Source organism: Haliotis rubra, unplaced genomic scaffold (genome assembly GCF_003918875.1).
Source record: "Haliotis rubra isolate DU_JTF1 unplaced genomic scaffold, ASM391887v1 Scf611, whole genome shotgun sequence".
Lineage (NCBI taxonomy): Eukaryota > Metazoa > Mollusca > Gastropoda > Lepetellida > Haliotidae > Haliotis > Haliotis rubra.
Window position 1 is genome coordinate 406,166 of NW_025767315.1, and position 144,179 is coordinate 550,344.

General features: G+C 43.0%; 4 protein-coding genes and 1 long non-coding RNA gene across 6 annotated transcripts; all 5 read right to left on the reverse strand.

Annotated features, from left to right (window-relative positions):
• Positions 1-9,314: 9,314 nt before the first annotated feature.
• Positions 9,315-15,538, reverse strand: LOC124255907. The gene is made up of 2 exons (XR_006892786.1): positions 15,452-15,538; positions 9,315-15,273 (listed from the first exon to the last, which is right to left on the reverse strand). It is a non-coding gene; the product is annotated as an uncharacterized LOC124255907 (long non-coding RNA).
• A 2,618-nt stretch (positions 15,539-18,156) lies between these two features.
• Positions 18,157-113,948, reverse strand: LOC124255908 (serine/threonine-protein kinase SIK3-like). Of its 2 annotated transcripts, XM_046689855.1 has the most exons (17): positions 113,807-113,948; positions 86,037-86,153; positions 74,939-75,002; positions 56,268-56,429; positions 52,537-52,661; positions 51,477-51,600; positions 50,595-50,830; positions 48,875-49,046; positions 48,198-48,340; positions 47,125-47,428; positions 45,715-46,003; positions 44,259-44,413; positions 33,277-33,524; positions 31,626-31,709; positions 19,053-20,444; positions 18,877-18,987; positions 18,157-18,687 (listed from the first exon to the last, which is right to left on the reverse strand). In XM_046689855.1, the coding sequence occupies exons 1-15, from the start codon at positions 113,876-113,878 to the stop codon at positions 19,839-19,841; spliced, it is 2,901 nt and encodes a 966-aa protein (XP_046545811.1). In that variant the 5' UTR covers positions 113,879-113,948; the 3' UTR covers positions 18,157-18,687; positions 18,877-18,987; positions 19,053-19,838. The 2 variants fall into 2 exon arrangements, with proteins under 2 accessions (XP_046545811.1, XP_046545812.1); XM_046689856.1 differs by lacking the exons at positions 18,157-18,687; positions 18,877-18,987 and adding an exon at positions 31,328-31,379 and having other exon boundaries at positions 20,356-20,444.
• On the reverse strand, positions 19,092-19,712 carry LOC124255910. Its single transcript, XM_046689857.1, has one exon. It carries the CDS (start codon positions 19,710-19,712, stop codon positions 19,092-19,094), a length of 621 nt encoding a protein of 206 aa, XP_046545813.1.
• Positions 113,949-120,945: 6,997 nt separating the features above from the next.
• On the reverse strand, positions 120,946-127,594 carry LOC124255905 (cell wall protein DAN4-like; the record flags this gene model as incomplete). Its single annotated transcript, XM_046689853.1, has 5 exons — positions 120,946-121,411; positions 122,986-123,489; positions 124,211-124,365; positions 127,112-127,285; positions 127,523-127,594. Coding segments are annotated over 5 exons (1,371 nt in total), but the record flags the coding sequence as incomplete, so codon positions are not given.
• A 370-nt stretch (positions 127,595-127,964) lies between these two features.
• On the reverse strand, positions 127,965-129,998 carry LOC124255906 (required for respiratory growth protein 9, mitochondrial-like; the record flags this gene model as incomplete). Its single annotated transcript, XM_046689854.1, has 4 exons — positions 127,965-128,027; positions 129,495-129,558; positions 129,641-129,693; positions 129,915-129,998. Coding segments are annotated over 4 exons (264 nt in total), but the record flags the coding sequence as incomplete, so codon positions are not given.
• Between the last annotated feature and the right edge of the window lie 14,181 nt (positions 129,999-144,179).

The following is a 144,179-nucleotide window of genomic DNA, read 5'->3' on the forward strand; positions in this document are numbered from 1 at the left end:
CCACAACATTATTACGTCGGATAACCCAAGCTGCCTGTTTGGCGCTAGAAGGTTATAGTCAAATGACTTATCCCACCGGGTACCCATTTTTCTGCTAGGTGAACAGAGGCAATTTTGAACATACTCACTTGCCTAAGGTGAGACCACATGTGTCACATGTGCTTCGATGTGGGGCAGGACTGAAGTCCTACAAACATTCAGGAATAAAGCTGCCAAACACAGTCACCCATCCAAGACCTCTCCGCGCTCAACGTTGCTTAACTTCAAATGATTTGTGACCTGAGTTCTATGCAGAGGGCCACACGCCATCACAAACTACACAGGTAGTAGCCGTCTCAACTGCGCTAACCGTGACATACATCACAAAGGCACCTTTGTCAGGTGAGCCAAAGGTACTTGACGACTCCGCTGCTTTTGACGTCACAAAATACATTTTGACGTCAAATTTGACTTTTTAATATAAAGAGCTGCACATTAATGAAACATTAACTTACAGGTAAAGTTCAAGCGTCCTCAAGGAATGATTACGACGTGGGGTGTGCGTCAGCAGCTGTTATTAATGGTGTGGAGACTGGTGCGGATACTGTCATTGCCGTCTGTATCCATCTCAGGTCGGCGTGTTGGAAATATACACAAAGAACTTAGTTAAGCACCCCCTGACATATCTCACGATTGAGTTAGCCCCGGTCTTAACATGATTGGTCGTCGTGTGCAACAAAGGGATAATAATAATAATAATAATAATAATAATAATAATAATAATAATAATAATAATAATAATAATAATAATAATAATAATAATAATAATAATAATATAATCATAATTTATATTGCGCTATTTTCCATCCGTTGCGGTTGCTCACAGCGCAGGTATCAAGGATAGTACTTAGAGAAGAGATGGGTTTTAAGTTTGGACTTGAAGACAGCTAAAGATGGTGTCTGTGTGTGTGTGTCTGTCTGTGTGGATATCAAAAGGAAGACAGTTCCAGAGAGGAGCACAGAATGAGAATGATCTCTGGCCGAAGGATTTGAGATTGGTCCTGGGGATGGTAAATAAAAGTTGATCATTGGATCTCAGGTTTTTGCATGAAGTATATTTCTGGAGAAGTTCTTTCAGATATCCTGGTGCAACATCATGGTAACAGCTGTAGGTCAGGATCCTCCTGTACAGAGCCTGGCCCAGTTGGAAGCTGCTTTACACGAGGAACGGCGCAGACTGCCCCTTCAGAGGATCAGGAGGCTGACAGGGAGTATGAGTAGGAGTGTTGGCTGTCATACTGACTGACTGAGTTTAGTTTTACGCCGCTTTTAGTAATATTCCAGCAACATCACGGCGGGGGACACCAGAAATGGGCTTTACACAATGTACCCATGTGGGGATTCGAACCCGGGTCTTCGGCGTGACGAGCCAACGCTTTAACCACTAGGCTACCCCACCGCCCCGGCTGTCATACTGTCACATGGAGGTTACACTCTGTATTGACCTTAAATCGTGTAAGACACGCAAAATGCCTTTTTGAATGTTCACACTTACCAATAAATTAAACATTAAACATTCCTGGGCCATACTTGAACAGACATGGTTTTGTATGAAATTCAGTGTTTTGTAAAATGAGCAATTATCATCATAAAATCAACATGGAATCCAATCGTTTTCTCGTTTTGTATGAGTTAAAGGATTATACGGGTTAGAAAAAAACTCACGTTTTTCCATCGTGGTCACCACGAGAAGTTTTCTTTACGTGCTGAAAACCTATAATTGCAAAAATATAGCGGGTGCTTAATTAAGTTCTTTGTGTATATAATTATTATCCTCAATAAATTAATTGTTCTGACTCGCCATCAGCATCAGCATACGTCGCTTTTCCATCTTTAAAGGTGTGAACTATTGTAAAAATGTTCTGATATATTGAATTGTAACATTATCAACAATGATAATAATTCTTAGAATACTACGTAATAACTGATTTTTAGTGCTTAGTATCCTTCAACAGGTGCTCAATGAAAACAGGATCAGGCATTAAGGTGCGCTTGCCCAGAGTATGGGTACGGACCTCACCAACCACACGGATCAGCATAGCTGTCCGGCCCACAGTAAGGGCACGGACCTCACCAACCACACGGATCAGCATAGCTGTCCGGCCCACAGTAAGGGCACGGACCTCACCAACCACACGGATCAGCATAGCTGTCCGGCCCACAGTAAGCGCACGGACCTCACCAACCACACGGATCAGCATAGCTGTCCGGCCCACAGTCACGGACTCTCAACCACACATCGGATCAGCATAGCTGTCCGGCCCACAGTAAGCGCACGGACCTCACCAACCACACACGGATCAGCATAGCTGTCCGGCCCACAGTAAGGGCACGGACCTCACCAACCACACGGATCAGCATAGCTGTCCGGCCCAGAGTAAGGGCACGGACCTCACCAACCACACAGATCAGCATAGCTGTCCGGCCCACAGTAAGGGCACGGACCTCACCAACCACACGGATCAGCATAGCTGTCGGCCCACAGTAAGGGCACGGACCTCACCAACCACACGGATCAGCATAGCTGTCCGGCCCAGAGTAAGGGCACGGACCTCACCAACCACACGGATCAGCATAGCTGTCCGGCCCACAGTAAGGCCACGGACCTCACCAACCACACACGGATCAGCATAGCTGTCCGGTCCAGAGTAAAGGGCACGGACCTCACCAACCACACGGATCAGCATAGCTGTCCGGCCCACAGTAAGGCACGGACCTCACCAACCACATGGATCAGCATAGCTGTCCGGCCCAGAGTAAGGGCACGGACCTCACCAACCACACGGATCAGCATAGCTGTCCGGCCCAGAGTAAGGGCACGGACCTCACCAACCACACGGATCAGCATAGCTGTCCGGCCCAGAGTAAGGGCACGGACCTCACCAACCACACGGATCAGCATAGCTGTCCGGCCCACAGTAAGGGTACGGACCTCACCAACCACACGGATCAGCATAGCTGTCCGGCCCAGAGTAAGGGCACGGACCTCACCAACCACACGGATCAGCATAGCTGTCCGCCCACAGTAAGGGCACGGACCTCACCAACCACACGGATCAGCATAGCTGTCCGCCCAGAAGTAAGAAACACGGACCTCACCAACCACACGGATCAGCATAGCTGTCCGGTCCTCAGTAGGGGCACGGACCTCACCAACCACACGGATCAGCATAGCTATCCGGCCCATAGTAAGGGTACGGACCTCACCAACCACACGGATCAGGATAGCTGTCCGGCCCAGAGTAAGGGTTCGGACCTCACCAACCACACAGATCAGCATAGCTGTCCGACCGCCAGTAAGCGCACGGACCTCACCAACCACACAGATCAACACAGCTGGCCGGCCCAAAATAAGGGCACGGACCTCATGAACCACACGGATCAGCATAGCTGTCTGGCCCACAGTAGGGCGCACGGACCTCACCAACCACACGGATCAGCATAGCTGTCCGCCCAGAGTAAGTGGTACGGACCTCACCAACCACACGGATCAGCATAGCTGTCCGGCCCAGAGTAAGGGCACGGACCTCACCAACCACACGGATCAGCATAGCTGTCCGGCCCAGAGTAAGGGTACGGACCTCACCAACCACACGGATCAGCATAGCTGTCCGGCCCAGAGTAAGGGTACACGGACCTCACCAACCACACGGATCAGCATAGCTGTCTGGTCAACACTAAGCGCCACGGACCTCACCAACCACACGGATCAGCATAGCTGTCCGACCACAATAAGCGCACGAACCTCACCAACCACACGGATCAGCATAGCTGTCCGCCCACAGTAAGGGCACAGACCTCACAAACCACATGGATCAGCATAGCTGTCCGCCCACAGTAAGGGCACGGACCTCACCAAACCACACGGATCAGCATAGCTGTCCGCCCACAGGAAGCCGCGACGGACTCACCAACCACACGGATCAGCATAGCTATCCGGCCCAAAATAAATGCGGACATCACCAACCACGATCGCATCAGCATAGCATCAGCCAGTAAGCGCCGCGGACCTCACCAACCACACGGATCAGCATAGCTATCCGCCCAAAATAAGGGCACGGACCTCACCAACCACATGGATCAGCATAGCTGTCCGCCCACAGTAAGGGTACGGACATCACCAACCACACGGATCAGCATAGCTGTCTGGCCCAGAGTAAGCGCACGAACCTCACCAACCACACGGATCAGCATAGCTGTCCGGCCCACAGTAAGGGCACGGACCTCACAAACCACACGGATCAGCATAGCTGTCCGCCCACAGTAAGCGCACTGACCTCACCAACCACACGGATCAGCATAGCTATCCGGCCCAAAATAAGGGCACGGACCTCACCAACCACATGGATCAGCATAGCTGTCCGGCCCAGAGTAAGGGTAAGGACCTCACCAACCACACGGATCAGCATAGCTGACAGGCCCAGAGTAAGGGCACGGACCTCACCAACAACACGGATCAGCATAGCTGGCCGGCCCAGAGTAAGGGCACAGACCTCACCAACGACACGGATCAGCATAACTCTCCGGCCCAGAGTAAGGGTACGGACCTCACCAGCCACACGGATCAGCATAGCTGTAATGCACAGAGTAAGCGCACGGACCTCACCAACCACACGGATCAGCATAGCTATCCGGCCCAAAATAAGGGCACGGACCTCACCAACCACATGGATCAGCATAGCTGTCAGGCCCAGAGTAAGGGCACGGACCTTACCAACCACACGGATCAGCATAGCTGTCTGGCCCACAGTAAGGGCACAGACCTCACCAACCACACGGATCAGCATAGCTGTCCGGCCAACAGGAAGCGCACGGACCTCACCAACCACACGGATCAGCATAGCTGTCCGGACCACAGTAAGCGCACGAACCTCACCAACCACACGGATCAGCATAGCTGTCCGGCCCACAGTAAGGGCACGGACCTCACAAACCACACGGATCAGCATAGCTGTTCGGCCCACAGGAAGCGCACGGACCTCACCAACCACACGGATCAGCATAGCTATCCGGCCCAGAAATAAGGGCACGGACCTCACCAACCACACGGATCAGCATAGCTGTCCGCCCACAGTAAGGCGGACCTCACCAACCACATGGATCAGCATAGCTGTCAGGCCCAGAGTAAGGGCACGGACCTCACCAACCACACGGATCAGCATAGCTGTCCGGCCCAGAGTAAGGGTACGGACCTCACCAACAACACAGATCAGCATAGCTCTCCGGCCGAGAGAAAGGGCACGGACCTCACCAACAACACGGATCAGCATAGCTGTCCGGCCCAGAGTAAGGGCACAGACCTCACCAACGACACGGATCAGCATAGCTGTCCGGTCCACAGTAAGGGCACGGACCTCACCAACCACACGGATCAGCATAGCTATCCGGCCTAAAATAAGGGCACGGACCTCACCAACCACACGGATCAGCATAGCTGTCTGGCCCAGAGTAAGCGCACGAACCTCACCAACCACACGGATCAGCATAGCTGTCCGGCCCACAGTAAGGGCACGGACCTCACAAACCACACGGATCAGCATAGCTGTCCGGCCCACAGGAAGCGCACGGACCTCACCAACCACACGGATCAGCATAGCTATCCGGCCCAAAATAAGGGTACGGACCTCACCAACAACACAGATCAGCATAGCTGGCCGGCCCAGAGTAAGGGCACAGACCTCACCAACGACATGGATCAGCATAACTCTCCGGCCCAGAGTAAGGGTACGGACCTCACCAGCCACACGGATCAGCATAGCTGTAATGCACAGAGTAAGCGCACGGACCTCACCAACCACACGGATCAGCATAGCTATCCGGCCCAAAATAAGGGCACGGACCTCACCAACCACACGGATCAGCATAGCTGTCCGGCCCAGAGTAAGGGTACGGACCTCACCAACCACATGGATCAGCATAGCTGTCAGGCCCAGAGTAAGGGCACGGACCTCACCTAAAACCACGGATCAGCATAGCTGTCCGGCCCAGAGTAAGGGTACGGACCTCACCAACCACACGGATCAGCATAGCTGTCTTGCCCAGACTAAGGGTACGGACCTCACCAACCACACGGATCAGCATAGCTGTAATGCACAGAGTAAGCGCACGGACCTCACCAACCACACGGATCAGCATAGCTATCCGGCCCAAAATAAGGGCACAGACCTCACCAACCACACGGATCAGCATAGCTGTCCGGCCCAGAGTAAGGGTACGGACCTCACCAACCACATGGATCAGCATAGCTGTCAGGCCCAGAGTAAGGGCACGGACCTTACCAACCACACGGATCAGCATAGCTGTCCGGCCCAGAGTAAGGGCACGGACCTCACCAACCACACGGATCAGCATAGCTGTCTTGCCCAGAGTAAGGGTACGGACTTCACAAACCACACGGATCAGCATAGCTGTAATGCACAGAGTAAGCGCACGGACCTCACTAACCACACGGATCAGCATAGCTGTCCGGCCCATAGTAAGGGTACGGACCTCACCAACAACACAGATCAGCATAGCTCTCCGGCTGAGAGAAAGGGCACGGACCTCACCAACCACACGGATCAGCATAGCTGGCCGGCCGAGAGTAAGGGCACAGACCTCACCAACCACACTGATCAGCATAACTCTCCGGCCCAGAGTAAGGGTACGGACCTCACCAACCACACGGATCAGCATAGCTGTCTTGCCCAGAGTAAGGGTACGGACTTCACAAACCACACGGATCAGCATAGCTGTAATGCACAGAGTAAGCGCACGGACCTCACTAACCACACGGATCAGCATAGCTGTCCGGCCCATAGTAAGGGTACGGACCTCACCAACAACACAGATCAGCATAGCTCTCCGGCTGAGAGAAAGGGCACGGACCTCACCAACCACACGGATCAGCATAGCTGGCCGGCCGAGAGTAAGGGCACAGACCTCACCAACCACACTGATCAGCATAGCTCTCCGGCCCAGAGTAAGGGTACGGACCTCACCAACCACACGGATCAGCACAGCTGTAATGCACAGAGTAAGCGCACGGACCTCACCAACCACACAGATCAGCATAGCTGTCCTGCCCAGAGTAAGGGTACGGACCTCACCAACCACACAGATCAGCATAACTGTCTGGCCGAGAGTCAGGGCACGGACCTCACCAACCACAAAGATCAGCATAGCTGTCTGGCCCAGAGTAAGGATACGGACCTCACCAACCACACGGATCAGCATAGCTGTCTGGCCCACAGTAAGGGCACGGACCTCACCAACCACACGGATCAGCATAGCTGTCCGGCCCAGAGTAAGGGCACGGACCTCACCAACCACACGGATCAGCATAGCTGTCAGGCCCACAGTAAGGGCACGGACCTCACCAACCACACGGATCAGCATAGCTGTCCGGCCCAGACTAAAGACACGAACCTCACTAGCCACATGGACCTTACCAGCCGCACAGATAAGCCTGGATGTACAGTCAGATTATTACTCACCGGCTACCCTTTAGCCTATAACTTTGCAGCTTTTGGGGTCCTCTTTCCAGAAGCCATGCCACAGTTATTAGATCAGGAAGAATTTGAGGCAGAAATCCAGCTGACACAGTCTCCGTTATTCCAGGCTAAACTACCGCAAACGTTCTTTCCAGCCAAGATCTTGAAGGACCTGAACGACAGGATCATTTCCCTAAAATACCTTGATCACCCAGGCCGTATTGCTTTGCAAAGGAAGGACTCTCACGCAACAGATACCAGAGACCTGCCATTATCATCTCCCTCACTAGACGAAAGCTTTCAGGGCTTCGCAGTCGAAGTTACGGAGCGCATCTTGATTAAAGAAAACATTGCGCACTGTCTGGTCGCAGATTCGGAGCAGTCCTGGGATTTGGATTGTTGTGGATGATGCGGCCGTGGTGTTTGAACGAAAATGTCTCAACCAGGTGTGGCCATCCTGGGCGGCGGTGGTGGTATCTCCAGGTCGACCTGACCTGGCCCTGTCATTCACACTCCCAGTACTTTGTATCGGGTCCATAGGGTTCAGATGGTCTGTCTGGACATGCTGAAGTGCCTTACTGCATCATGCTGCGATGTCCGTCCTTGTAAACGGCCGATGGCGTTGAACTTCTGTCAGTCTTTTCATTCTCTTGTCGTCTATAGTGGCTTAAAGCAATGCACGTGGAATACCATTGATGTGGCTTTTTAAAGCCTACAGTCGTAGGCTTCAGCTCAGGGTGGTACACAATTTCATGATACTTGTGCATTTCATGTAGGGTGCGTTTTAGCGATTCACTACAAACGTGAGTGTAACGTTACGTTTTTGTTAAAGGTCACATGCAACGTAAAACACAACTTTGCAGATTCCGATACCTTTCGGTATGGACATACCGAAACAAATCGTCAGAAATGCAAATTCAACTTATAAAGTTGAAAAATAACGCGATGAATAAAAACGCGTGAAATCGGAGTTCAAACGTTTCACTAATTTTCCCCAGACTTTTCTGGGGAAAACGGGTTTCAAAAGCTGGGCTGCGCTCATAGCACGTGCGTAAGTAAATAGGTTCGCGCAGCTTGGAAGCGGGTTGTCGGGTGAATACTCGGTGAAGGCTTTGGTGTCAGCTATTTTTCTAATGTTTTGTTGATATCTCACAGCGCCGAGCTTTTATATGTTATGACAGTAAATTAACTGTTTATATAATTTCATTTGTCTATTTCACCACACGCTCTTCTTACCGAGACACTTTCTCAGTTCGATACTTAAAAGCAATGTCATTATTTAGCTGACAGAATTTCTAACTGTGAAATAGATATGTCGTTGTCACAGACAAAACTCAATGTCTTGTTTTATTGACACCTGTGTGATTGCCTGCCTGTCTACTAATGACAATATTCAATACACAGCTGCGATCACTGACCACATGCAATTTGAACTTAACACCAATCAGGGCTATACACCATAAACACAATGCATTGATTTATGGCTCGAAGTTCGGGTCTGTGTCACATTATGTAATTACACAGACAGGCAGGTGTGATACTTGAACACATGACATGTTATGATGTCTGTTGATTGCAAAATGTTATACACAAAAATGAGCATGTATTTACAATTAAACATTTCTTTTTTCAAACGTTTTGTTGTCAGCAACTATTCAGCATGGATTGGTTTGTGTCAAATATTTTCCTAAAATTCAAATTTGTCCTATGTGAAGTTTCTTCTTTTGAAAGAGTATATATCTTTGAATCCAGAAGGAGCCATCTTGAGATGTCCCTCTGTTAAAACACAACAAAGTCTGTGTGTACAATAATAATTCTGTTTATTCCCTTCAGTTGTAGGCGACGAGGGAAGAAGTCCAGCACGACACCTGCTGGGGTTGAGGGGAGATAACTCAGTCTGACTGGGATCATGCCACCTGCAGCGGCTCCTGCCTCACATATACTCAGGGACAGAAGTAAAGGAACATAATGGCAGAACACTGTGGTTTGATAAAACCATTTACGCTTAAATGATGTTTCACTACAACAGAAACATTCCCTTATTATTTAGCATCAGTATAAATATCTCAGCTCATGTCAAATAATGCATCATGAGGTATTGTATAGCACCTGCCGGAGAAGTGCTATATTCTGAAGGATCAACCAGGAATGTCTGCTATTGCTGGGAGTCGTAGCATCTCATCTGTGTGTGTGTGTGTGTGTGTGCGTCGTGTATGGAAAGAATGTTCTCTATTGCTGACCTCCTAGTATCTCTGATACCAGATACTGATGGTGCGTGTATGTATACATTTGAATGGATAGAATGTTCTATTGCTGACAATGTGAAGCCCATTCCTGGTGTTCCCCGCCGTGATATTGCTGGAATATTGCTAAAAGCGGTGTAAAACTAAACTCACTCACTCTATTGCTGGCAAAGCTGTTGTGTCTCCGATACCAGGATACAGGTGAATGTGTGCGTGCGTGTTGGTGCATGTGTATTCATATGAATGGATACAATGTTCTCTATTGCTGACAAAACTGTTGTGTCCCTAAAACCAGACACACTGTGTGTGTGTGTGTGTGAGTGAGGGAGTGATAAGATTGTGATCTATTGCTTGCAATGCTGTATTGAATAACTGATTCACCTAATAAATTCTGTCTTGCCAAATTTTGAAGAATGCAACCCCAAACCCCAGTGTAACTAGTTACTATGCTCTCCATTAACTATGCTGTCCATGGCCAGTTTCAGATACATCTCATAAATCTCTTTTTACATTCTTAATTCAAATCTATTCATCAATGTTCATAAAGCCTGAGGAATTTTTCATTTTCAATGGAAGAAATCCAATTTACTCTTAGTTATTGGAGTTTAAAGAGTTCTTGCAGAGTGACTTTCTGTTTATATATTTCAGACAGCGCTACAATTAATACTGGATTGGATTATCACAACAATATCCAGCATGCTATAAACACAGTTGACAAGTGGAATGAGGATAGAGTGGGCTGAGTGTAGGAGGCAGGGGCGCCGCTTGGGGGCCATAAAGACAGGTGGGCAGTGTGACGGAGGAGGAAGGTGGCGTGGACATGACCCCACACAGATCCTGGGTTATCTCGACATGGATAACAACAGTTTAGGGTTGGGCACAAGCCCACCCAATATAAGGAATAGCTTCATGTATATATACACATTGTTGACTTTCGTACATGGCCGAGAAGCATTAACCTTCTCCGCCCACCCTTCCACAGAAACAAAGCAGTATGTACAACAGTAGGAGCTCGTCAGAAAACAACAGGGGGGGGTGGCGTTGACTGGAGGGGGTGGCATCACAGCGACAGTCCAGTCAGAACACCAAGTCACGTGAAACTGACAGAGATGTGACAATGTCCGACTCTGGCAGAAACGATCATGACAATGTAGTACAGCGGCAGACAGTATTGTGACGAAGTCAAATATTTACATTATGTGACAATGCCATATATAAACAGATAAAAATATGACAATGTTGTATATCAACAGTCAGACCCATGTCATACACAGACTGCCTTAATGTGATGATGTCATACGAACCGTCTAAAACCCTTGTCAGATATTGACTAGCACAAATATGACAATGTGACACGCTGACAGACGAAAATATGACAATGTTAAATATCAACAGTCAAAAATATGTCACATACTGACAGGTATAAATATGAAAATGTCATATATCGACAAACAACGTGACAAAGTCCAGACATACCAAAGCAACTAAAATATACTTCTCACCATTTGATAAGGACACTCAGATATTTTACGCAAACATGATAACAAGATCTGTGTCTGAACTGTGTGATAGAAGTCTAATCAACCTGAAAATAGCTACACACTTCAGTTTGCGGACAATCGTGAATACAGTGTTTGCCATGATGTAGAAAACCTGCGTATTTGACGCACAACATATCTCAAATACGCAGTGAATATAGAAGCCTGAGTCATTGTTGACATAATGCTACTGGGCCCTTACTTCAGATAATCTAAACTTGTAATTTGCTGTTGTTTGAAACTTAATAGTTTAATGTTTGCCAGGTAACTACAGGGAGACATGATGACTCCTAAATGTTTATGCCGAGGGCAAACACTGTAAATACTATTTGCGTGACAACATACTGGAGCAGGTTGTCAGGCCCCATTTGGAAACACCCGATCCTTATCAAGCGTTGAGCAGTACATTCAGATAAAGATACTATTCTGTAAAACAAGACACACAAGATGTCCACACGCAACATTTCATTAACACAGTAAGTACAACATAGGTTGTCTCCCCACAACTGGCAAAGTCTTCAGTTGGCAATGACAGCAGTTTCCTACTTCTTGTGACCTTGACATTCAACATGAACTTTGACTCCTCCAATGAGGAGGAAATGTTTCAGCTTTCAAACCATTCCTTATTTCTGTTTGTCCCGTATTATTTTCACCTTATTCTGAACTCAAATCAAACCATACTATGTAAAAATGGCATTCGGTGGTCATTCTTATTGAGAAGCTCTCATGTATTTCAGACAAAATGTTCTTTTACCACAGAAACTGATCGAAAACATTTCTTTTTGTTCATAATCATGTTCCTGAACTGACAATAAAACAAGATGAAATATTTCCATAATGAGTGAGTTGGGTTTAACGCCGCTTGTAGCAATATCCCGGCTGGGGACACCAGGAATGGGCTTCACACATTGTACCCATGCCGTTCCATAATGAAGAAAAATGCAAATTTCTTTCTTGTCATCAGTAGTTTTTGCTGCTTACCACCACAATCAGCAATATTCCAGCTATGTGACAGTTATCTGATCTAGACAGTGGGATCTCTATTGGGACACGAAGTCAGCAAGTAGGACCACCCGATCCCAATAGTCGTCTCTTATGACAAGCATGGGTTTCTGATCACCAATTCTAACCACTGTCAGTCAATCAGTTATAGGGAATGAATATCACACTCTGTGCAAATCGGAATTTAAAAATTAGTAATTTTACAATTAAAAGTCTTCATTATCTCAGTAAATGAATAAGCACGTTTTACCTCCAAAGAAAGTAAGTTTGAATAATATACTTGTAAAAAATCAACAAGGGGTTGACCATTTTTGGGGGAAGAGGGGAGAGAGGGAGAGGAGATTTTTGTTTGGGTATTCGCTTCAATGATTCAAATGACATCTTTTTGTTCTTTTAGCAAGTCATGTTCACTTGGAATAATGGGAAAAGATTATTTTTTCTAAAAGTTTAGAGGCTCCCTCTTAAGTGTCAACCAGCCAGTTCCAGATTTCCCTGCAGTATCCTAAACAGCATCAGACATGTTCCTGTTGACCTACTGATCATCATTGACTCGCACAGTGTCATACAACCCCATCAGTGACTCGCACAATGTCATACAACTACGTCATCACTTCTACATAACTTCAAGCATATTTTGATAATCGTTTTTCATAAACTCACTCACAAATTGTAAAATGAAATGCCCATATCATTGCAACTGAAATGCATGTTTTTAAGACTTTTAGAGTCTTGAATCGATTTTGAAACAATGCCCAGACAATGTCAGCGTGAAAGCCAAGAAAATGTCCAGGCAGGAGAGCTAACTTTAGGCCAGGTTCAACTCAATGTCTTGTGGGTGAGTGAAGGAGTGCCCCAGAATCTTTGGTACTCAAAGACTGGCACTTGAGTTGGGATCCTTCTTTAACCCTGGGCTCACAGGGGATCCTTCTTTAACCCTGGGCTCACAGGGGATCCTTCTTTAACCCTGGGCTCACAGGGGATCCTTCTTTAACCCTGGGCTCACAGGGGATCCTTCTTTAACCCTGGGCTCACAGGGGATCCTTCTTTAACCCTGGGCTCACAGGGGATCCTTCTTTAACACTTGCAATAGTACTGGTGTTACAATGGTGGACCTTCTGCAACCCAAACCAACAGAGATTTCTACTGCAAACATCAACCAAAGAGATTTCTAATGCAACCCTGGACCAACCGAGAGTTCAACTCCAACCCCAGACCTACACAGAGCTCTACTTCAGCCATGGACCAACAGAGATTTCTAATGCAACCCTGGACCAACAGGATTTCTACAGCAAACCCTACACCTATTTAGGATAGTGTTGGTAACCTACAGTAACCTCACTCTTCACGATACTGAAGACAGTTCTTCCAGTCTGCACTGAATGGAATGGTAGACTTATAAAATACATACAAACAAAAGTACTGAACTTACAGATAAAGCACACGCATGGATCTATCACTGAATTAAAAACAACAAAAACTAAAACAGTTAAACATGAAAATATAATTCCTATTTGCTTCTTTGTGTTGAGTGATGGCCATGCATCACGGGACATTTACAGGACACTGGCCACTTGTCAACACAAACACCCCACACTGCTGTCACAGGTCAACTACAATCAGCTAGTGGAGTGCCTGGCAGTAACTTAGTTCAGTCACAGTGAACCTTTGCTTAGAGTCCGTTTAAGTTCAGTTAAAGAGGGATTCACTTTGGAGTCAACTTAATTTCAGTTTAAGAGGGACTTACTTTGGAGTTCACTTAATTTCAGTTTAAGAGGCATTTACTTCAGAGTCAACTTAAGTTCAGTTTAAGAGGGGTTTACTTTGGAGTCAACTATTACACTAGAGCTCCATTAAAGGGGTACTCAATTGGCATCCATGTAAGTATAGTTAAAGAGGAACTTAAGGGATCCATTTAAGTTTGCTGCTTGTGTTTCTGTCTCCCAAACACCCAAAGTTCAATTGTGACCCTGATCTTTTTATAAAAATATAACATCATCTAAATGAGTCAGAAAGTCTGTAAGAAACACCCCCTTTAAGATGAGAGCTTCAATATGATTTGCTGACATATGGCACATGATGAGACGACTACACACAAGATACTTACACATATTTATCAAAATAAAATGAAATCAGCCAAGTTTTTGATTGACAGCATGTGCTTACAAAACCTTGTTATGAGGCCTGATTCTCTTACCATTTCATCACGGCCAGGAGCATCTCGTCACCGGGCAATGGAAGGAAATACACTAACGTGGCAAGGCTAATCTTGCCAAATATCAGCCCAATCCAGACTCTCTCACTGACCACTCCCCTCTCAGCAAAAATACCCAAACAATTGACTGTGTCGTTCGGTCACAAAATCAAGAATGGAATAAAACAGCAAATAGTAAAAAATCAAATCACAAATATTTAAAAATTAAAACTATGAAAGCAATAATTTATCCTATGTTGGCTTGTGGATAAACTGGATCGAAACAAACGAACTTGATACACATTCATTACACCCTGTTCAACATCATCCACTGACGAACATAGGCAGCAAACAACTGCGCAATTCCGGAGTCTTATAGAACAATTAAATATATGTAAATATATGTATATATAAAACACCAGCCAGTACAAGCTGGGAGAGTTCGGACACTGGTACAGGTATGGCCACATGTGGTAGTCACAGTGAATCAAATGGTCTGTCTTCCCTATATAAAGAGAGTTGAATCTGAATTGTCTCGCTTCAGTAGTGTTGTATCTCAGTTGTCTCCCTTCAGTGGGGTTAATCAGAGTTGTCTCCCTTAGGTAACAAGGTCATTGGCAAAACAGAACGAAGTATTTTCCAGAAATAATAAAATATAGGTAAAAATCAGTTCTTGAGCTGGGCTGAGCGAGTGAGTTTGCCACTGACATGTCGTTTTAAACAGTTGATTCTTATTAGAGGAATGTCAACCTTAGAAAGTCATTGTTTTTAAGCGCAAGTTCAGAGACCTAGGGGGCGGTGGGGTAGCCTAGTGGTTAAAGCGTCCGCTCGTCCCGCCGAAGACCTGGGTTCGAATCCCCACATGGGCTCAATGTGTGAAGCCTATTTCTGGTGTCCCCCGCCATGATATTGCTGGAATATTGCTAAAAGCGGCATAAAATCATACTCACTCACTCACTCAGAAACCTAGTTAAAACTATTATTCCACTACTTCCTGCTAGCTCTGCATGATGAGAACCAAATGTCATTTTCTGTCAGTTTTATTCATTACCATGAAATACTGAGAACCGGCTCCGAACTCCTGTCCTAAAATACTTTCTAGTTTAGGAGACTGCCATTAGCAGAATTAGCAGCATCAGGCTTGCAGACCAGCATGAATTTCAAAAGCTACAAAGGTTATAGAAGTCACGTCTACCACTATGATGAAAGCCAGCAACACTGGTTTATTTGGTATGCTTGGCTTACATACCAAGCATATTCAAAAAGAGACGGAGCTGGCCTCAAACCCATGATTATCACAGTTTCTGATTATACTGAGTTTGGTTTTACGCCGCTATTAGCAATATTCCAGCAACATCACTTCGGGGGACACCAGAAATGGGCTTAACACATTGTACCTATTTGGGGATTCAAACCCGGGTCTTCGGCGTGACAAGCCAACGCTTTAACCATTAGGCTACCCCACCGCCCCTTCTGATTATAAAGGCCTATTTTGTTTTAGTTGGTTTACAGATTATTGAAAATAATTCAGTTTGGTAAGATAAAAACCCAAACACCCCAAACCAAATCTAACACAAGACACGACATCAGGATGGAGGTTGAGTTACTTTTCTTCACAGCCAACACAGTAATTTCATTTGAATAATGTCAAAGTCATTCCATCTCTTAAGAAACAAGTGTTGATTGTAATGTTGTCACGTTCAGCCACTGCAAAAGATTACCAATAAAATTTTCATTCCAATTCAAAAGCTTATGGGCTTGCAGCAATGAAAATATTATTTAAAATCTGGATGACATTATTTTCCTTTTCTCAAATATTTTCTCTTTATTTTGGGGAATAGGACGTGTAAACCAAACAAAAAGCGTGAAAAGGTGTGGAATCTACACCCAATACTTCAACTCAATATTCAACTCTCTTTGTTCTTACTTGTCAGCATGTTTACATTTACCCACTGAGTAGCCTTGGTTGTCTGAAGTGACAAGATTCATGATTACCAATGATCAATAACAAACAGTTGTTTCTGGAAAGTATAATCTTCATGCACTGCAATGAGCAAAGACAATTAAATTTTACCTTTGTTGCCTAAAACCATTATCCAAAAAAGCATAAATTATGAGAGGCTGACTGAGTTTGGTTTTATGCCGCTTGTAGCAATATTCCAGCAACATCACGGCGGGGGACACCAGAAATGGGCTTCACATATTGTACCCATGTGGGGATTCGAACCCGGGTCTTCGGCGTGACGAGCCAACGCTTTAACCACTAGGCTACCCCACCGCCCCAATTATGAGAAAAGAGACTATTGCAAGCTGTTTGTTTTGTTTGTAAGAGATAACAATGTGCTTCTGTTTGGACCCACAAAACAGTATGTACACAAACATCTTGAATGTCCATTGACAGTTAAAAAATGTTAATAAAACCTGAGGACAATAATCTTTTCCCATTTTTGCGGAAAAACTTGTTTTTTAAAAATATTATCAAACACATATGGCGAAGCACTTAAAAAACATCAATCTTGTCACATCAACAATCAAGACATTGTAACAGAGATGCATGGCTTTGGACCAGTCTTTCAACACTGTAAACACAAAGAATCTCCCTGCCGCAGTCACAGCTTACAATATCCACTGCTTCAGATCATACAAGTCATCAGTTGCCTTGACCAGGGACAGATCTCGGACATAGCAACAACTTACATTATTACCCTTAAGATAAATTTGTTGAATTCTGATTGGTTGATAGCCAAAGCATACCAAACCATGTAGGTGGATTTGCCAGGGTGTACGAACCGTACACCACGTCAAATCTGTCATGTGACACACTACATGGGTTGTACGAATAACCTTGACCTTAGATGGAATGTGGCTTTGAAATTTCAGAGTTGGCGTATACAATTATGAGTATAAACAGAGTAATAAAATTGTTGTCATGATTTCTTATTTGTTTGTGTCAATAAATGTATCAAAAAATAAAATGCTTCTGTATTTCACTTGTCGTTTAACAAAACCTCAAATTCGATAATGTTTATCATAAACTAAGCCATCTCGAGTTATCTCCCTTTATGACAGTTCAGGAAATATCATGGCGAAACGTTTTGCGTCTCATTCTGCCGATGATTGAATGCTGTTGTTTAAAGCTAAATAAAAATATCTTAAGAAGGGTAATAAATTAGATCAAGCGGTGTTTTGAAAGGGTGTTTGGGGACTGTCTGACCCTTGTAAATTATATTTACAGAATTTACAAAGGGTCTTACAGTGCCGTACACCCTTTCAAAACACTAAATAACTAATAATATACACAGTGAGGAGATCAACAGCCCCAATCATGGGCAAATGTCATTGGAGTGGGTGAGTTTAGTTTTGAGCCACTTTTGGCAATGTTCCAGCAATATCCGCGGCGGGGACACCAGAAATGGGCTTCACACATTGTACCCATGTGGGGAATTGAACCCGGGTCTTTGGCGTGACGAGTGAACGCTTTAACCACTGGGCTACCCCATCACCCCAAATGTCATTGCAACACTTTATTGACGTAATAGCTTACGGGACACAATTATATCTCCATATTTAAACTAAGGCTGAGTATGAATCCACACGATATGAACTTTAAATGCAGATACTGGTTAAAATAATAATTATGAATTTTTAAAGAGAAACTTAATTTTTAAAATAGAAATAATACTCGACCAGTGGATGAAAGACAAGTAGTAGAGTGACATACTTCCATGGGTTATTGTTTACCTTACCGGCAGCTGCTGGGATCAGACTCTGCTGTGAGTCAGGACAGCGGTCACTTATTCTATATATATTCACTATTCTGAAATAGGGCACCTCATAAACTGGTCATATTGTAGGTTTTAAAACAGCTGCTGTGACTGTGACAGATACCCTAGGTTTACCTACAGCTGCTGTGACAGATACCCTAGGTTTACCTACAGCTGCTGTGACAGATACCCTAGGTTTACCTACAGCTGCTGTGACAGATACCCTAGGTTTACCTACAGCTGCTGTGACAGATACCCTAGGTTTACCTACAGCTGCTGTGACAGATACCCTAGGTTTACCTACAGCTGCTGTGACTGTGACAGATACCCTAGGTTTACCTACAGCTGCTGTGACAGATACCCTAGGTTTACCTACAGCTGCTGTGACAGATACCCTAGGTTTACCTACAGCTGCTGTGACAGATACCCTAGGTTTACCTACAGCTGCAGATACCCTAGGTTTGACTGTGACAGATACCCTAGGTTTACCTACAGCTGCTGTGACAGATACCCTAGGTTTACCTACAGCTGCTGTGACTGTGACAGATACCCTAGGTTTACCTACAGCTGCTGTGACAGATACCCTAGGTTTACCTACAGCTGCTGTGACAGATACCCTAGGTTTACCTACAGCTGCTGTGACTGTGACAGATACCCTAGGTTTACCTACAGCTGCTGTGACAGATACCCTAGGTTTACCTACAGCTGCAGTGAGTGTGACAGATACCCTAGGTTTACCTACAGCTGCTGTGACAGATACCCTAGGTTTACCTACAGCTGCTGTGATGATACCCTAGGTTTACCTACAGCTGCTGTGACTGTGACAGGGAGATGCCAATGACTTAGTTATTCATGCAGGAGAGCAGATCATGACACAACCGGGAGTACTGGAGACTGTCCCCGGACAGCTTCCGCACCTGCACACCCGGAACGTCCCCGTCACAAATCTCCAGCTCCACCTGCACGTCAGCGTTCTGCAGACGGAACAAGTTTTGCGAGCAGTGATAGTCCACATCCGGACATCGAGTATCTAACATGTTTTTGATGGCAGAAAATACATCGTCCATAGATTTGTGCAGGTCCCGGTTGATGTTGATGACGACTTTGGAAGAGTCTAAACAACTGGGCGATGGGTTGGTGAAATAGCAGCCATTGATAGGCGACGACACTACATTCTCCTGGCTATGGGAGTGGGTGATGTGGGCGGCCTTGTGTTGGGGGCGAGAGATCAAGGACCGTCCTCGACTGGAGGTCGGTCTGGTCGAAGCTGTGACCTCGAGGTATAGAGTCTGTGTTAATGAGGGGTGTGTTTTGAAGGGAGTACTGGAAGAAGGGGTCACGGGCATCATGGAGGGTGTGATGGCGCCGGAACCGTGACTGGTTGCTTCGGTGGAGTCGAGAGCTGTTGAGGATGAACTGGGAGTTACACAAGTTGACCATGCCCATCTCCGCAGCGGCATCATCTGGTGGGAACAATGGCGGCTGGATGCCAGCCAGGTTTGTATTTACATAGTTATTAAAAAGATACATGGGAAAATTGGGGGCACTGGGTTGCCGGGGGTGATGACCTGTTTGAATGGGGTCGGAGGTCATAGTTGACTGCAGCGGACTGGCTCCGACCCCTGACGACACTCCCGCGAGGCCCCGGAAGCCACAGTCTTTGGCACATTCGTTCTATCTAATACACGCTCATCGTCTTCGTTCGTCACATCGGTCACATGACCTTGTGTATCAGTGATGCTGATCTGCGGTTTCCCCGCAAACTGTCTATGTCTCACTTCCTGTGCATTTTTTTCGCTGCTTGCTGTTGTATCTACAAACATGTCCTCTTCGTCTGTCCTCATGGGTTCGGCGGCGTCCCCCGCATCCTCTCGGATCATGTGGAGATTCTGGAAGTTGGGAGGTGAGCTGCTACGCTGGTGGGACTGGGGGTAGTTTTGCAGGAGGTGGGTGTAGGTCTGAGTGGGGGACTCGGAACGCTGAGATGGTGGAAGGACAGAGGACAATGTCGGGGGTGAGGTTCGGCTGAACGGGGAGGAGGCACTCGATGTCTGGATCTGCTGTAGGTGCAGTCGCTGAAGGTGCTGATACAGGTTGCCTGGCAACACATCTGATGTGACTTGTTGCCGTTGGAAACTGGGAGATGCAGGGAGAGGTGGGGAAGGCACGGGAGATCTCTGCAGAGTGGATGTTGTCTGAAACAGAGAGGCATCACCAACATCAATACTCGACGGCTGCAACGTACAAACTAGTCCGTCGCAAAATATCACAGAAAAGTTATTTTTGGCAAATTGAGGTGAAAGTTACTGGTATCGTTTTGAGATAAAGAATTGCACAATCATACATTTCAAATTTAAAAAAAAGCCTCACATCACTTCTTACTATTACAGAAACACATGGCTACATTTTACAGAACAGCTGATACAGGCTCAGATGTGACAGTGACAAAGAGCACTTCAGAGCAGGTACAAACAGACATGTCAGCCATATTGGACATCCAATACTCAGTTGTCTGGCTCATGTCCAGCACACACATTTCAGCGATACTGCACACCCAAAGAATAAAATAACTAGCTTAAAAAATTATCACTATTTTATTGTGACCTAGAAAAGACAGAAGATATATTAATACAAGACAAGAAAATCACTCAAGAGACACAAGAGAAGACTGTCATGTAATCAGACCAGAGAGAAGACTGTTATGTAATCAAGACACAGACACACAGACTGTCACACAAGACACACAGACTGTCACACAAGACACATAGAATGTCACACAAGACATAGAATGTCACACAAGACACAAAGACTGTCACACAAGACACACAGACTGTCACACAAGACACAGACAATGTCACACAAGACACACAGACTGTCACACAAGACACAGACACTGTCACACAAGACATAGACAGTCACAAAAGACATGTAGACTGTCACACAAGACACATACTGTCACACAAGACACATACTGTCACACAAGACATACAGACTGTCACACAAGACACATACTGTCACACAAGACATACAGACTGTCACACAAGACACACAGACTGTCACACAAGACACACAGACTGTCACACAAGACAAAGACAGTCACACAAAAAGACACATATACACACTAAGACTCTGTCACACAAAGACACAGACTGTCACACAAGACACACAGACTGTCACACATGACACACAGACTGTCACACAAGACACAAGAAAGGACTGTCACACTAGAATAGCTTGAAGATGATGTATAGGTAGTCTACGCTGGAAGGAATGTTAGGGTAAAAGCAGGACAAGTTATGGGGGAAACTAGACTCAAGTTGGGCTGGAAGCTGTCAAATCTGTATCATGTCCGTCAGCACAGAATAACTGTGATGTCATGACTACTACAAGGGAAATTTCACTTATCTCATCAGATACATCCCTGCTACTTATCTTCTGTCTAAAACCTTTCCATCAGAGGCAGCCCCATCCCCAACCTGTCATCAATGTTCCAAAACCTTCCCATCACCAACTTTAAAGGGCCACTGATCCAGAGCAATTTCCGTGGATTGGTTGTTGCTTTTGTTAATTTTTTTTTTCCCGTGAGTACCTGGACAATATCCCAGAATTCTTGACTGGTTCTTGACCTCTGCTGCTCGCCACCCGCATGTGCAATTGATAGTATAAGTATACGATCGAAAAATACTCTCTCACATAGACTGATCAACAAGATGAAATCTTTTTTACTCGATAATCTTTCCATCTTCATTAGTATGACAAATGAAAACATTTTGAAATTTAACCATCTGCCAGTGGTAAAAAATGTTAGGACTGAAAAATAAGTCAATGTGCATCTTTATATTTTGTCTTATAATCCTAATTAGTTTATTATCATATTTGTATGCATTTTGAAACTTAATAAACAGCACACGATCTGCTTATACTTATAGTGAGTTTATAGCATGACTGTAATATCTAGACATTTTATAGATTGCCAACGTGAATCATATTTCACAAACACGCCCTAAGAGCGACCTATTGTATGTTGTCTGTCTCATTACACTTCACGGCGAAAAAATGATTCTGTTGAATCTGATGATTCTGTTCAAATGAATAAAAACAAAATGCAAATATCATAAAATTAAAACAGATTAAAGTTATAGCAGCAATATCAGGCTATGACCTTGTTCGAGGATTGTATCCATCAATATGCATATGCCAAAGGGAACGACAAAGAATCCTGTTCCAGGTCATGTGTCTTTTAACAGTGTAATATGTGAAAAGTGATATATCGTTATAACCAGTGGTAGTTTCTCAGCTGGTCATATGACATTTTCAGGTTTTTCACCTTGGTGTACAGCCCCATGGGTCACCCGAGATAGTACACCAGCAACTAATTGCATGATGTCCGCCATTCTTTAAAAAAGGAATTTAGTTAGCCAATAATGAGCAATCAGTCAAGGTATCGGCGGTTAATCCTTTGAAGAAAGGATGCTGTTTTTACACAGGCACTTTACAACAGGGTGTATTCAGTATAGATTAGTAAATCTACATATATAAACACTACCTTTTGACAAATCCACTGTGCAAGATAAGAGTACCGTATATTACCGTCTATAAGCCGACTCCATAGATAAGCCGACCCCCAAACTTAACCCTTAAAATCAGTGTCAAAATGGTATGTTTTGTACATAAAATGATCCCCTGCAATGGGGTCCTAATCCTCTGGCAAACACACACACCACAGACAACTGGCAGTTACCGATAATTATAACTTTGGTCCACAATATTAAAAAAATTCACAATTATATTGCGTCTACTCACACATCGAAATGAAGTGTAGTTGACAGAAAATGGATCATATATTTTGTTTCGCTAAATATCATACTTATTGTAGCTGGACGATCACATGTCAACAAACTGGCTTGCTTATTTTACCCCATTCCATGTGCGTACAACTTCCGCTTACCATGTTCATGAGGGTACGTTTTTTCTCCAACCGCGATAGCCAATTTCACATCACATTATCAACAATCACGAACTGATTACTGCCTCGTTTTCCATGGACTGCTAGTTTACAGTAACATCGGTAAAAATGTGTGAATTTAATTGGCTTGCTTATTTTACCCCATTCCATGTAATGGTACAACTTCCGCTTACCACATTCATGAGGGTCCGTGATATACGTATATTACCGTAGATATTTCTAATTTGAGGACCAAAAAAGCAGTCTCTAGAGGGGATCGGAAGGCTTATCTATGAGATATAATTTCTTGAAAGTATTTTTCAGGTCGTCAGTGCCCTGTCAGGACGATCTGAAAGGTTAGCGGTACAGCAGTGGAAGTTCACGCATTGATTACAGCCACTTTCTTATACATGATAAATAAAATACATATTAAAGTACATACATTTTGTTGTTATTTCAAAATTTTGGCCCTTAGTCATTATTAAGTTTCCGCACCTACCTATTTACACACAATAAATCCACAAATAAAAATGTAATTTTAGAGTAAAATTGATATTTTATGCTTATCCTGACTCATGCTCTTTTTTTGCTTGTCTTCTTCTTTAACATAGTGGAACACTTGTATCTCCCTAATTGAAGCTCCCTTCAATGTAAAATCACTAATTAGTACTCACCACGAAGTTACCTCCCTTCCACAAGCTGAACTGAGGGCCACCTCCACCCATGTGCCTCTCTCTCTCCTCATATACTGAGGCCCAACATTTGAATTTACAGGGAAATCCAAAGTGTTATGTGGGGAGGATGGGAGGGCACTTACCTCATGAGTCAGGATAAGTATAAAATATCAATTTTACTCTAAAAATTACATATTTTTCCTTATCCTGACTCATGCTCTTTTGCTTGTAGAATCCTAATGGAAAGGAGGTGGGAATATATAATACTTTGGATTTTAATAATTAGTGATTTGAACTGTGATGATTGTAATAACCCTATGGGAACTTCATAAAGGCACTGAACTGATGAATTCTGCTGCTAACTTATCAGCTGCCATATAAAGGTTAAGACTAATAGACTTAAGCTTGTTAATATGCTAGTATAAACTCCTTAGAGTGTGTTAGCTAAAAATATTTTAAGATATAAACATAGTACTCAAGCTTAAGATATGATAAAACTTAAGCTAATTATATAATAGCAAAACTCTTTAGAGTTTGTTAGCTAATATACTTATATGATATAGACATAGTGCTGAGCTTAAGATATGAATAAGCTTTAGCTACATATATAATAGCAAAACTCTGTAGAGTTTGTTAGCTAATATATTTTTTACAATATGAGTATAGTACTGTGCTTAAGCTATAATTAACTTAAGCTACATATATAATAGCCAAAACTCTGTAGAGTTTATTAGCTAATAGATTTATAATGTAACCATAGTACTAAGCTTAAGATATGATTAGACTTAAGCTAAATGTATATAGCAAAACTCCTTAGAGTTTATTAACTAATATACTTTTTTATGTTATAAACATAGTACTGAGCTTAAGATATGATTAAACTTAAGCTATATATATAAAAGCAAACTCCATTAGAGTTTGTTAGCTAATACATTTTATAATGTAACCATACTGCTTAAGATATGATGATGAAACTTAAGCTAATTATATAATAGCAAAACCCTTTAGAGTTTGTTAGCTAATATACTTATATGATATAAACCTAGTATTGAGCTTAAGATATGAAGGAAAACCTTAAGCTAAATATATAATAGCAAAAACCTTTTAGAGATTTTGTTAGCTAATATACTTATATGATATAAACATAGTATTGAGCTTAAGATATGAAGGAACCTTAAGCTACATATATAATAGCAAAACTCCGTAGAGTTTGTTAGCTAATACATGTTATAATGTAACCATAAAGCTTAAATATGATGAAACTTAGCGTCGTTGACTAATTAATACAGCGGCGTTCTGTGTTGTAAATAGCCTGTGCAATTGTCTTAGCGTAGTCTTATAGGCGGCATCTGGCATACAGTTGATAGACAACTTATCGCGATGTCTTGAACGGACTGACAGTAGCTATATATGACGAAAGTGGCTAGTATATGGAGACCTTGGAGGAGACTTCACCGGTGAACGCCGGAGACTTAGCGAAGCTCTCGAAGTATCCCTTCTAGATCTTCTGGGTGAAGTAGACTTGGAGCCACTTAGCCTTCGCGACCTTCGCGAAGGTATCGAGTCAAAGCCCGATTAGTATATATATATATATGGCTTGCTTCGCTGAACGGCCTCTGTGTTTAACAGGATGTGGGGAATTAGGTGAAGCGCTACTCCTCAGCGGCACGTCCCTTGTAACTGGTGAGGCTCTAGCTCCTTAGCGGAGGCGCCTGGGACTTCCTTAGCGAAGTGTTTATAGTCCGAACAATATATGAGCGTTAGCTTCATACAGGGTGTGGTTCTTGCTGGTTCTGCATAAGTAGAGCCGAGTAGATCATCCTATCATCTTCAGAAGTCGTGGTCACCGAAATCTGGTGATAAGAATCTTATTGATCGTTCTAGATCTATTAAGGCCAAGAACATACGCCTCTGGCGTTTGAACTTTCATGGCTTTATGGTAGGCTGTGTCCTCATTCTGTGGCACCGCGAGCAATCGGCAGGTCGATCGGAGGTAAAGTGATGGTGTCTGCATCGTCTTCCTTCATCAGGTATGTCTGCGCCGAAGTTGCCACTCTTGGAAGGTGAAGAGAGATCTAGGTTGTTTACCATCCAATATCGTATCTCAGCGTCTGAGAAAATGATGCCTCTATCATCTTCTATCCCAGCATCGCTGATGAGAGGTTGATGCTCTTCTGATGGTGGACTGTGTGTTTCTATCTCTATGTCGGGTGACGCTCGGGGAGACCTGACTGTAGACTTGTGTGCAGACTTGTGTGGTGACCTGTGAGGCGATCGGCGTGGTGATGTCACGAGGAGATCCGGTAGCGCCGCGAAGCAGAAGGCGATCGTCTTGGTGATCTCTCGTCTATTGGTTGACCTTCCGAGGAGACCTGTGAGGAGAATGTTGATAGCTTCGCGAAGCTCTTGTGTAGTCCCTCGAAGTCCTTCTGGGCGATGGCGATCTGTGGTCAGGTGTCCTTAGCGAAGCTTCCTCTGCATCGGTCCTGGGGAGCGGCGACTTGACCGCCAGCGAAGGCTTCCGTGAGGTCTGGTGGTCTGAGTCTGCATCTAAGGATGCAGCGAGGAAGGTGATGATCTATCCGCCGCGAAGGCCTTCGCGAGCTGTACATCTGGGTCCTTCCGGTCGAGGTGGTCTGCGACTTCCGCCGTGAAGGTGGCTTCGTCGTGGCTGCTACGCTGGCCGGGGGTGCCTCTGGGGTGTCGTCTGCGTTGGAACCTTCAGCGAAGGCTCAGGCCCTGGGCTGGCTGCTTCTCCAGTCTGTAGTGGCCCTCCATCATGATCATGATTTGCCGCAACAGTTCATCTGGGATGGTCTCGCGGCGGAAGTAGTCGGTGCCCTCTCTGCGATGTTAGCGGTGGGGCCCTCAGGGGAAGTCGTCTGACATCAGTGTAGAGACATCAGGCTGCATGGCTTATTCTCTGCTGATGTCATTGTAGCTGTCACCCGGTAAAGCTTCTTGTGGTATGCGTCCGGGGATGATGATCGGCTGATCTTCGTAGAGGCCCAGTTCAGTGGCTGGAACAATCTCGGTTGAGAAAGTCCTAGTAGACTTCGTTGATTTCCCCTCAGAGGTCGGCGCTGCCCTGGGGTCGCGAAGTCTGGCGTTGAGTGTTGGTAGCGGCAGGACCTTCAGGGAAGATCATCGAATATCAGCGTTGGTACATCAGGCTGCATGTTGATCTGCGCTGACATCACTGTTGCCGACATCGGTCATTCTTTTGATGTACATCAGGTATGATGATCGGCTGATCATCATACAGGCCCAAATCTGCGATGGGAACAATCTCGGCTGAGAAAGTTCTAGTAGACTTCGTTGATTTCCCCTCAGAGGTCGATGCTGCCCTGGGGGTGCGAAGTCTGCGTTGAGATGCAGTAGAAACCCTCTAGTCTTCGGCTGCGACGATGGGATGTCTGGGGAAGCAGGACGCTTCTTGGAGGCGGCGGACTACGTCCCACGCCTCTCCACCACTCTAGCGGAACACCACACGGGAGGGGGGTCGACCAACAGCAGTAGACTGGCGAGGGGTTCAGGTGTATCAGTCATGCTAGACTCTGCATACGCGACCTATCTGCTGCGCGTCTCAAACGCAAAGTAAATATTTATAAAAGGCAGAATTGGATAAATTAGTACCGCAACTGCAACGTGAATAAAATGAACATGGCGCAGTACAACTAGGGCATATTAAATGCGGATCAGCAGCAGAATAAAAAACGTAATCTGCAACAGTACAGAATTTTCATCAACGTAATCCACTGAAACAAACACGGCGTCCCGTGAATAAACAGTAGAAACACTCGACTAAATATCAATATATAATTGTTGAAGATACTAGCTAAACCTCTATAGATGTCTATAATGGGGTAACTAACTAAATATAATTAAAGGATATAGTGTGTCGGAGACACAGGCGCCTCGACGTCCAGCTCACTGGGTGAAGAAGGAGAGAGTGAGGCACATGGGTGGAGGTGGCCCTCGTTCCAGCGCTTGTGGAAGGGAGGTAACTCGTGGTGAGTACTAATTAGTGATTTTACATTGAAGGGAGCTTCAATTAGGGAGATAAGTGTTACTAAGCAAGAAGAAAAGACAAGCAAAATGAGCATGGAGTCAGGATAAGGAAAAATAGTTATAATCCTGTCCGGTCGCCATTTGCAAAATACATATTAAAGTATACATTTTGTTGTTATTTCAACCTATGTAACCTTAGTGTTGATTATATATATTTTATATTTATAGAACAAAAATGTAATTAAAATTACGCAATGCTAGGATATATTTCTTTGGGTTAAGTAATAGTGTTCTGTATTATATTTTACTGATGACTGCGTCAGAATTCATTCCGGAATATATTATTGTGCATGTTTGACCTTGATCGCCGGGAAACGTGTGCACAGCTGATTGCTATTTCCGGCTCAAATACACACGGTAATCTTAATCCCATAATACAATGCCCAGCAAAAACAACTTAGAACTTAAAAGGTAAATAACCTTGTCTAGTGATGTTTAATTGCAAATTTGACGTCTTTACTGACAAATTTGTCTTCTGTTGTTTTGAAACTCAGCTGATAATATATGCGCATATTACATAAGATGTAATACATTTGCCACATCAGACCTCAATTTATAATGATGAGTATTTACTCCAGACATGAGAAATGCCAAATGGGAACCTTTGTCGGGTAATCTGAGTGGTGTTACCACTAATTATACCTGCTATAAATTCATTAACTGACCATCAAGTGAATGATGACAAATAACATGTGTATCTTTACCACCAAACAAGGGTTACAGCAAGGGAGTAGTAATGGCTGTATTGCATGCAAGTTTGATTGTCTGAACAAAGCGTATGGACCGACACTGTTTTGATGATATGAGCGGAACTTCATTATTACTATATAAGCATTTGCTGTGTACTTAGTTAAAATCTGTATATACCTATCTACCTAAGTAAAATTTCAGATATTTTTGCAATGGCAAAGTGGGGGTGTTTATGGATTCAAATATATCAAATGTGTGTTTTGATATCATAGCATACTTAATAGACATCATATTTTTACATGATTAAATATCGGTAAAAATCACAGAAATAGGATCAAATTGGATCAGTCACTATACCATCCAACATTAGAAAATCTGAAAAAGCCTACACTGCTGGGATACTTTATTACAATCAAACAAGAACTACCGGGATAATTTCAAATAACGGCATCTGATGGGCATCCACCCTTCCTAATGTCCCACTGATTAGGTTGAAGAAATTCTACAAAGGTGGACAGTAGCCCAGTCCCGTGTCCGTCACTGTCAAGGGAGCAAGGGCTGACCAGTTTTGCTGCATAAGAAATACATATGAGCATTTGCTGTGTACTTACTTAAGTTAAACACTGTACAAAACTATTTACTAAGTAAAATTTTCAGATTTTTCTAGCAATGGCAAAGTGGGGTTGTTTAGTTTCACAGATTCAGATAAATCAAATGTGTATTATAAATATCATAGGTAATAGACATCATATTTTTACATGACATGATTAAATATTGAGGTAAAAAAACACAGAAATAGGATCAAATTGGATCAGTCACTATACTATCCAGACATAACAAAATCCTAATGTCCCACTGTTGAGGTTGAAGAAATTCTACCAAGGTGGACCGTAGCCCAGTCCCCGTGTCCATCACGGTCGAGGGAGCAGGTAATGACCAGCTTGCAGCTTGTTTCATAATTAGACTGTTGGCAAGAAACATTAATTGCTCTGGATCAGTGCCCCTTTAAAACATTCGAGACCACGCCTGAAGCCACCTAAATAATTACTTCATCTGAACTAACTGTTATCTGACATCTCATGAAATTTAAGCAATGTCTCATAATTTGACACCTCAAGTGATGAGACCTTACATAGAGGTCAACTAGCATAAGATGTGATCTTGGATTCTTCACATTGTAATCTTTAATACTTGCGTTATTTTGTACACTAACATTTTGAAAAGCAACTGTCACAGAGTGACCTTGACCTTGAATGTCATCGAATCACACGTGAGAACATTACTATCTATAAATTATTGTTGTGGTACAAGAGACATCTTCATGTCACACCAGCAAAACTTCCTGAAAGAAGCTACAGTCCGTTTGGCTCAAAAGCGGACCGATGAATTGCAATCTAACTCGAAAACTAATAAACATAACATACTCAATGAAACGCTGATCATCCGTTCTCGAACACCAGGCTGTCCCTTTCTCTGCCAGGTGTTCGAGAACGGATGGAGATGGCACAGCACAGGTTAATGAATAAATAACTTTGTCTGTGAACGTGCTTCTCGAACACCTGGCTGTCCCTTTCTCTGCACTCCTCCCTCATAACAAACAGTGAACTGTGTCAATATTTTAATGATAGTTTGTTAATCAACTTTTTTATTTTTAGGACAAAAATTCTGCAAAAACTCACAGAGTGGGTATGATGCTTTGATTATGATCAGCGTTTCATTGAGTATTTTATGTTTATTAGTTTTCGAGATTGCAATTCATCGGTCCGCTTTTGAGCCAAACGGACTGTAGTAAGAAATATCTTGACTCCCAGATGAGTGACCTTGTGATACAAATATGAATATCAAATCAAATGTAACATGCCAATGTTTTCTGATCAAAACTATTTCATAAAGGAATGACATTCATATTGTGTTCCAATACACCTAAGGCGATTACTTTACTGAGAGTCAATCATAAGTGATTGGAAACTCTGAAGATTCTCATTACTGAATTCAGAGTTCTGTGAAATTATCTTGTATGTTTCAGTTAGGGATGCCTAGTTCATGTTGAGTTGACCTTCAAGCGTAATTCAATCACATGCCAGAAAATTCCCAGGGGTATAATGGAGGCATATTAAACATCAAGTCTGGCTGAGGCAGCCAAATCTCAGAGAGGGTTCATAACGATATCCACAATATATACTAGCCAAATAAAGAAACTGTGCACACAGAAAATTCCTTCAGAATTGGAATACAACACAGAAAAGACAACATGATGTAGACACTTTATAAGCTGAAGTATCGGGCGTCCACAACATGTCAAAAGAACATGAACAATATCCGTAAAGATGACGTCAGAAGTTCAATATTGAGTCACACGTCGAAGTCACAAAGTCAATAATGGGTATGACCATCATGCGCGTGAAGCACAGCAGTGCATCGACGACACATAGAGGCTACCAAATTTTCCAAATGAAGGCCTGGGGAATGGTTTGGGACGTGGTCACTGCCGTCTGGAACCTGTGTCTGAGATGAGTCACCCGAATCCATCTATATATTTTCTGTGTGCACAGTTTCTTTATGTGGCCAGTATATAATGGGCAAATCATTTCTGGGCTCAGCTAACCCAAAAATCAAACAGACAGTTTTTGACGGCTTCCCATTCCCGAGTTAAAACAGATCTACAACAGCAAGATATGCAAGGGGAGGTAGCTCTCACTACAATGTTCCATGCAGGTTTGTTGTGGTCACTTAGCGTCTTGTTTTGGAGTCTAAAGTGAGAAGAAAAATTAAAAACAAAACTGAGAACGATCAAACGCAGGAAATCCAAATCATGAGAAAAATCATAAAGGGATACGACCAACAGATTACACGGGTGAAAACACAACAGAACATGCTGGCGTCACTGATTTCTACACTACAGGCATCATAAATGTTCTCATCTGAGGAAAGACGATAAACACTACACTACGCTACCATGTGATGTTGGTGTTTGGGAAACGGACAGCATGACTTACCTGAAGAGATTGTTGAAAGAGGGACATTGTGTGTTTTTGCTGCAGTTCTGCTTGTTTTTCTACATCCACTGAACCAGCTTGTTTCTGTCAGGCAAACATCATCATGTTGAACATGTGCAACAAGATGAAATACTTATATTACTCATGAAAGTCCACAACAACTTACTCACTGGGAAACAGCAAGGGTGCCCTCCCCAACTTAACCCAACAATTCTAGACTGAAGCAGATCTGGGCCCTCGGAACTTGGCCTTCAGGCTGACATCTGTCAGTCCCTTTACATACAACCTACCCCATCCTCGCCTCTCTATCACTAATGAATTACCCTGATGTCCACCCCCAACCATCCATCATCCCTGAGGTACCCTGATGTTCCAGCCCCAACCCTCCATCATCCCTGGCGTACCCTGATGTCCACCCCAACCCTCCATCATCCCTGAAGTACCCGGATGTCCACCCCAACCCTCCATCATCCCCTGAAGTACCCTGATGTCCACCCCCAACCCTCCATCATCCCTGAAGTACCCTAATTTTCACCCCCAAACATCCATCGTCCCTGGACGTATCCTGGTGTCCACCCCCAACCATCCATCGTCACTGGCGTACCCTGATGTTCCAGCCCCAACCATCCATCATCCTGGACGTATCCCGATGTCCACCCCCAACCCTCCATCGTCCCTGAAGTACCCTGATTTTCACCCCCAAACATCTATCATCTGGCGTATCCTGATGTCCACCCCAAACATCCATCGTCCCTGGCGTACCCTGATGTTCCACCCCCACCGTCCCCGGACGTATCCCGATGTCCACCCCAACCCTCCATCATCCCTGAAGTACCCTGATGTCCACCCCCAACCATCCATCGTCCCGGACGTATCCCGATGTCCACCCCAACCCTCCATCGTCCCTGAAGCTCCCTGATTTTCACCCCCAAACATCTATCATCTGGCGTATCCTGATGTCCACCCCTAACCATCCATTGTCCCTGGCGTGCCCTGATGTTCACCCCCAACCCTCCATCGTCCCTGACCCAAGTACTCCACAATGACCCCATTATTCCACCTCTGACCTCAGTAATCCACCCTGACCCTATGCTCCCTCCGACCCCAGTATTCCACCCTGACCCCAGTAATCCACCCCTGATCCCAGTATTCCACCCTGACCCCTATACTCCCTCCCGACCCCAGTAATCCACCCCTGATCCCAGTATTCAACCCCTGACCCCTATACTCCCTCTCCGACCCCAGTATTCGGCCTGACCCCAGTATTCCACCCTGACCCCCTATACTCCCTCCCACCCCAGTATTCCACCCCTGACCCCTATACTCCCTCCCGACCCCAGTATTCCACCCCTGACCCCAGTAATCCACCCCTGATCCCAGTATTCCACCCCTGATCCCAGTATTCCACCCCTGACCCCCATACTCCCAACCCCCACCCCAGTATTCCACCCCTGACCCCAGTAATCCTTTTGATGTTCCACCCCCCAACCCTCCACCCTGATCCAAGTATTCCACCCCTGACCCCTATTCCTCCCTCCGACCCCAGTAATCCACCCCTGATCCCAGTATTCCAACCTGACCCCAGTACTCCACAATGACCCCATTATTCCACCCCTGACCCCAGTATTCCACTCTGATCCCAGTACTCCACCTGCAGTTCTTGGCATTCCTGCTGAATGGCCTTGACACTGTTCTGACTGTTGTGTCGCGACCCCTGACCCTGCTGTTGTTGCTGCTGCTGTTGTTGCTGCTGTGCACCAAGGGTCTGATTGAAGATCTTCTCCAGGTGAAGCTGCTGGTACTTCGGCAGGTTGGCCAGACCGTCGCTAGCTCGCCTTACTGGTGAAAACCGCTCGTTGGGAAGATGGAGTGTGGTGATGTCCTTGAAGGAGTCACGAGCTGCAATAGGAAGTTTGTCAGTATGAAGATCAATCACTCAGTATATATATATATATATGGGCGTCTAATGTCTGAAGTTTGTCAGTAAGAAGATCAATCCCTCAGTATATATATATATGGAAGTCTAATGTACGAAGTTTGTCAGTATGAAGATCAATCACTCAGTATATATATATATGGAATATCTAATGTAATGCGAAGTTTGTCAGTATGAAGATCAATCACTCAGTATATATATATATATGGGTGTGTCTAATGTATGAAGTTTGTCAGTATGAAGATCAATCACTCAGTATATATATATATATGGGTGTCTAATGTACCGAAAGTTTGTCAGTATGAAGATCAATCACTCAGTATATATATATATATGGGTGTCTAATGTCTGAGAAGTTTGTCAGTATGAAGATCAATCACTCAGTATATATATATATATATATATATATATGGGTGTCTAATGTACCTGAAGTTTGTCAGTATGAAGATCAATCACTCAGTATATATATATATATATATATGGGCCTAATGTATAAAGTTTGTCAGTATGAAGATCAATCACTCAGTATATATATATATATATATATGCTGTCTAATGTATAAAGTTTGTCAGTATGAAGATCAATCACTCAGTATATATATATATATATATGGAAACGTCTAATGTAAAAGTTTGTCAGTATGAAGATCAATCCCTCAGTATATATATATATATATGAGTCTAATGTACTACGAAGTTTGTCAGTATGAAGATCAATCACTCAGTATATATATATATATATATATGTATGAAGTCTAATGTCTGAAGTTTGTCAGTATGAAGATCAATCACTCAAGTATATATATATATATGGGCCTAATGTAACGAAGTTTGTCAGTATGAAGATCAATCACTCAGTATATATATATATATATATAATGTAATGTCTAAGTTTGTCAGTATGAAGATCAATCACTCAGTATATATATATATATATATATGGAAGTCTAATGTATGGAAGTTTGTCAGTATGAAGATCAATCACTCAATATATATATATATATATATATATATGGGTGTCTAATGTCTGAGAAGTTTGTCAGTATGAAGATCAATCACTCAGTATATATATATATATATATATATGTCTAATGTCTGAAGTTTGTCAGTATGAAGATCAATCAACTCAGTATATATATATATATGGGTGTCTAATGTAATGAAGTTTGTCAGTATGAAGATCAATCAGTATATATATATATATGTAATTTTTGAGTAAAATTGATATTTTATACTTATCCTGACTCATGCTCTTTTGCTTGTCTCCTTCCTCTTGCATAACATAGTGGAACACTTGTATCTCCCTAATTGAAGTTCCCTTCAATGTAAAATCACTAATTAGTACACCATGAAGTTACCTCCCTTCCACAAGCTGGAACGAGGGCGAGGTAGCCACCTCTACCCATGTGCCTCACTCTCTCCTCATATACTGAGCCCAACATTTGAATTTACAGGGAAATCCAAAGTGTTATTTTGGGGAGGATGGGAGGGCTGACCTCATGAGTCAGGATAAGTATAAAATATCAATTTTACTCAAAAAATTACATATTTTTCCTTATCCTGACTCATGCTCTTTTGCTTGTAGAATCCAACAGATTGGAGGTGGGAATATATAATACTTTGGATTTTAATAATTAGTGATTTGAACTGTGATGATTGTAATAACCCTATGGGAACTTCATAAAGGCACTGAACTGATGAATTCCTGCTGCTAACTTATCAGCTGCCATATAAAGGTTATTACAATGTACTTATTATGATATAGACATAGTGCTGAGCTTAAGATATGAATAAGCTTTAGCTACCTATATAATAGCAAAACTCTGTAGAGTTTGTTAGCTAATATATTTTTACAATATGAGTATAGTACTGTGCTTAAGATATAATTAACTTAAGCTACATATATAATAGCCAAAACTCTGTAGAGTTTATTAGCTTATAGATTTATAATGTAACATATAGTACTAAGCTTAAGATAAGATTAGACTTAAGCTCAAATGTATATAGCCAAAAAAACTCCTTAGAGTTTATTAACTAATATACTTTTATGTTATAACCATAGTACTGAGCTTAAGATATAATTAAACTTAAGCTATATATATAATAGCAAAACTCCGTAGAGTTTTGTTAGCTAATACATTCATCATAATGTAACCATACTGCTTAAGATATGATGAAACTTAAGCTAATTGTATAATAGTAAAAAACCCTTTAGAGTTTGTTAGCTAAAATACTTATATGATATAAACCTAGTATTGAGTTTATGAAGAAACCTAAAGCTACATATATAATAGCAAACACTCAGTAGAGTTTGTTAGCTAATATACTTATATGATATAAACATAGTATTGAGCTTTGAAGGAAACCTTAAGCTACATATATAATAGCAAAAACTCCGTAGAGTTTGTTAGCTAATATACTTATATGATATAAACATAGTATTGAGCTTAAGATTTGAAGGAAAACTTAAGCTACATATATAAGCAAAACTCTGTAGAGTTTGTTAGCTAATACAAGTTATAATGTAACCATAAAAGCTTAAATTATGATGGAAACTTAAGCCAAATATATAATAGCAAAAACTCTTTTAGGAGTTTTGATAGCTAATATACCTATATGATATAAACATAGTACTGCGCTTAAGATATGAATAAGCTTAAGTTACATATATAATAGCAAAAAACTCCGTAGAGTTTGTTAGCTAATACATGTTATAATGTAACCATATTGCTTAAGATATGATGAGACTTTAAGCCAAGTGTAAAAACTCTTTAGAGTTTGTTAGCTAATATACTGATATGATATAAAACCCCAAACTCTGTAGAGTTTGTTAGCTTTATATATTTTTACAATCTGAGTATAGTACTATGCTGAAGATATAATTAAGTTAAGGTAAATATATAATAACCAACTCTGTAGAGTTGTTAACTTATATATTGTATGATGTAATATAATCATAGTACTGTGATGATAAAAGAAGCTTAAGCAAATTATATATAGCATGTAGCTATTTAGTACTGTTATAAGATAAGTAAAATCTGTAAGATTGACTTATCTTCTCCGAGGAACTGTCAACTGTTGTAAGCGAGGACCATGGGATCCCGAATTGGTGGATACCTGAGACGTCCTGCATTGATGATATCTCTCAGATAATGGTTGGCAACCACCATATCGGATCTCAGAAAATAAAGCCTCCATTATTTCAAATAATATTGTGTAGATCAATTGGTAGCAGTTAAGCGCTCTAATATCATGAGTATTAGAAGCTCATGGAGGGTCTGGATTGGGTCCATCCGTCTTGTATGCCATTAAGTATGACAGTTCTGATCCAAGCGGAGATATAGTGCATTGAGATTTCATTTCAAGTAAGTTGATGATAGAGGAAATAATCTGTTGTATTATTCCCTTCTGTTTCCAGTTCGGTGGAGATAAATTTACAGCAGTGTTCTTACTGGCCATCGCATTGATAGAATCATCGTATCCTTAGGTCCAAGTATGTCATCCAGGCGTGTTCATAAACCTCACTTGTGAGGTGTTGGAGCACTATATTCAGATCCCCAAGTTGGAGAGGGGTGAAACTTCCGTTTTAATTCTCCAATCAGAAAAGTTTAAAAGTGGGTTTACTAACCATCTAGTTGTGTTAGTAGCTTGATTATGAAATTCAGCTGTAGTCTGAGGCGGCTGTGGATTTAGATCCACTTGTATCACGTCGTCCTAGGTTATTAAGCTGCGAAGTCCTTGTGATGTAGGTGCATAACCAGGTGTGTCTGTCCTCGAACTGAACTTTATGTAAAATTGCCTGACTGCGTGCCCTCGTCCTAACTTGACGGGGGAGGCCTCCTAACCTGAAGAAAGCAGCACAATCATGAAGGTTCAGATTAACTGGACTGTAGGAGGCTTGCTTTCGTTCACTGATATATAGTTGTCGCTTATAGCGTAAGTCTTGAACTGTGAACTAAGATGCGACCTCTCGTGGAATGCGATTTGTCCATAGCCGGTCCAATCAGAACAAGGCATTCTGATTCTGTAGAATACCAGCGCTGTGATGTCACCCGGTGTAGCAGGAAAAAACCTTGTATAAAATCTTGCGTCGTTGATATTAGCATGTCGTCGGTCTTCGTAGCTTCCGAAGTTACCCGAGTGACCAAAATGTTTGAGGAGTTAGGCCTTGAAGCCTCCGGCGAAAATACCTCGCTCTGTAATATTAATGCTGGGGTAGGTTATTTTCCTGGCTGTTGCGTGAATGTAATTTCAGTTTTGAATATAATTCCGACTTCCTTATATAAAAGGTACAATAAACTTGCAAGTTGTCAGCTTGTAGACTGTATACATGAATGTATCGTCATATTTGTAGAATTAAAGCTGAACCTGTACATATTTCTTCTCAGAAACTTTGGCGATTATGAGTTATAGCTCCCATAACAAGGCTGCTGTTCAATTTTCGATATTAGTTGTCTGCAGATCCTGCGTAATGGTCCGCATGTAGATAATCGTGATTGCAAGTAGTCCGGGATTGCATATTCTAGCAATCTATCACGGAAAAGTTGATTTCTGTGAAAGATCTCTACAGCGTCGGTGATTAATTAATATAGCGGCGTTCTGTGTTGTAAATAGCCACCACATGCGGTGTCTTACGGCGTAGGCTTATAGGCGCGCATATGGCATACAGTTGATAGACAGCTTATGCGATGTCTTGAACGGACTGGCGAGTAGCTATATATGACGAGTGGCTACTATGGCATGGAGACCTTGGAGGAGAATTCCTCGGTGGGCGCGGAGACTTAGCGAAGCTCTCGAAGTATCCATTCTAGATTTCCTGTGTGAGGTAGACTTGGAGCCACTTAGCCTTCCAGCGACCTTAGCGAAGAGTGTATCGAGTCAGAACCCGATCAGTATATATATAATATATGGCTTGCTTGGCCATGCCAAGCGACCTCTGTGTTCAACAGGGGTGAGTGAGTGTTTGTTTTCTGCGCGCACTCAGCAATATGTGGGGGTCGGTGAAGCGCTTCTCCTCCGTGAAGCGTCCCTTGTAACTGGTGAGGGCTCTAGCTCATGCGCCGAGGTGGCCTGGGACTTCCTTAAGCGAAGCGTCTAGAATCCGATCAATATATGGCCGTTAGCTTCATACAGGAGTGTAGTTCTTGCTGGTTCTGCATAAGTAGAGCCGAGTAGATCATCCTATCATCTTCAGAGTAGGTGTCCACGAAATCTGGTGATAAGAATCTCATTGATCGTTCTAGATCTATTAATGCACCTAAGAACATCGCCTTTGGCGTTTGAACTGTTATGGCTTTATGGTAGGCTGTGTCCACATACTGTGGCACCGCAGCAATCGAGTCGATCGGAGGTAAGGTGATGGCGTCTGCCTCGTCTTCCTTTATCAGGTATGTCTACGCCGAGTTGCCACTCTTGGAAGGTGAAGAGATCTAGGTTGTTTACCATCCAATATCAGTATCTCAGCGTCTGAGAAAATGATGTCTCCATCATTTTCTATCCCAACATCGCTTATGAGATGTTGATGCTCTTCTGATGGTGGACTGTGTATTTCTATCTCTATGTCGGGGTGGCGGGGAGAGCTGACTGTAGACTTGTGTGCAGACTTGTGTGGTGACCTGTGAGACGATCGGCGTGGTGATGTACGAGAAGATGCGGCCGTTAGCGGCGCGGAGATCGTGTTGGTGATCTCGCGTCTATGGGTTGACCTTCGGAGACCTGTGAGGGAGAATGTTGATAGCTTCGAAGCTCTTGTGTAGTCAGGTGTCGCCGAAGGCCTTCGGGCGAAGGCCGCTAGCTTCCTCTGCGTCGGTCCTGGGAGCGGCGATTTGACCTTCGAAGGCTTCCGTGAGGTCTGATGGTCTGAGTCCGCATCTAAGGATGAAGCCGAGGAAGGTGATGATCTATCCCAGCCCGAAGGCGCCGAGCTGTACATCTGGGTCCTTCGTGGAGGTGGTCTGCGCACTTCGCCAGCGAAGGTGGCTCCGTCGTGGCTGTTGCGCTGATGGGGGTGCCTCTGGGGGTGTGCGTCTGCGTTGGAACCTTCGAAGGCTCAGGCCTTAGGCTGGCTGCTTCCCAGTCTGTAGTGGCCCTCCATCATGATCATGATTTGCCGCAAAAGTTCATCTGGGATGGTCTGCGACGAATTAGTCGGTGCCCTCTCTGCGATGTTAGCGGCCGGGGCCCTCAGGGGAAGTGGAATCTACAGCGTCAGTGTATAGACCTTAGGCTGCATGGCGATCTCTGCTGATGTCACTGTAGCTGTCTCGGTCGCTTCTTGTGGCGTGCGTCGGGATGATGATCGGCTGATCATCAGTAGAGAGGCCAGTTCAGCGGCTGGAACAATCTCGGTTGAGAAAGTCCTAATAGACTTCGTTGATTTCCCCTCAGAGAATTACGGCTGCCCTGGGGTCTGAAGTCCTCGTTGCCTGTTGTCGACATCGGTCATTCTTTTGATGTACATCAGGTATGATGATCGGCTGATCATCATACAGGCCCAAATCTGCGGCCAGGGAACAATCTTCGGCTGAGAAAGTTCAAGTAGACCGTTGATTTCCCCTCAGAATTGGCGTTGAGATGCAGTAGAAACCCTCTAGTCTTCGGCCTGCGACGATGGGATGTCTGGGGAAGCAGGACGCTTCTTAGAGGCGGCGGACTCGTCCCGCATCTCCACCACTCTAAGCGGAACACCAGGCGCGGGAGGGTCGACCAACACAAGCAGTAGACTGGCGAGGGGTTCAGGTGTATCAGTCATGGCTAGACTCTGCATCGCGACCTATCTGCTGCGGCGTCTCAAACGCAAAAGTAATTATTTATTAAAGGTAGAATTGGATAAATTAGTATCGCGAACTGCTGCGTGAATCACATGAAACATGAAGCAGTACAGCTAGGGGCATATTAAATGCGGATCAGCAGCAGAATAAAAAGCGTAATGTGCAACAGTACAGAATTTTATCAGCGTAATCCACTGAAACAGCAGCGTCCGTGCATAAACAGTAGAAACACGGCTAAATATCAATATATAATTGTTGAAAGATACTAGCTAAACCTCTATAGATCTCTATACGCAGGTAACTAACTAAATATAATCAAAGGATATAGTGTGTCGGGAGACACAGGGCGCCTCCACGATCCAGCTCACTGGGGAAGAAGGAGAGTGAGGCACATGGGTAGAGGTGGCCCTCGCGTTCCAGCTTGTGGAAGGGAGGTAACTTCGTGGTGTACTAATTAGTGATTTTACATTGAAGGGAACTTCAATTAGGGAGATACAAGTGTTCCACTATGTTAGCAAGAGGAAGGGAGACAAGCAAAAGAGCATGAGTCAGGATAAGGAAAAAATATATATATATGGGTGTCTAATGTATAAAGTTTGTCAGTATGAAGATCAATCACTCAGTATATATATATATATATATGGGCGCCTAATGTATAAAGTTTGTCAGTATGAAGATCAATCACTCAGTACATATATATATATATATATAACGCCTAATGTATAAAGTTTGTCAGTATGAAGATCAATCACTCAGTATATATATATATATATATATGGGTGTCTTATGTCTGAAGTTTGTCAGTCACTAAGATCAATCACTCAGTATATATATATATATATATGGAAGCCTAATGTCTGAGAAGTTTGTTATTTATGACTGGATATTCCTATGTTTGGCTGGCTCAAGATGTTGGTGATCCTAATCATTTTCTTTACATTTTCAAGCAGCACCTAATTGATAATGTTATTTACAAGACTGGCATTATTCAATCAATAATTCATCTTTTCTTGAGCACTATAAACAGCGAAGCTATCCCTTCTACAACCGGAAATGTACATATAAAGCCGCTTAAGGGATAGAGACCTGGGAAGAGCTTTCTGTAAAATGAGAATATCACTCCACGATTTTGTTATAAACAGGAAAAGGTGTGAGAATGGTGTAAGTCACTTATATACAATTTGTCCTCATTGTTATTGTGGTACGGAAGATGAGCTTCATGTATTACTTTCTGTCATTGCTATTCATAGTGTGATAAATTTGTTAAATAGTACAAATATGAACGTTATTAAATCTGCTGCATGATATCTAAAAATGTATTTAATACCAGGTCCCACACGGACCCAGTTGTATTCTGTCGTGTTGTTGTACAATAGGCCATGTGGCCAGACTACTGAATAAACTACTTGATTATATGCTTTTCAATTTGAAGATCATTCAGAAGAAATTTATCAATTTGAAGATCATTCAGAAGAAATTTATCAATTTCAAGATCATTCAGAAGAAATTTATCAATTTGAAGACCATTCAGAAGAAATTTATCAATTTGAAGATCATTCAGAAGAAATTTATCAATTTGAAGACCATTCAGAAGAAATTTATCAATTTGAAGACCATTCAGAAGAAATTTATCAATTTGAAGACCATTCAGCTATGTTTATCAAACTGAAGACCTTTCAGTATATGTTTACCTACTTGAAGATTATTCAGTGGATGTTTATCAATTTGAGTTGACAAAGCCTTTCAACCAGCTTATATTTGTTTGCTTTAACAATATTTTCACATGGTTGGTTTTGTCTGTGTCGCTAAATTTACAGTTGTCTGTTACATTTCATAAACACTACCAGCTGGTTCCAAGTCAAGATTGAATTTATCTTAAAGACTCCTAACATACTAGTGATCCTTTAAAGATGTAAAATTTGCAAATGCATTTTGTGCATTTCACAAAAGACTTGAAAGAACAACATGTTTTTTCTTTATTTTTTGTGCAGTAACAAACAACCAGGAACATGTGATAAATGGCTTAACCAATTATTTTCGATGATTGATCGGTTGTAATGAACCAATCATCAATTATGAGATTTTAACCAATTCCTAACACTGTGGGCTACCCCACCGTCCGGGCTTGAAATGGGATGAAGGAAGGATGAAAGCAAGTGGAGGAGACCAAGACAGTATTAGCCTCTGTCTATGTCCCACTTCATGTCATGGCTTCACCAGGAGAAGCCAGACTTCATCAGAACAACATACTGTCAAGACCCTCAATACAGGATAATGAGAGTGGTCTTAGATGGCTGACACCACTGAAGTTGCTGACAAAACTGGAGATATCATTCATTGGATTCGAAATGTCCCCAAATCTATTTTGTAACCAGTGTATGACAATTCCCTATGTGTATGGGTATTCACTTGTTAAGGGCGATGGGATTAACCAATCTGTGCATTATGTGTATTCACTTGTTAAGGGCGATGGGATTAACTAAACTGTGCATTATGTGTATTCACTTGTTAAGGGCGATGGGATTAACCAATCTGTGCATTATGTGTATTCACTTGTTAAGGGCGATGGGATTAACCAATCTGTGCATTATGTGTATTCACTTGTTAAGGGCGATGGGATTAACTAATCTGTGCATTATGTGTATTCACTTGTTAAGGGCGATGGGATTAACCAATCTGTGCATTATGTGTATTCACTTGTTAAGGGCGATGGGATTAACCAATCTGTGCATTATGTGTATTCACTTGTTAGGGCGATGGGATTAACTAATCTGTGCATTATGTGTATTCACTTGTTAAAGGCGATGGGATTAACTATAGTCTGTTTGGCTCAAAAGCGGACCGATGAATTGCAATCTAACTCGAAAACTAATAAACATATTATACTCAATGAAACGTTGATCATAATCAAAACATCATACCCACTCTGTGAGGTTTTTGCAGAATTTTTGTCTTAAAATAAAAAAGTTGTTTAACAATCTATCATTAAAATATTGACACAGTTCACTATTTGTTATGAGGGAGGAGTGCAGAGAAAGGGACAGCCAGGTGTTCGAGAACGGATGGAGACGGCGCAGCACAGGTTAATGAATAAATAACTTTGTCTGTGAACGGTTTCTTGAACACCTGGCTGTCCCTTTTCTCTGCACTCCTCCTTCGTAACAAACAGTGAACTGTGTCAATATTTTAATGATAGTTTGAGAAACATCATTACTATTTTTAGGACAAAAATTCTGCAAAAAACTCTCAGAGTGGGTATGATGCTTTGATTATGATCAGCGTTTCATTGAGTATGTTATGTTGATTAGTTTTCGAGTTAGATTGCAATTCATCGGTCGCTTTTGACAAACAAACTGTAATCTGTACATTAGGGCTAGGTCAGGGGTATGTTGGTCAGTAAGGTCAGTAGAATGTTTTTATAATGATTTCCTGTGGTTTTCAAGATGGACTCAAGATGAAGTGAAAGTTTTCACAGCAATTAATGATTTCCTGTTGTCCATCAGCCCATCTAGCTAAGGCCACGTTACTGTATAAACTTCTCCAAGATTAACTTTCTCCAAGATAACATGAGATCTACAATAATGTAGAAGAAAGAAAGTGCGCCAGAACAACTTAATGAAATGATTCGCCAATCCAAGTGAATTTCAAGTTAATCAATCTGACAATGAACTCAATAACCTGAGTGAACTGATTATATAATTATATATAACCTCTTAACTATATCAAAACAATATATATACAGTCTCAGCTTGTGTTTGTCCATTATTTGTCATGGGTGTGGGAATTGCCCTACTAGTTACAAAACAAGTGTGGGGAAATGTCAAGATGGGGAATTGTCCGTACACCGTGGAGCCTGAGGCAACTGAGTCCCCTCTTGAGGACAGGCAAGAGGAAGATAGAGAGACTGGATGAGGATGACCAACTCACTAGTTGAGCGTTCTGTGGGGGACAGGAGGCCCCCGCCTCGTCTATGTCTGATTGGCTGGAGGGACAGTTTCCGCTGCAGCTCCTCGGGAATCTCATTCATTGGATTGGCCATCGCTAACGTGTGCCGTTTGGACCACCCACGGTTGTTTAAATATCTGAAAGGAGAGAACACAGGAGTGTCATCTTTTGCTATGTATGTTGTCACTGGACATAGGATGGTCAGTAGTTGCCAGAGAGAGCAAGGTCATAGTTTAATCTAAAGTCCACCCTGCAAGGCGGTCACTCACCTCTGTACTGACTGAACACCCTCAGGCATCAAGCCCTGCACCCTCCCACACCTGTGTACTGACAAGCCCTGCACCCTCCCACACCTGTGTACGGCATCAGCATCCGGCTCCTGGTCTAGCCCTCACCTTCCACCTCGCCTAATGAAGCCCCATCCCGACTCAACTGTGCACTGACAAGCCCTGGCCCCCTCACTCACCTGTGCACTGGCAAGCCCTGCCCCCTCACTCACCTGTGTACTGACAAGCCCTGCCCCCTCGCTCATCTGTGCACTGACAAGCCTTGCCCCCTCACTCACACACCTGTGGACTGACAAGCCCTGCCCCCTCACACACCTGTGTACTGACAAGCCCTGCACCCTCACACACCTGTGTACTGACAAGCCCTGCCCCCTCACACACCTGTGTACTGACAAGCCCTGCTCCCTCACACCCTCACACACCTGTGTACTGACAAGCCCTGCCCCCTCACACACCTGTGTACTGACAAGCCCTGCCCCCTCACACACCTGTGTACTGACAAGCCCTGCTCCCTCACACACCTGTGTACTGACAAGCCCTGCTCCCTCACACACCTGTGTACTGACAAGCCCTGCCCCACTCACACACCTGTGTACTGACAAGCCCTGCTCCCCTCACACACCTGTGCACTGACAAGCCCTGCCCCCTCACACACCTGTGTACTGACAAGCCCTGCACTCCCTCACACACCTGTGTACTGGCAAGCCCTGCCCCCTCACTCACCTGTGCACTGACAAACCCTGCCCCTCACCACCTGTGCCTGACCCCTGCCCCCACTCTCACCTGTGCACTGACAAACCCTGCCCCCTCACTCACCTGTGCACTGACAAACCCTGCCCCCTCACTCACCTGTGCACTGACAAACCCCTGCCCCTCACTCACCTGTGCACTGACAAACCCTGCCCCCTCACCTGTGCACTGACAAACCCTGACAAGTCCCCCTCACTCACCTGTGCACTGACAAGCCCTGCCCCCTCACTCACCTGTGCACTGACAAGCCCTGCCCCCCTCACTCACCTGTGCACTGACAAGCCCTGCCCCCCTCACTCACCTGTGCACTGACAAGCCCTGCCCCCTCACTCACCTGTGCACTGACAAGCCCTGCCCCCTCACACACCTGTGGACTGACGAGCCCTGCCCCCCTCACTCACCTGTGCACTGCATCAGCGTCCGGCTCCTGGTCTGATCCCACATCCTCCACCTCCTCAACTGTGATAGAGTTCTGCAGGGACGGCGTGGGCAGTGGGATCCCTGTAGGTGACAGTGTCGACTGGCTTAGGGGAGACAACCCTGTCGGGGACAGTGTGGTCTGACTCAGGGGAGACAACCCTTCATGACTTCCTGGTTGGCTGTCGAAGTACATCTGGCGTTGGAAGTGTTGTGAGAAGCGGTGGATGTTAGCACCACCATCAGATGCTCTTCTACCCATCTGGGATGTACCTAAATCAGAGGGAGGTTAGAGTAACGGCCCACCTCTCAGTGCAACAAATATGAGACAGGTAAATAAGTGAGTGACTTTGGTTTTACGCCGCTTTTAGCAATATGCTAGCAATGTTACAGCAGGGGACACAATAAATGGGCTTCACACATTGTACACATGTTGGGAATCAAACCAGGCCCTTAGGTGAGATGAATGGAAGCATTAACTACTAGGCTAAACCACTGCCCTGTTGATTAAGGGTAAAACATAAATCACATCATGTAAATAATCACATTGTGACACAATGTCTACAATATGTAACCACATCTGGGATAAACTTGAAAGAGAGGGAGGTTAAAGTAATGGCACAGCAGACAGCAGCAAATATGAGGAAGGTTTAAGTAGTGGTAGTCTAATTAATTGAGTGAGTTTAGTTTTACGCTGCACTCAGCAATATTCCAGCTATATGGCGGCGGTCTGTAGATAATGAAGTCTGGACCAGACAATCCAGTGATCAACAGCATGAGCATCAATCTGCGCAATTAGCAACCGATGACATGTGTCAACCAAGCCAGGGAGCCTGACCACCGGACCCCTTTAATCGCCTCTTACCAAATTAATTGAAATAATCGAAGATTGGTCGCAGTGACTAAACGACCAAGCAATTGATCATGTTTTCTCATAATCGACCACAAACAATTTTGGAACACTTGTTTGCATTAATAATATTTTGCACAAGGTTGATTTTGTCTGTGTCAGTAAATTTACATTTCATAATCACTGCAAGCTCGTTCCAAGTCATGATTGAATTGATCTTAATGATTCCAGGAAATTTATGTTCCTAACATACTAGTCAGATGCGAAATTTGCAAATACATTTTGAGCATTTTGCACAAAAAAACCCAAAGAACTACAGGTCTTTATAAATTTGTGTGTGCATTAATAAAAACAACAGGAAAATTTCATAAATGACGCAAACCAATTATTTTCGATAATCTACGTGTTGTAATGAACCAATCATCAATTATGAGATTTTAACCAATTCCCAAAACAAGGTTTAAGTTATGGGCCAACTCATAAGTCATGTTTTCTATAAGAATACCCTCAGACAATTTTAACAATCTGAAACAACAAATCATACCTTGCCCTGGAATGGGAGGCTGAAGCAGGTTGTGATCAGTGATGGAGACGTTCTGGAGGGGCGAGGAGACTGGTGGGAGGTACTGCGGGAGGTTTGTGTTGGGGAACGTCGTGAACGGCATGAAGAACGTCGGCTGGGGAGTGGCTATGAGGGCTTGGTTCTGGGCCATCTTGACTCGGGCATCTTCTGGCGCCTCGTGCCGGGGGTCGCCAACTCCGACTGTGTGGCGCCGCATCGCCAAATACCGTGCCAGAGCCTCTGGGCATGGCTCCTCGTCAGAATCTGACTGATTACTGTCCTCAGGCTGGGAAAGAAGAAAAACAGAGTTATCTCCCCTTGAATTACCTCAACGATCTCATTACTGATCTGTTTGATTGGCATTTTTAGAAGTAGATGAATGATAGGAAAGGTAGATACATTATGGATAACAACTTCTTCAAAATCTTATGATGCGACGTTTCGGTATACATTCCCGGACAAAAACAAAACTGTCCAAAATGTGACTTAAATATGAATCATGCCATGTGTACACTAAGTGGATAAAGTCAGTTTTAGAGAATTTCACAAGCATCCAGGTTAGTTATTCAGCAATTGGCCCCTCAAACTAAGGTGTGCTTTCTTTCGTTGTTTATCAATGTAAAAAGTCAATTAGAATGAGAAATGTTCCAATTTTGACCGTTGAAAGTATTTTGGAGTTGTAGAGAAATTTAACGATGAATCCTTCACAAGCTTGATAAACATGTGAGAGGCATGATAAAACAATGTTTTCAAAATCTAAGAAATTTAATACATTAAATATAACATCCATATAAATTATTATAAATAAAACATGTTGCTGTTTGCAGTTAGCTTTGTGTATGATCATTGAATTGAACATTTTTAATCTTCAGAGAAGTAAGATTATGCTATCATTTCACATGACATATATATGACACTTAAACGAGTTCCATGAAATGACACAAACAATTTTGACAATTGATTGGCTTTAATGAACCAATCATCAATCATGAGATTACTATGTACCAAGTTTAAATACTAGAATGAAGTGATCATGTAAAAGTGGTTTTACTCACAGCTGAGAGTTGATTTTTGTCGTTGTTAAATTGCACTTGGGTAATGGCACTTAGATGAGCAGCTAGGAGGGGCAGGGTGGTGGGGGGTTGAGGAGACGCCCTCTCCCCTTCGTGGACCTCCACAGGCACCTCCACTCGCTCCACTGGAACACACATCGCGACAGTATGAGGTCATGTCTTGACAATATGAGATTACACGTTGACAATATGAGTTCACTTGTTGACAGTATGAGGTCACATCTTGACAGTATGAGATCACATCTTGACAATACGAGGTCACATCTTGAAAGTATGAGATCACATCTTGACAATATGACATCTAACCCAGATATTCACAGGTCACCACCCGAACCCGTCAGTCGCCTCTTACGACAAGCATGGGTTGCTGAAGACCAGATCTGACCCAGATATTCACGGGTCACCACCCGATCCCGTCAGTCGCTTCTTACGACAAGCATGGGTTGCTGAAGACCAGATCAGACCCGGATATTCACGGGTCACCACCCGATCCCATCAGTCACCTTTTACGACAAGAATGGGTTGCTGAAGACCGGATCTGACCCATATATTCACGGTTCACCACCCGATCCCATCAGTCGCCTCTTACGACAAGAATGGGTTGCTGAAGACCAGATCTGACCCGGATATTCACGGGTCACAAGGTGGTCATTACTCACCCACACCAGTGGTGATGCTGGACCTCCTCTCTGTCCTCGTCGCTATGGGCAAGTTCTGGGGCAGAACTATACTAGGAAGTTTGCTGGTCAGTGTCTTTGGATGCTTTTTGTATTTCTCAAGGAGTAGATGGTAGATTGCACTGTGGTGGTCGTAGCACTGCTCCAGCACAGACTGAAACAGGGAAGGTTGAGCTGTGTCCTAACACAGAGGAGACACATAAGTTGTTCACTGGTCTCGAGGGGGACATCAACCCATGGGCCCCGAAGGACCAGTGAACAACGTATTTATCTTACCGAACACCTCAATGGTTATTTTGAACTGTTTGAAGCACGGGTATCGGATCATAGTATGGAGTACCAGACGACTAGTAAAACAAATTTAGAGTTATCTCCCTTCCATCGATTTGCATTCGCAAAACATCAGTAATTTCCGTACATCATACGTGATTCAATGTTATTCGAGATAAAGAATTACTACTACGTAGTACCAAAGGAGTTTGGTATTCCTAGCGGGGTACATAGAAAATGTTACTCGCTTGTAAGCGGGGTACATTGAAAATAATAGAAGAGCGCTCAGCCAATCAGAAAACGACATTTATATGTGACGCAAGATAAGCAGCATTGCAGGCTAAACAGTTTGGGGAAATTCAAATGCAAACATACAAACAATTATAGGTACTAAAGAAAGCAGTCAATCATAAAACAGGGTTCAAATAGATTATTATTGAAGACATTTTTAGAGGTTTTTCAGGGTAGGAAGGTTGGTTGGATAATTGTTTAACGCCGCACTCAGCATTATTTGATCTTTATGACTGCGGTCTTTAAATAATCAAGTGAAGACCAGACAATCCAGTGATCAACAACATGAGGATCGATCTGCACAATTGGGAACCGATGACATATGTCAACCAAGTCAGCGAGTCTGACCACTCGATCTCGTTAGTCGCCCCTTACGACAAGTATGGGTTACTGAAGACCAATTCTAACCCGGATCTTCACAGGTAAAGCCCAGGCAACAATTTCAAGGAGTATAGAAACACATACAAGGCACAGTTAAGTACACACAAGGTTGGTTGCTGCACTTGGAAAGTTTGGATTGAGATTAATTAACACCCATTGTCATTGCAAGGTATTTTTAATATGTATTAATTTATTGTAAAATCATAACTTGCCAAGCTTTGCTAAATATGGAGCCTTTATAGGGCAAATCACTGGCAATTAGGCCTTTTCAAAGCTAAAACAATATTAGCACCTTTTTAGGGTAAAATGACCAAATTTCAGGCATTTTCAAGCCTGTGCGACCCTTGTATAGCTGTCTCTCTTGCATGCCTCCCTATCCAGAGTTATCTCCCTTACTCTAAACTATTGCTATTCGTCCATAATCTTACAGTTTTATGTTTGACATAAAGATGAGTGAGTGAGTGAGTTAAGTTTTACGTGGCACTCAGCAATATTCCAGCTATATGCCGGCGGTCTGTAAATAATCGAGTCTGGACCAGACAATCCAGGGATCAAAAGCATGACCATCAATCTAGGCAATTGGGATACGATGACATGTGTCAACCCAGTCAGCGAGCCTGACCACCCGATCCCGTTAGTCGCATCTTACGACAAGCATGGGTTACTGAAGATCAATTCTAACCCGGATCTTCACGGGTCTGACATCTAGATGATGTGAGGGAGAAAGTGTCCCGCCTCCCAAATGTGGACTCCACCTCACCTTCAAGGTCCTCTCCTTGTCGAAGCCTAGTTCCTCGATATACTGCAGGATCTGGGGGTTTGGTTGGATCGTGCGGGTTGGGTCCAGGTCCTCAACTTGGTTGTACTCCTGGATCATTTGCTGAAACTCCACGTCTATGTCGCCGAGCTTCATCCACTTATGTGTAATTATCTGGTCCACTGACAACCTCTTGTTGGCATCAACAATCAGCATGTGTCGGATTAAGTTTTCACACTCTGAGGACAAAACAGATTGGGAATGTTTCACATAATCTGTTCCAGCATGTGATCAACAAATTTGCCACATTTCGAAAGGACTAATTTAAATTCTAAATGTTACGTCTAAATCCACTGCCCATGTGCCTGGCTTGATTTCAAAGATTCAGCTCACGTGCAGAGATTTTAAATTTGTGCATTTTTGGTACACTGAGATCACAAAACCAAATGCTAGTGACAGTGCCAAACATCAAAACCAACTTTGGCAAAAGGTCGTTCGCTTTCAATGCAGCAATGAAGTGGAATGCGCTACCGCTTGAACTCAAAACCAGCGAGTCACTAACATCTTTTAAGACTGGCCTCAAAACATTTCTTTTCAAGTGTCAATTTCCATCTTAAGCGCACAGAGCATTTTATTAGTGAATGACGCGCTATATAAATGCAATTATTATTAATTATTATTATTACATCTTGACTCTAGTTTATACTCTCACTAATCAAACATAGCCCAATCTAACATGAACAAATCAAGCACGGATGGATCAAGCATAGATAAATCAAAGATGAGTGAATCAAACTAACATGGATGACTCAAACATTCATGAATCAGGCATGGCCAAATCAAAAATGACTGAATCAAGCAAAATGAAGTGGCCCTAGCACTCACCTGTAGACATGAAAAATGGAATGCGGAATTTGCCGCTGAGCACCCGAGATCGCAGCGACTGCAGTGTGCTGCCATCAAATGGCAGAGCACCACACACAAGTACATAGAGAACCACCCCCAGACTCTGCAAACATACAGCATTTATTATGTATCTAAAGTCATAATTACCTTCAGAAACATCATCAATATCTCAATCACAACAACTGCCAGATTTACTGCTCGGCATGCTCCTTTATCCTTAAAAGTTAAGAGGCAGTGGTGGGAACAAACAAGCCATTGTGTCGTCCACCTCAAGGGCGTCATATTCCCTCTCACAAACAGTTCCAGATAAGCATAGGGGGACAAACTACTCAACCAGACATCCACCTTGAGGGTCACATATGTTATATTTGGGATTACACTTTCTTAGTAAAGTACAAATTCTAGTACTTTTTGGGTTGAGTCTCTTCCGGGGTTCGAACCCACACCCTCAGAGTCAGGCACCCTCTGAGGGTGTGGGTTTGAATCCCGGATGGGACTCAACCCAAAAAGTACTAAATCAGTACTAGAAAAGTGTAATCCCAAATATAACATATGTTACATTTGACCACTTTCTAAAATGGCATTGTGTATATCATAGCTTTCGGCCGTGGGAGCCGTGCCAATTAACACTTATCAGAGGGGTACACAAAGTCCGCAGTCTAGACCACCAGTTGTCCGACTTCCATTTTTGTGGAGGACGCGGTTGCTAAGCGGTCTAGGTGTCTGACTTTGTGTGCTGGTGATTAGGTGCCTGACTCTGAGGGTGTGGGTTCGAATCCCGGATGGGACTCAACCCCAAAAGTACTAGAATCTGTGCTTTACTAAGAAAGTGTAATCCCAAATATAACATATGTTACATTTGACCACTTTCTAAAATGGCATTGTGTATTTCACACTTTGAGGGTGTCATATTCCCTCTCAAACACTTCCAGATAAGCATAGAGGGTACAAACTACTCACCAAGAAATCCACTTTGAGGGTGTCATATTCCCTCTCACAAAGAGTTCCAGATAAGCTAGGGGGGGGACAAACTACTCACCCAGACATCCACCTTGGGGGCGTCATATTCCCTCCCTTCGAACAGCTCTGGGGCAGCATATGGGGGACTGCCACACCATGTTTTCAGTTTGGTTCCAGGGGAGAAATAGTTGCTGAACCCAAAATCTGTAACCAGGGAGATTTCAACATCAATATTTAACATGACACTCAATAAATCTCAGAACTATACCCTCATCAACGACAAGACCAGTTGAGTCCTCTTTTCCTCCACAATATCATCAACATATTTGTCTGGTGTCCCCTGCCGTGATATTGCTGGAAAGTGGAATATTGCTAAAAGTGGCATAAAACCCAACTCACTCACTCAAAATATTTGTAACTAAAATAATTATGTGCAGTTTGTCTGTTTCCCAGGTGTTAGAAAATATATTTAAAATGAGTCCAACAGAAATATAAAATTTTGATTCAAATTTTGGTATCTCTAGCTCTGAAATTTATTTATTTCCATATTTTCTTATAGTTTACTTAACAATGTACTACTTATCCATTATTATACTGCATTTCTGTATTTTCTTTATTAATTGTATAGTTAATAATGTACTAACTTTTGTATTGTAAAGTCGCCTTTTGTGGCAAGCATGGGTTGCTGAAGACCTATTCTACCCCAGATCTCCACGGGTCCAATAACATCTCAAACACATCTGAGTAGGACTGCATGGCATTACCAGTGTAGCGGTATATCGCAATACGCTTTTTAAACAATACGTATTGCAATATTTTTTCAGAGAACCGGTATATTGGGTAAAGAACATATGAAGTGTTTGTGATTATCTTTATGGTTTAAATTAAAATATACAAACTTTCATTCACAAAAAAATGTTTTCCTTCTTATTCAATGACAAAATGGCATACTGTAATAGTATGAACTGTGTAAAAATGACAATAGAATCCTGACTGTGCAACCTAATTTTGAGATTGATGTTATCAGAACCATATCATATATGTTTACGGACTTATAATGTAGAAAATAGGATTGACATGCACAATTAGTGTCACCCACTGCCAAACACTTAAGTTACCAATATATCGCAATACAGGTCCCTGAATCGCAATATATTGCAATACAGTTTATTTGCCAATACACAGCCTACATCTGAGCATTCAAGATACTTGTATACAAAGAGTGATTGCATTTTCAAAAGTCAGATGAAGGGAGACAACTCCTCCAACCATGAGAGAGTAGAGGTTGCTCCAACACTTCGTGATGTCCACATGACTAGGACTGGATCCATTCTAGGCAAACAATCCTCCAGTTGCCATTGTGTCCAACTGATCCACATTCTAGTTGTCACGGTTTATACGATGTGTATTTCTGTGTATTTGACACAGTTATTTCCTGAAACACCCACAAAGGTTTTGGATAGAGTCACAACTGATGTACTAAATTCGGCTAGGAAATCTACACTCAGCCTGAGTATTCTTCCAGCAGAAGAATGGCCTATCTGGCTATTTGGATATTAAGGTTGGCGTCCAGCAGTAGAATGGACCTACCGGCTATTTTGATATTAAGGTTGGCGTCCAGCAGTAGAATGGTCCTACCAGCTATTTGGACATTAAGGTTGGCGTCCAGCAGTAGAATGGACCTACCAGCTATTTTGACATTAAGGTTGGCATCCAGCAGTAGAATGGACCTACTGGCTATTTGGACATTAAGGTTGGTGTCCAGCAGTAGAATGGACCTACCAGCTATTTTGATATTAAGGTTGGCGTCCAGCAGTAGAATGGACCTAAGCTATTTTGATATTAAGTTTGGCGTCCAGCAGTAGAATGGACCTACCGGCTATTTTGATATTAAGGTTGGCGTCCAGCAGTAGAATGGACCTACCGGCTATTTTGATATTAAGGTTGGCGTCCAGCAGTAGAATGGACCTACCAGCTATTTGGATATTAAGGTTGGCGTCCAGCAGTAGAATGGACCTACCAGCTATTTTGATATTAAGGTTGGCGTGCCCAGCAGTAGAATGGACCTACCAGCTATTTTGACATTAAGGTTGGCGTCCAGCAGTAGAATGGACCTACCAGCTATTTGGATATTAAGGTTGGCGTCCAGCAGTAGAATGGACCTACCAGCTATTTGGATATTAAGGTTGGTGTCCAGCAGTAGAATGGACCTACCAGCTATTTTGATATTAAGGTTGGCGTCCAGCAGTAGAATGGACCTACCAGCTATTTGGACATTAAGGTTGGCGTCCAGCAGTAGAATGGACCTACCGGCTATTTTGATATTAAGGTTGGCGTCCAGCAGTAGAATGGACCTACCAGCTATTTGGATATTAGGTTTGGCATCCAGCAGTAGAATGGACCTACCGGCTATTTTGATATTAAGGTTGGTGTCCAGCAGTAGAATGGACCTACCAGCTATTTTGACATTAAGGTTGGTGTCCAGCAGTAGAATGGACCTACCAGCTATTTGGACATTAAGGTTTGCGTCCAGCAGTAGAATGGACCTACCAGCTATTTGGACATTAAGGTTGGTGTCCAGCAGTAGAATGGACCTACCAGCTATTTGGATATTAAGGTTGGCATCCAGCAGTAGAATGGACCTACCAGCTATTTTGATATTAAGGTTGGCGTCCAGCAGTAGAATGGACCTACCAGCTATTTTGACATTAAGGTTGGCGTCCAGCAGTAGAATGGACCTACCAGCTATTTGGACATTAAGGTTGGCGTCCAGCAGTAGAATGGACCTACCAGCTATTTGGACATTAAGGTTGGCGTCCAGCAGTAGAATGGACCTACCAGCTATTTGGACATTAAGGTTTCCAGGTAGAATGGACCTACCTAGCAGTAGAATGGACCTACCAGCTATTTGGACATTAAGGTTGGCGTCCAGCAGTAGAATGGACCTACCAGCTATTTTGGACATTAAGGTTAAGGTTGGCATCCAGCAGTAGAATGGACCTACCAGCTATTTGGATATTAAGGTTTGCATCCAGCAGTAGAATGGACCTACCAGCTATTTTGATATTAAGGTTGGCATCCAGCAGTAGAATGGACCTACCAGCTATTTGGACATTAAGTAGTAGAATGGACCTACCAGCTATTTTGATATTAAGGTTGGTGTCCAGCAGTAGAATGGACCTACCAGCTATTTGGACATTAAGGTTGGCGTCCAGCAGTAGAATGGACCTACCAGCTATTTTGACATTAAGGTTGGTGTCCAGCAGTAGAATGGACCTACCAGCTATTTGGACATTAAGGTTGGCGTCCAGCAGTAGAATGGACCTACCAGCTATTTGGACATTAAGGTTTGCGTCCAGCAGTAGAATGGACCTACCAGCTATTTTGACATTAAGGTTGGCGTCCAGCAGTAGAATGGACCTACCGGCTATTTTGACATTAAGGTTGGCATCCAGCAGTAGAATGGACCTACCTGGCTATTTTGATATTAAGGTTGGCGTCCAGCAGTAGAATGGACCTACCAGCTATTTTGATATTAAGGTTGGCGTCCAGCAGTAGAATGGACCTACCAGCTATTTTGATATTAAGGTTGGCGTCCAGCAGTAGAATGGACCTACCAGCTATTTTGATATTAAGGTTGGCATCCAGCAGTAGAATGGACCTACCAGCTATTTTGATATTAAGGTTGGTGTCCAGCAGTAGAATGGACCTACCAGCTATTTTGATATTAAGGTTGGTGTCCAGCAGTAGAATGGACCTACCAGCTATTTTGATATTAAGGTTTGGCGTCCAGCAGTAGAATGGACCTACCAGCTATTTTGATATTAAGGTTGGCATCCAGCAGTAGGTTTTCAGCCTTGAGATCCCGGTGGACAATGTGACGACAGTGGCAGTAGGACACAGCAGCTACAATCTGTTTGAACTTCTTTCGTGCTTCTTTTTCATTCATTCTCCCGTGAGCAACAAGGTGATCTGGAACAATAAACAAAATCCTCAACATTCTCGTCAAATTGAAATCAACTCCTTTCAGTCAGGGTAGCAATCAATACAGAGGAAGAGATTGGCCCTAGACCTCCAGTCCTCACTGAAACTAGAGCTGGTTATCGTTACATTTCGTCAGATCGATAATCGCTAGTGTCAGATCAATAATCAATCGATTATAATCGTTTGGACGGTCATTTCATAGTCAATACCTACGTTAGCGAACTAACTTCCGGGCTGTTGTCAGCACCTGTCAACTCACTTCAATGATGGACCATTGTTGTCAGCACCTGTCAATTTCGTAGTATTTCAATGATGACGTGAGGCCATTCTGGGAAAGGCTTCCCTAATCTAAACATGTATCTAGCATTGCCACTGGCTGACAGGGGAATAAAAGTTTTAATGCACACTTGATTATTTCTGACAGCTTCCATTAAAATTTTAAACAAGCAATGACTTAGACCAGATTAAACGGTAAAAGACAAACACAAGGTAGAATAAAAACTGTTCTAATGCATGTGCATACAGCCCATCCAAATAATGATTATTTCCGATGGATCGATCTGCAGTTTATTTGACTTCAATTGACAATAGCAATACAATTTGACTTAGATCGAGCGATTAAACAATCCTCAACGATTAATGGCTCCAGCACTACTGTTAAACTGACCAGTAACAGGCTATGTCTCGTAATAAAGACTCCTGAGGTATGTGAGGTGGTGGTGCAGTTGCACTATCTAAGGTCTTAGTCTGGCATACAGCCCGGAGGTCACAAATCAGTTCTGCTATCTACTGTATACCATTCCAGGTTCATGATATTTTTACCCGTGAAGATCCGGGATAGAATTGGTCTTCAGTAATCCATGCTTGTCGTAAGAGGTTACAAACGTGATCGGGTTGTCAGACTCGTTGATTTGGTTCACACAAGTCATCATATCCCAATTGTCTAGATCGATGCTCATGCTGTTCATCACTGGATTGTCTGGGTCAAAGTACCGCCTCTGTGGTGTAGTGGTTAGAGCGTCTGCCCGGAGAATGGAAGGTCGCGGGTTTGATCCCTGACCATACCAAAAGATGTTAAAGTATGGTACTTGTTGGTCCCTGCCTGGCGCTCGGCATTAATGGGTACAACAAGGACTGGTCGGCTCAGAGTCAGTATAATGTGTCTGAGTGGGGTATTCAGGCTGTAACGAATACACTATGTTGCGAATATGATACGTATCACGAATATTGGGTACCGAATACGAATAATTATTCACGAATACAATATTGTAGTTAAGTGACTGATGCACAATATTGAATGCCCATGTTGACAGTGTTAATTTGTCACAGCAATAACCAGTCATCTCATGACACTCAAATTTGGTATGTAATAGTTAAGTTGACAGTACCATGTGCGGCCTTGGCAAACTAACATGACTTGCGCTACTACAAGGCTAGTACATAATGCATTCTTGCATATCTCATTTTGAAAAAGGACATAAGGGTTCAAGTAAAACACACTCCCTTAAAAATTGTAAATATTCATGAATATTCGGTTCTGGTGACCACGAATAACGAATTGAATTCATGAAGGGCTACGGTTCGATTCACCGAATATGCGAGTGAATCGTTACAGCCTTAGTATTCATGCTTCACTGCGGCATGGTATCTCAGTGAGCTAGCACTATAAAACCAGCTTCAGTCTGGGCTAGTACAAGCAGCCGCACATACCATACACACGCATGCACGTCATCATATGAGCGAAATATTCTCAAGCACGACGTTAAACCCAATTTCACCTCACCTCACCTGGGTCAAAGTCGATTATTTACAGACGGACGCCATATAGCTGGAATATTGCTGTGTGCGGCGTAAAACTAAACTCAATCACTCATGATATCTGTTTTGTAGTATGAACACTCTAACATATGTGAAGTTTACACAGAATCGTCTGTCTGTTGTCTTGTCATGGTAAGTCAATGGGTAGTACATTAACACTGTCAACAAGATCAAAACAGGTGAAACAATTATTTTGTTATCGTTTCACTAAACATATTGAATAATACATCAACTGCTGCCTACTTTTTATCCCACATTTTTATTCCTTACCCAATATTTATATTATTAACCAATATCCGTCACATGCATCATAATTGCCTTAAAATAGATTAATCGTAGCCCTGGTAAAAAGGTGTATGAAAACCCTGCATTAAATCGCTTTTCTCTTCCTCCAAGTACCGGTCCAGTTAACAGTGACATGTGTCATGTAAATCCATAACTACTGAAACAGGATTCTCTAAGTATGGAATGGGATCTTTAGACTGATTCTGCTGACTCCATCCCTATAATGTCCTGAGAACAGGTCAAGATGACCCGTATATGACTTAGTCGCCAGGTCAGGGGTCTTGTTAGTGGCCATCCAGCTGCTTGAGATCAGGCAGCTGCCTCAGTACACGTGTACCGATGCCAACAATAATAGACATCTTGGGGCTGGTGCAGCTGGACTAGATGTTAAATGACAAACTAGATGGTAAATGACAAACTAGATGGTAAATGACAAACCAGATGGTAAATGACAAACTAGATGGTAAATGACAAACCAGACATATGGGATTAATTCCCTGATGGCATAAAATTGTAATTAACTTAGGCCAGACCAATTTTATTTCTTGTTTTACGGATCTGCCAGTCGGATCTTTTCAACAATCAAAAAAAAAAGAAAAAAAGAAAAATTAATTTTGAACAATGAAGAGAGTTCTATGGATATACAACTTCTTTAACATAACATGAGCGACGTTTCGCTGTAGCTAGTAACACAGTTATCAAACAAATGATGTACAACACTAGAAGCAAGGTATATGGGTCATTTTCAAAATTGGTAGGATTTTCTGTCCGTTCCAAATAAAAAAACAATCTATTAACTTAAAAGGATTTTTTTGTGCTAGAAAACATATTTAGAAGTTTACTAGTCAGTAAAAGTGGTATATCATTAGTCTTGTCATTTTGAAATTTATATTTAGCCACATTTTAGGGTCAAAATTGGCCGATTTGCTCTGTCCGGAGGTGACGGTCCTAATATCAATGTTCACAAATAATGTAAATATAAATGCAAATAAACAAACTAATTCATATTATGCCAGTAACCATTGAACAGGCATACTCAAACTGCATTTAATTTTTTTTTTTAACTTAAAAAGTTTTTTTCTACAAATTGTAACATGCTTGTCCTGTCATTTTGTGTCCTGACCGTTACCAGTGTATGAAATTCCTGCAATAATTTCCCCATGGAGCTGGATTGTAATTCTACTACCTGTGTCTGCTTGAGCTAGTCCCTGTGGATGTGACAGCAAAAGAAATAATGAAATTATTTCACATTTTGCAGACAATTGACACTATCAAATAAGTATAAATGTTATGTGTCAACCTTAATTGTCCAGACCGTTACCAATGTATTTTGTGTCAAATATATCTCTTTGTTTTTTAACATTTCAATGGATATGTTGCCCAGAAATGGAAGAGGTGGAAGGCATGTCCTTTGAAATCTTTTAGGGATCATTCATTTTTTTATTTTAGATTTACGTACAAATTGTCTTGATCGTTACTGTCCAAACCGTTACCATTCTGCAAAGTAGCGGTTTGGACAGTCCTTGTAACGGTCTGGACAAAATGATTTGTATTTCAAAAAGTTGTTCATTACTATTTGAAATATAACAAATTTATTATTACTTTAAGGGTTAAGATATGTTTAAGCATGGAATTTTACTGTTCAAAGGAGTTTTGATGTAGTATCATAAAAAACACAGTCTCTAGTAACGGTTTGGACAAATAATAGTAACGGTCTGGACATATCTTTCATAAATTTCAATTTTAAAGAATATGTTCCATGGTGTGATAATAATTTTTTATTTACTTATCTATCTGCTTTAAATAATAAACACCAAAACGAATTTATCACGTTAAGTTTCTATTTTCTATAAGATCTATAGTCTATATAAATTAAAGGTAACGGTTAGGACATCTATGGTAACAGTATTCCAACCTTTAAAGATTTTTTGGGTGTAAACTGTTTTAACTTTAACTGTGAGATATGTAAGGCTACCGTTTACTTTGAATATTTGCTAGGTGCTAATATGTTGGCCAAACCTTTGTATTTGATAAATATGTGTTACCATCTCATGATTAACAAAAGTAAAGGTATCCAGTGAATGAAAGAAGGATATTTAAGTAGAGACTAATATTGCACCATAATATCAACAGCAAAATGACATCTATTCAGTGGCCTGTGTAGCATGACCATGTGTACAGTATCATAGTTGTTGCAGTACCTTTCAGAATTTAATCTTTTGGATCTTTTTAGAGGGATAACATTTGTTTGTTACACTGAAGTCCTGACCGTTACCAATAATGTCACAACCGTTACTATTCATTCAATTTTCGTTCCCCAATTGCACTCTTCTTTAGATTATAAGTGATTTTCAACCTAGACAGGTGTGTTTTTCTATTCTTTAGAAGCTACAGTTTGTTTTTATTCAAAAGCCTAAATTCATTCACAAGTTTCATATTGATATAACAAATGTCCAAACCGTTACCACAGCATGGAAGAAAACATGTCACATTTGTTACAAGTTAAAATTTCTAATACACATTTCACTGTCTGTCCAAAATAGGGTTAGCAGTTGAAGTAAATAATATAATTTTTTTCTTTCATGTTACCTGTTTCTATGTTGAATTAAATTGTTTAAGGTTTATGTCCAGCCCGTTACCATTCCTATCCAAACCGTTACCACTGTTGTCCTAACCGTTACTGGTGTTAATTGACTGCTCTAATTAATTCATGATAATACATGAAAACTCCTCTTTATGCTGGTGTCATCTAAAGATGTCCTGGGCTTAGTAGCTGATGTGATTTTTAGACAATATTACCTGCGGAAAGCTATATGCATAATAATGTTTGAGAAAAATGCAATTATTTTGTGGTAAATAAATGAAAGATACAAAATAACACTTTCAAAAATAATGATAATAGTTTTACCTTCAAGTTTGATTAATTCGATTGTAAAAGCTGTGTATGCCATCTTTAAAAGATTTTTATGAATTATATTTTAAAATCCTTATTCTGATTAAGAAGTGGTAACGGTCAGGACTTTCCCTCACCCTATTAATTACTTATGTATCAATTAAAAGGCCAATTAGTAAATTTGAGCCTGCATGTTTGTATTATTGAATAATTAAGTATTTGAGATTTCATTTGAATAAAACCTAAATCAATTTTCATGATGTTTGATTTTACTGTAATAAAGAATTGAAAATCCTACCAATTTTGAAAATGACCCATATATGTTTAGATTGTATTTTCCCCATATACACTTCATAATTTGTCAAAAGTAAAATACTCTTAGTATTTAAAAGGAATATTACTTTGACTGGTAATTTTATAAAAAAAAACCCTCCTGCCTTTAGGTTTTCTGAGGACAAAAGTCCGTAAAACAAGAAATAAAATTGGTCTGGCCTTATTAAATATAAATCTTCAGGTTTTCAGCCAGATGTTTGTAGCCATGGTTACCTAGAAGCGTAGCTAAGTGGGTACAGTTCTCACTCATCTCCAAAGGTGGGAAGCGTGTAACCTACAGTCTGTACATTTCAGTACAAGTGAAGTGTTGTGTAAAGCTTGTCACGCTGAATTGTACAGCCTCCATACCTGCTTATCTGTACAGAAATTGTTTAGCTGTTTGTTTGACACACTTGAACTTCATCTTGTTCATTTGCTTAATGTTGGCCATGCAAAAGTTTCATCCTCTATAAATGCACCATTTTTCACCAACCACACATTGTTTTTAATGACTACAAAAACACTTTCACAAACACGACATTGTTTTTGACACCTCACCAATAATTTGTCACCTCCAGCACACTATTTTCCACAACAACATGTTTCTAACAGGGAAAGAAACCATTTTGACTTAGTAACCACTGTTCGGTCATTTTATTTAGGTCAATGATGTTTTTTCAATTTCATTGGCCGAGTGAGTTATGACTTGGCAATATGGCGACGGCGATTTACATAGCTTCTTGTGATCATGATGATGGTTTGTGCAGGTATTTTCGTTTCAATTACGAATTCTTTTAATAGTTAAGTGTTTGATGAGTACTGTCCACATTGACACTCTGTTGTTATTGACCACGTTTTGATTTCAGGGAAAGAAGCCTTTCATCATTTGCCACAAGACCACAGGACCAGTGAGTGGACAATAATTAGTGGTCCTGTTTGTACTTCACTGGTCCAGAATAACATTCATAGATTTACTTAACTATCAATACAAAATTCACTGGCCACCAGGACCACTCCAAACTTATCATTTAGATGTCCTGATGAATTTTTACAAGCCAGAGAGTGAATTTAGTTTTACGACGCACTCAGCAATATTCCAGCTATATCATCACAGTATATGGTGGTGGTAGTTTTATGCCGCAGACTCAGCAATATTACATATTGACTAGCCAAGAACCACAGGACCACAGTAAACTTTGCACACTGTTTTTCCTACCATATTTTTTTTCGGAACCAGTAAACATTGTCTTTAATTAAACTTTACCCACTGCATACAGATTTTGTTTTCAAAGACTGCCCCGGCCCTTTCCACACTATCAACGCACAGGCGGATCCAGAGGCAGGGTGCGGGGGTGCGCATCCCCCCTTTTGTCCTGAAAGTTTATGAAATGACCATTGAAACTCTCGTGAAAACGATGAAGTGTGTACCCGTCCTTTCTCAGAATGTGCACACCTCCCCCCCTTCTCAAGAGCGTGCACCCCCTTTTCTCAAGAGTGTGCACCCCCCTTTCTCGAGTGTGTACACCCCTTTCTCAAGAGTGTGTACCCCCTTTTCTCAAGAGTGGGCACACCCTTTTCTCAAGAGTGTGCACCCCTTTCTCAAGAGTGTGCACCCCCTTTCTTAAGAGTGTGCACCCCCTTTCTTAAGAGTGTGCACCCCTTTTCTCAAGAGTGTGCACCCCTTTCTCAAGAGTGCACCCCTTTTCTCAAGAGTGTGCACCCCTTTCTCAAGAGTGTGCAGCCCCTTTCTCAAGAGTGTGCACCCCTTGCTTAAGAGTGTGCACCCCTTTTCTCAAGAGTGTGCACCCCCTTTCTCAAGAATGCTAAACCCCTTTCTCAACAGTGTGCTCCCCCCTTCTTAAGAGCGTGCACCCCTTTTCTCAAGAGTGTGCACCCCTTTTCTCAAGAGTGTGCACCCCTTTTCTCAAGAGTGTGCACCCCCTTTCTCAAGAATGTTAACCCCTTTCTCAAGAGAGTGTGCACCCCTTTTCTCAAGAGTGTGCACCCCTTTTCTCAAGAATGTGCACCCCTTTTTCTCAAGAGTGTGCACCCCTTTCTCAAGAGTGTGCACCCCCCTTTCTCAAGAATGTTAACCCCCTCTCTCAAGAGTGTGCACCCCTTTTCTCAAGAGTGTGCTTTTTTTCTCAAGAGTGTGCACCCCTTTTCTCAAGAGCTGCACCCCTTTCTCTCAAGAGTGTGCACCCCTTTCTCAAGAGTGTGCACCCCTTTTCTCAAGAGTGTGCACCCCTTTTCTCAAGAGTGTGCACCCCTTTTCTCAGAGTGTGCACCCCCTTTTCTCAAGAGTGTGCACCCCCCTTTTCTCAAGAGTGTGCACCCCCTTTTCTCAAGAGTGTGCACCCCTTTCTCAAGAGTGTGCACCCCCTTTTCTCAAGAGTGTGCACCCCCCTTCCTCAGAAAGCTGTATCGGTCCCTGTAATGGCTGTCCCTTTAATCTCTCACAGTGTGATAATCCTGGACACTACAACAAATTCTACCTGCAGATCACACAGACCTGGCTTCCATGATGGCAGCCCTATCCCCAGTATAATAACCATCACATCAACATGTCAATGAAAACTCTAACAGTCTACCAGACAAAAACTGAACAGATCCATATCTGATCCCAGTCAGTGGAGAAACCTGTTCCATTCATTCTGATCGCCATCAATAAAACCTTACAAAAAAACAATCCATTAATAGTCTGGAAAATTCAATAACAATATTTTCTTTTATCAGGATTATTCCAGTGTTCCCCCGTGATGTTCTGGCTGTGATGTTCCGGCTGTGATGACGACTTCCCAGAACTATGGCACTGAACGCTGTGGAAGTCTGTGAATGCACAGGGGAAGCGGTTTCTGACAGTGCTGGAGATGGCATCTACGTCACTCTGACGCAACGACAGGCAAAAAAAACTCCAATATCCTTTGGCAAGTGTTCCCTGTGGGCTTGTGGGTGAGAATGAAGTGACACTGGCTTCCCAGCTAGAGAGGAGTGACTGGCTAACCTTAACAGTGCTGATTTTCTCCACAACACAAGCTTCAGAGGCAGAACCAGTAGCGTAGAATGACGAATGTGACAATGACTCACAAGGACATGCACCAAATTCAGTCCCATTCATTTTATTGGCTGATTATCAACAAATTGTCCAAATCAAACTTTTCAATGATAGTAAAGGTATAGAAGAATGTTCAATTGCAGATGGTGATATTTGTTTCAAGAAAGATGACTGTGGAGGCAGGGAAAGTGTGTGCCTGTGTGTCTATGTGTGTTTGTGTGTGCCTGTCTTGAGTTGGTTTCCTCAAGGCATGAAGGGTCTGTGTATTTGTGTACTAGTGCGTAGAGAGTTGGTTGGTTGGTTGTTTACAGCGCATTAACTAAGATGCCGGCTATATGGTGGAGGTCTGTAAATAATCGAGTCTGGAGTGAGAGATCTCCAGACAATCCAGGGATCAACAGCATGAGCATCAATCTTTGCAACTGGGATTGTTTTCTAACACAAAGTAAATATTTTGAAAACTATCTTAAAGGGCACAAGCAGTGGGAATGTGGTATTGTTTAGATTAATTCTAACCCGGATCTTCACACATGTGCGTGCGTGCTGCATGCGTGCATGCGTGAATGCGTGGGTGGGTTTCCAGTGTTGGTGGAACAGTACGGTGGCCACTGAGGTAGATGGACGGGGAATTTAGGAGTGATGGAGGTGTCTACTGATGCTGGTATAGGGTGGTCTTGTGGATGGTGAGGGAATAGGGGGGTCTAGTTGAATAGTGTGTGTCAGGGGAGGCGGGTTGTTGTAAGAGTGATGCATGTTTGGGGAGTAGTTAATGCAGGGCTGGATTCAGCAGGAGGTGCAGCAGGAGGTGCAGGATGTGATGTAGTTGATGGTATTTGGTATTGTGAATGCAGGCTGGAGGTCGAGCAGGAGGTGCAGGATGTGATGTAGTTGATGGTATTTGGTATTGTGAATGCAGGCTGGAGGTCGAGCAGGAGGTGTAGGATGTGATGTAGTTGATGGTATTTGGTATTGTGAATGCAGGCTGGAGGTCGAGCAGGAGGTGTAGGATGTGATGTAGTTGATGGTATTTGGTATTGTGAATGCAGGCTGGAGCATCGAGCAGGAGGTGTAGGATGTGATGTAGTTGATGGTATTTGGTATTGTGAATGCAGGCTGGAGGTCGAGCAGGAGGTGTAGGATGTGATGTAGTTGATGGTATTTGGTATTGTGAATGCAGGCTGGAGGTCGAAAGCAGGAGGTGTAGGATGTGATGTAGTTGATGGTATTTGGTATTGTGAATGCAGGCTGGAGGTCGAGCAGGAGGTGTAGGATGTGATGTAGTTGATGGTATTTGGTATTGTGAATGCAGGCTGGAGGTCGAGCAGGAGGTGTAGGATGTGATGTAGTTGATGGTATTTGGTATTGTGAATGCAGGCTGGAGAGTCGAGCAGGAGGTGCAGGATGTGATGTAGTTGATGGTATTTGGTATTGTGAATGCAGGCTGGAGGTCGAGCAGGAGGTGCAGGATGTGATGTAGTTGATGGTATTTGGTATTGTGAATGCAGGCTGGAGGTCGAAAGCAGGAGGTGTAGGATGTGATGTAGTTGATGGTATTTGGTATTGTGAATGCAGGCTGGAGGTCGAGCAGGAGGTGCAGGATGTGATGTAGTTGATGGTATTTGGTATTGTGAATGCAGGCTGGAGGTCGAGCAGGAGGTGCAGGATGTGATGTAGTTGATGGTATTTGGTATTGTGAATGCAGGCTGGAGGTCGAGCAGGAGGTGTAGGATGTGATGTAGTTGATGGTATTTGGTATTGTGAATGCAGGCTGGAGGTCGAGCAGGAGGTGTAGGATGTGATGTAGTTGATGGTATTTGGTATTGTGAATGCAGGCTGGAGGTCGAGCAGGAGGTGTAGGATGTGATGTAGTTGATGGTATTTGGTATTGTGAATGCAGGCTGGAGGTCGAGCAGGAGGTGTAGGATGTGATGTAGTTGATGGTATTTGGTATTGTGAATGCAGGCTGGAGGTCGAAAGCAGGAGGTGTAGGATGTGATGTAGTTGATGGTATTTGGTATTGTGAATGCAGGCTGGAGGAGGTCGAGCAGGAGGTGTAGGATGTGATGTAGTTGATGGTATTTGGTATTGTGAATGCAGGCTGGAGGTCGAGCAGGAGGTGTAGGATGTGATGTAGTTGATGGTATTTGGTATTGTGAATGCAGGCTGGAGGTCGAGCAGGAGGCAGGAGGTGTAGGATGTGATGTAGTTGATGGTATTTGGTATTGTGAATGCAGGCTGGAGGTCGAGCAGGAGGTGTAGGATGTGATGTAGTTGATGGTATTTGGTATTGTGAATGCAGGCTGGAGGTCGAGCAGGAGGTGTAGGATGTGATGTAGTTGATGGTATTTGGTATTGTGAATGCAGGCTGGAGGTCGAGCAGGAGGTGCAGCTGGAGGTGCAGGATGTGGTGTAGTTGATGGTATTTGGTATAGTGAATGCAGGCTGGAGGTGGAACTGGTGGTGATGGTTTACATGATACAAACCAAGCACTTAATGGGTTAACCTATGTTCTCCCTCATACCTAGCTGTCCAACAGTTCACTGATATCCAATCATATACCTTGCAGTTCATGGGTTAACTGATGTCTTATCACATACCTAGCAGTTCAGTGGTTAATTGATGTCCTCACAGACCTAGCAGTTCAGTGGTTAATTGATGTCCTCACATAGACCTAGCAGTTCAGTGGTTAATTGATGTCCTATCACAGACCAGGCAGTTCAGTGATTAATTGATGTCCTCACATAAACCTAGCAGTTCAGTGGTTAATTGATGTCCTCACATAGACCTAGCAGTTCAGCTGTTAATTGATGTCCTCACAGACCTAGCAGTTCAGTGGTTAATTGATGTCCTATCACAGACCAGGCAGTTCAGTGATTAATTGATGTCCTCACATAGACCTAGCAGTTCAGTGGTTAATTGATGTCCTCACATAGACCTAGCAGTTCAGTGGTTAATTGTTGTCCTATCACAGACCTAGCAGTTCAGTGGTGAATTGATGTCCTATCACAGATCTAGCAGTTCAGTGGTTAATTGATGTCCTATCACAGACCAGGCAGTTCAGTGGTTAATTGATGTCCTCACATAGACCTAGCAGTTCCATAGTTAATTGATGTCCTATCACAGACCTAGCAGTTCAGTGGATAATTGATGTCCTATCACAGATCTAGCGGTTTAATGGTTAACTGGTGTCCCCCTCATACAGACTTACTTTCCTGACCTTTAGCTAGACCTCCAGCCAGTCTCCAGCATAGCTAAGGATGAGCCTTGTCTCTGTATTAATTACTGCATGCAAGTAAACAAGCTGCGTACATCAAACACTGCCTGCACTGTGGTGAAGGCTCCACCACACACACAGCTTTGATTCGAGAGAGTGGAAATTATTGTTCAATCGGAGAGGAATGGGGGGGAAGGGTTTGAACCAGGATGCCTGAGTTCTCGGGATGAGGGAGCGTCTTAGGGTGATGATTTACCTGTGTGGATGTATATTTCAATAAATCGGGGATGTTCTGAAACTGCTTCAGTGACAATAAGTAGATCGTTGTCTGAGAGCGTTAAGACTTGAGGGATGGCATGGAAGGTTCCTGTCAGCTTGAATGAAGGGGGGAAGGAGTAGATTGGGGAGGGGGGTAGGGTGTGGGTGGAAGGTGTAAGTGGAGATTATTAAGTGATGGAGGTGCTGTGAATGGCTGTTTACATGAGGGTCAGGCCAGGGCAGTGCTTTCATGAAGGTCACGGCAGGGTGGTGGTGTCCTGAGGGTCAGGGTAGTGTTGTTATGAGGGTCATGGTAGTGTTGCCATGAGGGTCAGGGTGTATTGTCATGAGGGTCAGGGTGGTATTGTCATGAGGGTCAGGATAGTGTTGTTATGAGGGTCATGGTAGTGTTGTCATGAGGGTCAGGGTGTATTGTCATGAGGGTCAGGGTGGTATTGTCATGAGGGTCAGGATAGTGTTGCCATGAGGGTCAGGGTGGTGTTGTCATTAGGGTCAGGGTATATTGTCATGAGGGTCAGGGTAGTATTGTCATGAGGGTTATGGTAGTGTTGTCATGAGGGTCAGGGTGTATTGTCATGAGGGTCAGGGTGGTATTGTCATGAGGGTCAGGATAGTGTTGTCATGAGGGTCAGGTCAGGTTGGTGTTGTCATGAGGTTCAGGGTGGTATTGTAAGGGTCAGGATGGTGTTGTCATGAGGGTCAGGGTAGTGTTGTCATGAGGGTCAGGGTAGTGTTGGCATGAGAGTCAGGTCAGAGTTGTGTGGTCATGAGGATCAGGGTGGTATTGTCATGGGGGTCAGGGTGGTGTTGTCATAAGGGATAGGGTAGTGTTGTCACGAGGATCAGGGTTGTGTTGTCATGAGGGTCAGGGTGGTATTGTCATGAGGGTCAGGGTAGGATTGTTATGAGGGTCAGGGTAAAGTTGTCATGAGGGTCAGGGTAGTGTTGTCATGAGGGTCAGGGTAGTGTTGTCATGAGGGTCAGGGTAGTGTTGTCATGAGGGTCAGGGGAGTATTGTCATGAGGGTCAGGGCAGGGTGTTGTTGTCATGAGGATCAGGGTGGTGTTGTGAGGGTCAGGGTAGTGTTGTCATGAGGGTCAGGGTAGTGTTGTCATGAGGGTCAGGGCAGGGTGGTGTTGTCATGAGGGTCAGGGTGTTGTTATGAGGGTCAGGGTGGTATTGTCATCAGGGTCAGGGCAGGGTGGTGTTGTCATGAAGGTCAGGGCAGAGTGGTATTGTCATGAGGGTCAGGGTGGTGTCATGAGGGATAGGGTAGTGTTGTCACAAGGGTCAGGGTAGTGTTGTCATGAGGGTCAGGGTGTATTGTCATGAGGGTCAGGGTGGTATTGTCATGAGGGTCAGGGTGGTATTGTCATGAGGGTCAGGATAGTGTTGTCATGAGGGTCAGGTCAGGGTGGTGTTGTCATGAGGGTCAGGGTAGTATTGTCATGAGGGTCAGGGTGGTGTTGTCATAAGGGATAGGGTAGTGTTGTCACGAGGGTCAGGGTAGTGTTGTCATGAGAGTCAGGTGAGAGTTGTGTTGTCATGAGGGTCAGGGTAGTGTTGTCATGAGGGTCAGGGTCGTTTTGTCATGAGGGTCAGGGTAGTGTTGTCATGAGGGTCAGGTCAGGGTAGTGTTGTCATGAGGGTCAAGGCAGGGTGGTGTTGTCATGAGGGTCAGGGTGGTATTGTCATGAGGGTCAGGGTGGTATTGTCATGAGGGTCAGGGTGGTGTTGTCATGAGGGTCAGGGTAGTGTTGTCATGAGGGTCAGGGCAGAGTGGTGTTGTCATGAGGGTCAGGGCAGAGTGGTGCTGTCATGAGGGTCAGGGCAGGGTGGTGTACATACCCAGCGGTACGTAATTGTAAGCTATGGCAAAAATGGTTACATATATATGATGAATATTTGAAGGCAAAAATCAAAACATATTTACATTGACAATAATTCTTAGAATACTTGATTCACAATTGATTGCTTTTTACCTTGTCTCTGAATCCACAGGTTTATCTTGAATACAATTATAAAGTTCATGGTATTGTGTTGTCTTTCTTCTTAGTGGTTATTCAAGAGCTATCTGCAGAAGTTATCTCCCCTAAAGGAAGCAGAGGCATCCGCATTATATGTCCTAGCGTGGGGTCAGGTTGGTTGGGCCATTACCTCAAGTGTTAAGAGGCAGTATTCTAAGAATTATTATCATTGTTGATAATATTTCAAAATTCTTACGAATGTGTTCCTTTAACACTTGATGGCTGAAGCCCACAGGCTTGGTGGGACTAAAGTACCCAGTAGGTTAGGAAGACAACAAACCACAAATGTTTATTGATAAGACAAATAGGCCTGTGGTTGGCTGCGGTGACAACACTTTCTTGCTGCTGTACTTAATATAACCATGGACTATGACGTCATATCTGGTTAGACTCACAAAATGCAGTGAGAAACGTTTTCAGGTTCACAACAATGCACCCTGGGTCCCGGTTATTTTGATATCTCGCCCACAGTTGTGACAGTTTACCCAGTTGTTGTCAGATCTCAGGATGACAATCCCTGTTTAACACCAGAGTCTGTGAAATCAAGGTATTTCTATCAGCAATTATTCTAAGGACAGACTGGCCAGAAACCCAAGGTTGTCAAGTCCCTGAAGGTGCTGGGTGACATTCTTCAGAGAGAATGACTTTAAAGAGTTCAAAGACACCCACTGGCAAGCTGATATGATCTGTTCTAGTGTGATGGTCTTCCATGATGCTTTAAGTCCGAAGCAGTCGCTCTAAGTTTTAGTCAATTCTATTTATGTTTCAATCCAAGCCTCCACTGAGTTCTTGGACGTGTCTTTCTCTGACTGTTCTTGACAAGACATCCAGAGAACGCAGCATCCACGACGAAATGTGGAAGTCCTATGCAAATACCATTTTTGGGCTCTTACTGGGAATAGAATGGAGACCTTCATAAGATATAACAGAAAATCTGCAATAATCATCACTGTTATGGGGTCATTGGCTGTTCCAGATCAAACTCTTAAACTGCAGGAATCGGTTCCACTTAAAGTCATATAAGACAGATGCATACACGCCAGGCGACGCTCGTCTCCTGGGCATATGCATTTTCGGTTATGCAAACTGTTCCTGAGGTCTGTACAGCCAAAGCTGCCTGCGCCAGGACTAGAACAACCCTCTGTGCATGGACTGTTCCATGTCGGAAAGCGCACGTTAAATCTCCAAATCATCATCATCATCATCATCATCATCATCATGTACTGTATCATCATCATCATGTACTGTTATCTCTGATCCTGTGGTCACTTTTGATGTCCTCCAAAGTATCAGGCATCCTGTTACAGACCATGTGGCCGGTATGGTCTGTAACCTCTGCTAGATGAACACTTGCCAAACTATCAATACACGGGCTGTCCTTAAGATCAAAGTTGTGGTCCATGTCTTACGTATCAGGGCATACCTTAGCTGACAGTGGAAGCCAGTATGGTCCATGTCTTACGTATCAGGGCATACCTTAGCTGACAGTGGAAGCCAGTATGGTCCATGTCTTACGTATCAGGGCATGCCTTAGCTGACAGTAGAAGCCAGTATGGTCCATGTCTTACGTATCAGGGCATACCTTAGCTGACAGTAGAAGCCAGTATGGTCCATGTCTTACGTATCAGGGCATGCCTTAGCTGACAGTAGAAGCCAGTATGGTCCATGTCTTACGTGTCAGGGCATACCTTAGCTGACAGTAGAAGCCAGTATGGTCCATGTCTTACGTATCAGGGCATACCTTAGCTGACAGTAGAAGCCAGTATGGTCCATGTCTTACGTGTCAGGGCATACCTTAGCTGACAGTAGAAGCCAGTATGGTCCATGTCTTACGTATCAGGGCACACCTTAGCTGACAGTAGAAGCCAGTATGGTCCATTTCTTACGTATCAGGGCATACCTTAGCTGACAGTAGAAGCCAGTATGGTCCATGTCTTACGTGTCAGGGCATACCTTAGCTGACAGTAGAAGCCAGTATGGTCCATGTCTTAATCTCAAACCTGGCTCTCTTAAGAGAACGAGGAAGATCTGCTATTTGGGGATAGCGCTCACACACCAGACCTTTCATTAAATTTCCGAAGGTTTTAGAGCTGCCAACAAGGCTTCCCAAGAAACAAACTTGGGTTTAGCGGCCAGTGGGATGTGCCATGATCAAGAGGGACGCTTAGCTCCCTGAATCTCACTGGCTATATATGGTCACCTCTGCAGGAACCTTGGCTGCAGACCTGCAGTTTCTTCTACATCTTTATTTCTCGACCTATTTTAACAACCAGAGCATATTTCTCGAAAGCTGAGGGAGATAGCTACTGACAATGTGAGAAAAAGAGCAAGGAGTGTCACCACACCCACAGCAATCTCCATGCAGATCCTGAGGAGGCATAAATTTCCCGTAGTCTGAGCAATTTTTCATACCTGAAGGGGAAGGCGTAATGCAGTTACAGCCTTTAGATTTATCCATGATAACAAAATAAGAAGCAAAGTCTTAGAAAATGTTGGGTGTTTCAGGGTTTTACATGACGCGCTAACTCCTGCGCATTTGACGCAACAGTTTTGTAAAGGACTCTCAAAATATAGCATACGAGTCAAGCTTGACGCAAGTTTTATGGGTGACCCTCACAACTCAGTTCAATAAAATCGATTTCATATTAAGCAAAAAAAGATATTGTCAGATTGTTCCAAAGAACTCGGAGGAGACAGTAATCCTGGCTGTTTGAATTGAACATTGCTGTAGTTTCATTTGGTGGTGTCACATGCATTTACATGCTGAGAATGATTAGCACAAAGAAATATTAAACTTTTCATGACTCCCAAATATTGAAAATGACTCCCAAAAATAAATATGGTGAGTCACCATGACTCCCATGTTTAAAAGTCTGTGTAAAACCCTGGTGTTTTAACATATTTGTTTTTCAGAAGACAAAAAAAACCATGCATGTAGTTGGCCACAGGATAAAATATGAGGTTTCAACAGGCTTCAGATAGGGGATGTAACTCCTGGGGATTGGATCTTGGGGGACCACCGAGAAGAAAGACACGACAAAATCATGGACAAAATAAATTATATTCAAGCTCAATTTTCTTCAATTTCATTCAGAAACAAGTGTCAGGACAAAGAGGCAATCAAGTGTAAGAGGGACGAATAACTAAGAATTAACAAGAAGACAAAGTCATTAATATTCCCCGCAATGGCAAAATACTCTTCATGATTATGTCTACGAGTTATGATTATGTCAAATATTTCGGTATGTATAGAGAAAAGTGGAATGAGATTATTGAAAGGTTTTTAAAGTTCTGCTCCAGAAAGGAGCACTATCACCAATTTCAGTCAAAGTGAAATTTGTTGCCACGGAAAAGCCAAAAATGTTTTATTCAGAATTCCAAAACTACCAAAAGGCACCAGTACACCACCAGATCTATCTATGTGCCAAGTTTGGTGAAGAAATAGTGAACAGTTTTAGAGTTCTGCTCCGGAAAAGAACACTACCACTAATTTCATTCTAAGTCGAACTTGTTGCCATGGAAACACCAAAAATGTTGCATTCAGAATTCCAAAACTACCAAAAGGCACCAGTACACCACCAGATCTATCTATGTGCCAAGTTTGGTGAAGAAATATTGAACGGTTTTAGAGTTCTGCTCCGGAAAAGACAAATGTGCACGGACGGACACACGCACGCACGCACACACGGACAGAGTCCATTTTAATACCCCCCGCAAAACGCGTTGCAGGGGGTATAAATATCTTAGAAAATGTTTGAGAAACATAAATATGAGTCAGACTTAAGAAACATAGTCAGCCACAAAAACATTAACTATTTAAGATACTTTCAAAGAGAAGATTTTGGTTTACAGTTAAAAAAAATAAATGATCAGGTTTTGTTGACAAAAACCGAGATCCTGCTAGAATGTGCAGACTTTTCATGACGAACAAACTTGTGAAAATGTCAAGAACTGAATGAGATATGTACATCACATGTACATGAATAAGACTAGCAGATCAATATTTCAACACACACAGTCACTGGACTGTCACAAACTGACTGACTGACTGAGTTTGGTTTTACGCCGCTTTTAGCAATATTCCAGCAATATCACGGCGGGGGACACCAGAAATGGGCTTAACACATTGTGCCCATGTGGGGAATCGAACCCGGGTCTTCGGCGTGACGAGCCAACGCTTTAACCACTAGGCTACCCCACCGCCCCTGGACTGTCACAAAAAAGTGCATCCATGGCAAAAATTGTATAAATGATTAAGAAGAAATCATGCCATTTTATAAATTGTCTAGTGGTGCAGCGTATTTGTCTAGTGCTCCATTGTATTTGTCTAGTGCCCCAGTGTATTTGTCCAGTGCCCCAGTGTATTTGTCTACTGTCCCAGTGTATTTGTCTACTGTCCCAGTGTATTTGTCTAGTGCTCCAGTGTATTTGTCTAGTGCCCCAGTGTATTCGTCTTGTCGGCAAGTAGTTTCTAGCAGCACTGTATTTGATTTGTCTAGCAGACAGAAATACTTGAATACTTTAACTACTATTTTGTCAAATTGACCAGTGTTTTTGTTTTGAGTTTTTTCTGTGATTATTTCCAAGAATATTATCCACAGTCAGTGAACTCACCAAATATCTCCCCTCCGCTCGCATACTCTGTGACCAGATATAACATCCTCTCTGTCTCCATCACCTGCAACATCAAGAACAACATCATCATCATCACTATATCAGGCACCGTCGCCGTCACTATTCCAAACCATCATTGCGATCATCATCACCATCAGGCACTAGGGGTGACCATTGAGGGGGAAACAACTATTGCGATAGTGATAGTCTATTGCAACATACTATTGCGATAGTGATAGACTATTGCAACATACTATTGCGATAGTGATAGTCTATTGCAACATACTATTGCGATAGTGATAGACTATTACAACATACTATTGCGATAGTGATAGTCTATTGCAACATACTATTACGATAGCGATAGACTATTGCAACATACTATTGCGATAGTGATAGTCTATTGCAACATACTATTGCGATAGTGATTGTCTATTGCAACATACTATTGCGATAGTGATAGACTATTGCAACATACTATTGCGATAGTGATAGTCTATTGCAACATACTATTACGATAGTGATAGACTATTGCAACACACTATAGCGATAGTGATAGACTATTGCAACATACTATAGCGACAGTGACAGTCTATTGCAACATACTATCGCAATAGTGATAGACTATTGCAACATACTATTGCGATAGTGATAGACTATTGCAACATACTATTGCGATAGTGATAGTCTATTGCAACATACTATTGCGATAGTGATAGTCTATTGCAACATACTACTGTGACAGTGATAGTCTATTGCAACCAACTATTGCAATACTATTCCAATAGTTTCTTTCTCCTTCAATTGTCTCATTTCAAGTCATCTCCCAAATGAATATGTATTTAATATGCAATAAACACAAGTTGAAGTAGTTTCAGTCTCTATTGATAACTGACAAGAAACTTGAAACCCCGATCAAGTGAACAGTTAAAACATAAACTTATTGTTATTCACATTTTCAAACTCTGTGTCGCATGCCGTATTTGCTGCCATGTTTGTTTAAGAAGTAACAGGGGCAGATAACTCTAAATCAAAGTGAACGAATCTAGGTTCACAGGTTGTGCAACCTGACTAGATCTAGATCCTTAACAAGGTTCTTTTATGTAACGAGTAGATTATTTACTATTTGTTGTTTGTGTACACATCCAAGATTAGACTACTCCTGCTCATGACCTTATAATCCGGGCATCCCGCTTCAAGCTGCGCGAACCTATTCACTGCGCATGCGCTATGAATTATTTCTTATCCACATACTTCATCAGCTACATAAACTACTCAAGGCCTATGTGAAAATGATGAGATTCAGGAAGATGTGAGAACTTCACATGTCACCAAGTAAAGGCTATTGTCTCTGGGTCATGCTGGGACTCATTGCCTTGACACGGAGAATATCTCACTGGATTACCATATTGACAATTTGCTTAATGATCTATGTGACGAGTCGTTAAAATGGCTAATAGCAATGTGGGTTAATGACGTTGTGAGATAATAACAGATTTGGTTAATGACCATCTGGATCAATACCTAGTGGATCAATACCCAAGTGGGTTAATGACTTACCTACTGACATGGTGGGTAAACGATCTCTTTCGTTAATAACCTTGTAGGTAGGTTATTATGACCTTCTGGGTATATGACCTAGTGGACAAATAACTGAGTGGATTGAGGACCTTGTAGGTAAATGACCTCTTAGGTAATTGACACCATAGGTTTATGACCTTCTGGGTATATGACCTAGTGGACAAATAACAGAGTGGATTGAGGACCTTGTAGGTTAATGACCTCTTAGGTAATTGACACCATAGGTTTATGACCTTCTGGGTATATGACCTAGTGGACAAATAACTGAGTGGATTGAGGACCTTGTAGGTTAATGACCTCTTAGGTAATTGACACCATAGGTTTATGACCTTCTGGGTATATGACCTAGTGGACAAATAACTGAGTGGATTGAGGACCTTGTAGGTTAATGACCTCTTAGGTAATTGACACCATAGGTTTATGACCATCTGGGTATATGACCTAGTGGACAAATAACTGAGTGGATTAAGGACCTTGTAGGTTAATGACCTCTTAGGTAATTGACACCATAGGTTTATGACCTTCTGGGTATATGACCTAGTGGACAAATAACAGAGTGGATTGAGGACCTTGTAGGTTAATGACCTCTTAGGTAAATGACACCATAGGTTTATGACCTTCTGGGTATATGACCTAGTGGGCAAATAACATAGTGGATTACTGACCTTGTAGGTTAATGACCTCTTAGGTAATTGACACCATAGGTTTATGACCTTCTGGGTATATGACCTAGTGGACAAATAACTGAGTGGATTGATGACCTTTTAGGTTAATGACCTCTTAGGTAATTGACACCATAGGTTTATGACCTTCTGGGTATATGACCTAGTGGACAAATAACTGAGTGGATTGATGACCTTGTAGGTTAATGACCTCTTAGGTAATTGACACCATAGGTTCATGACCTTCCGGGTATATGACCTAGTGGGCAAATAACTGAGTGGATTGATGACCTTGTAGGTTAATGATCTAGTTGGTTGATGACCTAGTGGACTGATGCAAATGGGTTGACATAATTTGGGTAAATTACTCAATGAGCTATTGATCTCCTGGGTAAATGCTTACTGTACCTACTGGGAAAGGGGCAGATGGAAAGAGCTTAGTGTTGGGAATCGGTTGTGATTTTATAATCGATCATCGGTTACAATCGGATTGGCTCAACCGATCAATCATCGGTTAATAATCGGTTAAAGGAAATTACAAGAATAACCTCTGAATAAAACATATGTTACACAAGACCATGTGTTTGGTATTGTCTCAGACTCCTAAAGGTAAGTAAGTTCAGTTCAGAGACAGATGGTTGAATTTGAACAAAAGAAAAGAAAAAGAATTTGTTCTTTTTATGGTTTATTATTTATTTACCATCAATGCCAGAGATGCCAACCTCAACAATTTTATCATACTAGTGGCTACAAATTTTAGCCTAAACTACGCATGTCACGTTTCACTAGAAATTCTACGAAATTGGAGGATTCATTGAAATTGAAATATATAGACACAAACATATATTTTAAATTCGACTAAGTACAAGACAAATATCAATTATGTTCTTGATTTCGACAAATAAATAATCTTTTATCATTTATGAAATCAACTTTCAGGATTTATTTCATATATTTTATGTTTGCAAGTAGATATATATCCAAAAGTGACTCTGACATAGCAAAGTAAAAGGGTACTCAAGTCTTAACCTGATTTACGATAATTCATGTCACAAGGCCTACATGTCATTCGTTTTCAATAACTTTTCAATTTGTTTGTATGTATTCTGTAGTTTCAAATTTCGTACTGATAGTAATAGACTTAAGAGTATGGACGGATTCATATCATGCACGTATAACATGATGATACTTTTCTATTAGACTATTCACTTGTTAGTATCACGAAATTATGAGTCGATACCTTTGTTTGCGTATTCCCTTCGACAAATACGACAAATCGCCTTTGACATGTCAAGTTTTTCCTTCGTTGGGGACCCCTGACATTTCTTCCAACATCTGAAACACTTCCAAACGTTGGATCTGCCTTTCCCGCAAGGGTAGTTGAATATTTCATCGACATCAACCCGGTCGGCAGCCGCCATGTTGTTTGGCGTGAAAGCTAACAACAATTATGATTTCACCAAAACTTCGCTTATTTATCTGAACACATTACTGGCAGATCATTATTTATTTAGACTTTTTGTTCCTTTTGTTTATTTTTTATATTCTGCAGCTGGGTTATTATGTATTTAGATACGTCCGTCATGAACAAGGTAAGCAGAAGTTGTACTCTCATGGAATGAGGTAAACATGCAAGTCATCGCTGCGCCGGAGTGTGCATGCCAGTTTGTTGTGACAGCTACAATTAATATGACATTAAGCGAAACAAAATATATACACTGTGTATCCATTTTCAGTCAACTTCACTTCATTTCAAGGCGTAAGTAGACGCAATATGATTGTGAATTTTGTGAATAATGAGGACCGAAGTTATAATCATCTGTAACTGCCAGTTGTCTTGTGGTCTGAGTTGGGTATCTATTACTGTTTTCGTAAAAATTATTAGCGACAATCGATTATGAAATTTTGCAATCGATAGTCGCGTCGGAAAAGGGTAACCAATCAATTTTCGATTATAATCGACCATCGGAACACCACTAAAAGAGCTATTGATCTCTTGGGTAAAGGCTTGCTGTACCTACTGGGAAAGGGGCTGATGTGAAGAGCTATTGATCTCCTGGGTAAATGCTTACTGTACCTACTGGGAAGGGGCTGATGTAAAGAGCTATTCAGATCTCCTGGGTAAAGGCTTGCTGTACCTGATGGGAAGGGGCTGATGTAAAGAGCTATTGATCTCCTGGGTAAATGCTTACTGTACCTACTGGGAAGGGGCTGATGTAAAGAGCTATTCAGATCTCCTGGGTAAAGGCTTACTGTACCTGATGGGAAGGGGCTGATGTAAAGAGCTATTGCTCTCCTGGGTAAAGGCTTGCTGTACCTACTGGGAAAGGGGCTGATGAGAAGATCTATTGATCTCCTGGGTAAAGGCTTGCTGTACCTACTTGGAAAGGGCTGATGAGAAGATCTATTGATCTCCTGGGTAAAGGCTTGCTGTACCTACTGGGAAAGGGGCTGATGTAAAGAGCTATTGATCTCCTGGGTAAAGGCTTACTGTACCTACTGGGAAAGGGGCTGATGTAAAGAGCTATTGATCTCCTGGGTAAATGCTTACTGTACCTACTGGGAAAGGGATGATGTAAAGAGCTATTGATCTCCTGGGTAAAGGCTTACTGTACCTACTGGGAAGGGGCTGATGTAAAGAGCTATTGATCTCCTGGGTAAAGGCTTACTGTACCTAATGGGAAGGGGCTGATGTAAAGAGCTATTGATCTCCTGGGTAAATGCTTACTGTACCTACTGGGAAGGGGCTGATGTAAAGAGCTATTCAGATCTCCTGGGTAAAGGCTTACTGTACCTGATGGGAAGGGGCTGATGTAAAGAGCTATTGCTCTCCTGGGTAAAGGCTTGCTGTACCTACTGGGAAAGGGGCTGATGAGAAGATCTATTGATCTCCTGGGTAAAGGCTTGCTGTACCTACTTGGAAAGGGCTGATGAGAAGATCTATTGATCTCCTGGGTAAAGGCTTGCTGTACCTACTGGGAAAGGGGCTGATGTAAAGAGCTATTGATCTCCTGGGTAAAGGCTTACTGTACCTACTGGGAAAGGGGCTGATGTAAAGAGCTATTGATCTCCTGGGTAAATGCTTACTGTACCTACTGGGAAAGGGATGATGTAAAGAGCTATTGATCTCCTGGGTAAAGGCTTACTGTACCTACTGGGAAATGTAAAGAGCTGATGTAAAGACTGCTATTGATCTCCTGGGTAAAGGCTTACTGTACCTACTGGGAAGGGGCTGATGTGAAGAGCTATTGATCTCCTGGGTAAAGGCTTACTGTACCTACTGGGAAGGGGCTGATGTGAAGAGCTATTGATCTCCTGGGTAAAGGCTGGGAGGGGTGATGTGAAGATCTATTGATCTGCTGTACCTACTGGGAAAGGGGCTGATGTGAAGAGCTATTGATCTCCTGGGTAAAGCTGTACCTACTGGGAAAGGGCTGATGTGAAGAGCTATTGATCTCCTGGGTAAAGGCTTACTGTACCTACTGGGAAGGGGGTGATGTGAAGATCTATTGATCTCCTGGGTAAAGGCTTGCTGTACCTACTGGGAAAGGGGCTGATGTGAAGAGCTATTGATCTCCTGGGTAAAGGCTTACTGTACCTACTGGGAAGGGGCTGATGTAAAGAGCTATTGATCTCATGGGTAAAGGCTTGCTGTACCTACTGGGAAAGGGGCTGATGAGAAGATCTATTGATCTCTTGGGTAAAGGCTTGCTGTACCTACTGGGAAAGGGGCTGATGTGAAGAGCTATTGATCTCCTGGGTAAATGCTTACTGTACCTACTGGGAAGGGGCTGATGTAAAGAGCTATTGATCTCCTGGGTAAAGGCTTGCTGTACCTACTGGGAAAGGGGCTGATGAGAAGATCTATTGATCTCCTGGGTAAAGGCTTGCTGTACCTACTGGGAAAGGGGCTGATGTGAAGAGCTATTGATCTCCTGGGTAAATGCTTACTGTACCTACTGGGAAGGGGCTGATGAGAAGATCTATTGATCTCCTGGGTAAAGGCTTACTGTACCTACTGGGAAAGGGGCTGATGTAAAGAGCTATTGATCTCCAGGGTAAATGCTTACTGTACCTACTGGGAAGGGGCTGATGTGAAGAGCTATTGATCTCCTGGGTAAAGGCTTACTGTGCCTACTGGGAAAGGGGCTGATGTCAAGAGCTATTTGTCTCCTGGGTAAATGCTTACTGTACCTACTGGGAAGGGGCTGATGTAAAGAGCTATTGATCTCCTGGGTGAAGGCTTACTGTTCCTACTGGGAAGGGGCTGATGTAAAGAGCTATTGATCTCCTGGGTGAAGGCTTACTGTACCTACTGGGAAAGGGGCTGATGTGAAGAGCTATTGATCTCCTGGGTAAAGGCTTGCTGTACCTACTGGGAAAGGTGCTGATGTAAAGAGCTATTGATCTCCTGGGTAAATGCTTACTGTACCTACTGGGAAGGGGTTGATGTAAAGAGCTATTGATCTCCTGGGTGAAGGCTTACTGTACCTACTGGGAAAGGGGCTGATGTGAAGAGCTATTGATCTCCTGGGTAAAGGCTTGCTGTACCTACTGGGAAAGGGGCTGATGTAAAGAGCTATTGATCTCATGGGTAAAGGCTTGCTGTACCTACTGGGAAGGGGCTGATGTAAAGAGCTATTGATCTCCTGGGTGAAGGCTTACTGTACCTACTGGGAAAGGGGCTGATGTAAAGAGCTATTGATCTCCTGGGTGAAGGCTTACTGTACCTACTGGGAAGGGGCTGATGTAAAGAGCTATTGATCTCCTGGGTAAAGGCTTAATGTACCTACTGGGTAAAGGCTTGCTGTACCTACTGGGAAGGGGCTGATGTGAAGAGCTATTGATCTCCTGGGTAAATGCTCACAGTACCTACTGGGAAGGGCTGATGTGAAGAGCTATTGATCTCCTGGGTAAATGCTCACAGTACCTACTGGGAAGGGCTGATGTGAAGAGCTATTGATCGCCTGGACAAATGCTTACTGTACCTACTGGGAAGAGGGCTGATGTAAAGAGCTAATAATACAGCCTTGTAGGCTACTGGAATAGCCTGTTATGACCCAGTCAGATAACGACCTACTGTGTCAATGACCTAGTGTGTACATGACTGTCTGGGTTAATGGCCTTCCGAGTAGGCTACCTAGTGGGTTAATCAGACCTTCGGGATCAATGACCTTCTGAGTAAATGACCTACTGGGTTAATGATAGGGTTGTAATAGTTATTGATGGTTTAGTAATTGACTTCCGTTGATAAATATTGATGTTGTTTTGTATTCTTTCATTGTTTGGGTGCAGACTTGCACCTTCATTGAGTTTATGTTTTAACTGTTCACTTGATCGGGGTTCCAAGTTTCTTGTCAATTTTTAAAAGAGACTGAACTACCTGAACTTATTTTCATTTCATATACACTGTACATTCATTTGGGAAATGACTTCAAATGAGACAATTTAAGGAGAAGAAAAAACTATTGCAATAGTTGGTCGCAATGGACTATCGCTATCGCAAGAGTATGTTGCAATAGACTATCGTTATCGCAAGAGTATGTTGCAATAGACTATCGTTATCGCAAGAGTATGTTGCAATAGACAAGTACAGTCAGTATTAAGAAAAAACAATGATTGAAAGTTTGGTATCAAACTAGCACCACCCTATTTCTAACAAGAACCGTCACAACAGGCTTCTTTTTTCAAGATAAAAAGTTTGCTTCTCTTTTGTCATGTGGAAATCACATACATGCAGCGGGCCAGAAAGTTTTGTGTCCAGTGATGGATTTCAAACCTTTGACCTTTTTGATCCATAGTCGGACGCTTTGTCCACGTGACCGACGAGCTCAACCCTGTCAGAACAATGCCATCTGTGGGATGACTCCACGCCATGTTAACTCTTTCAACACCAGTCAACCAGAGGCATTTACTGCCATGACACCGAGTTCCCAGAGACCCTGAGGTCATAGATGAAGCCTATGTTTATGAAGGAAATTATAAGCTTGTAAAACGTTATTGCTACTTCATCCCATACACCATTTAAAAGATCTGATCCTACTATTGATAAATATGAAGTTTATTTTTATAATATTATTCAAATAATACAACTACAACTTAACTAAATGTATTTTTGAATGAAAATGCAAGCTTACAATTATAACGTCCAGATAAACCACGAAAGAAGCAAAAACTATGGCGATTTTTTTCCATTTGTGACATGTGATAACATGCCCGTACCTTTTTCTTTTATATTTTCATTTTTACGTCATCAGAAAATTATTATAAAAAGATTTCTTAAATAATATGTATGGTCGCCTATTTCCCGATATCTGTGGCTTTCCGCTCAGTAACATGACATAACAACGGAAAATACCTCCGTTTTCGAAGCTTCGTATGCATAACATGTGAGGCGAATCGTTTGATGTCGGGCATCGTTCGAAAGCTCTGAGCATCAACAATATCACTGTACCCTTGCCAAGAGTATTTTCACAGATGTAAGAAGCGATTTTATTGGATAAAGATTGGTTTCTAATGACACTTTTTCGCCACAGTCTGCTATAAGGGTCGTGATTGGTCAAAATCAGACACGTGACCTAAGGCAGCCAATCATATTACGGCAATGGATACCGTCCTCCTAAGTAAGCGAAAACCTTCAGATTTAGACAAAAGTTTTGGGTAAAATAATGCTATTCTGAACATATTAAGCAAGAAATCACTACCTGTATGCGTAAATTATGGAACTTATTGGGCGTATCGGGCTAGGTTATGACCTGTGACAAAATGCTTCATGTATATATGTTAGCATTAAACGCGGTCCGTGTCAGTGAAGATTTAGGCGTGAGCCGAGATGTCACTTCGTCAGTGACTTGACTTGCATTACATGATTGCACAAAAGATGGAAATAGTAATTTTATATGTACGTTTGACAACTTTTATGAATGTTGTTGTTGATTTTATTCATTAGTTCATTCAATTTATTTAATGAATTCCTCGAAACATCGTTACTTTGCTCTTTCACAATGTTATTGTAGACCAGCTTAACTCTTTCAACACCAGTCAACCAGAGGCATTTACTGCCATGACACGAGTTCCCAGAGACTCTGAGGTCATAGATGAAGCCTATGTTTATGAAGGAAATTATAAGCTTGCAAAGCGTTATTGCTACTACATCCCATACACCATTTAAAGATCTAATCCTACTGTTGATAAATATGAAGTTTATTTTTATAATATTATTCAAATAATACAACTACAACTTAAATAAAATTATTTTGAATGAAAATGCAAGCTTACATTTATAGCGTCCAGATAAACCACGAAGAAGCAAAAACTAAGGCGATTTTTTCCATTTGTGACATGTCATAACATGCCCGTGCCTTTTCTTTTATATTTTCACTTTTACGTAATCAGAAAATTATTATAAAAGATTTCTTAAATAATATGTATGGTAAGCCTATTTCCCGATATCTGTGGCTTTCGGCTCGGTAACATGACATAACAACGGAAAATACCTCCGTTTTGAAGCCATTATGAATAACATGGGGCCGAATCGTTTGATGCGGGTATCGTTCGAAAGCTCTGAACATCAACAACATCACTGAACCCTTGCGAGTATTTTCACAGTTGTAAGAAGCGATTTTATTGGATAAAAATTGGTTTCTAATGGCGGCTTTTAAGCTACAGTCTGCTATAAGGGTCGTGATTGGTCAAAATCAGACCCGTGACCTAAGGCAGCCAATCATATTACGGCAATGGATACCGTCCTCGTAAGCGAAAACTTTTAGATTTAGGCGAAAGTTTTGGGTAAAATAATGCTATTCTGAACATATTAAGCAAGAAATCGCTACATATCGTAAATTATGGGACTTATTGGACGTGTCGTGCTAGGTTATGACCTGTGACAAAATGCTTCATGCATATATTTTCGCATTAAACATCGTGTCGGCGTGAAGATTGGCGGTGAGAGCGAGATGTCACTTGTCAGTGATTTGACTTGCATTACATGATCGCACAAAAGATGGAAAAAGTAATTTTATATATGCGTTTGACAACTTTTATGAATGCTGTTGTTGATTTTATTCATTAGTTTATTCTATTTATTTAATCATTTCCTCGAAACATCGTTACTTTGCTCTTTGACAATGTTATTGTGGACCCGCTCGAAGCATGTGTCCGAGAATCGTTGTTTTCAATAACATTGCGAAAAATAGTTTATAATTTTAATTCTGCTGATAATATATGATAAATTGAAATTTAATAAGTGTTTTCAGACATTGTGAAATGTGATAAATTTAATATATGAATCATAAGTCAGGTAGGTTCCTAAAATTATGTCTCATTTTGACGTGACTACTGCCTGCCCGCTTAATCGGCCTCCGGTGTCTGGGGACTCATAGCGTTGTGGCGGCTCATAACGTTGTGGCCGCTTAAGCGGCCTGCGGTGTTGAAAGGGTTAAAGGTGAAATGATATACTGCAGTATTAGTAGAACCGCGGTATTTTGCTTTCGGTTCGGTATACCGTAACGCAATCCAAACAATCAATATATTTGGTTTTCGTACCATCAATTTATTAACCTTTTTTAAAATGTCATGAATACGAATAATTCGCCAAAATCTATGCATTTCTTTTCTTTTCTGCATTATGATCATATCTCATATACCGAACCGAAACGGACTGAACCGAAGACCTTGTACCGCAACATGTCCCGTACCGGTTCAGCCCTACGCCATGTTTCATTCAGGTTTGAAGACGAAGATAATTGTTTCAGCTCTACAGGACAGACTGATGTACGAATGGACCAAACACACAACGTAACATCACAATGACAATGTTGTGGTGAGCTGAACAGGCTGCAACAAACATTACTCACCTGATGAAGACGAATAATGTGTGGATGCTTGAGCAGCTTCATAATCTTTATTTCTCGGAATATTTTCTTCAAATTATCCTCACATAGTTGTGTTTTATCTATAATCTTGATTGCTACCTGAAACATACAAGAGGATGGCACTGAGTTATGCTGTCTGCCTCAATTCCATTTGATACATGTGTCAAAATGTATATATAATGACATTTGGGTCAAAGGGCATATATAACGAGACTTGTATCAAGATCAATATATAGTGATACCTGGATCAAGATGAATATATTATAATGACACTTGCATCAAGATGAATATATAATGACATTTGGGTCAAAGGGCATATATAACGACATTTGTATCAAGATCAATAAATAGTGATACCTGCATCATATATAACAACACTTGCATCAAGATGAATATATAATGACATTTGGGTCAAAGGGCATATATAACGACACTTGTTTCAAGATCAATAAATAGTGAAACCTGCATCAAGATGTATATATAACGACACTTGCATCAAGATCTATAGACAAGGACACTTGCATCAAGATGTATATAACGACACTTGCATCAAGATGAATATATGACATTTGCATCAAGATGAATATATGACATTTGCATCAAGATGTATATATAACGACACTTGCATCAAAATGAATATAACGACATTTGCATCAAGATGAATATATAATGACATTTGCATCAAGATGTATATAATGACATTGCATCAAGATGTATATATATAACGACATTTGCATCAAGATGAATATATACTAGCCACATAAAGAAACTGTGCATTGTCAAAATATTATCCCAGTTGATAAGTATGATAACAATGTCAAAGGTACATATAAACTTTAATGGAGGGATCATGAGACCATAACAAGTCGGGAGAATTTCAATTGAAAAGTCAATCACAATGACGTCACGAGTCGGTAAGCGGGACAGGGGTCAAACGACCAGGTCACAAGCTCAATAACGGGTATGTCCACCATCGGCATTGAGAACAGCAGTGCATTAACGACACATAGAGCCTATCAAACGTGCAAGGAAGATTTGTGGGATGTCACGCCAGATTCTCTCAAGTTCTGTTATAAGGCCAAGGATGAGGAAGACGGCGTAGATGTCGATCCATCTCGTCCCAAACATGCTCTATCGGGGAGAGATCCGGTGAATTTGCTGGCCAAGGCAGTAAGTCAACGTTGTGGTGTTGCAAGAAATCCAAAGCAGCCCTTGCCGTATGAGGATGGGCATTGTCCTGTTGGAATGTTAACCTAGGCCCATGACGTTGCAGAAAAGGAATTGCCACAGGTCGAAGAATCTGATCCCTGTAGCCCACACCAGTTAAGTTGCCCTGAACAATCACCAAAGGAGTTCTTTGGCGTGCTGTTATTCCACCCCAGATCATCACAGAACTACCACCAAAGCGATTCCTCTCCAAGACACAGGCCTGTGCATAACGTTCTCCCACGCGTCTATAGGCACGTTGACTTCCATCACTATGGGAAATGTTAAACCTGGACTCATCTGTAAAAACAACATTTCTCCACCAAAACAAGGGTCTGCAGACATGATTTCGGCACCACATTCGGCGAGCTTGTCGATGATGTTGTGTCAGGATAGGCTGTATGGCGGGACGTCGTGGTCTGATCCGGTGATGACGTAAACGTTGTCGAACTGTGTTGGGGTGGATACGGCGAAGTCCTGGGATGGTTCGGGCAGTCATCACTGAAGTCTGAAACCTGTGGCGAAGCTGGGTCACCCTTATCCATCTGTCCTGTCTTGGCGTTGTTACACGTGGACGTCCAGAACGTGGCTGATCGATGACGTCATTTGTGTTCTGGTAGTGTCTCACCAGTGCAGAAATGGTGTTCTGGTGGCAGTGGAAATGTGCAGCCACATGTCATTGAGATATTCCCCCACGGACCATCCCAATGGCCTCATGACGTTGTGCAGATGTGAGCCTTGGCATGCTATGCGTTTCAATAGCCATTTAATTTTTTGAACGATCGCAAGGGCAGGGGTTGAGCTTTCCAAAGTGACAGTATTGTGTGGCATTCGTTTGCTCTGTTTCTCTTTCCCGGAATGCACGTGCAACAACGTATTGCACGTCTCAAGGACGAACCCACTGACGTCACGGAAAGTGGCACGTGCATGCATGTTGGATACATGTCACTAATCTCTGAGTTTAAATCCTTAACACAGCTTTGATAAATTTAGATTTAAATTTTTGTATGCACAGTTTCATTATGTGCCTAGTATATAATGACATTTGTATCAAGATGTATATATAACGACACTTGCATCAAGATGAATATAACGACATTTGCATCAAGATGAATATATAATGACATTTGCATCAGGATGTATATATAACGAGACTTGTATCAAGATGTATAGATAACGATAATTCAGGGAAGATTCATGTAAAGCTATACTTCAGGGAAGATTCATGAAGAGCGATACTTAAAGCAAGATTAAAATAAAGCGCATCTTGAGTCAAGATGCATATATTGCAGGGAATGAAATTTAAGCTTGCGATAGAGCACAAGACAGATAGTTTAGGTTTGAGTTTTGATGATCCAAACTTAAAACATCGCAACAATTATAATGTCATTTCAATTTATTTTTAATAAATCAGTAAACATCATGAAAATCTGAGAGGTGGAATTCCTGAACATGGCTGCAAGTACAGTTAAGCTTTCTTTGTCCTGGATTCAAAAACTAACCTATAAACTATGTTTTATCCAAAACAGGATTTCTTGTTGTGGGCACTGGGATTCAAAATGGATGCGCCCATCTTCAGCTGTCAGATTGGGAGTGCCACCGATTAATTGTTCCTTGGGGTTTAAAAATAGGTTTTCAATCGTCGAATTGGTCAAACTTATTGCATTTTCCTATAAATGAATAACGGTGACTGTTATTTTAAGTATATATATATATATGTCAGGGTAGAGATTGCGATATGGTAGGATCGGAGATTCTACCAGTAGAGATTGTGATCGGAGTGTCTTCCAGTAGAGATTGCGATCGGAGTCTCTACTGGTAGAATCTCCGATCCTACTAGTAGAGATTGCAATCGGAGTCTCTACCAGTAGAGACTCTGATTATATCGAATAAACTATACAATCGCAATCTCTACCAGTAGAAGCACAAAGCTGATGCTACTAGTAGAGATTGCGATCTAAGTGAATATTTAGAAAAACAAAATGAATTTCCGTATATTGTAGAATGACGTCTTCCATTGAAAAGTGCACACTGTTTGTCCAACTTGATGTTTACAAACAAAATGAAAATAAACATTGTTACTTTGTTTTCATTTATGATTGCTATTGTAAATAAATATAACTCTAACCCAAATATATTTCTGGCCGGTCATTTCCCCACCTTCCTGTTTTTGTTGCAGTGTTCACGAATAGCGTCTGACCCTCTGACAAATTTGGCAGATTCGCCAACGGTCCGATAGTTGTCTACAACCTGCCGGCCCCAGTGTCTGACTGTATATTTCATAATGACTTTCACTGAATTTGTTATATATGACATGTGCCACTTGTTGGCTGTTTATGTTTGTTAATAATTTCAATGCCAATTATAAGGAATATTAAATCTGAAATGTGTGTTTAATTTTATTCTATGGGTCCTGTGCATTTTCAATGGGTCAGACAGACATCTGAAACTACAGGCCCCAATGTCCTGTTACTATGAAACACCATTTGTGAACACTGTTGTTGTTGTTATAGTACAGTTATGGGATTACTAAAAAGGCTCGATAAGTAAAGTAATTATTGTTATAAATGGCAGCTAAAGGTAAATATAGAAAAAACTAAGGTATTCGGCTATGTATGGGTTAATCAAGATGTAGGTTGTAATAACAGTTTTATTTCAAGTTTTAAGGAAAGGAATATTGCTATTGATAACCAGTGTTTCTTTGAAAGTATATCAAGTTATTCCAAACTTCGGTTATATAAATCTGTTAAAAGTGAAATTAAATGTGAGGATTATTTATTGCTAATTAGTGTACCAGTTTACCGTATTGCACTCTGTTAGCTCCGATGCTCTAATCATCAACTGCTAATCAAGGGAAAGGCGAAAGGCCTAGCAAGGGCCGAAAGATTATGCCATTTTGCATTGTACCCATTTTTGAGTCTGAATATCACTTCTGCTTAGAATGTAATTTTTATAATAATCTTAGGTCAGGCCCTGCTCCCAAAGTATTATTACACTTCTCCATCTCTCCATAAATTTGTACAGTTGTTGTCATCTTTGTTGTTTGCTACAGATCAATCAGAGTTTCTACCATTTGAATTGGAAATGGTACTGGTAGAATCTCCGATTGTACCAGTAGAGACCCTGATAGCAATCTCTACTAGTAGGATCGAAGATTCTACCAGTAGAGACTCCGATTGCAATCTCTTCTGGTAGAGACTCCGATCGCAATCTCTACTGGTAGAATCTCCAATGCTACCAGATCGCAATCTCTACCCTGACATATATATATATATGTCAGGGTAGAGACTGCGATCTGGTAGAATCAGAGATTCTACCAGTAGAGATTGCGATCGGAGTCTCTACTGGTAGAATCTCCGATCCTACTAGTAGAGATTGTAATCGTAGTCTCTACTGGTTGAATCAGAGATTCTACCAGTACATTTTCCAATTCAACTGGTAGAAACTCAGATCCTACTAGTAGAGGCTGCAATCGTCTTCAACTGGTAGAAACTCCGAGTGATCTGTGGGTAAACAACAAAGACACTTTTTTCTGAACAGTACTATGCATTTTATTCAGATATAACACTTAGACTGTTTCCACTTCTACAGATATATTAAGGACTAAAAATACAAATGTGACTTGAGAGATCATATTACAATATACAGTGAAGCCCCCTTAGTCCGGACTCCGATAATCCGGATGTCTCGCCTCCCGGGCGATTTCAGCTTGTTACCAATCTATGCCTATATAATTTGCCTCGATAATCCGGAAATTCGGTTTCCGGAACCGGACGGTAAGTAGCTGTCACCAATCAGTAAAATAAACAGTAAATTGCTTCACAGTCCGGACGCTGTAAGTCGTGTTCACGAACCGTAACAACACCGCCCGGCGATGTTTACTTAATTAACTGGCCAACTGGGTTGTTGTTTTAATTAGACATAAAACTCCGACTGAAGATACTGTACATTTACACTTTGATTGACACCACAATACAAAGCGTGGATGAAAAGTGAGCTGTTTTGTGATTGGTTAATGTACTTTGACAGACAGATCGGTCGCGTGGACTAAAAGTGATTTTGCTTTACGACAATGCTGCAAGTCACAAGTGTGCTTAGCTAACTTGCGAAGCGTGACCAAATACCCGTCTCATATTCAACCCGATGGATGCAGGAATAATTCGGACATTCAAGGCATACTACAATAGATCGCTTGTTAGACATTACCTCACCTGTGCTGAGGAAGGACGTGATCAGACACGTCGGATCAACATGCGGATGTCACTCGGTAAAATTATTGATGTGATGAATTAAGCTTTACATTAAATGCTTATTTGTTTTATCCAGATTCGTGTCGTTTTTGTAATTCTTAGGGAAGCAACTTGGGTCTTGATTCAGTAGTCCGGACTATTCGCAATCCGGACGAATTTACTGAGAAACGCAACCGTCCGGATTAACGAGGCTTCACTGTATACATATATTACAAAACTGATTACAAGCAAGATCAATTGCATAATCAGTGTTTGCCCTAGGCATAAAAATTTAGGAGTCATCATGACACCGTGGTGAGAGGGAGTCTTGGATATGGTTTTGGGAGTCAACTTCTTTCATCAAGAGATCAACTGTTATTGTTTAATAACAACAGGTCCAAGTAAGGCAGGTCAGGTATTTAATCAGCACTGAGCAGTTAACTGGCAAACATTAAACTTTGTAGTTTTAAACAACAATAAATTACAATATGTACTCAAACTTAAACTAAAGTAAAGTTATCTGAACTAACAGCCCAGGTCGAGCATTGCCTCAACAATGACGCGAGCTTATAAATTCACTGCGTATTTGAGATAATTTGTGAGTCAAATATGCAGGTTTTCTGCGTCATGGCAAACACTGCATAATCATAAGTACTAAACTGTATTTTGGCACACGGTAGTTGTTGTTGTTATAAGCTATAGGTGTCGTGGCATGTCGGCATTTTGGGAGGATAGGTGTAGGGCAATTCCCCACCAGGTCATTACCCCATCTGCCATATCCCCACCTGGTCATTTCCCCACCTCTTTGGAAAGCAGTGTTTTTATAACAATTACTGATCATAAGTTTTGAAATACATCTGAACGAACTTCCTACTTTTAACTGAGACTTTGATAACAAACATATAACTGTAAACAATATCAAAATAAAAAATAAAAATGGTTTGTAACACTGTATTTACATCATGAGACCAAGCTGCCAAATTGATTGTGCAAGTGCAAGCTTATGCAAGCAAGTATAATAAGTGGGGGTAATGTTTTCCTGTTATTTGCCAGTTATAATTGAACTTATTTATTGTTATCTTGTTAACTTTATTTGTTAAGTCTGTTTTGGAGTAAGGTATTTTGTTTTTGGTTTTTGAGTGGAGTCCAAACATGATGTAAATACAGTGTTACAAACCATTTTTATTTTGATATTGTTTACAGTGAGGTGTTAAATGTTTGTTATCAAAGTCTCAGTTAAAAGTAGGCAGTTCATTCAGATATAATTTCGTGCTTTCAAGTTTACACAGATTCCAGAACGTTGGTTGGTTGAGAGAGCGGTCATGTGATCTAAATTTCAAGGTTCATTACTCTTGAACCCCTCTAATCGTTCATACTTGTGTAAACACCGTTCATACGTGTGTGAACGTTTTTCGCTTCGGTTTCAAGGACCCCCAATAATTGGTGATACCAATTTCGCGAACGAACCTGTTTCAAGTCACCCCAAGTTTGGCAATGTCACTACCAAACGGATTGCCGAACATTGTTCCTTTTCACAGGAGTTTAATGTCTCGCAGTTTGCGGGTTCATCCGGCGTTTTTCTGCCCCGAGGTCTGTTTAACAACTGCTCAATAAATTTCACAATAAACAATCACAAATAAATAGAATACAACAAGATCTGTTTCCTATTCGCCACACCACACAACTCCGAAGTCGGTCAGTGTATTATTACGCGGTCAAACAAGGTATTTACAAGTGAAAAGGTACAATGCCAGTTTGTTAAAATGGTATTGTTATTGCTTCTGATATTTGTTTCTGTTTGATACTGTCATTGATTAATTTATACTTATTACAGCAGTTTCAAACCTCATAACGAATTTGTTGTTATATTTTAAAGATCGAATACTTTGAGAACTATTTCTTCAAGGGTTGGGATACATGTGTAAAAAAAAATCGCTGTGTATACAAACATCGCTGCAATACGTACGTTCTTGAACCGAATGGCATTACAACATTTTACAGGTATTAAAGCACACTAAACAATGATCATCAACAAGTGGGTGGAAAACGTATGTGTAAACTTCAAAGTGCGAAATTATAAGAATTGAATGTCAGTTTGTGTGTTTGCAAACTCGCTCGTTCACACGAGTTTGAACACCGCTTTGACATCGATTATTTTTCAGTGCAAACACACAAACTGACATTCAATTCTTAAGTACTTCAAAACTTATGATCAGTAATGGTTATAAAAACACTGCTTTCCAAAGAGTGAATGTTTAAGCTCGCGTCATTGTTGAGGCAATGCTCGACCTGGGCTGTTAGTTCAGATAACTTTACTTTAGTTTAAGTTTGAGTACATATTGTAATTTATTGTTGTTTAAAACTACAAAGTTTAATGTTTCTCAGTTAACTGCTCAGTGCTGATTAAATACCTGACCTGCCTTACTTGGACCTGTTGTTATTAAACAATAACAGTTGATCTCTTGATGAAAGAAGTTGACTCCCAAAACCATATCCAAGACTCCCTCTCATGACACCACGGTGTCATGATGACTCCTAAATTTTTATGCCTAGGGCAAACACTGATTATGCAATTGATCTTGCTTGTACTCAGTTTTGTAATATATGTATATATTGTAATATGATCTCTCAAGTCACATTTGTATTTTTAGTCCTTAATATAAAATGCATAGTACTGTTCAGAAAAAGGGTCTTTGTTGTTTACCCACAGATCACTCGGAGTTTCTACCAGTTGAAGACGATTGCAGCCTCTACTAGTAGGATCTGAGTTTCTACCAGTTGAATTGGAAAATGTACTGGTAGAATCTCCAATTCAACCAGTAGAGACTACGATTACAATCTCTACCAGTAGGATCGGAGATTCTACCAGTAGAGACTCCGATCGCAATCTCTACTGGTAGAGACTCCGATCGCAATCTCTACTGGTAGAATCTCCGATTCTACCAGATCGCAGTCTCTACCCTGACATATATATATTATTATTTTTTATGTTTAGTCGGGCCAAGATGCATAGTGATCCTTACAACCAACAGATTGATTGACTCAGTAAGAAATTACTTTGAGCAATATTCCAACAATAACGTGAAGTGAATAACAGAAATGGGCTTCACCCAATGTAACCTTGTTGAGGATTGAACCCGGGAGTCCAGACAAGCGAACACATTAACAACCATGCTACATACCACGATGTGCACAACAGTGATGAGGTGATGTGGTGTTTTTTGTCAAGAAACTCCCCCAGAACACAACGACATAGTATTATCTTTGTCAGACCCCCCGAGAAAAAACCCAACCCAGCAGTGACAACAGTGACACAGCATTTACTTCATCTCTCTCACACACACACACACACAAACACAAAATTGACAGCATTTACTTCATCTCTCTTACACTCACACACACGAACAACAGTGACACAGCATTTACTTCATCTCTCTCACACACATGCACACACAAACAAAAGTGACACAGCATTTACTTCATCTCTCTCACACACACACACAAACAGTGACACAGCATTTACTTCATCTCTCTCTCACACACACACAAACAAAAGTGACACAGCATTTACTTCATCTCTCACACACACACAAACAAAAGTGACACAGCATTTACTTCATCTCTCTCACACACACACAAACAACAGTGACACAGCATTTACTTCATCTCTCTCTCACACACACACAAACAAAAGTGACACAGCATTTACTTCATCTCTCACACACACACAAACAAAAGTGACACAGCATTTACTTCATCTCTCTCACACTCACACACACGAACAACAGTGACACAGCATTTACTTCATCTCACACTCACACACACACACGAACAATAGTGACCCAGAGTTTTCCTTATCAGAACACACACCTCAAACACAATAGTGACATAGTACTTTTTTCATCAACTCCCCCTTCCCAGAACACAACAGTGACACAGTATTTTCTTTATCAGACCCCCAAACCCCCAGTGACAGGGACTTTCCTGTACTTATTGTGTTCAATGTTCACTGAGCCTTGACATGGAGATGGTATCCAGGTGATGACTTATCAGTGTTGAAGTACGACTCCGCAGCCAGTGGACATGACAGTTCAATCTGAGTCATAAAGTTACAAATATGATTATTTACCGGCCCCTATGACTGGAAACATGACAGTCGGACGTCATCAGACCTGAGGCAAAGGGCCTATGGTCAAACAGTACTCTACACACCTTCACTGATCCACCAACAGCTGCCTGAATCTTGTGTAGTTCTGTCCAGGGTTTTACACGGCACACAAATGAGCATCCAGTACAGACAAATGTAGAGAATGCACACAGAAAAAACAAAGCGTCTGGAATGATGCACAAAAATACAAATGTGTGTCCGATGACACAAATATTGAGAATGGACGAAGAAATCCCAAATAATGCGCCCGGACAAGAAAAATACCATGAGTGTACCTACAGAGCATCAAGAGTAGTAATCTGTGTCTGTTATTTCAACCAACAGTCATGACCACTGGCAAGAGGCCCAAATAAGCTGCGTATCCGGGTAAAATATGCATAGAAAATTTCCAATTATACATTGAAAAAAAATAGTTGCGTATCAATTACGCATTTAAAATGTTAGAAAAAAAGTTTAAAACAAATGCGTACGGAATACATTACAAAAATCACTTGCGTAATGAAAAAGACATCGATTGCTATCAAGTTGTACTGTTAGTATAGGATGAGTGATTTTTTATGAAATCATTTCCATTATATTTAAGTTGGTTTTACAATATTGTAGTTAAGTAATTGATGCACAATATGGAACGCCCACATTGACAGTGTTAATTTAGCAATAACCAGTTATCTCATGACACTCAGATTTGGTATGTAATAGTGTTGGGAATTGGTTAAAACCTCATAATTGCTGATTGCTTCATTACAACCGATCAATCATCGAAAATAATTGGTTAGTGTCATTTATGAATTTTCCTGTTTTTTTTGGTTGTAGTTTTTTGTTAATGAAAAAAAACCATAATGAAAAAACATGTAGTTCTTTGGGGGTTTTTGTGTGGCAAATTTCACATTTTGAAAGGATTACTACTTAACAAGTATCTCAGGAACATAAAACTCCATGAGTCTTTAAGATAAATTCAATCATGACTTGAAACGAGCTTGTAGTGCTTGCAAAATGTTACAGACAAAACCAACCATGTGAAAAATATTGTTAATGAAAACAAGTGTTTCAAAATTGGTTGTGTTCGATTATGAGAAATTATGATCGATTGCTTGGTCGTTTAGTCACTACGACCAATCTTCGATTATTTCAATTAATCGGACCACCACTAATAATTACATATCTCACTTTGAAAAAGAACATAAGGGTTCAAGTAAAACACACTCCCTTGAAAAAATTGTAAATATTCGTTAATATTCGGTTCTGGTGAAAACGAATAATGAATTGAATTCATGAAGGGCTACGGTTCGATTCACCGAATATGCGAGTGAATCGTTACAGCCTTAGTGGGTACAGTACCCACATGAGCTAAATCCTATCTGGAGCTTTGCCACTGTCCATATTATCACTGGTTTGTTCGGTTCATTCCTACTTACCGGGTTTATTCGCAGGAAGGCGACATTTTAGTTTTAGCTTTTCGCACGAAGGCGAAACACGGTACCCCTTGATGTTTAGTGTCGTTGCAGTAATATTTATGTAAGGGCTTACGGGAGATTAACGGGGGATTAGCATAAGGGTGGCGACTAAATTTGTATTAATTTCTACGTGAACACAGTTCATGGGTTGGTTCATGCTGTCACTGATTTTGTGAACTCTTTACAGCCGATGGGTAATCATAAGAATTGCAAGTTCGTATCAATCGCAAAAAACAACAATAGCAACAGTTTTATATAAATATGACGATACAGACAGGCATATATATATTTTATTTACGCCTCACTGCATGAAGAACATGAAATATAGACAAAATGTTTCGGCTGTGACATAACTTCACCCAGCACTCCAATAAGGGCCAATCAGAGCAATCTCATGACCACAATATATTTCACAAGATAAACTGATAATCATACCATCTTAACAATTATATTTGATCAGAGTGAACTATATTCATATCATTTGCTACAAACTTTTAATTGTGTGAACAATGCCAACGACAAGAATTATAAAGTATGGAGATTTCCTTGTTTCTCCATTGCGCTATGGGAAACATTCAAGTAAACACTCGATTCATTCCCAATGGAAGCAACAGTCAGAACTTGGTCTACAGGGTAAGACCAAGTACTGTTACAGTACGTTCAGTATCCAGACAACACGAAATACTGTAAAGCGTATTATATCAAGCAGGTTTTATTTTCAGCGCTTTTCGGCGCCAAAACATTTTTCGAAAATTTATACACAGAATAAACCTGTCATTCATTCAGTCTAGCCACGCTCGCCCCTGAGTTGTTACCATAACACATCAAGTTTGGAGACAGAAATCTACGGGAATCTTAAAATGACGACTGATAGTAGCATAAAGAATCATACTTAACTGTCGCTGTAATGTATTTCCTAAAACATAATTAAATAATGAGCCAAATCCCATTGCCGTATTAGCGAAAACAGCAATGTGTGTTGTGGCCGCCATGGAAATTGGTCACATGACAGATGGTTTGATACAAAGCAGATTACCATGAAACGACTCGGAAAGAAATAATATAGCAGTATTTTATTTATTCATTAAGATTTTATTTACCTGTACATCATGAAGCGAATAGTCACTTAACACTCAATCACCCGGCTTGTTTGAAATTACAAAGAGCTTCATATACAGTAGAAGTTAATTCGTCAGATCGTCAGAATTCGGAACATAAGACTGATGTGTTTTTCATCTCTTCCGCGAGTAAACGGATTACTGTGTACTAGTATATCGCACAGATAGGGATTTCCTGTGAGCATGCAATAAACGCCGCCTGACAGGTTAAGCCACTCTGTTTGTTTTCACTGCTATTAGTGGCGGCCAAAGAGACAGCTGGCAGTTCCGGCAATTACTGATTGCGCGAATAATTGACCGCCGATGTAGTCTAAACTGTCAATTCCACGAAAATTGCACCACGCGAAAATAAGTACGTTTACAGTACTTGCATCCACTGGAAGTGTTCTGACAAAGACTGTCGATCAACAATCAACACTAAAGATGGCCTCTTGACATCTTACAAGGAAGTACACACCACCCTGGATATTGTGTATTGCTGTGAAATATTGATGTTTCATTCATGTAATATGTGATATGATTTTATTACTTGTACAGCTTGTACAGCTTGTTCAGCTTGACCTGATCACGTGAATACTAATGAATTGGGTGACCGTGTCACAACTGGTTGGGTCTATTATTGTGAAGGGGTGCACCTGTCTCAGATGATTGGTGTAAACGAGTGGACTTCTTCTTGTGCCCATGTTGAAAATTTGGAAAGCGACTACTTGGACAGAAATATTGCAGTTGAACATGAAATAGAAAAAGTGATAATTGAACTGGGTGTAGAGAGTGATAGCAAGAGTGAATCGGATTGTGAAAGTAACCGAGGTCTGTAAGTTCTAAAGTTAGCAAACCAAACAAAATAGCATATGACTGTATAAACAATTTAATTAAAACATGATATGATTGTGGTCTTTTTCAGAAGTGTTTTTCCTCATGTGTTTTCCGGGACAAGTTCTGTAACAAATCTATGTATGCATGCTTTGCACGAACGCAACATTAATAACATTCTCTGCACCCCTATTTAATGAAGATGACCCGATCTGCCGGTTGTGCCATTTGACCTCCCGGGTCATGCATATGTAGAGTAGCTCAGGTCAAAGTGAACAAGGTACTTGAATGTATTGATGTTGTATTAACTTCTATAACTGGATAACTTGTTTAACTGGATGCTTTGTATATTTATAATTAATAAAGATAAACATTGAGTCAAAAGTAGTTGATATTTTATCACATTTGGTCCCGGATACTATTTCACAGGGAACAAAATAAGGGATTAAAGGGGATTATCACGCCCAGTGATTTCCTCTACTGAAACAATAGGAGTTGGGTAAGTTGGAAGACCCTGTTTATGCCAGCCTCTGAAGTACCGCCATTTCCCGTATTTAAGCCCACTTGTAATTACCCCCACGGGCTTAGAGTGAAGTCCCTTTGGAAAAGAACATGGCAAACTTCAGCATATGTAGTGAGTGAGTGAGTATGGTTTTACGCCGCTTTTAGCAATATTCCAGCAAAATCACGGCGGGCGACACCGGAAATGGGCATTCACACTTTGTACCAATGTGGGGAATCGAACCCGGGTCTTCGACGTGATGAGCGAACGCTTTAACCACTAGGCTACCAGCATATGTAATGTTTGAAGCGCAGTTAGAGGTTTTGATGCATACAGAACATTTGGGTGTCCCAAGAGAGGTCAGGTACTCTATACTCAAATAGACAATCTCAATGCATATGAGTCACATGCAGTCGCAATAAAACATCATAGGACACGTTCCCAAAGAACAGGGTTAAGCAGGGCTCCCAGATAACTTTTGGGGGTATGGGTGTACAAGTCGAGGTGTACTGAGAATTTTGAAGGAGTACTGATATGTTTTTGTGTGAGCGAGTTGGTGATGTGATTTGTCTGGATGATTCATCGATTACTATTTCCAACCATGTATTTGTATTTGAAGACGAGTGAGAAATAACTGAGCGACCGTGTGATGCACGAAATGTCGGGTCCGACTGGATATAAATAGGAACAGTGTAGTTTTTAGCCAATCGAAAAATAGTGACGCATATCATTGCATGGCAATGCAAGGGATTCCCACTGCCAGGGTTTCCTCATGTGTCAAATCGTGTTTCAAAAAAAGAAACAAGTATTTATCCGAAATAGATTTCCATTTGCACGATACGCAAGGAAATTAAATGTTAGACGTACAAAGGTATTTATGTGCCGTACATGACATGCTTGAAATCTTATATTATGTCGTACTTCATTGATTTTGAGGGTGCATTACGCCTGTAGGCCCCTTATCTGCAGCCCTGGTAAGTATGTAAATATTTCATCAAAAGAGGGGGTGTCATTCAAGTTCAGGTTTATGACATTTCTTTAATGGCTGTTTATGGTTCAGGTGTTCTGTAGTATTCTGTTTATATTCAAGCTTACACGCAACATAAAACACAACTTTGCAGATTCTGATAACTTTTGGTGTGGACTTACAGTAACAAATTATCAAAAATTGCAAATTCAACTTTTAAAGTTGAAAAATAACGCAATGAAAAAAATCCTGTGAAATCGGAATTCAAACGATTCACTTAATAAAAACCAGCAGGGGTGAACAGGGGTTTCAACAGCTCTGCCACTATTTCACCACATGTTCATCTTACCGAGTCACTTTCTCAGTTCGATACTTATAACAGCAACGTCATTATATAGCATTGTCAGAATTTCTAACTGTGATATAGATATGCCTCTGTCACAGACAAAACTCAGTGTCTGTTTTATTGACACCTATGTGTCTGCCTGCCTGTCTGCTCATGACAATATGCAATACACAACTTCAATCACTGACCACATGCATTTTTAACTTAACACCTATCAGGCTATACACTATAAACAATTGATTTATGGCTCGTGCACCCAAGTTCTGTCTCTGTCACATTATGTAATTACACAGACAGGCAGGTGTGATACTTGTACACATGACATGTTATGATGTCTGTTGAGTGCAAAATGTTATACACAAAAATTGTTATACACAAAACCCAACATCTCTATACACACACAAAGAGCCCTGAGTGTATCAGCAAATGAACCAATGAAGTCTTCATTACACTAAAGTGCACGCCCGACCGCTCTGAGTGGGTTCGGTATCCCGGGTGCTTCGTTTCAAGGGTAGTAAAGCCAAGTACAAAATATTGCACTTTTGATATGCGATTGTATGCTTATAATGTTGTTTATTTGTCTTTTCATAATAATGTATAGTATATGTCATGAATAAATTATAATTGTGTTTTAATTATGTTTATTTTGTTGGTTGCATCTAAGCTTTAAGTTCATTCCATTTTATCATGTCTTAGAAGCATTTTCTTCAGTTACAAGCATTTCCCGAATTTAAGGCCTGGATTAATTATGGGTTTTCTATTTGTGAACAAGAAGGGTCATTTTCCGTTAGGCCCCCCCCCCAAAAAAAATATGTGTGTTTAAGGTAACATGAAATTATAAAACAGGGTCGGTAGGTAGGTTTGTCTTTTTTTTTCTTACATTTTTTTTTTAAATGCACTCGCATATTTTTTTTTATAAAATCACATATTTATGTAATATCAGGCACCAGTTTTGAAAGAAAAGAGGGGAAACCAGTTTAAAATTTTAATAACTGAAGCAACAACACTTTCTAGATTCAACATTCATGAAAACAAGAGTAAGTGAGCACAGGTCACATATGGTCGCCCCCAACAATGGGGAGTACATACTTTTAGAAAAGCAAAATGTTTTGCCGTCTTTTAAAAAAAAAAGAAAAAAAGTTTAGGGTCAGAAGTTTGTGATGGGGTCGGTCGGGAAACTGTAAACACACATATTTTGCCTTAAAGGCTGGCAAATTAAGTAATTATCTGAGACCGCCTTCCCGTGGTGTAGTGGTCAGAGCGTCCGCCCGGAGAGTGGAAGGTCGCGGGTTCGATCCCCGACCGCGTCATACCAAAAGACGTTAAAATATGGTACTTGTTGGTCCCTGTCTGGCGCTCGGCATTAACGGGTACAACAAGGACTGGTCCGCTCGGAGTCAGTATAATGTGTCTGAGTGGGGTATTCATGCTTCACTGCGGCATGGTATCTCAGTGGGCTAGCACTATAAAACCAGCTTCAGTCTGGACTAGTACAAGCAGCCCGCACACATACACATACACACGCATGCACTTCGTCCTATGAGCGAAATATTCTCAAGTACGACGATAAACCCAATTTCACCTCACCTAATTATCTGAACATACAGTACTTTACAGGACACTTATGTTACCTGCAAGGATCTGTAAAACTTACTGATGGTTGTCCCCTGGACAGCCATTTTTGTTAGTCAAGGTAAAACTGCAGTCTCTTGTAGTTGAAGTTGTACATATAGAACGTGGCTTAAAAAGATGAATTATCACAGATACATCAAATCATTATGCTGGATATATACTCTTTCAAGAGGCATCAACAACTATCTTCTCTCCAGCAGTTAGGTTCAACATGTTCGTTAATAGATTAAAATTTCAAATTTTCACTTTCTACAAAAACAATGGACTACAGCTGCAATTTACCAAGAATGGCAATCTACAAGGAAATGGCACCAGTCCTTCTAGTAGCTAACAAGAGCAGTAAGGATGAAAGTGACACTAATCCCCATTTCAACTCACAATGAGCTCCAGTTTTCAGTTTCAGTATGACAATACCCTGTTGATATTAGAGTCATGACGTTCTTGTCTGACAGTTGACGGCAAAGGAGATATCATCACATGGCCAACTGGCTCACACTTACTCCAAGCTCCCAAAATCTAAACACACCACATATCTTGTAAACATCACTACAAAACAACTGCAACTGACTGTGGCCTTGGCCATGACCTTGACCTCTGATAGACATGGCATTTGATGACATGGCCACGATGGTAGGATGTGTACAGAAACATGCAAGTATATACCTGGACACAGGGTTCAAAGTTGACATAAGTTAATGCTTCACTGTTGACTCGAACAAAATCACTTTTAGCTTTAGATGGTGACAAACTGTGACATTCAGACCTGTGAAGATCCGGGTTAGAATTGGTCGGGTGGACAGGTTCGCTGACTTGGTTGACACGTCATCGCATCCCAATTGCGTAGATCGATGTTCATGATGTTGATCCCTGGATTGTCTGGTCCAGAATCGATTATTTACAGATCGCCTCCATATAGCTGGAATACTGTTGAGTGCGGTGTTAAACACCAAACCGACTGACATTTCCTTGTCGACTACCACTTTTAATGTTAGCGAGATGACAACTTCATACTAGCAAAAGTGACTGACTCAGCACTGAAGCATGTCTTAGTTCTGTCCTGAACTAAAGACTGACATAGCATCAAAGTATGTCTGCTTAGTTCCGTCCTGAACTAAAGACTGACTTAGCACTGAAGCATGTCTTAGTTCTGTCCTGAACTAAAGACTGACTTAACATCAAAGTTTGTCTTAGTTCTGTCCTGAACTAAAGACCGTCTTAGCATCGAAGTATGTCTTAGTTCTGTCCTGAACAAAAAACTGACTTTAAAACAATGTCCTGACTAAAGATGAAACTGAAGCATGTCTTAGTTCTGTCCTGAACTAAAGACTGACTTAGCATCAAAGTATGTCTTAGTTCTGTCCTGAACTAAAGACTGACTTAGCCTGAAGCATGTCTTAGTTCTGTCCTGAACTAAAGACTGACTTAGCATCCAAAGTATGTCTTAGTTCTGTCCTGAACTAAAGACTGACTTAGCATCTGAAGCAGGTCTTAGTTCAGGACAGAACTAAAGACTGACTTAGCATCAAAGGTATATCTTAGTTCTGTCCTGAACTCAAGACTGACTTAGCATCGAAGCATGTCTTAGTTCTGTCCTGAACTAAAGACTGACTTAGCATCAAAGTGTGCCTAAGTTCTGTCCTGGACTAAAGACTGACTTAGCAACGACATATGACTTCCTTGCGTCCTAAAGTAAACACTGACTTAGCACTGACATACAAATCAAATTGACTAGCCGCTTGTCATCCTTCGCAGTGAAGTGTGAACATAGCACAATGCTAAATGATGGTTTCTTAAACAACTTTTTTCCGTGATCGTCAGATTTTAGGGTACAAAGGTTTTAGGACCATGTGTCTTATTTCTGTTTTGTGCACTTATCCCTATTTCGAGTTACTAAATCATTCACTCATACACTCATTTGAACCCAAACAGATTATAGAACTTCCTTGTTTCCTGTTCTAAAGGCTGATCTAGCACTGAAGCCAGACGTCCAAGGCCCTGGACTAAACACTGACTTAGGACTGAAGAAACACATACTTGACAATGTTCATACATTGATTTAAACAACACTCACAGAAAACACACAGCGGGGATAGATAAAAATGTTCAATATTTGTGAGAATGGTGTTCACTGGGTGCAACCAATCAAACGACATTTTGTCAAACCTACAGCCAGTAAAGTCAGCCAGTATCTTCAGATGACTGTACTTTGTACAATACTGACAAATTTATGGATAACAAAATCTTTGATTTAGTGACTGTATGTTTTGGCACAGATTCTTGCACCATTGTCTAGCAGGAATGTAATATTAAAATGAAGATGACCTTGGTGCTGTTCCACTAACCGCTCTTAGCCCTACGCCAATCGTAAACCCCTAAAATCCCAATCTTAGCGTGACGTTAAGATCGGCACACTATTCCGCTAACCAATCTTACCCAAGTCAATCGTAAAGTTAAAATCCAATCCCACCCATTCTTCTAGCCTATCCTTGGCAGATAACCACATACGACAGAATCTCACCCATTCTACTAGCCTATCCTTGACATATAATCTCATAAGACAGAATCTCACCCATTCTACTACAGAATCTCACCCATTCTACTAGCCTATCATTGACAGATAATCTCACCCATTCTCCTACAGAATCTCACCCATTCTGCTAGCCTATCCTTGACAGATAACCACATACGACAGATTCTCACCCATTCTACTAGCCTATCATTGACAGATAATCTCATACTACTGAATCTCACCCATTCTACTACAGAATCTCACCCACTCTACTAGCCTATCATTGACAGATAATCTCATACTACTGAATTTCACCCATTCTCCTACAGAATCTCACCCATTCTCCTACAGATTCTCACCCACTCTACTAGCCTATCATTGACAGATAATCTCATACTACTGAATTTCACCCATTCTCCTACAGATTCTCACCCATTCTCCTACAGATTCTCACCCACTCTACTAGCCTATCATTGACAGATAATCTCATACTACTGAATCTCACCCCCATAGCCTCCTACATCTCACCCATCTCCTACAGAATAATCTCTCTCACCCACCCATCTACTGACAGATCACCCACAGATTCTCACCCATTCTACTAGCCTATCAGACAGATATCATACTACTGAATCTCAGATAATCTCAGATTCTCACCCTACTGAATCTACTAGCTCTATCTACAGAATCTCACCCATTCTACTAGCCTATCATTGACAGATAACCACATACCACAGATTCTCACCCATTCTCCCTACAGATTCTCACCCATTCTCCTACAGATCTCACCCATTCTCCACCCATTCTACTAGCCTATCATTGACAGATAATCTCCACTGAATCTCACCCATTCTCCTACAGATTCTCACCCATTCTACTAGCCTATCATTGACAGATAATCTCATACTACTGAATCTCACCCATTCTCCTACAGATTCTCACCCACTCTACTAGCCTATCATTAACAGATAACCACATACGACAGATTCTCACCCATTCTCCTACAGATTCTCACCCATTCTCCTACAGAATCTCACCCATTCTACTAGCCTATCATTGACAGATAATCTCATACTACTGAATCTCACCCATTCTCCTACAGAATCTCACCCATTCTACTAGCCTATCATTGACAGATAATCTCATACTACTGAATCTCACCCATTCTCCTACAGAATCTCACCCATTCTACTAGCCTATCCTTGACAGATAACCACATACGACAGATTCTCACCCATTCTACTAGCCTATCATTGACAGATAATCTCATACTACAGAATCTCACCCATTCTACTACAGAATCTCACCCATTCTACTAGCCTCCTTTGCCAGAGAACTTCAATGTTCACACTACTGTGAACCTGATATCCAGAGTTATTACAATTCAGGGTATCTGTTTTGGGAAAACAACCAAATTGTGCATTAAAATATACACAAGCAAATGGAATATTCAGGAAAACTTCTTTGTATTATTTGGCCAGTAACATAATGCGAATCACAGTCGCCACTTTGTCTCAGCTCAGGGTGAAGGTCATACGGTAAGTCTAAACACAAATAATGTTTTTTTAGTCTGAGTCAAAGATCTCATGGCTGAATTTAAGTCTCTTCACCACTCTTGACATGCTACTGTGTGAATAGGAGTTAAAGAAACTTAGTTCATCAGAAAATGGTTGATTTTCAATCAACTCTGTCCGTTGACTGACATCAGTTCTGTAGTTCAAAGTAAGAACAGAGTCACTGGGTTTTACGTGACACGCAAATGTGCCTCCAGTATGCACAAATGTAGAGAATGGACACAGAAAAAACGTCCAGAAGGACGCACAATATTGTTCATTGTACCCACAACACATCTATGACTTTGCTAAGTGTTTGGTTGTTTCTCTCAGAGAGGTTACATGCATCATTCCATCCATCAGTCCACATGATCAATGATTCATTCCAGGCTCTAAAGAAATTATCAAAACATACAGTTCTCTACACCATTACTTCACAGGACCCTTGTATTGCCTGCAAGTGCAAGAATCTTTATAACTAATAATTGGGGTTTATGGGACCCCCATGTTTGTGTCGAGGTAAAACCTTGGTACTATCATGATTACACAATGCCATTTAGACTGACTGACTGACTGAGTTTGGTTTTACGCCGCTTTTAGCAATATTCCAACAACATCACCACAGGGGACACCAGAAATGGGCTTCACACATTGTGCCCATGTGGGGATTCGAACCCGGGTCTTCGGCGTGACGAGCCAACGCTTTAACCATTAGGCTACCCCAGCACACAATGCCATTTAGAAGGTGGTCAAATATAACATAGGTTATATTTGGGATTACACTTTCTTAGTAAAGTACAGATTCTAGTACTTTTGGGTTGAGTCATACTGACCCGATTCCTCTTTATCATCCTCATAAGACAGATAATTCAAATCATCCCTGTTTATCAGACAGATAATCTCAAACTGACCCGATTCCTGTTTATCATCCCCAGACAGATAATCTCAAACTGACCCGATTCCTGTTTATCATCCCAGACAGACAGATAATCTCAAGCTCAAACAGACCCGATTCCCGTTTATCAACTCTAGACAGATAATCTCAAACTGACCCAATTCCCGTTTATCAACTCTAGACAGATAATCTCAAACTGACCCGATTCCCGTTTATCAACTCTAGACAGATAATCTCAAACTGACCCGATTCCTGTTTATCATCCCCAGACAGATAATCTCAAACTGACCTGATTCCTGTTTATCATCCCCAGACAGATAATCTCAAACTGACCCGATTCCTGTTTATCAACTCTAGACAGATAATCTCAAACTGACCCGATTCCTGTTTATCATCCCCAGACAGATAATCTCAAACTGACCCGATTCCTGTTTATCATCCCCAGACAGATAATCTCAAACTGGACCGATTCCTGTTTATCATCCCCAGACAGATAATCTCAAACTGACCTGATTCCTGTTTATCATCTATTTATTATCTGTGAGATACATGCTAACTTCATCACCCATCAAAGAGTCTACCTATCTGATTGGCCAGTGGCGCCTGTGGTAAAGAGGAACCGGAGTGTTATACACATTTACTATGTGACTGTATTTATTGAAGCAGAGTGTGGAAAGATCTGGCTAAATGAATAGAGTGAGAGTGAGTTTAGTTTTACGCCGCTGTTAGCAACATTCCAGCAAAATCACAGCGGGAGACACACCAGAAATGGGCTTCACACATATCATAGCACTTGACATTGTACCCGTGTGGGGAATCGAACCCGGGTCTTCGGTGTAACAAGTGAACGCTTTAACCACTAGGCTACCACACGGCCCTTAAATGGATAGAAATTAAGATGAAGAAAAATGACATCCTGCTCTATCGGTGTACCATACATCATGACATCCTGGCCTGTACATGTACAAGACAGCATGACATTCTGGTCTATCGTTGCACCATACATCATGACATCCTGGCCTGTACATGTACAAGACAGCATGACATTCTGGTCTATCGTTGCACCATACATCATGACATCCTGGCCTGTACATGTACAAGACAGCATGACATTCTGGTCTATCGGTGTACCATACATCATGACATCCTGGCCTGTACATGTACAAGACAGCATGACATTCTGGTCTATCGTTGCACCATACATCCTGACATCCTGGCCTGTACATGTACAAGACAGCATGACATTCTGGTCTATCGTTGCACCATACATCCTGACATCCTGGCCTGTACATGTACAAGACAGCATGACATTCTGGTCTATCGTTGCACCATACATCCTGACATCCTGGCCTGTACATGTACAAGACAGCATGACATTCTGGTCTATCTACATCACATTGCACCATACATCCTGACATCCTGGCCTGTACATGTACAAGACAGCATGACATTCTGGTCTATCGTTGCACCATACATCCTGACATCCTGGCCTGTACATGTACAAGACAGCAAGACATTCTGGTCTATCGTTGCACCATACATCCTGACATCCTGGCCTGTACATGTACAATACAGTATGACATTCTGGTCTATCGTTGCACCATACCTCACGACATCCTGGCCTGTACATGTACAAGACAGCATGACATTCTGGTCTATCAGCGTACTATACATCATGACATCCTGGCCTGTACATGTACAAGACGGCATGACATTCTGGTCTATCGGTGTACCATATATCACAACATCCTGGACTGTACACATACAAGACAGCATCACATTCTGGTCTATCGGTGTACCATACATCACGACATCCTGGCCCTTACACATACCAAACAGCATAACATTCTGGTCTATCGGTGTACCATACATCACGACAACCTGGCCCTTACACATACCAAACAGCATAACATTCTGGTTTCGGTGTACCATACATCACCACATCCTGGCCCTTATACATACCATACATCATGACATTCTGGTCTATCTATGTACTATACATCGCGACATCCTGGCCCTTACACATACCAAACAGCATGACATTCTGGTCTATCGGTGTACCATACATCACGACATCCTGGCCCTTACACATACCATACAGCACGACATTCTGGTCTATCGGTGTATCATACATTACGTCATCCTGGACTGTGCACGAATAGTACAAGACAATATGACATTCTGGTCTATCGGTGTACCATACATCACGACAACCTGGCCCTTACACATACCAAACAGCATGACATTCTGGTCTATCGGTGTACTATACATCACGACATCCTGGCCTGTACATGTACAAGACAGCATGACATTCTGGTCTATCAGCGTACTATACATCATGACATCCTGGCCCTTATACATACCATACATCATGACATTCTGGTCTATCTATGTACTATACATCGCGACATCCTGGCCCTTACACATACCAAACAGCATGACATTCTGGTCTATCGGTGTACCATACATCACGACATCCTGGCCTGTACATGTACAAGACAGCATGACATTCTGGTCTATCGTTGCACCATACATCATGACATCCTGGCCTGTACATGTACAAGACAGCATGACATTCTGGTCTATCGGTGTACCATACATCATGACATCCTGGCCTGTACATGTACAAGACAGCATGACATTCTGGTCTATCGTTGCACCATACATCCTGACATCCTGGCCTGTACATGTACAAGACAGCATGACATTCTGGTCTATCGTTGCACCATACATCCTGACATCCTGGCCTGTACATGTACAAGACAGCATGACATTCTGGTCTATCGTGTGCACCATACATCCTGACATCCTGGCCTGTACATGTACAAGACAGCATGACATTCTGGTCTATCAGTGTACCATACATCATGACATCCTGGCCTGTACATGTACAAGACAGCATGACATTCTGGTCTATCGTTGCACCATACATCCTGACATCCTGGCCTGTACATGTACAAGACAGTATGACATTCTGGTCTATCGTTGCACCATACCATACAATCACATCCTGGCCTGTACATGTACAAGACAGCATGACATTCTGGTCTATCAGCTGTACATCATACATCATGACATCCTGGCCTGTACATGTACAAGACGGCATGACATTCTGGTCTATCGGTGTACCATATATCACAACATCCTGGACTGTACACATACAAGACAGCATCACATTCTGGTCTATCGGTGTACCATACATCACGACATCCTGGCCCTTACACATACCAAACAGCATGACATTCTGGTCTATCGGTGTACCATACATCACGACAACCTGGCCCTTACACATACCAAACAGCATAACATTCTGGTCTATCGGTGTACCATACATCACCACATCCTGGCCCTTATACATACCATACATCATGACATTCTGGTCTATCTATGTACCATACATCGCGACATCCTGGCCCTTACACATACCAAACAGCATGACATTCTGGTCTATCGGTGTACCATACATCACGACATCCTGGCCCTTACACATACCATACAGCACGACATTCTGGTCTATCGGTGTATCATACATTACGTCATCCTGGACTGTACACGTACAAGACAATATGACATTCTGGTCTATCGGTGTACCATACATCACGACAACCTGGCCTGTACACATACAAAACAGCATGACATTCTGGTCTATCGGTGTACCATACATCACGACATTCTGGTCTATCAGTGTACTATACATCACGACATCCTGGCCTGTACATGTACAAGACAGCATGACATTCTGGTCTATCAGCGTACTATACATCATGACATCCTGGACTGTACATGTACAATACAGTATGACATTCTGGTCTATCGGTATAGTATACATCACAACATCCTGCCCTGTACATGTGCAAGACAGCATGACATTCTGGTCTATAGGTGAACCATGCATCACGACATCCTGGCCTGTACATGTACAAGACAGCTTGACATTCTGGTCTATCGGTGTACCATACATCACAACATCCTAGCCTGTACACGTACAATACAGCAAGACATTCTGGTCTATCGGTGTACCATAAATCACAACATCCTGGCCTGTAAACATACAAGACAGCATCACATTCTGGTCTATCGGTGTACGATACATCACGACAACCTGGCCTGTACATGTACAAGACAGCATCACATTCTGGTCTATCGGTGTATTATACATCACGACATCCTGGACAGTACACGTACAAGACAGCATCACATTCTGGTCTATCGGTGTATTATACATCATGACATCGACTGGACAGTACATGTACAAGACAGCATGACATTCTGGTCTATCGGTGTACTATACATCACGTCATCCTGGACTGTACACGTACAAGACAACATGACATTCTGGTCTATCGGTGTACTATACATTACAAGATCCTGGACAGTACATGAACAAGACAGCGTGACATTCTGGTCTATCGGTGTACCATACATCACAATATCCTGGCCTGTACATGTACAATGCGGCATGACATCCTGGTCTATCGATGTACCATACATCACGACATCCTGGCCTGTACATGTACAATACAGCATGACATTCTGGTCTATCGGTGTACCATACATCACAATATCCTGGCCTGTACATGTACAATACGGCATGACATCCTGGTCTATCGGTGTACCATACATCATGACATCCTGGCCTGTACATGTACAATACGGCATGACATCCTGGTCTATCAGTGTACCATACATCACGAGATCCTGGACTGTACATGTATAAGACAGCATGACATTCTGGTCTATCTGTGTACCATACATCACAATATCCTGGCCTGTAGTACCATACATCACAATATCCTGGCCTGTACATGTACAATACGGCATGACATCCTGGTCTATCGATGTACCATACATCACGACATCCTGGCCTGTACATGTACAATACAGCATGACATCCTGGTCTATCGATGTACCATACATCACGACATCCTGGCCTGTACATGTACAATACAGCATGACATTCTGGTCTATCGGTGTACTATACATCCCGACATCCTGGCCCGTACACATATAATACAGCATATGACATTCTGGTCTATCAGTGTACCATACATCACGACATCCTGGACTGTACACGTACAAGACATCACGATATCCTGGCCCTTACACATACCAAACAGCATGACATTCTGGTCTATCGGCGTACCATATATCATGACATTATCAAGACAGCATAACATCACAATGCTTGCCACATCCCGGTTGACCCTGTTCACAATGTTACCATGCTGACTGTACCACGAAACACACTTGTAACTCATAGTACACCCCACTAGGTACACCTGTAACATAGTACACCTGTAACTCATAGTACACCCCACTAGATACACGTGTAACTCATAGTACACCCCACTAGATACACATTTAGCCCTTACTATGCCATGCTAGTGACACTTGTAACACACAGCACACCCCACCCACAACCCACAGAACATACCTCAAATGATACACTTGAGTGGGTGACAGGCATTGCTTTTATAGTTTTTTTAACAAAGTTTTCAGTTATATCACAGCAACATCAATGTGTATTTATATCACGGCACGTCAGCGAAATCAGCCTAAAGGGAGAGCAGCAAGAAATGTTACAGCTCTATTAAGACGAATCAATTATATTCCCAACCATTATAATTTCCACCCACTCCTAAGGGACATAACTCTGATCAGCAAAATAAAGATCCATTGATAACTGGTCTACACATCTTCATGAGAAGTACAACATATTACTGACATTCCTATACCAATGTATAATACTGAGACAATTTATGTGACATGGATATATCTGGTTGAAGCCACAAAATAAACAAGACAATTCAACAACAATATGGGCTGTTGATTAAACACAAAAGGGTACAGTTGACAATTCTCTTTCCATTCCAACGGGCAATTGTCATAACATAGATTTGTCATAGCCATTATTTGTGAGTTGACTTTGTTTACATGGCGCTACGGTCCCTACCTCATAGACAGGAGATTGTTTGGTCCTGCAGTTGGTAGAATGTGATGACAAAGCTTGGGTACTTCGTGTAGGGGGCGGGCTTGGAGCCATGTATTCCACAAACATGACATGAATGCACTGATTTCCTTACGTAAACAAACAGCATGGACTGGTGGGCCTGATCACCCAAAGGGACAGCATGTCTGCCGAAGACAGGCCCTCTTTCTTATCAGTTAGACAATTCTGAGACCACCTGCCGCCCACCGCTCTGCTGAAAACACTACGTAATATGACATCTGAGGGATTCACACGTGCACTTTGATTATGACGAAAAATCGTCAAATCGTACGCATTGACACAAAATCTTGATCGAGATCTTTCGCTCGGCGACCAAAACAGTTGGGTTTCTCTGGCATTTCTCGACTTACCTTCGTTTTCGTGACTATGTGGGAAGCCCTTTTAACCACAGCAAAGTTGCCTTTGCCGATTGTAGTTTCCATTTCATAGTATCCAACTCTTACTGGCCCACCAGAGCCGGAGATACCTCGGCTCGTCGACTTGGCGGCCGCCATTTTGTTTACCCTCTGAGATTACGCATGTACGTAGCCTCGAAACCAGAACGATTATAAGTATGTCAAACCCTCGACGCCATATTCTCTGGTAAATCCCCTTTATAAGGCGACCGGTTATTGCGTCACGACTTTATACACAACTTGTGCATACGTCAAACGTGTTGTGACAGTCACAGAAGGATGAACTCATGTGCAAATATCTTCAAAGATGGGCAATATAATTGACATGTGTGTAGTGCTTGACTGAATAACATCGACAGCTAGGAGGGAAAGAAATAAATAGCATAAAAAACCGGTTCCCGACCCCTAACAACCACCCCCACCCCCAACGCCACCCCCGCCAAAAAGAATTAAAATTAAAGAAAATAACAATAATAATTATAATTATAATCAACGATATTAGACAAATAAATTAAGACAGAAATGACTTTCTTTATAGAACTCGTTTCTATTTAAAGTTATTTATCTATTTATTTAGTGTAGTATTTATGTAGTGTGAACAACACTACCTACACTGAAGCCTTACAACACGATAACACTGACGCCAGTCTGAACATTGTCACCATGGGAACACAGTCGAGAGAGTGTGATGAATATATTTGTTCAACAATATTGCATGGCCATAGTTAACAACATGGACGGGCCGTGAAATCAACAATGTTCTGAAGCAAAAAGATACAAATATGTTTGATTCCACGTGCGCTTATTTGGTGGGGGATTCTTAATGGCAGGCTCCACCAGAGTGAGTGAGTTTAGTTTTACGCCGCTTTTAGCAATATTCCAGCAACATCACGGCCGGGGAACACCAGAAATGGGCTTCACACAATGTACCCATGTGGGGAATCGAACCCGGGTCTTCGGCGTGACGAGCCAACGCTTTAACCACTAGCGGCTACCCCACCGCCCCATGACTTTGTTAGCCAGCATGTAGTCTGTCATACAGACCCTGAAGCAAATATATCCAAGAAAGCCCACGCAAGTCTAGAAAATGTGGCAAGTCTAGATTTCCTCAGCTTCAATGAAGAAAGTCTCAGGGCTTCATTATATTATATTTTTCTTTACTATGAACATTTTTCAGTAAAATATGTTCATTTCAGAGACTAGTTGTTAGTCTAGCCAGCACGATGATTGTTCTATTGTTAAGTTTGCTGACGACGCAGATCTTGTAAGCCTGCTGAACAACACGGAGGACGCCTACAGACAGGAAATCGTGAATCCCACAAGCTGGTGTAAAGACAATCACTAACAGCTCAATGTGTCTAAATCTAAAGAGATGATTATTGATTTCAGAACACGTAAGCCTGTGCATTTACCAGTCACAGTCCATGGTTCAGGTGTTGAAATTGTCAAGAACTACAAATATCTTGGAACAATAATTGATGACAAATTGAACTGGAATGATAATACAGATGCTTTATGCAAAAAGGATCAGCAACGTTTATATTTCTTGCGGAAACTTCGCTCTTTACCTGTATATGTACATTGCTGTTGTTATATTAATCATAACTGTTTTCCCCGCATATTTTAACCTTTCTTCAATCATTTATTTTACAGTACATTTACCTGTGAGAAACGCTCTTATATTATATATTATATTTCCGTTACGGAAAGGGTCGAAAAGATCACGGACAATTACGAAAGTTACTATACGGTGTCTCTTGATTTTAAATCTACGGACAATTTACGTATGATCCGTATGCCATTTGACAGCTCTTCCCATTCCGCTATGTACAAGATCCGTGTTAGATTTGGTCTCCAGCAAACCCTGCTTGTCGTAAGAGGCGACTAACAGGATTGGGTGGTCAGGCTCGCTGACATGGCCGGTTGACACATGTAATCGTTTCCCAACTGCGTAGATCGATGCTCATGGTGTTGATCACCTAATTGTCTGGTCTATACTCGATTATTTGCTAGGGTTGCGCAATATAACCGGTTTACCGGTATTTACCGGTTCAGACATGAAAACGATACGTATTGCGATACGCTGATCGAAAACCGGTATTTTGACTTGCATTCAGAAAACTTCGTAACGCTCGGAAATCTTCGGATATTTCCTTGTTTCATTTGTGCCAAATATTATTTACATTTATATTTTGTCATGATTAAAAGTTTCTATTAAAGTTTAATCAAGCATAGTGATTTTGTTGTGTTCATGCTTTATAAATCAAGCATTAACTCGATTATAAGCAGTTTTTTGTTTAAAAATACTTCTTGCAATATATTGCAATACATATCGCAATATATGCTTTCGCATCGCAATATATCGCAATATGAACATTTTCTGCAATACCCACCCCTATTATTTACAGACCGCCGCGACTCACTCACTCACTCACTCACTCAACATTATGTTTGGTTTGATTTGTGTTGTGTTTAACGCGGCACTCAGCAATATTCCAGTTATACGGCGGAGGCCGTAGTAACCTCTTACGACAAGCATTGGTTACTGAAGATCAATTCCAACCCGGATCTTCACGTGCGGGTCTATAATGTTGGATGTTGACAACCGTAACCATGCAAGTCTAGAGAGTCTCCGGGCTCCTTTTCATGATATTCTATGACAATTTATTTTAGCCTTTCTTCCCCGTAAAATATATTAATTTCAGAGACTAGATGTAAGTCTAACTTACCTCATACAGCTGCGGGTATAGATCCAGCAGCTACATGTGGAGGTCATGGAATGTCTGTGACCGAACATGATTTTTATATAATTTACAGCAGCTGGTTCATATGCAAGTCAAAACATTCATTACACAACAGTCTCGTTTCCTGTTGACTGGGTCCCGTCTTATTGCGCAACTTAGTACAATAACTAGTCCAGAATTTTGGGACCAATTCATTTAACTGGATACATAATTATTAATTAATATTATTTGATACATCTAAGCACTTGTATATTGCAACACTACGCTCCTTCTAATCGTTGCAAACACGTCGTGCAGCGTGCTCTGTCGTACAGCGAGCTCAAACAAACGGAAACCTGGAAATCTCAAAACGAGGCTCTCCCGCTAGAAAAGTTTGGCTGTCTGGTACGGACTTGATATATCAATCACATTGTGCGTTACAGAACCACGCTGAATAAGCACAAAAAGCACATAACAGGTGTAACCAGTGAGCCAGATGCACTGTGAATCATTTTACGACCTCATCACACAGGGGCAGTCTGTGACGTCTTAGATAAGGTCATGCTGCCTACACTTCGCCATAAAATATAGAAATACGATGTTATTAAAGTTTAAAATTAAAATTCATTAGTGAATACCCATTTTCTTATTAAACAAGGAATTGGAATTCAGTGTAACCATAGTTGTTTACGATGTCTATTTTCACTTTCACACGAGAAAATCGGATCGGTTGAAAAGTAGGCCATTGTCTGAATAGGTTAATGAGACTCATGTTTCGGTTTGTTTCGCCTGATGTCAGTTGCGGTAAAACCGCCCACACCGTCCTGTTGGTGTGAAGGACGTACTGACATGGGTATTTTACGTGCGCTTCTCAGAGCTGCATTCCATCAGTTTACAATGAGTGAGCGAGTCTAGGTTTTCGCCGCTTTTAGTGAGTGAGGATGAGTTTAGTTTTACGCCGCACTCAGCAATATTCCAGCTATATGGCGGCGGTTTGTAAATTATCGAGCCTAGACCAGACAATCAAGGGATCAACATCATGAACATCGATGTACGCAATTGGGAACCGATGACATGTGTCAACCCAGTCAGCGAGCCTGACCACCCGATCCCGTTAGTCGCCTCTTACGGCAAACATGGGTTACTGAAGATCAATTCTAACCCGGACCTTCACGGGTCACGCAGCTTTTAGCAATATCCCAGCAATATCACGGCGGGGGACACCTGAAATGGGCTTCACACATTGTACCCATTTGGGTATCGAACCCGGGTATTCTGCGTGAGGAACCATCGCTTTAACCACTGGGCTACCCTACCGCCCCCATTAGAGCTTAAGGCGGCGACGTGTGATTGGTGTGTAACTCATCATATTGTCGCTTACTATAGACCGCTGTGATAGGCTGCCGTGTTACAAGTATAGACTGCATGATCTAAGCGTAGGCCGTTGAGACATAAATGTATATAATGTGACATAAGTGTAGACCGAAATGTTATAAGTATAGACTGCGTGATATAAGTGTAGACCTTTGTGCATATACGTGTAGACCTTTGTGATATAAGTGTACAGCTCCTGTAGACCTTTGTGATATAAGTGTAGACTGTTGTGATATAAGTGTAGACCGCTGTGATATAAGTGTAGACCTTTGTGATATACGTGTAGACCTTTGTGATATAAGTGTAGAGCTCCGTGACATAAGTGTAGACCTTTGTGATATAAGTGTAGACTGTCGTGATATAAGTGTAGACCTTTGTGATATAAGTGTAGACCTTTGTGATATAAGTGTAGATCTTTGTGATATCAGTGTAGGCTGTTGTGATATAAGTGTAGACCTCCGTGATATAAGTGTAGACCTCCGTGATGTAAGTGTAGACCTCCGTGATATAAGTGTAGACCTTTGTGATAGAAGTGTAGAGCTCCGTGGCATAAGTTTAGACTGTTGTGATATAAGTGTAGACCTCCGTGACATAAGTGTAGACCTTCGTGATATAAGTGTAGACATTTGTGATATAAGTGTAGACCTCCGTGATAAGTGACCTTTGTGATATAAGTGTAGACTTGTGTGATATAAGTGTAGACTGTTGTGATAGAAGTGTAGACCTCCGTGATATAAGTGTAGACCTTTGTGATATAAGTGTAGACCTCCGTGATATAAGTGTAGACTGTTGTGATATAAGTGTAGAGATAAGTGTAGTTGTGATATAAGTGTAGACCTTTGTGATATAGACCTCCGTGATATAAGTGTAGACCTTTGTGATATAAGTGTAGACCTTTGTGATATAAGTGTAGACCTTTATGATATAAGTGTAGACCTGATTTGTGATATAAGTGTAGACCTCCGTGATATAAGTGTAGACCTTCGTGATATAAGTGTAGAACTGTTGTGATATAAGTGTAGACCTCCGTGATATAAGTGTAGACCTTTGTGATATAAGTGTAGACCTTTGTGATATAAGTGTAGACCTTTGTGATATAAGTGTAGACCTTGTGATATATGTAAGTGTAGACCTCCTGATATACAGAGTGTGATATAGTGTAGACCTTTGTGATATAAGTGTAGACCTTTGTGATATAAGTGTAGACCTCTGTGATATAAGTGTAGACTGTTGTGATATAAGTGTAGACCTCTGTGATATAAGTGTAGACCTTTGTGATATAAGTGTAGACCTTTGTGATATAAGTGTAGACTGTTGTGATATAAGTGTAGACTGTTGTGATATAAGTGTAGACCTCTGCGATGTGACAGAAGTGTAGACCTCCGTGATATAAGTGTAGACCTCTGTGATATAAGTGTAGACTGTTGTGATATAAGTGTAGACCGTAGTGATATAAGTGTAGACCGTAGTGATATAAGTGTAGACTGTTGTGATATAAGTGTATACCTCCGTGATATAAGTGTATACCTCTGTGATATTAATGTAGACCTCTGTGATATAAATGTAGACCTCCGTGATATAAGTGTAGACGTTTGTGATATAAGTGTAGACCTTTGTGATATAAATGTAGACCTCCGTGATATAAGTGTAGACTGTTGTGATATAAGTGTAGACCTCCGTGATATAAGTGTAGACTGTTGTGATATAAGTGTAGACCTCCGTGATATAAGTGTGTAGAGACCTATGTGTGTGATATAAGTGCAGACCTCCTGTGATATGTGATATAAGTGTAGACCTCCGTGATATAAATGTAGACCTTTGTGATATAAGTGTAGACGTCCGTGATATAAGTGTAGACTGTTGTGATATAAGTGTAGACCTCCGTGATATAAGTGTAGACCTGTTGTGCTATAAAGTGATATAGACCTTTGTGTGATATAAGTGTAGACCTTGTGATATAAGTGTAGACCTCCGTGATATAAGTGTAGACTCCGTGATGTAAGACCTATAGAAGTGTAGACCTTTGTGATATAAGTGCAGACCTCTGTGATATAAGATATAAGTGTAGACGTTTGTGATATAAGTGTAGACCTTTGTGATGTAAGTGTAGACCTCCGTGATAGAAGTGAAATGTCACTGACCGATATGTATTGATTCGATGTACTGCAGTTTATTCCAGACAAAAAGGAGAATAATATAAAATACAAGAATGCAAACATGAAAATATTTTATTTGAAATCGAAATATTTTAATCTATGAACAGCTTATGAAACATAAATACAGTAAAACGAATAAATTATCTCAGTATATTACTATATAAATATGACGCGAAATGTACACAAACAAGAAGTGGATACTTGCATTATATAAAACATGGAAGTGAAATGTTCGTCGATACATTCATGCACAGAAAAAATTTGAATATGAAGGTATACTTCGTTGACACTCAAATGAGATTTATGAATGAGAGTCATTTTAACGTCACCGTTATTTCAATAATGTCACAGTGTTTGAGAGAAAATCACAAACGTCGTGATAACGTCAGACGTTTACCACTTGAACACGGATGCGGTTGTGACAAACTCGGAGAAATGACGACGGTGACCTGGAATTCGAACCGACAATTCTGACAAAGGGAGGCAACTCGTATCAGTCAGTTAGGTCAACCGTGCTTGGTGATGTATCTATAACCTGCTATATTTCTCATTGTAGACCGTTATGACGATCTTTACAAATAATCACGAACCATTACAGATTGTTAGTTTAACAGGACAATGAACTGATCCCAGGTGAAATTTGCGTTTGAACGTTGTCTGGTAGTATGTCTGGTGATGTATCTATAACCTGCTATATTTCTCATTGCAGACCGTTATGACGATCTTTACAAATAATCACGAACCATTACAGCTTGTAAGTTTAACAGGACAATGAACTGATCCCAGGTGAAATTTGCGTTTGAACGTTGTCTGGTAGTATGTCTGATCCTGGGTGTATTGCTCATGGACATGTTGATGAAAACAGAAGGCAGTTCTTGAGTGTGTCATCCCAGACGAGAGTTGGGGGACATGGACGGTTGTCTGTGAAGTGACCGTGAATACATGTTGCATACACACTGCAGGATTGGCAGGACTGGAAATTTCCATCCGTTTGACCGTCACAGTTCACGACACAGTTCGGGGATACAGTTGTAGATGGCGTAGGACTTGTGGCACTGGTTGCACTGGTTGCACTCGTGGCACTGGTTACACTGGTTGCACTCGTGGCACTGGTAGCGCTGGTAGGACTGGTGGCGCTGGTGGCACTAGTTGCACCCGTGGCGCTGATAGCGCTGGTTGGACTTGTGGCACTAGTGGCACTGGTAGGACTGGTGGCGCTGGTAGGGCTGGTAGGACTAGTGGCACTTGTAGCGCTGGTAGGGCTGGTAGGACTAGTGGCACTTGTAGCGCTGGTGCTTGTCGTTGTGCTGTAATTATAATAAATATATGAGTGAACTACACAATACAGTTTAAAGTCACTATATCCCACCACACTTCTCTAAAAATAAACAATGCACTTCTCTCAATAATACTAACTATCTATCAGCCCTCAAGGAAGCTATCATAGAATCTTTATGCATGGGTGTAAATATGAAACATATCAGGCGGTTTTATCTGCTATATGTCTGGTTTTAGGTGGATAAATCAGTAGAAGGAACGTCCTGATGTTCATTGGACAGTATCAGATACCGTAAACATCTTGACCAACTTATCTTGCTTTCACTTTGCCAATCAGATCACAAGTTCCTATTCATATGAATAATGAGTGTGTGAGTTTAGTTTTAAACCGCGTTTTAGCAATATTCCAGCAATATCACGGCCGGGGACACCAGAAATGGGCTTCAGACATTGTACCCATGTGGGGAATCGAACCCGGGTCTTCGGCGTGACGAGTGAACGATTTAACCACTAGGCTACCCCACCGCCCCGATTTGAATAAAAAAAAGATCGATAAGAAAGGGAACACGATTGTTGCCCATGTGGATGCTTGCTTCTTGCCTAAGTGTTTTACATAGATGTTATCAATGTCAGTGGTGTTAATAATGACCAAGGGGTGCGTCAAGGATGTTGTGTAAGTCCCATATTGTTTCGATAACAGTAGGGGCGCCGGGGTAGCCTAGTCGTCATGGAGTTTGCTCGGTTCAATTCCCCACATAGGTGCAATGTGTGAAGTTCATTTCTGGGGTCCCCACTGATATTGCTAGAATATTGGTAAATGTTGTTACACAGTTTAAATATTTAGAACAGCTGATCTATTCCAGAATGTATTATCTGGTAAACAAATGGCTCTCAAACACGTGAATACCATGCAGTCGTTTCAAGGAGATATCTGTCATGCTTGAAAACGGTATAAGCATCTATACCGAAACGTCGCAACTGTATAATAAAGAAGCTGATCATCCATAAACACTTGCCATTCCTATTGCTTACAACTTGTAGAATGCTCTCAAACAGTTAAAGGCGATACCTAGACTATAATACCAATAAAACATCATTAGCAATTTATTTAATAATTAGCTTTTATTTTAAAAGCACAATCTATTTCTTTCAATACACAACATGTAATTAGGCAGATTCGGGATTCCATCTCATGATAATTTTAGGTGATATGTAGGTCGTATTTTAGAGAGTGGCATGCTATTTTCTTTGATAGGTAAATTTCTCCAATGTAATTCTCAACGCTTCTGCTTGCATGCAAACAGCTGAATAGATGAACTTGTCCGGCTAATATGTGAGACTACTTGAAATGCTGGTTTATAAGCAATATCTGCAATATGTCCAAAAGTCTGATGATAATTACAAACTTGTACTTCTCAGGTTATATGTAAATAGGTCTTATCGCTGAGTGCAGAGAGGTATATTCTATGAAATGTGAGGCGTTTTCTTCAGTGGTCCCAAAATTTCTGAGTGGCATAATTAGACAGTACACGGCATTGCCGTCAACTGAAATGGAACATTTAACAAAAGGACTTAAACAAATTTAGGGAATAGTGTTTCTTACCATGAGGATGATGTGGAGGTACAGCTCTTGACAGTGTCGTCCCACACCAGACCTCCTGGGCAGGGTCTGTTGTCAATGATCCGCTCCCCGATACACGTGGCGTAGACGGTGCAGCCCAAACATGACTGGTAGTTTCCATCACTGATTCCTACACACGATGTCACACAAGGAGGTAGAGTTGTCGTCGCCGATGTTGCTGACGTTGGTGATGTAGATGACGTTGGTGATGTTGCAGACGTAGGAGACGTTGGTGATGTAGGTGATGTTGCAGACGTTGGTGATGTTGGTGATGTTGCAGACGTGGATGATGTTGCTGCACTTCGACTTGTGGCGCTAGTACGTCCTGTGTCACCTGTAGTGCCAGTCGGACTTGTGGCACTGGTTGGACTTGTGGCGCTAGTCGGACTTGTGGCACTGGTTGGACTTGTGGCGCTGGTTGGACTTGTGGCACTGGTTGGACTTGTGGCGCTGGTTGGACTTGTGGCACTGGTTGGACTTGTGGCGCTGTGGATGAGAAAAATCTTATATGGTTACGTACTTTATATAGCAAAGGTATTGTTAAATTCCGTGATGCTGCTTCTTTGTCTGTTACAGTTATCAGTGGTAACTTCCACTCATTTCAGTGCAACGATCTGTTCATTTCTTGGACATTGACGGATGTCCTCAAAAGCCTGTTAAAACTTGACGATGATTTGCAAGTATGCCCTGTAAATAGTTGAGAAAATCACCAAATGTCACAATGATATTTGACTCCGGGCCATTCTTCTTCATATCTGTCACTAGTTTGATGATAATTGCTGAGTATATATGAACATATCATATTCTTTTGCATTGACATTTTATGTCGTATTGTACATCTCTGATAATATGTATCCAGGTCGTATTTTTGAGATAGGCAGAGTATTGTCTGTGAAATGTTTGGTAGGTTTGTCTGATATGATTCCAAACCTATTTATGTTTTCTGATTGGTATATGTAAAGCTAAATAGACAAATAATACATGTTGATGCACAACATTGTCACCAACTGCAATGGGACATTAAACAAAATGATTTAAACAAACTTAGGGAGTAGTGTTTCTTACCATGAGGATGATGTGGAGGTACAGCTCTTGACAGTGTCGTCCCACACCAGACCTCCTGGGCAGGGTCTGTTGTCAATGATCCGCTCCCCGATACACGTGGCGTAGACGGTGCAGCCCAAACATGACTGGTAGTTTCCATCACTGATTCCTACACACGATGTCACACAAGGAGGTACAGTTGTCGTAGCTGATGTAGCTGACGTTGGTGATGTAGATGACGTTGGTGATGTTGCAGACGTAGGAGACGTTGGTGATGTTGGTGATGTTGCAGACGAAGCTGATGTTGCTGAACTCCGACTTGGGGAACTAGTACGTCCTGTGGCACTGGTTGGACTTGTGGCACTAGTTGGACTTGTGGCGCTGGTTGGACTTGTGGCGCTAGTCGGACTTGTGGCGCTGGTTGGACTTGTGGCACTGGTTGGACTTGTAGCGCTGGTCGGACTTGTGGCGCTAGTTGGACTTGTGGCACTAGTGGCACTGGTAGGACTGGTGGCGCTGGTAGGGCTGGTAGGACTAGTGGCACTTGTAGCGCTAGTAGGACTTGTTGCACTGGTGGGGCTAGTGGCACTAGTTGGGCTTGTTGCGCTGGTGGCACTTGTGGCGCTGGTAGGACTGGTGGCGCTGGTGGCACTAGTTGCACTCGTGGCACTGGTAGCGCTGGTTGGACTTGTGGCACTAGTGGCACTGGTAGGACTGGTGGCGCTGGTAGGGCTGGTAGGACTAGTGGCACTTGTAGCGCTAGTAGGACTTGTTGCACTGGTGGGGCTAAGTGGCACTAGTTGGGCTTGTTGCGCTGGTGGCACTTGTGGCGCTGGTAGGACTGGTGGCGCTGGTGGCACTAGTTGCACTCGTGGCACTGGTAGCGCTGGTTGGACTTGTGGCACTAGTGGCACTGGTAGGACTGGTGGCGCTGGTAGGGCTGGTAGGACTAAGTGGCACTTGTAGCGCTAGTAGTAGGACTTGTTGCACTGGTGGGGCTAGTGGCACTAGTTGGGCTTGTTGCGCTGGTGGCACTTGTGGCGCTGGTAGGACTGGTGGCGCTGGTGGCACTAGTTGCACTCGTGGCACTGGTAGCGCTGGTTGGACTTGTGGCACTAGTGGCACTGGTAGGACTGGTGGCGCTGGTAGGGCTGGTAGGACTAGTGGCACTTGTAGCGCTAGTAGGACTTGTTGCACTGGTGGGGCTAGTGGCACTAGTTGGGCTTGTTGCGCTGGTGGCACTTGTGGCGCTGGTAGGACTGGTGGCGCTGGTGGCACTAGTTGCACTCGTGGCACTGGTAGCGCTGGTTGGACTTGTGGCACTAGTGGCACTGGTAGGACTGGTGGCGCTGGTAGGGCTGGTAGGACTAGTGGCACTTGTAGCGCTAGTAGGACTTGTTGCACTGGTGGGGCTAGTGGCACTAGTTGGGCTTGTTGCGCTGGTGGCACTTGTGGCGCTGGTAGGACTGGTGGCGCTGGTGGCACTAGTTGCACTCGTGGCACTGGTAGCGCTGGTTGGACTTGTGGCACTAGTGGCACTGGTAGGACTGGTGGCGCTGGTAGGGCTGGTAGGACTAGTGGCACTTGTAGCGCTAGTAGGACTTGTTGCACTGGTGGGGCTAGTGGCACTAGTTGGGCTTGTTGCGCTGGTGGCACTTGTGGCGCTGGTAGGACTGGTGGCGCTGGTGGCACTAGTTGCACTCGTGGCACTGGTAGCGCTGGTTGGACTTGTGGCACTAGTGGCACTGGTAGGACTGGTGGCGCTGGTAGGGCTGGTAGGACTAGTGGCACTTGTAGCGCTAGTAGGACTTGTTGCACTGGTGGGGCTAGTGGCACTAGTTGGGCTTGTTGCGCTGGTGGCACTTGTGGCGCTGGTAGGACTGGTGGCGCTGGTGGCACTAGTTGCACTCGTGGCACTGGTAGCGCTGGTTGGACTTGTGGCACTAGTGGCACTGGTAGGACTGGTGGCGCTGGTAGGGCTGGTAGGACTAGTGGCACTTGTAGCGCTAGTAGGACTTGTTGCACTGGTGGGGCTAGTGGCACTAGTTGGGCTTGTTGCGCTGGTGGCACTTGTGGCGCTGGTAGGACTGGTGGCGCTGGTGGCACTAGTTGCACTCGTGGCACTGGTAGCGCTGGTTGGACTTGTGGCACTAGTGGCACTGGTAGGACTGGTGGCGCTGGTAGGGCTGGTAGGACTAGTGGCACTTGTAGCGCTAGTAGGACTTGTTGCACTGGTGGGGCTAGTGGCACTAGTTGGGCTTGTTGCGCTGGTGGCACTTGTGGCGCTGGTAGGACTGGTGGCGCTGGTGGCACTAGTTGCACTCGTGGCACTGGTAGCGCTGGTTGGACTTGTGGCACTAGTGGCACTGGTAGGACTGGTGGCGCTGGTAGGGCTGGTAGGACTAGTGGCACTTGTAGCGCTAGTAGGACTTGTTGCACTGGTGGGGCTAGTGGCACTAGTTGGGCTTGTTGCGCTGGTGGCACTTGTGGCGCTGGTAGGACTGGTGGCGCTGGTGGCACTAGTTGCACTCGTGGCACTGGTAGCGCTGGTTGGACTTGTGGCACTAGTGGCACTGGTAGGACTGGTGGCGCTGGTAGGGCTGGTAGGACTAAGTGGCGCTTGGCGTAGCGCTAGTAGGACTTGTTGCACTGGTGGGGCTAGTGGCACTAGTTGGGCTTGTTGCGCTGGTGGCACTTGTGGCGCTGGTAGGACTGGTGGCGCTGGTGGCACTAGTTGCACTCGTGGCACTGGTAGCGCTGGTTGGACTTGTGGCACTAGTGGCACTGGTAGGACTGGTGGCGCTGGTAGGGCTGGTAGGACTAAGTGGCACTTGTAGCGCTAGTAGGACTTGTTGCACTGGTGGGGCTAGTGGCACTAGTTGGGCTTGTTGCGCTGGTGGCACTTGTGGCGCTGGTAGGACTGGTGGCGCTGGTGGCACTAGTTGCACTCGTGGCACTGGTAGCGCTGGTTGGACTTGTGGCACTAAGTGGCACTGGTAGGACTGGTGGCGCTGGTAGGGCTGGTAGGACTAGTGGCACTTGTAGCGCTAGTAGGACTTGTTGCACTGGTGGGGCTAGTGGCACTAGTTGGGCTTGTTGCGCTGGTGGCACTTGTGGCGCTGGTAGGACTGGTGGCGCTGGTGGCACTAGTTGCACTCGTGGCACTGGTAGCGCTGGTTGGACTTGTGGCACTAAGTGGCACTGGTAGGACTAATTGGCGCTGGTAGGGCTGGTAGGACTAAGTGGCACTTGTAGCGCTAGTAGGACTTGTTGCACTGGTGGGGCTAGTGGCACTAGTTGGGCTTGTTGCGCTGGTGGCACTTGTGGCGCTGGTAGGACTGGTGGCGCTGGTGGCACTAGTTGCACTCGTGGCACTGGTAGCGCTGGTTGGACTTGTGGCACTAGTGGCACTGGTAGGACTGGTGGCGCTGGTAGGGCTGGTAGGACTAGTGGCACTTGTAGCGCTAGTAGGACTTGTTGCACTGGTGGGGCTAGTGGCACTAGTTGGGCTTGTTGCGCTGGTGGCACTTGTGGCGCTGGTAGGACTGGTGGCGCTGGTGGCACTAGTTGCACTCGTGGCACTGGTAGCGCTGGTTGGACTTGTGGCACTAGTGGCACTGGTAGGACTGGTGGCGCTGGTAGGGCTGGTAGGACTAGTGGCACTTGTAGCGCTAGTAGGACTTGTTGCACTGGTGGGGCTAGTGGCACTAGTTGGGCTTGTTGCGCTGGTGGCACTTGTGGCGCTGGTAGGACTGGTGGCGCTGGTGGCACTAGTTGCACTCGTGGCACTGGTAGCGCTGGTTGGACTTGTGGCACTAGTGGCACTGGTAGGACTGGTGGCGCTGGTAGGGCTGGTAGGACTGAAAGTGGCACTTGTAGCGCTAGTAGGACTTGTTGCACTGGTGGGGCTAGTGGCACTAGTTGGGCTTGTTGCGCTGGTGGCACTTGTGGCGCTTGTTGCGCTGGTAGGACTGGTGGCGCTGGTGGCACTAGTTGCACTCGTGGCACTGGTAGCGCTGGTTGGACTTGTGGCACTAGTGGCACTGGTAGGACTGGTGGCGCTGGTAGGGCTGGTAGGACTAGTGGCACTTGTAGCGCTAGTAGGACTTGTTGCACTGGTGGGGCTAGTGGCACTAGTTGGGCTTGTTGCGCTGGTGGCACTTGTGGCGCTGGTAGGACTGGTGGCGCTGGTGGCACTAGTTGCACTCGTGGCACTGGTAGCGCTGGTTGGACTTGTGGCACTAGTGGCACTGGTAGGACTGGTGGCGCTGGTAGGGCTGGTAGGACTAGTGGCACTTGTAGCGCTAGTAGGACTTGTTGCACTGGTGGGGCTAAGTGGCACTAGTTGGGCTTGTTGCGCTGGTGGCACTTGTGGCGCTGGTAGGACTGGTGGCGCTGGTGGCACTAGTTGCACTCGTGGCACTGGTAGCGCTGGTTGGACTTGTGGCACTAGTGGCACTGGTAGGACTGGTGGCGCTGGTAGGGCTGGTAGGACTAGTGGCACTTGTAGCGCTAGTAGGACTTGTTGCACTGGTGGGGCTAGTGGCACTAGTTGGGCTTGTTGCGCTGGTGGCACTTGTGGCGCTGGTAGGACTGGTGGCGCTGGTGGCACTAGTTGCACTCGTGGCACTGGTAGCGCTGGTTGGACTTGTGGCACTAGTGGCACTGGTAGGACTGGTGGCGCTGGTAGGGCTGGTAGGACTAGTGGCACTTGTAGCGCTAGTAGGACTTGTTGCACTGGTGGGGCTAGTGGCACTAGTTGGGCTTGTTGCGCTGGTGGCACTTGTGGCGCTGGTAGGACTGGTGGCGCTGGTGGCACTAGTTGCACTCGTGGCACTGGTAGCGCTGGTTGGACTTGTGGCACTAGTGGCACTGGTAGGACTGGTGGCGCTGGTAGGGCTGGTAGGACTAGTGGCACTTGTAGCGCTAGTAGGACTTGTTGCACTGGTGGGGCTAGTGGCACTAGTTGGGCTTGTTGCGCTGGTGGCACTTGTGGCGCTGGTAGGACTGGTGGCGCTGGTGGCACTAGTTGCACTCGTGGCACTGGTAGCGCTGGTTGGACTTGTGGCACTAGTGGCACTGGTAGGACTGGTGGCGCTGGTAGGGCTGGTAGGACTAGTGGCACTTGTAGCGCTAGTAGGACTTGTTGCACTGGTGGGGCTAGTGGCACTAGTTGGGCTTGTTGCGCTGGTGGCACTTGTGGCGCTGGTAGGACTGGTGGCGCTGGTGGCACTAGTTGCACTCGTGGCACTGGTAGCGCTGGTTGGACTTGTGGCACTAGTGGCACTGGTAGGACTGGTGGCGCTGGTAGGGCTGGTAGGACTAGTGGCACTTGTAGCGCTAGTAGGACTTGTTGCACTGGTGGGGCTAGTGGCACTAGTTGGGCTTGTTGCGCTGGTGGCACTTGTGGCGCTGGTAGGACTGGTGGCGCTGGTGGCACTAGTTGCACTCGTGGCACTGGTAGCGCTGGTTGGACTTGTGGCACTAGTGGCACTGGTAGGACTGGTAGGACTAGTGGCGCTGGTAGGGCTGGTAGGACTAGTGGCACTTGTAGCGCTAGTAGGACTTGTTGCACTGGTGGGGCTAGTGGCACTAGTTGGGCTTGTTGCGCTGGTGGCACTTGTGGCGCTGGTAGGACTGGTGGCGCTGGTGGCACTAGTTGCACTCGTGGCACTGGTAGCGCTGGTTGGACTTGTGGCACCAGTGGCACTGGTAGGACTGGTGGCGCTGGTAGGGCTGGTAGGACTAGTGGCACTTGTAGCGCTAGTAGGACTTGTTGCACTGGTGGGGCTAGTGGCACTAGTTGGGCTTGTTGCGCTGGTGGCACTTGTGGCGCTGGTAGGACTGGTGGCGCTGGTGGCACTAGTTGCACTCGTGGCACTGGTAGCGCTGGTTGGACTTGTGGCACTAGTGGCACTGGTAGGACTGGTGGCGCTGGTAGGGCTGGTAGGACTAGTGGCACTTGTAGCGCTAGTAGGACTTGTTGCACTGGTGGGGCTAGTGGCACTAGTTGGGCTTGTTGCGCTGGTGGCACTTGTGGCGCTGGTAGGACTGGTGGCGCTGGTGGCACTAGTTGCACTCGTGGCACTGGTAGCGCTGGTTGGACTTGTGGCACTAGTGGCACTGGTAGGACTGGTGGCGCTGGTAGGGCTGGTAGGACTAGTGGCACTTGTAGCGCTAGTAGGACTTGTTGCACTGGTGGGGCTAGTGGCACTAGTTGGGCTTGTTGCGCTGGTGGCACTTGTGGCGCTGGTAGGACTGGTGGCGCTGGTGGCACTAGTTGCACTCGTGGCACTGGTAGCGCTGGTTGGACTTGTGGCACTAGTGGCACTGGTAGGACTGGTGGCGCTGGTAGGGCTGGTAGGACTAGTGGCACTTGTAGCGCTAGTAGGACTTGTTGCACTGGTGGGGCTAGTGGCACTAGTTGGGCTTGTTGCGCTGGTGGCACTTGTGGCGCTGGTAGGACTGGTGGCGCTGGTGGCACTAGTTGCACTCGTGGCACTGGTAGCGCTGGTTGGACTTGTGGCACTAGTGGCACTGGTAGGACTAAGTGGCGCTGGTAGGGCTGGTAGGACTAGTGGCACTTGTAGCGCTAGTAGGACTTGTTGCACTGGTGGGGCTAGTGGCACTAGTTGGGCTTGTTGCGCTGGTGGCACTTGTGGCGCTGGTAGGACTGGTGGCGCTGGTGGCACTAGTTGCACTCGTGGCACTGGTAGCGCTGGTTGGACTTGTGGCACCAGTGGCACTGGTAGGACTGGTGGCGCTGGTAGGGCTGGTAGGACTAGTGGCACTTGTAGCGCTAGTAGGACTTGTTGCACTGGTGGGGCTAGTGGCACTAGTTGGGCTTGTTGCGCTGGTGGCACTTGTGGCGCTGGTAGGACTGGTGGCGCTGGTGGCACTAGTTGCACTCGTGGCACTGGTAGCGCTGGTTGGACTTGTGGCACTAGTGGCACTGGTAGGACTGGTGGCGCTGGTAGGGCTGGTAGGACTAGTGGCACTTGTAGCGCTAGTAGGACTTGTTGCACTGGTGGGGCTAGTGGCACTAGTTGGGCTTGTTGCGCTGGTGGCACTTGTGGCGCTGGTAGGACTGGTGGCGCTGGTGGCACTAGTTGCACTCGTGGCACTGGTAGCGCTGGTTGGACTTGTGGCACTAGTGGCACTGGTAGGACTGGTGGCGCTGGTAGGGCTGGTAGGACTAGTGGCACTTGTAGCGCTAGTAGGACTTGTTGCACTGGTGGGGCTAGTGGCACTAGTTGGGCTTGTTGCGCTGGTGGCACTTGTGGCGCTGGTAGGACTGGTGGCGCTGGTGGCACTAGTTGCACTCGTGGCACTGGTAGCGCTGGTTGGACTTGTGGCACTAGTGGCACTGGTAGGGCTGGTAGGACTAGTGGCGCTGGTAGGGCTGGTAGGACTAAGTGGCACTTGTAGCGCTAGTAGGACTTGTTGCACTGGTGGGGCTAGTGGCACTAGTTGGGCTTGTTGCGCTGGTGGCACTTGTGGCGCTGGTAGGACTGGTGGCGCTGGTGGCACTAGTTGCACTCGTGGCACTGGTAGCGCTGGTTGGACTTGTGGCACTAGTGGCACTGGTAGGACTGGTGGCGCTGGTAGGGCTGGTAGGACTAGTGGCACTTGTAGCGCTAGTAGGACTTGTTGCACTGGTGGGGCTAGTGGCACTAGTTGGGCTTGTTGCGCTGGTGGCACTTGTGGCGCTGGTAGGACTGGTGGCGCTGGTGGCACTAGTTGCACTCGTGGCACTGGTAGCGCTGGTTGGACTTGTGGCACTAGTGGCACTGGTAGGGCTGGTAGGACTGGTGGCGCTGGTAGGGCTGGTAGGACTAGTGGCACTTGTAGCGCTAGTAGGACTTGTTGCACTGGTGGGGCTAGTGGCACTAGTTGGGCTTGTTGCGCTGGTGGCACTTGTGGCGCTGGTAGGACTGGTGGCGCTGGTGGCACTAGTTGCACTCGTGGCACTGGTAGCGCTGGTTGGACTTGTGGCACTAGTGGCACTGGTAGGACTGGTGGCGCTGGTAGGGCTGGTAGGACTAGTGGCACCTTGTAGCGCTAGTAGGACTTGTTGCACTGGTGGGGCTAAGTGGCACTAGTTGGGCTTGTTGCGCTGGTGGCACTTGTGGCGCTGGTAGGACTGGTGGCGCTGGTGGCACTAGTTGCACTCGTGGCACTGGTAGCGCTGGTTGGACTTGTGGCACTAGTGGCACTGGTAGGACTGGTGGCGCTGGTAGGGCTGGTAGGACTAGTGGCACTGGTGGCGCTTGTGGCGCTAGTAGGACTTGTTGCACTGGTGGGGCTAGTGGCACTAGTTGGGCTTGTTGCGCTGGTGGCACTTGTTGGCATGCTGGTAGGACTGGTGGCGCTGGTGGCACTAGAAGTTGCCTCGTGGCACTGGTGGCGCTGGTTGGACTTGTGGCACTAGTGGCACTGGTAGGACTGGTGGCGCTGGTCAGTTGGTCTTGAAACTATGTTTATGTTATTGAAAAACGTCCTACCGACATTTCGTTTGTAGAAAGACTACCCACTAATATCTGGCTCATAGCAAGACTACCCACTAACATCTGGCTCATAGAAAGACTAGTTAGTGAGTGAGTGAGTGTGAGTTTAGTTTTACGCCACTTTTAGCAATATTCCAGCAATATCACAGCGGGGGACACCAGAAATGGGCTTCACACATTGTACCCATGTGGGGCATCGAACCCGGTCCCTCGGCGAGGCGAGCGAACGCCTGAACCACTCTGTTCCCCCACCACCCCTATAGAAAGACTACCTTCTAAGATCTGGCTAATAGAAAGATACCTACCCACATATGGCTTATAGAAAGACTACCTTCTAACATCTGGCTAATAGAAAGATACCTACCCACATATGGCTTATAGAAAGACTACCCACTAACATCTGGCTAATAGAAAGATACCTACCCACATATGGCTTATAGAAAGACTACTCACTAACATCTGGCTAATAGAAAGATACCTACCCACACATGGCTTATAGAAAGACTACCTTCTAACATCTGGCTAATAGAAAGATACCTACCCACCTCTGGCTTATAGAAAGACTACCCACTAACATCTGGCTAATAGAAAGATACCTCCCCACATGTGGCCTGTGGAAAGACTAACCTTTAACATCTGGCTTTTAGAAACACTACCTACTAAACTCAAGTTAAATAGAAAGATACCTACTAACATATGACTTATAGGAAGACTACCCACTAACATCTGGCTCATAGAAAGACTCCCTACTAACACCTGGCTTATGGCAAACCTAACTACTAACATCTGTCTTATAGAAATATGCCTACCCACATCTTCTTTACAGATTGACTACCTATTTTAGAAACACTACCTACTAAAATCAAGTTTTATAGAAAAATACCTATCTACATATGACTTACAGAAAGACTACCTACTAACACCTGGCTTATAGAACGATACCTACTAACATATGACTCATGGCAAGACTACCTACTAACATCTGTTTTATAGATAGATGCCTATCCACATCTTGTTTGCAGAACGACTACCCACTAAAATCAAGTTTTACAGAAAGATACCTATCTACATATGGCTTATAGAAAGACTATCTACTAACATCTTGTTTATAGAAAGACTACCTACTAACACCTGGCTTGTAGAACGATACCTTCTAACACCTGGCTTACAGAAAGACTACCTACTAACACCTGACTTATGGCAAGACTACCCACTAACATCTGGCTTATAGAAAGACTACCCACTAACATCTGGCTTATAGAAAGATGCCCACTAACATCTTGTTAATAGAACCTCTATCTACTTACACCAAGTTTTATAGAAAAGCAAGATACCTAGTAACATCTTGTTTATAGAAATACTACTTACTAACACCACGTTTTATAGAACGATACCTACCCACATCTGGCTTGCGAGGCGTAGTTACAGACGCCCAGATCGGCGTCGTACACAAGTGACGTGGGGCAGTTCACCGAAATAGTGTTTCCCTGTACGCAAATGAGGTATACATTGCATGACTCGCACGATGGGTATTGACCATCTGCTTGACCCTCGCAGTTTGGGACACAAGTTGGGTAGGCTGAAACAATGGCATGTATATTACATTACAGAGTTTGTGGTTTCATAAATGCGCCCGACTCACGTAAGTACTACTGCTGCACTTAATTCTTGTACGTTTGGGTAATCATTTGTGCTCGTAGCTGCATATCGTAAAATCATTCAGAGTGGTTTGTTAAAAGACTATGTGGTCTGAACGCTAATATGGGATGATTTGAAAAATATTCAACCAAAAACGTACTTGTAAATGTAATTTGTAGAGATGGGTGTGTTTGACTTACATGTGAGAGCTCGGAGTTGAAATGGGTGTGTTGGACTTACATGTGAGAATGTGCAGTAGAAATGGGTGTGTTGGATTTACATGTGAGAACTGGGAGTAGAGATGGGTGTGTTCGACTTACATGTGAGAGCTCGGAGTAGAGATGGGTGTGTTGGACTAACATGTGAGAACTGGGAGTAGAGATGGGTGTGTTGGACTTAGATGTGAGAGCTCGGAGTAGAGATGGGTGTGTTGGACTAACATGTGAGAACTGGGAGTAGAGATGGGTGTGTTCGACTTACATGTGAGAGCTCGGAGTAGAGATGGGTGTGTTGGACTAACATGTGAGAACTGGGAGTAGAGATGGGTGTGTTCGACTTACATGTGAGAGCTCGGAGTAGAGATGGGTGTGGTAGACTTACATGTGTAAATGCGCAGTAGAAATAGGTGTGTTGGACTTACATTTGAGAACTCGGAGTAGAGATGGGTGTGTTGGACTTACATGTGAAAACCTGTAGTAGAGATTGATTTGTAGGACTTACATTTGAGAGCTCGGAGTTGAGATGGGTGTGTTAGACTTACATGTTAGAATGTGCAGTAGAGGTTGGTGTGATAGACTTACATGTGAGACTGTGCAGTAGAGATGGGTGTGTTGGACTTACATGTGAGGAGTGGGAGTAGAGATGGGTGTGTTCGACTTGCATGTGAGAGCTCGGAGTAGAGATGGGTGTGTTGGACTTACATGTGGCAATGCGCAGTAGAACTAGGTGTGTTGGACGTACATTTGAGAACTCGGAGTAGAGATGGATTTGTTGGACTTACATGTGAGAGATCGGAGTAGAGATGGGTGTGTTGGATTTACATGTGAGAATGTGCAGTAGACATGGGTGTGTTAGAATTATATGTGAGAACTCGGAGTAGAGATGCGTGTGTTGGACTAACATGTGAGAATTGGGAGTAGAGATGGGTGTGTTCGACTTACATGTGAGAGCTCGGAGTAGAGATTGGTGTGTTGGACTTACATGTGACAATGCGCAGTAGAAATAGGTGTGTTGGACTTACATTTGAGAACTCGGAGTAGAGATGGATTTGTTGGACTTACATGTGAGAGCTCGGAGTTGATATGAGTGTGTTGGACTTACATGTGAGAGCTCGGAGTTGAGATGGGTGTGTTGGACTTACATGTGAGAACTGGGAGTAGAGATGGGTGTGTTGGACTTACATGTGAGAATGCGCAGTAGAAATGGGTGTGTTGGACTTACATGTGAGAACTCGGAGGTGAGATGGGTGTGTTAGACTTACATGTGAGAATGCGCAGTAGAAATGAGTGTGTTAGACTTACATGTGAAAATGTGAAGAAGAGATGGGTGTGTTGGACTTACATGTGAGAATGTGCATTGGTGATGCGTGTGTTAGACTTACATGTGAGAGCTCGGAGTAGAGATGGGTGTGTTGGACTTAGATGTGAGAATGTGCAGTAGAGATGGGTTTGATAGACTTACATGTGAGACTGTGCAGTAGAGATGGGTGTGTTGGACTTACATGTAAAAATGCGCAGTAGAAATGGGTGTGTTGGACTTACATCTCAGAACTCGAAGTTGAGATGGGTGTGTTGGACTTACATGTGAGAACTGGGAGTAGAGATGGGTGTGTTCGACTTACATGTGAGAGCTCGGAGTAGAGATGGGTGTGTTGGACTTACATGTGAGAATGTGTTGTAGAGATGGGTGTGTTAGACTTACGTGTGAGAATGTGCAGTAGAGATGGGTGTATTAGACCTACATGCTAGAATGTGCAGTAGAGATTGGTGTATTAGACTTACATGTGAGAATGTGCAGTAGAGACGGGTGTGTTGGACTTACATGTGAGAATGTGCAGTAGAGATTGGTGTATTAGACTTACATGTGAGAATGTGCAGTAGAGACGGGTGTGTTAGACTTACATGTGAGAATGTGCAGTAGAGATTGGTGTATTAGACTTACATGTTAGAATGTGCAGTAGAGACGAGTGTGTTGGACTTACATGTAAGAAGTTGGAGTAGAAATGGGTGTGTTAGACTTACATGTAAGAAGTTGGAGTAGAAATGGGTGTGTTGGACTTACATCTGAGAACTCGGAGTTGAGATGGGTGTGTTGGATTTACATGTGAGAACTCGGAGTAGAGATGGGTGTGTTGGACTTACATGTGAGAATGTGCAGTAGAAATGGGTGCGTTAGACTTACATGTGAGAATGTGCTGTAGAGATGGGTGTGTTAGACTTACATGTTAGAATGTGCTGTAGAGATGGGTGTGTTAGACTTACATGTGAGAATGCGTTGTAGAGATGGGTGTGTTGGACTTACATGTGAGAATGCGCAGTAAAGATGGGTGTGTTAGACTTACATGTGAGAATGCGCTGTAGAGATGGGTGTGTTAGACTTACATGTGAGAATGTGCTGTAGAGATGGGTGTGTTAGACTTACATGTGAGAACTGGGAGTAGAGATGGGTGTGTTAGACTTACATGTGAGAATGTGCATTAGTGGTGGGTGTGTTAGACTTACATGTGAGAATGTGCTGTAGGGATGGGTGTGTTGGACTTACATGTAAGAATGTGCTGTAGAGATTGGTGTGTTAGACTTACATGTGAGAACTGGGAGTAGAGATGAGTGTGTTAGACTTACATGTGAGAATATGCATTAATGATGGGTGTGTTAGACTTACATGTGAGAATGTGCTGTAGAGATGAGTGTGTTAGACAAGTTAGAACTTGTTAGTGAAAGTGGACTTGCACATACTTAACCATATAATTTTCTCTGCACAGAGATCTATCTATTGATGTCGTATTAAAACAACAACTCCAAAATTCATTAACTATCTGAAAACCTTAGAATTCATCTTTCTTGCAGAAATATTCTAAATGAAATAATGACGTGGACAATTTTGGAAAAAATGTTTTCCTTTCATCTCATATCTTGTATGTGTCAACTTATTTTACTTGTATATTGCTTCTGTTACTGAGACGGCAGAGTAGCCCAGTGGTTGAGGCCTTGACTCGTCACGCCGGAAACCCGGGTTCCATTCCCCACATGGGTATGGTGTGTCGGACCCATTTCTGGTGTCCCCCGCCGTGATATTGCTGGAATATTGCTAAAAGCGGCGTTAAACCATACATACTCACTCACTCACTTCTGTTACTATCATATGTTTGTAACTATGTATCTATGGGAATGAATACAAAGATGTTGGACTTACATGTCTGAACCAGACAATCCAGTGATCACCAGCGTGATCATAGACCTACGATGTTGGGATACAATGACATGTGTTAACCCAGTCAGCGATCCTGACCACTCGATCCCGTCAGTCGCCTGTTACGACAAGCATGGGTTACTGAAGACCAGGTTTAACCCTGATATCCACGGGCCTCGTAGGTTACAGATATGTGTGTTGGGCTTATATGAGAGTAGAGAGGGGTGCGTTGGGCTTTCACGTGAGGGGCGGTGGGGGTAGCCTAGTGGTTAAAGCGTTGGCTATACACGCCAAATACCCGGGTTCGATTCCCCACATGGGTACACTGTGTGAAGCCCATTTCTGGTGTCCCCGCCGTGATATTGCTGGAATATTGCTAAAAGCGGCGTAAAACCATACTCACTCACTCACTTTCACATGAGAACCTGAAGTAGAGATTGGGTGTGTTGGACTGCAATGTCAAGTCGGGCTTTGTAGACTTACCTGTGAGAGCATGAGAGAGTTGCGGCAGCAGAAGAGATATCGAGAACGCCGCCAGAAGAACCATCATCATCATCGGCATCAGCTGGTGGGAAACAAAGGGGTCAAGTATATCATAGCATCACACGCATTGACTGCACGCTTGTCAGAGAAGCCGCCATTCGCTCTGCTCCTTGTGATTGTTTGTTGGAATCCAGGTACTACAACTACTGCTGCTGCTACTACTACTACTACTACTACTACTACTACTACTACTACTACTACTACTACTACTACTACCACTACTACTACTATTACTACTACCACTACTACTACTACTACTATTACTACTACTACTACTACTACTACCACTACTTACCACTACTACTACTACTACTACTACTACTACTACTACTACTACTGCTGCTATGCTACTACTACTACTACTACTACTACTACCACAATCCACTACCACTACTACTACTACTACCTACTACTACTACTACTACCACTACTACTACTACTACTACTACTACTACTACTACTACTACTACTACTACTACTAATGGACCGCCTCCGTGATGTAGTGGTTAGAGCGTCCTCCCGGAGAGCGGAAGGTCCCGGGCTCGATCCCCGACCGCGTTATACCAAAAGACGTTAAAATATGGTACTTGTTGGTCCCTGCCTGGTGCTCGGCATTAATGGGTACAACAAGGACTGGTCGGCTCGGAGTCAGTATAATGTGTATGAGTGGGGTATTCATGCTTCACTGCGGTATGGTATCTCAGTTGGCTAGCACTATAAAACCAGCTTAAGTCTGGGCGAGTACAAGCAGCCGCACATATACACACGCATGCACGTCGTCATATGAGCGAAATATTCTCAAGCACGACGTAAACCCAATTTCACCTCACCTCACCACCACTACTACTACTACTACTACTACTACTACTACTACTACTACTACTACTACTCCTACTACTACTATTACATTATATACTACATTTATACTTCCGCTAATGCGGGAGCGGTGGGGTAGCCTAGTGGTTAAGGCGTTCGCTCGTCAAGCCGAAGACTGGGGTTCGATTCCCCACATGGGTACAATGTGTGAAGCCCATTCCTGGTGTCCTCCGCCGTGATATTGCTGGAATATTGCTAAAAGCGGCGTAAAACTATACTCACTCACCCACTCACTTCCACTAATGCTGCACCCCCACTTTGACCACTACTAGTACTGCTGCTTCCACTGTAACAAATACAACTAATACTACCACAATTACTACAACTACAAATTTATTACCACTAATACAGATATTGCTGATATTATTACTACTACAGCTACTACTACTTCTACTGCAGCTACTATACTCATGCCACTAATGGTTGTCACCCTCCCCAGCCCCCAACACATTCTTGTCATAAAGGCGACTATGCTTGTCGTAAAAGGCGACTAACGGGATCGGGTGGTCAGGCTCGCTGACTTGGTTGACACATGTCATTGGTTCCCATTGCGCAGATCGATGCTCATGCTGTTCATCAGTGGATTTTCTGGTCCAGACTACTACTACTACTACTACTACTACTACTACTACTACTACTACTACTACTACTACTACTACTACATTAACTACTACATTTATACTTCCGCTAATGCGGGATCACTTCAACTGCTACTGGTTCCACCACCACGTCACTACTGAAGACTCGGGTTCGATTCCCACATGGCTACTACATGTGTACTGCCCATTTGAAGGTCCGGGTAAGAATTGATCTTCTGCAAACCATGCTTGTCGTAAAAGGCGACTAACGTGATCGGTTAGTGAGGGTCGCTGACTGGGTTAACACATGTCATCGGTTCCCAACTTCGCAGATCGATGCTCATGCTGTTCATCACTGGATTGTCTGGTCCAGACTCGATTATTTACCGCCGCCATATAGCTGGAATATTGCTGAGTGCGGCGTAGAACTAAACTCACTCACTCACACTACAGCTGCTGCTGCTGCTACTACTACTACTGCTACTACTACTACTACTACTTCTACTACTACTACTACTATTACTGCCACTACCACCATCACTACTCCTATCACTACTACTACTACAACTACTACTACTACTATTACTGCCACTACCACCACCACTACTCCTATCACTACTACTACTACAACTACTACTACTACTACTACTATCACTGCTGTCACCACCACCACTACTACTACTGCCACTACTACTACTATTACTGCCACCACCACCACCACTACTACTACTGCTGCTGCTGCTGCTGCTACCACAACCTGCTAGTTTACTGCTACTTCTGATATAGCTACTATCACTGCTGCAACTACAACAACTACTGGGACGATTGGGTAGCATAGTGGTTAAAGCGTTCGCTCGTCACGCCGAAAACCCGGGTTCGATTCCCAACATGGGTACAAAGTGTGAAGCCCATTTCTGGTGTCCCCAGCCGTGATATTGCTGGAATATTGCTAAAAGCGGCGTAAAACCAAAACTCACTCACTACAACAACTACTATTACTCCTGCTCATACTAAAAACTACTACACTGACCACTACCACTGCTACTACCTCCTATCACAACAACGCTCTTCTCCTACTACCATCTTAACATGACTATTGAGATCACATACGACGGAGATAAACCTCAGTATTAAGGAGTGCCGATGTCTGGCCTCAGCACTATGGGCGACGTGTGACGCCCTCCTACGCGTTACGGCGTAGTGCTGTGGGCGGCGTGTGAAACCCCCGGGCTTGTGTTACATCTGATACCCTGATAGTGATTTACCTGGAGTCGCCAAAGGCAAACTGATGCAACAAACGCCATTACAAATGTTTCCACATCAATAACAGATCAATTCAATCTTCATCGGTATGTGTCATTCGTAACCAGTCCACAGGCAGGACAAGATAACAATTGTCAAAAACATTTGCTCTTGAACCCGTTGTAAACTTACTGAATATTGTTGTTTTTAGAATATGGTTTGAGAATATGAATGTGAAGAAAATTAATCTGTTACAGTTGATTAACCGTATGATCAGTTTACTGACTGACTGAGTTTGGTTTTACGCCGCTTTTAGCAATATTCCAGCAACATCACGGCGGGGGACACCAGAAATGGGCTTCACTCATTGTATCCATGTGGGGAATCGAACGTGACGAGCCAACGCTTTAACCATTAGGCTACCCCACCGCCCCTGATCATCTGTCTGAGCACAAGATGAAACGTGTGTTTTTTCAATAGCTGCAGCATCTATACTCAAGCTAACTAATAGTCACCGATCTTCATGGCGTCTTTGGTAATGTTGTGCCAGGAGGGTGGGGGTGTGTTTCGGGGGATTTCTTAACTTTTCTCAACTGAAGTATGATTTCTTGGCGCATCACATTTTTTAATGAAAATGACAGAAATTAAACCCTTTTCAATCCTTACGAGTAGTCAACCTAGTCTGTGTTTTAGAAAGTCAAACCACGAAATTCCAGTCTACAAATATTGACTCTTTGGTTTTTGAATAATGGATACTCTTCTTCTGCTTCTTCTTCTTCTTCTTTTTTCCCCTTCTTCTTCTTCAACGACCACTAGCACTACAACCACCACCGCCACTACTACTACTCCTACTACTACTATTACGACTACGACTACTACTAGTACTATTACTACGACTACGACTACTACTACTACTATAACGACTACTACTACTACTATTACGACTACGACTACGACTACTACTACTGTTACGACTACGACTACTACTACTATTACGACTACGACTACTACTTTTACTACTACTACCGCTGTACGAGTACTACTTCTAATTCATCCATTTTACAGTTTCGGTTACTACAATACATTGTCGACGTATGCGAATGAGTAAACAAGGTGAGTGTAAGGTAAATGTAGGCATGAGAGAAATGCTCCAACTTGTCTCCTCGTGTCGCAGTCGGGAGATGGAGTTAAGGAGTCCAGGAATGGATGTTTCATTATGATAAACATTAACGCAGAACATAGTTTTGGTCCATTATCCGGGCATTTTAGGTTAATGAAGTCCAAAGATTCAACTGCCATTATTACAGCAACGAGTACAGCGACGGCCTATTCTGCCACCTCAGCTTTGTTGTCCATTTACTGACATCGGTAGCATGTACGACATCTCGTGGTAGTGCCGAATCGTTTGGTTTGTTGTTTACTGGGGCATTAAGCGATATTCCAGCTATATGACGGCGGTCTGTAAATAATCGGACCCGTGAAGATCCGGGGTAGAATAGGTCTTCAGCAACCCATTCTTGTCATAAAAGGCGACTAACGGGATCGGGTGGTCAGGCTCGCTGATTTGGTTGAAACATGTCATCGGTTCCCAATTGCGGAGATCGATGCTCATGCTGTTGATCACTGGATTGTCTGGTCCAGACTCGATTATTTACAGACCGCCGCCATATAGCTGGAATATTGCTGAGCGCGGCGTAAAACTAAACCCACTCACTCACTCACTTTACATTTCGAGTCTGGACCAGACAATCCAGTGATCTACATTATGAGCGTCTATCTACGCAATTGGTTTACGATTACATTGAGACATAGACCATGGCGGACTATTGTAACAGCTACTACGACGACAACAGGCGACGTTGTTAGTTACTCAACATCACGCACAAGGATTACGAACCGTAGGATGAAGACAGAGATACACTGACCCAATTCTCACTATGCCGATCTGATAATAATGCCAGCGAAATTACATCTCAATCTTAAGTGGCAGTTTGCCATATATTTTACGAGAGCTTCAATGAATATTTCAAATCACTGAGGAATAATAATATCTTCGTGTACGTATTAGGTATTTTATGACATTTCTTCAAAAGATAAAGTATGAAGGGAATTTTGTAATTCTAGGGTTCTATTCATATTTATTTTTTGCCCTAGTTAGTACCGAAAATATTTTAAATGGGAATGATAAATACACAATGCCATTTAAAAAGCTTTCAAATGTAACAAAGACCGCCTCCGTGGTGTAGTGGTTAGAGCGTCAGCCCGGAGAGCGGAAGGTCGCGGGTTCTATTCCCGACCACGTCATACCAAAAGACGTTAAAATATGGTACTTGTTTGTCCCTGCCTGGCGCTCGGCATAATGGGTACAACACGGACTAGTCGGCTCGGAGTCAGTATAATGTGTCTAAGTGTAATATTCATGCTTAAGTGCGGCAGAAACAGAACTTTATTGCTTTTCAGACAGTAAGACAACGGCAAATGAATGATTATATACATTTTGGTGACAGGGCTGGTAGACTGAATCTAAGACATATAACATACACATAATAAATAGTAGTACATAGTACTTTATAGGCATGGTTTCTACAACTGCTACTACTACCACTATTATTACTACTAGTACTACTACTTCCACTACTACTACTTCTTCCACCATTACTACTACTGCTACTACTACAACTACCAGTACAAACCGCCTCCGTGATGTAGTAGTTAGAGCGTCCGCCCGGTGAGCGGAAGGTCGCGGGTTCGATTCCCGACCGCGTCATACCCCAAAACGGTAAAATATGGTACTTGTTGGTCCCTGCCTGGCGCTCGGCATTAATGGGTACAACAAGGACTGGTCGACTCGGAGTCAGTATAATGTGTCTGAGTGGGGTATTCATGCTTCACTGCGGCATCGTATATCAGTGAGCTAGCACTATAAAGCCAGCTTAAGTCTGGGCTAGTACAAACAGCCTCACATATACACACATGCACTTCGTCTTATGAGCGAAATATCAAGTACGACGCTAAACACCATTTCACCTCACCTCAAAAGTAACAAATGTTATAACCTTGGATTATACTTTCTCAGTAGAGTACAAACGTGGTGCCTAAGGGGGTTCGAATTCAGAATGTGATTGAAACCACCAAAACACTAGAAGTTGTGTTTTCCTATAAAAGTGAAATCCCATCTGACATTTTAACAAGTACAGAACTAGTAGCAAGTAACAGGTATCAAGTAACAAGAAAGGCGTTATGAACAACAAACGAAAGGCTGGATCTTACCTCACAACGTGGTCAGTGTAGATTATATAGCTGTTTGTACATGATAAGGGGCGTCTCGGTGGTCAAAACG

Bases quoted from the DNA above. Each gene is read 5' to 3' on its own strand.
- LOC124255910 (XM_046689857.1), bottom strand. From the start codon at position 19,712: ATGATGCCGCTGCGGAGATGGGCATGGTCAACTTGTGTAACTCCCAGT.
- LOC124255908 (XM_046689855.1), bottom strand. From the start codon at position 113,878: ATGGAAACTACAATCGGCAAAGGCAACTTTGCTGTGGTTAAAAGGGCT. The intron at 75,003-86,036 runs GTGAGTAATGTT...TTGATGTTGCAG, and splicing joins ACATTATTCGTCTTCATCAG to GTGATGGAGACAGAGAGGAT. The intron at 56,430-74,938 runs GTGAGTTCACTG...TTATTGTTCCAG, and splicing joins GAGCGGAGGGGAGATATTTG to ATCACCTTGTTGCTCACGGG.